The sequence below is a fragment of the Rattus norvegicus genome, chromosome 6 (assembly GCF_036323735.1).
Source record: "Rattus norvegicus strain BN/NHsdMcwi chromosome 6, GRCr8, whole genome shotgun sequence".
Taxonomy (NCBI): domain Eukaryota; kingdom Metazoa; phylum Chordata; class Mammalia; order Rodentia; family Muridae; genus Rattus; species Rattus norvegicus.
Genome location: NC_086024.1, coordinates 11,749,939 through 11,867,861, shown reverse-complemented (window position 1 = coordinate 11,867,861; position 117,923 = coordinate 11,749,939). Strand labels below are relative to the sequence as shown.

Here is a 117,923-nt window from a genome sequence, read left to right as displayed (position 1 = left end):
CAAGTCCAGGTTCTGAAGGACAGGTTAAACTAGACTGTCAAAGGATTACTGCTTAGTTTTTCATGATATATGTATGCATGATACATGTATGTATATTTCATGAAAAATTCATGTATACATTCATGATATATTCATGTGAACATTTCATAATCTATGTATGTATATGTTCATGATATATGTATGCATGATCTATGTAATGTATATATCATGGCATATGTATGTATATATTATATACCTCACAGGCTTACAAACATACCCATGTAACGCTGGAAGGGAGCCTTGACCGGTCAGGGTGTGAGTGTGTTGGCGCTAACCCATCCTAGCTCCTTCCTCACTACGGGTCTTACCTGCTGCTGGCACACACAGTCCCTCAGTGTCTGCCTTTTTCACTCAGCTCCTTTTTCTGCCCTGTTCTCAAGCTCACCTCCACTCGTCACACAAGTGTCAGCTACTCTGGATGTCAGTGGTTTATTCTCCGTTGCTTGTGTTACAGGCTTTCGGGGGCTACCTTATCACCTAATTATGTTGTAAATGGGTTTTGGTTTTGCCATCCAGTGGCTGTACTGATTATGATGTAGGGATTTAAAGAGGTTAAAAAAATACACCACTACCACCGCCAGCGATCACAGCATCTTCCAGGCCCTAGTAATAAACTTCAGATGTGTTCCAAATGCAATAGCCTAGAATGTAAAAGGCTGTGGGTGGTAGCTATGACACTGAATAAATAAATAAATAAGTGCATAAATAAATAAATAAATAAGTGCATGTGAAACCCACAACAGGACAGCCCTCACACTGTCCCAGAAAAGATGGGCTCCTGACACAGCCCATGGCAATCCAGATAGAACTTGGTAGCCAGACAGGAACAGCCCCTGCCTAAATTCAGACTAGCCAGCAGACATTCTCGGAAATTAAGCACAACTTCATCCTACTGGTGAAGAACTTTAAATTTTAATGTTTTCTTATAGTGGTAATACTATTAAATACTCAACTGTATGGATATCCACTCCAGAACATTACTTATTTAAATTAAAATAGATACACAAGGAGCTTAAAGTATAATCCCAGGCTAATTAGGTTTTATTTGGGGATGATCAAATGGTCAAATTGCTTTATTCGCTGTTGTGAAAATTGGAGATGTTAATTTTAAAGTAAGCACTTTCAAAAACAAATTTGAAAACCAGCTCAAAGCAACATCCAAGTCAGCCAGTCTGTGACTAGTGTTTTAAGAGAGCCAGAATATTTTACTGCAAATATGTACAAATTAAGTAGGAAATAATCTCTCCAGCAAAATATTGAACTAATGAATGATAAGACTTTTTTTTAAAAGATGGAGTGGGGGCAGTCCCTGTAATAACAAAAAGAAATGACCAAAAGACCGGTTGGAGATATCCTAACCACAGAGTGTGCCGTGAACATAGTCCCTCATTATCCTGCGGAGTCTGTAGCGAGAGGACAACCCGAGTGCTTCTGTACGCTTACCACAGGCAGGACGCACACTTTGTAAAACCCAGCTCCACGTTTTCTGGTTGAAAAGATGATTGTAGAACAGGCCTGCCAGGGATCGGAAACCATGCTGATTTACTGGCAATTAAACCTGCAGGATTCCTGCTCTCTCCTCAAAACAACGTCTCAGAGCTATTCAGCCAGGACGATCACATAGTGGGCTGTCTACTAAAAGCCAGAGTCTTTCGGTGAGTGTGCGATGGATACGATTGACTCGGCCGTGCTCAGAAAATTACTGCTATTTTCTGTGCAGATTCTTGTGTCCTCCTCAAACCACCTCAGCCCAAAGAATTACCTTGTTAGTCAATTTAACAAGGCAGAATCACACCGAGAGATAAGTAACTCAGTGTGGAAGTGTAAGAACGCCTGTGAAATAACAGGGTGGCCTCCCTTAAATAAAATGAATGCCTGGCCAAATTCGTATAATCTGTTTCTCCCCTTTGGCTTTCTCCAAATGATGACGAGTTTGGGCTGCTTCAGGATTCAGCACTCACTGAATTCAATAGTTTTTATCCACTCCATGCCTACAACCCAAATTACTTAGATTAGCTGCCTAGAATGTGGACATCCTGTATACACCGATGGGCCTGCGAGTTTCTGTATGTCCTACAGGCAGGTGACATGCAGGCTTATGTGGTCAAGGTTATGGAACCTTAGCAATAACGGGCAAGAAAAGAGGGTTGTAGCAGCCCTTGCCTTAATCCCAGTACCGGGGAGTCTGAGGCTAGAGAATTGCTCTGAATTTAAGGACAGCTTGGGCTACATAACAAGAGCCTGTCTCAAGAGAAGAGAAGAAATGTGAGCAGATAGGAAGAGAAAAGGAAATCCCCAAAGTAGGTCAGATGGGAAATGGAGAGCTGTGTCACCATCCCTGCCTGCCCAGGCCCACCTGCCAGAACGATATGATTATACCTGAATTAGTTTTCCTCAGAAACAGGACCATGGCCGCTGTGCACTGTGTGTCCTGCTGGACAGCACCATCTGTCTCAGACACAAGCTTGCTCCCAGCATCCCCTGCTTTCTCTGCCCTCCTGCTGGCTGTGTGGGTAAGGTCTCACTGTGCGGTCCATCCACTAATCCGTTCTCTAAATATTTATGGATACTTTAATACATGGTGATTACAGCGCTAAGCCCTTACTCTCTATAGCATGGCTCTGCCGCGCATAAACTATTTTATTAATTCATACATTTTAAAATTAAAGCAATACATTTACTTCTGGAAACTATCAAGAAATTTGAATGCACATGCAATCCCAACAAATACTATTAACATATGTTACTGTGTATCTTTTTTATTTTCATTTTTACTCCTGTTCTTTTAATTTGAAATATTTCAGCCACAAAATATTAGAGCTTAATAAAAAAAAAATTCCCCCGGCCCATTACCTAATATTACCTAACAATGTAAGACAAGCCAAATGATGTCCCTTTCATCGTTCTTTCTTCTCTGTTTCCTGCTTTTTCTATTACATTTATTTGTGAGTGTCTGTGTGTGTTTATGAATGTGTGTGTCTGTGTATGTGTGTGTGTGAGTGTGTGCGTTTGTATATATGTGTCTATGAATGTGTGTGTCTGTGTGTGTGTGAATATGTGGGTCAGTGTATCTGTGAGTGAGTGTTTATGTGTTTATGTGTGTAGTATGTACAAGTGTGTGAGAGTGCATGTGTGTGTGCATATGCACATTTTGCAGTCCTGATAATTGAATCTGGGGCCTCGTATTTCATGCTCTGTTGCTGAGCTTTACTCTGAGCCCTGTTTTGTTAGACTTTAAAACGTAAAATGACTATAGTCTTCTGCATTTCTTCTTACATTTATGTTTTGAGATATCACTGTGGCCCAGCCTGTAAACTTCCTATTAAGTGTCTCAATTATTGTAATCGTAGGTATGAGTCCCCATCATTCCTGATGACCTCTTTGGGGGGTGGTATTAAAATGTGAGCTAAGTGACAGAAAGTCCCAAGAGTGTGGGTTTCTCAAGGGACTGGCCCCCTGTCTGCTTCCGTCCCTCATCTTTCCTGGAGTTATTTCCTTTGTCATCTGTAGCTCTACTCCATTCGTTCTCACTGTTGTATTATAGAGCTTTGATGGAAGCAGTCGTAATAATTCCCTTATTAATTCCTCCATGCACTGCAGCTAGTGCGTTTCCAATATGTTGTTGTCAGAAATGTGTCGATTGCCGAGCCTGGTACCTTACACTTGGCCAACTGAGACAGGAGGATCCCAGCGGCCATCTTAGACTACATATCAAGTCCCAGACCAGCTTCGAAACTCTACTTAATCAATCAATTAACGTCTTCCCCTATCCACTTGCATACATCAAGGTAAATTTCTTCAGGGTACATACTTGAAAATAAAATTTATCTGGAAAATATATAAATTACTTGAATATTACCAAATGCCCTTTCAATGCAATGTGTTAATTTACACCCTCATTAGTGATGTTAGCATATTAGATTTTTTTATGTAGAGATATATAGGTCTGGGAATGTAGTTTAAGGATAGAGTGTCTGGTTCACTGGTGTCTGTGTTCAATCATCAGTACCACAAAGAAGGAAACAGCCGTGCCTGCGCTCACACTTGTCACTTGTTTGCTATGGGTGTTGTGTACGTGTCAGAGCTCTGACTCCCCAAACCTGGATGTATTTATTTGCATATCTTTCCATGACCCACTTCCACTCACTTCCTAACACCCAAGTCCTTCCCTGAAGCTGAAGTTACAAGTTAAGTTTTAATTAGTGTGTTTCCACGTTTGTAGACAGGGTTGGTTGCTCCAGCCACACAGGTTGTGCTGATGACCCAAGGCAGGAAGTAAGTAGGCAGGAAATACAGCAGGATGCTTGCCTGCCCCCACTGGATGAATCGGGAAGTGTGGAGCACGTGGGTTTCACTTTTATATAAAGTACAATAATTCGCCAATGGGATTAGCACACATGCCATCCAATCTTCACTCCTCTGACTGTTCTAGAAAGACTTCCCCAGGAGAGCCCTGCTTTTCTTTCACACTTTCCTCATGACAGTGGCAAATACCCTAGCTGATTTTCTTAAACCTACTGGGGAAGCCATAGTCAGATCACCCCTTGCTCTGAGATTACCACAGACGTAGCCACATGCAGCTCAGGCTCCTTTCTTTTCTTTTTGAGGTGGAGTCTTTGTAGTTCAACCTGACCTCCAACCCAGCAGCCAGGGATAACCATGAACTTCTGCTCCTCCTCTGCCTCTAACTACAACGAGCTTGGGTTAAAAGTGTGTACCACCACACCCAGGGCCAGGTATGCTTGGAATAGAACCCGGGGCTTCATTCATGCTAGGCAAGCGAGCTATCGACCAGGGCTACACCCCATCCTGAGGTTGCATAAAACGTTCAGCTAGGCATCTATGTGTTCTGAGGCAGTTTTGTGTACACCAAACTAGCTTTGAACTTATTAAGTGTCTGAGGCTCACTTTTAGCTCTTCATTCTCTTGCCTCCCTAAATCGCTGCCTTGCCTGGCTCCTTTATTCTTTTTTTTTTTTTCTAAAAAGCTTTTTAACAATAATATGATTACAAGGATGAGAGCCAGGGTTGATTTCACTGAGTCTTTCAAGCGGCAGAACTGGTCAGAAAGAGACTCCTTTAACTAAGAAAGTTCTTAGAACACTCGGGCCATGTGTTAAATGATTGACAATGAGCTATCTTAGCCCCCTGCAGAATTTAGGTACCTTGAGGAAATAATCATTCATTAGGAAGTGTAAGAAATGTCGAAGGTTGATTCTGTTTAAATGCCAATTAGCATGTGCGAGGGTCATGCAAATACCACCCCCAGAGAGGCTAACCCAGTGTGGAATTATTTCAGAGCAATTAATTCACTTCCAAGCTTCTAGTATTAACACCACCTCATTTCCCTTGTGTATTCAGACAAAGTGTTTTTAAAAATCAACCAAAAACCGCGATGCTCTGCCAACAAGATTATGGGGTGAAAGACAACCCCCAGTCAAATGTAAATTGTAGCCTCATTAGTATGCTAATGAGCTAAGTGATAAACTTTGGGTCAAATTTTCCCTTCCTCAGCTTAAATAGCCCTTGAAAAAAGACCTCTTTCTAAATGTTTGCGGAACCTAGGAGCAGCGGCAGTTAAGGCTTATTATGTGAAAATTATCTGTTCAGCAAAATGAAATATTAATAAAGTCAGACATGGCTCCTCCTAATAATTTACAAACTGTGGAACAGCATGATATGGAAGAGGGGAACTTACCGATGCTAAACGTGGGGCAAAGTCTTAGGGAGTTCTTAAGTAGCAGTTCAGAAAAAGAATAGATTCCTTTCTTTTGAAGATTTAAACAGGAGTCAGGAGGAAAACAGGTCTGAGAAGGTTGAAGTTGAAGCATTTGCAGCAGGAAGTGAACGGTGTTTAGAGACAATCAGCTCTCTCTTAAGCACAGGGGCAACCAGGTGAAGCGATCCCGTCACTTCCCACCTGAAGGAAGCTGTTCAGAGCTTCACAGTCAATTCGCTTTTCTAGCTTCTATCGCCCCATTTTCCTATTATACATGCCTTAAAACCCGGGGGAACCAGATGGTTCAACCGGTAAGGCGCTGGTCACTAAGCCTGACTGAGTTCGATCCCTAGGACCCATATGGTGCGGGTAGAGAACCACTTCCCCTTCTACAAGACGTCCTCTGACCTCCACTTTGCCTCCCCCACCCCCCCCAGGTATGTACACATACACATTTGCATTTAACTTAGGAAGAAGTCTGATTACTTTGCAGCGCTCAGCTCAGCTCCTCTCCTTGTCTTTAAGACAAGTGATGTAGCCAATGGAATATTACTCAGCTATCAAAAACAATGACTTTATGAAATTCGTAGGCAAATGGTTGGAACTGGAAAATATCATCCTGAGTGAGGTAACCCAATCACAGAAAAACACACATGGTATGCACTCATTGATAAGTGGCTATTAGCCCAAATGCTTGAATTACCCTAGATGCCTAGAACAAATGAAACTCAAGACGGATGATCAAAATGTGAATGCTTCACTCCTTCTTTAAAAGGGGAACAAGAATACCCTTGGCAGGGAATAGAGAGGCAAAGATTAAAACAGAGACTGAAGGAACACCCATTCAGAGCCTGCCCCACATGTGGCCCATACATATACAGCCATCCAATTAGACAAGATGGATGAAGCAAAGAAGTGCAGGCCGACAGGAGCCGGATGTAGATCGCTCCTTAGAGACACAGCCAGAATACAGCAAATACAGAGTCGAATGCCAGCAGCAAACCACTGAACTGAGAATAGAACCCCCGTTGAAGGAATCAGAGAAAGAACTGGAAGAGCTTGAAGGGGCTCGAGACCCCATATGAACAACAATGCCAAGCAAGCAGAGCTTCCAGGGACTAAGCCATTACCTAAGGACTATACATGGACTGACCCTGGACTCTGACCTCATAGGTAGCAATGAATATCCTAGTAAGATCACCAGTGGAAGGGGAAGCCCTGGGTCCTGCTAAGACTGAACCCCCAGTGAATGTGATTGTTGGGGGGAGGGCGGCAATGGGGGGAGGATGGGGAGGGGAACACCCATAAAGAAGGGGAGGGGGAGGGATTAGGGGGATGTTTGCCCGGAAACCGGGAAAGGGAATAAGACTCGAAATGTAAATAAGAAATACTCAAGTTAATAATAATAAAAAAAGAAAGAAAGAAAGAAAGAAAGAAAGAAAGAAAGAAAGAAAGAAAGAAAGAAAGAAAGAAAGAAAATGATGTAGCCAGGTGCGGTGGTGCCCATCTTTAATCTCAGCACTCAGGAGTCAGAGGCAGAAGGATTGCTATGAGTTTGAGGTCAGCCTGGTCTACATAATGAGTTTCGGGCTAGCTATAGCTACATAGTGAGACTTGTCTAGTGAGACTTTTCTCAATAAAATACATACATACATACATACATACATACATACATACATACATACATACATATGTGGGTACAGATGTAGCTGGAGGAGTCTTCGTGTGTGTGTGTGTGTGTGTGTGTGTGTGTGTGTGTGTGTGTGTGTGTTGGGGGGGGGACACGGCAGGGGGACACATCCTGCCCTCTTTGGACAAGCTTTGCAATAGTTTCTCCTAGGTGAATGTCAGGAGATGGTGGCTTATGGCCCAAGTCAGTGCCATCAGCCTTAGCTGCACAGCAGAGTCACCTGGGGGACTTCATGGCCGACTGTGAGTTAATTTACCAGTGTGGGCAGATGCCAGGGCATGAGGATTTTAAAGCTGTACTGATTAGTGTAACATTTAATAGATGCTGGAACTAGTGTCCTGACTAGTGTCACTTCCCACAGAGATTGCTACCACCTTCTTTTCCCTCCCTCCCTTCCCTCTCTCCCTCCCTTCCCTCCCCACCCTCCCTCCCTCCCTCCCTCCCCCCTCCCTCCCTTCCCTCCCTCCCTTTCCTCCCTCCCTCCCCCCTCCCTCCCTCCCTCCCTCCCCCCTTCCTCCCTCCCTCCCTCCCTCCCTCCCTCCCCCCTTCCTCCCTCCCTCCCTCCCTCCCTCCCCCCTTCCTCCCTCCCTCCCTCCCTCCTCCCTCCCTCCCTCCCTCCCTCCCCCCTTCCTCCCTCCCTCCCTCCCTCCCTCCCCCCTTCCTCCCTCCCTCCCTCCCTCCTTCCTCCCTCCCTCCCCCCTCCCCCCTTCCTCCCTCCCTCCCCCCTTCCTCCCTCCCCCCTTCCTCCCTCCCTCCCTCCCTCCTTCCTCCCTCCCTCCCCCCTCCCTCCCTTCCCTCCCTCCCTCCCCCTTTCCTCCCTCCCTCCCTCCCTCCCTCCCCCCTTCCTCCCTCCCTCCCCCTTTCCTCCCTCCCTCCCTCCCTCCCTCCCCCCTTCCTCCCTCCCTCCCTCCCTCCCTCCCTCCCTCCCTTCCCTCCCTCCCTCCCTCCCTCCCTCCCTTCCCTCCCTCCCTCCCTCCCTCCCTTCCCTCCCTCCCTCCCCCCTCCCTCCCTCCCTTCCCTCCCTCCCTCCCTCCCTCCCCACCCTCCCTCCCTCCCTCCCTCCCCCCTTCCTCCCTCCCTCCCTCCCTCCCTCCCTCCCACTCCCTCCCTCCCCACCCTCCCTCCCCCCTCCCTCCCCCCTTCCTCCCTCCCTCCCTTCCCTCTCTCCCTCCCTTCCCTCCCTCCCTCCCTCCCTTCCCTCCCTCCCTCCCCCCTCCCTCCCTCCCTTCCCTCCCTCCCTCCCTCCCTTCCCTCTCTCCCTCCCTTCCCTCCCTCCCTCCCTCCCTCCCTTCCCTCCCTCCCTCCCCCCTCCCTCCCTCCCTCCCTCCCTTCCCTCTCTCCCTCCCTTCCCTCCCTCCCTCCCTCCCTCCCTTCCCTCCCTCCCTCCCCCCTCCCTCCCTCCCTTCCCTCCCTCCCTCCCTCCCTCCCCACCCTCCCTCCCTCCCTCCCTCCCCCCTTCCTCCCTCCCTCCCTCCCTCCCTCCCACTCCCTCCCTCCCCACCCTCCCTCCCCCCTCCCTCCCCCCTTCCTCCCTCCCTCCCTTCCCTCTCTCCCTCCCTCCCTCCCTCCCTCCCCCCCCCTTCCTCCCTCCCTCCCCCCTCCCTCTTCCTATGTGTAAAGGGGAATCTGAACTTTTCAAGCATTGTATGTGACTGCTCTTTCGTGAGCGTTGCCCACAGTTGATCTTGCTTCCTGAGGTCACTAGAGTAGGAAGGTAAATGAACTGAGAAGGCAGCAAGCATCTGCTGATGGAGCAGCCAGTTACTAGGTATGACTACCTGGATGGCAGCTCGCCACACAAGGTGTTCTTGCGATTTTGACCTGAAGCCTGTTTTCAGATCAGTCTGCTGACAATAAACCACAAACCCACAGTACTGCACCGGGAGCTGCTCAGCACAACAGACCCGCAGACTGCAAACCCAGAAGCTGGACACCCCCCTCCTTTTTTTTCCTTTTTCTTGTTCCTTTTTTTTTTTTTTTTGATCTTTATGAGATTACAGGTATGTGCCAGTACACCTAGTTATTGAAGGTTAGATTTGCCTCTCAATCCTCCTGCCTCAACTTTGCAGGAGTGTACTACCATGCCTACTACTTTAGCTCAAAATACAGTTATTATGATTTTTTTTCTGTCCTTTTAGTAGAATATCAGACTGGATTATCTATCTATCTATCTACCACCAATCTATCAATGTATGTATCTATATATGTATCTATCATCTATGAATGTATGTATGTATGTATGTATCTACCATTTATCCATCCATCATCTATCCATCATCTATCTATCTACCTACCTACCTGACCCAGGATTGCTCTCAGGACCTCGTTTGTGTATGCTAGGGAAGCACTCCATTTCTTACAGCTGGAGAGGCTGGGTGTCTTGGCTCTGGCTGCAGGTGTCTGATCCGATGAGGGTTTTTTTGAAGATCTTCACGTGGTAGAATGTGGAAGGGCAATATAACCGACCGATGCCTTAACACTGTCAATCTCACTAATGAAGGGGAGGTCCTCGAAATTTAGCGCATCACTTCGGCAACGCCTGCATCTCGGAGAGTACACATCCAACCCTGAGGAACACTTACAGAGGGTCTTTTGACATGAATCAAGCAGAGGCCTAGTTTACAATAACACCGAAAGGTTCCTTCCTGCACGCCAGGCATGATTCCAAACCTCCCTTCATATGTATTTCTCACTTTAATTTAACCATAACAAAGACTGTGAGATGGGTATCCCACCACAGGGCAATCGTGAATGCGATTCTGGGGTACCGCTCACATGGTGATCTCATGCTTCATTTTGTTGTTCCAGGCAGTGTCTCATTCTGTAGACCAGTCTGGCTCCAAACTTTATTCTTCTTTGGAGGTGGTGGTGGTTTTCAAGACAAGGGACTATCCACCCTGGTTGTGCTGGGTCTCACTCTGTAGTCCAGGCTGGCCCTGAACTCAGAGTTTGCCTCTTGAGTGCTGGGATTGGGGTGTGCACCATCACTGCCTAGCTGGCCTCAGACTTTCAAGCCTATGCCTGAACTTTACAAATATGGAGTATGGGTGTGTACTGAAATGCCCACATCAATCATGGCCTTTGTGAATGGGCCATGCCACTCTACCTGTTGGCGTTGTCTGTCATACACCCCACTTTACATGGAAAGGCAGCCCCAGCACTGTGCATGCTGATGTTGGATCTTGTGCTGGAGAGCTTTGTGTCAACGTGACACAAACTATAGTCATCTGAAAGGAGGGAACCTCAATTGATAAAATACCTCCATGAGATAGGGCTTTAGGCAAGCCTTGTTGGGCATTTTCTTAGTGATTGATGAGGATGGCCAGCCCATTGTAGGTGGTGCCACCCTTGGGGTGGTGGTCTTGGGCTTTATAAAAAAGCAGTCTGAGTAAGCCATGGCGAGCGAGCCAGTAAGCAGCACTCCTCCATGGTCTCTGCATCAGCTCCTGCTTCCAGATTCCTGCCCTGTTTGAGTTCCTGTCCTGACTTCCTTCAGTGATGGACTATGATAGGGATGTGTAAGTCACATAAACTTTTAGACATGCTGTTTGATAACAGCAATAATAGCCCTACCTAGGACAAGTGTCCACATAAAAGCCATGTGCCGGTGTGTGCACGTGTAACCCTAGTGTCCTGTTAGGGAGTCAGGGAGAAGGAACAACTGGGGCTTGCTAGCCAACCAGCCTAGCCAAGAAAGGGTGAACCCCAGGTTCAGTAAGTGAGCCCGCCTCAAGGAGATAAGATAGAATGTGATATCTGCCATTCTTCTCTTGATCTACACACACACACACACACACACACACACACACACACACATATACACACATACACACACATACACACATACACACACATACACACATACACACACATACACACATACACACACATACACACACACATACACACATACACACATACACACACACACATACACACACACATACACACACACATACACACACATACACACACATACACACATACACACATACACACACACACATACACACACACATACACACACATACACACATACACACACATACACATACATACACACACACATACACACACATACACACACATACACACACATACACACACACATACACACACATACACACACATACACACACATACACACACACATACACACATACACACACATACACACACATACACACACACACACATACACACACACACACACACAATATACATACATACAAACAGAGCTACATACAACTCATGAATGCACATACATAAGAGAGAGAGAGAGAGAGAGAGAGAGAGAGAGAGAGAGAGAGAGAGAGGCAGCAACAAAGACAGAGACAGAGACAGAGACAGACATGGAGCACATCATCACTGAACATAGCGGTAAATGCTTACAATTTCAGCACTCTGAGGGAGTTATAAATTTGATGAGGCCAGCCTAGGCTACCTAGCAAGATCCCAGTCTCAAAAATAAAACAAAACAAAAAAACAAAAAACAAGGAGAGAAAAATATATTGGGTGCCTTGTCCACATTTAAATTTTTAAATCTTTTTAAAAATTAAAATATAAAATAATTTTTAAAATAAATATATAATTATATCATTTAATCCTTCCCTCTCTTCCCTCCAACTCCTTCTGTGGCCTCCCTTGACTCTCAGTCCATGGTCTCTCTCTCTCTCTCTCTCTCTCTCTCTCTCTCTCTCTCTCTCTCTCTCTCTGTGTGTGTGTGTGTGTGTGTGTGTGTGTGTGTGTGTATGTGTGTGTATTTAGGGCTGACTACATAGTACCAGATAACCAGTTAGTCTCCCAGGGAAGACTAATTCTCTCTTTCTCAGCGAGCATTAACTGCCTGAAGCTCTTCCTCTGAGGGTGGTTGAGATTTCCCTCATTGTGCCGGCTAGTTTTATGTTAACTTAACAGAACTGCAGACATTTTGGAAGAGGGAACCTAAGTTGAGAAAATACCCCCCCCCCACCAGACTGGCCTATTGGCAAAACTGTGGTGCATTTTCTTGATTGGTGATTGATATGGGAGGACCTGGACCAGTGTGGGCAGTACCACACTGGGCTAGTGGTTCTGGGTGCTGTCGAAATAAGTAGGGAGTAAGTCAGGAAGCAGCACTCCTCCATGGCCTCTGCACCAGCTCCTGCTTCCTGACCTGCTTGAGTTCCAGTCCTGACTTCCTTTGGTGATGAACAGCAATGTGGAAGTGTAAGCTGAATAAACCCTTTCCTCCCCAACTTGCTTCTTGGTCATGATGTTTGTGTAGTAATGGAAACCTGACTAAGACACTATCCATGTCAACTGGTATTGTCATTGTTCAGCTCTTGTCTACGCACCCATATTTTATGAAGATTTCATGGTCATAGCTCCCCTACCATATCTAAAGGAAGGACATGATTGCAGCAGACTTCCTGGTCCTCTGGCTTTTTAAAAAAATTTTTTTTGACATTTTCAAATGTTATCCCTTTCCCTGTTTCCCCTCCAGAAGCCCGCTATCTTGCCCTGCTTCTATGAGGGTGCTCCCCAACCCACCCACCCACTCCCTCCCACCTCTCCACCCTGACATTCCCCTACACTGGGTCATCCAGCCTTGATAGGACCAAGGGCTTCTCCTCCCACTGATGCCCAACAAGGCCATCCTCTGCTACATATGTGGATGGAGCCATAGGTCCATCCCTGTGTATTCTTGGGCTGGTGGTTTAGTCCCTGGGAGCTCTTGGTGGGGGGGGGGTCTGTTTGGTTGATTCTGTTGTTCTTATGGGGTTGCAAACCCCTTCAGATCCTTCAGTCCTTTCTCTAACTACTCCACTGGGGACCCCGTTCTCAGGTCAATGGTTAGCTGTGAGCATCTGCCTCTGTATTTATGAGGCTCTGGCAGAGCCTCTCAGGAGACAGTTGTATCAGGCTTCTGTCAGCATGCACTTCTTGGCATCTGCAATATTCTCTGGGTTTGGTGGCTGCATATGGGATGAATCCCCAGGTGGAGCAGTCTCTGGATGGCCTTTCCTTCAGTCTCTGCTCTACACTTTTCTCCATATTTTCTCCTGTGAGTATTTTGTTCTCCCTTCTAAGAAGTACTGAAGCATGCACACTTTGGTCTTCCTTCTTCTTGAGCTTCATGTGTTCTGTGAATTGTTTCTTGGCTATTCCGAGATTTGGGGTGAAGATCCACTTATCAGTGAGTGCATACCAAGTGTATTCTTTTGTGATTGGGTTACCTCACTCAGGATATCTTCTAGTTCCATCCATTTGCCTATGAATTTCATGAAGTCATTGTTTTTGATAACTGTGTAGATGTACCACATTTTCTGTATCCATTCCTCTGTTGAAGGACATCTGGATTATTTCCAGCTTCTGACTATTATAAATAAGGCTACTGTGAACATAGTGGAGCATGTGTCCTTGTTATATGTTGGAGCATCTTTTGGGTATATGCCCAAGAGTTGTACAGTTGGGTCCTCAGTAAGTACTATTTCCAATTTTCCGAGAAGCTGCCAGACTGATTTCCAGGGTGGTTGTACCAGCTTAGAATCCCACCAACAATGGAGGAGTGTTCCTCCTTCTCCACATCCTCATCAGCATGTGCTGTCCCCTGAGTTTTTGACATCTTAGCCATTTTGACTGGTGTGAGGTGGAATCTCAGGGTTGTTTTGATTTGCATTTCCTTGATGACTAAGGATGTTGAACATTTCTTTACGCACTTCTCAGCCATTCGATATTCCTCAGTTGAGAATTCTTTGTTTAGCTCTGTACCCCAGTTTTAATAGGATTATTTGATTCTCTGGAGTCTAACTTCTTGAGTTCTTTGTATAAATTAGATATTAGCCCTCTATCAGATGTAGGATTGGTAAAGAACTCTTTCCAATCTGTTGGTTGCTGCTTTGTCCTATTGATAGTGTCCTTTGCCTTATAAAAGCTTTGCAATTTTATAAGGTCCCATTTATCAACTCTTGATCTTAGAGCATAAGCCATTGGTGTTCTGTTCAGGAAATTTTCCTCAGTGCCCATGTGTTTGAGGCTCTTCCCCACTTTCTCTTCTATTAGTTTGAGTGTATCTGGTTTTATGCAGAGGTCCTTGATCCACATGGACTTGAGCTTTGTACAAGGTGATAAGAATGGATCAATTTGCATTCTTCTACATGTTGACCTCCAGTTGAACCAGCACCATTTGTTGAAAATGTCTTTTTTCCACTGGATGGTTTTCACTCCTTTGTCAAAGATCAAATGACCCTTGGTATGTGGCTTCATTTCTGAGTTTTCAATTCTATTCCATTGACCTACTTGCCTGTCTCTGTACCAATACCATACAGGTTTTATCACTATTGCTCTGAAATACATCTGAAGGTTAGAGATGATGATTCCCCCAGAAGTTCTTTTATTGTTGAGAATAGTTTTCGCTATCCTGGGTTTTTTGTTATTCTAAATGAATTTGCAAATTGTTCTTTCTAACTCTATGAAGAACTGAATTGGAATTTTGATATGAATTGCACTGAATCTATAGATTGCTTTTGGCTAGATAGCGAATTTTACTATTATTAATCCTGCCAGTCCATGAGCATGGGAGGTCTTTCCATCTTCTGAGATCTTCTTCAATTTCTTTCTTCAGAGACTTGAGGTTCTTCTCATACAGATCTTTCACTTGCTTGGTTAAAGTCACACCGAGGTATTTTGTATTATTTGTGACTATGTGAAGGATTTTTTTCCCTTAATTTCTTTCTCAGCCTGTTTATCCTTTGAGTAGAGGAAGGTTACTGATTTGTTTGACTTAATTTTATATCCTGCCACTTTGCTGAAGTTGTTTATCAGGTTAAGTAGTTCTCCGGTGGAACTTTTGGGGTCACTTAAATAAACTATCATATCATCTGCAAAGAGTGATATTTTGACTTCTTCCTTTCCAATTTGTATCCCTTTGACCTCCTTTTGTTGTCTGATTGCTCTGGCTAGAACTTCAAGAACTACATTGAATAAGTAGGGAGAGAGTGGGCAGCCTTGTCTAGTCCCTGATTTTAGTGGGATTGCTTCAAGTTTCTCTCCATTTAGTTTGATATTGGTTTACTGGTTTGCTTTTACTTTGTTAGGTATGAGCTTGAATTCCTGGTCTTTCCAAGACTTTTAACATGAAGGGATATTGGATTTTGTCACGTGCTTTCTCAGTATTTAATGAGATGTTTTTTTTCCTTTGAGTTTGCTTCTATAGTGATTATGTTGAACCATCCCTGCATCCCTGGGATGAAGCCTACGTGATCATGATGGATGATCCTTTTGATGTGCTCTTGGATTTGGTTTACAAAAATTTTACTGAGTATATTGGCAATGATATTCATAAAGGAAATTTGTCTCAAGTTCTCTTTGTTGGGTCTTTGTGTGGTTTAGGTATAAGTGTAACTGTGACTTCATAGAAGGAATTCAGTAGCGCTCCATCTGTTTCAATTTTGTGGAATAGTTTGGATAGTATTGGTATGAGGTCTTCTATGAAGGTGACAAAATTCTGCACTAAATCCATCTGGTCCTGAGCTTTTTTTTGACTGGGAGACTTCTAATGACTGCTTCTATTTCTTTGAGGATTATGGGACTGTTTAGATGGTTTATCTGATCCTGATTAAACTTTGGTACCTGGTATCTGTTTAGAAAATTGTTCATTCATCCAGATTTTCCAATTTTGCTGAATATAGGTTTTTGTAGTAGGATCCAATGATTTTTTTAAAAAATTTCCTCAGTTTCTGTTGTTATGTCTCCCTTTTCATTTCCAATTTTGTTAATTTGGATACTGTCTCTGTGTCCTCTGGTTAGTTTGGCTAAGGATTTATCTGTCTTGTGGATTATCTCAAAGAACCAGGTCCTGGTTTTGTTGATTCTTTGTATAGTTTTTTGTTTGTTTGTTTGTTTGTTTGTTTGTTTCTACTTGGTTGATTTCAGCCATGAGTTTCATTATTCCCTTCCATTTTCTCCTCTTGTGTTTATTTACTTCTTTTTGTTCTAGAACTTTCAGGTATGCTGACAAGCTGTTAGTGTATGCTCTCCAGTTTCTTTTTGGAGGCACTCAGAGCTGTGCGGTTTTTCTCTTATCACTGCTTTCATTATGTCCTATAAGTTTGGGTATGTTGTATCTTTATTGTCATTAAATTCAAAAAGTCTTTAATTTTTTTCTTTATTTCTTCCTTGACCAAGTTATTTTTGAGTAGAGCACTATTCAGCTTCTATCTGTATGTGGGCTTTCTGTTGTTTTTGTTGTTATTGAAGACCAGTCTTAGTCCGTGGTGATCTGATAGGCTGCATGAGATTGTTTCTATCTTTTTCTATCTGTTGAGGCCTGTTTTGTGATCGATTATATGATCAGTTTTGGAGAAGGTACCATGAGGTGCTGAGAAGAAGGTATATTCTTTTGTTTTAGGATGAAATGTTCTATAGATATCTGTTAAATCCATTTGGTTCATAACTTCTGTTAGTTTCACTGTGTCTCTGTTTAGTTTTTGTTTCCATGATCTATCCATTGATGAGTGTGAGGTGTTGAAGTCTCCCAATATTATTGTGTGAGGTGCAATGTGTGCTTTGACCTTTAGTAAAGTTTCTTTTATGAATGTGGATGCCCTTGCATTTGGAGCATAGATATTTAAAATTGAGAGTTCATCTTGGTGGATTTTTCCTTTGATAAGTATGAAGTGTCCTTCCTTATCTTGTTTGATAACTTTTGGTTGAAAGTTTATTTTATTTGATATTAGAATGACTACTCCAACTTATTTCTTGGGACCATTTGCTTAGAAAATTCTTTCTCAGACTCTGAGGACGTGCTGTCTTTGTCACTGAGGTGTGTTTCCTGTATGCAGCCAAGTACTGGGTCCTGTTTATGTATCCAGTCTGTTAGTCTATATCTTTTTCTTGGGGAATTGAGCCCATCAATGTTGAGAGATATTAGGGACTAATGATTATTTTTTCCTATTAGTTTTGTTGTTTGAGGTGGAATTATGTTTGTGCAGCTATCTTCTGGGTTTGTTGAAAGGACATTACATTTTTGCTTTTCCTTGTTTCCCTCCTTGTTTTGGAGTTTTCCATCTATTATCCTTTGTAGGGCTGGATTTGTAGAAAGATATTGTGTAAATTTGGTTTTGTCATGGAATATCTTGGTTTCTCCATCTATGTTAATTGAGAGTTTTGCTGGATACAGTAACCTGGGATGGCATTTGTGTTCTCTTAGGGTCTGTATGACATCTGTCCAGGATCTTCTGGCTTTCATAGTTTCTGGTGAGAAGTCTGGTGTAATTCTGATAGGTCTGCCTTTATATGTTACTTGACCTTTTTCCCTTACTGCTTTTAATATTCTTTCTTTGTTTTGTGTATTTGGTATTTTGACTATTATGTGACAGGAGGAATTTCTTTTCTGGTCCAATCTACTTGGAGTTCTCTAGGCTTCTTGTATGTTCACGAGCATCTATTTCTTTAGGTTAGGGAAGTTTTCTTCTATGATTTTGTTGAAGATATTTACTGGCCCTTTAAGTTGGGAGTCTTCTCTTCTATACCTGTTATCCTGAGATTTGATCTTCTCATTGTGTCCTGGATTTCCTGGATGTTTTGGGTTAGGAGCTTTTTGCGTTTTACATTATCTTTGATGGTTATGCTGATGTTTTCTGTCATATCTTCTGTCCCTGAGATTCTCTCTTCTATCTCTTGTATTCTGTTTGTGATGCTTGCCTCTATGACTCCTGATTTCTTTCCTAGGGTTTTTATCTCCAGGGTTGTCTCCCTTTGTGATTTCTTTATTGTTTTTATTTCCATTCTCAGATCCTGGATGGTTTTGTTCAATTCCTTCACCTGTTCGGTTGCTGTAATTCTTTAAGGGATTTTTGTGTTTCCTCTTTAAGGACTTCTACCTGTTTACCTGTGTTGTCCTGTATTTCTATAAGGGAGTTATTTATGTCCTTCTTAAAGTCCTCTAACATCATCATGAGATGTGATTTTAATTTGAATCTTGCTTTTCCAGTGTGCTGGGGTATCCAGTATTTGCTGTGGTGGGAGAACTGGGTACTGATGATGCCAGGTGGTCTTGGTCTTGCTTAGGTTCTTGCAGTTGCCTCTTGCCATCTGGTTATCTCTGGTGGTAGCTGGTCTTGCTGTCTCTGACAGTGTGTTGACCCCCCTGTTAGCTTATGTGTCAGCACTCATGGGGACCAGCTCTCTACCGATGGGATTTGGGTACAGAGAGCTGTAGCACAGGGTCAGTTCTGGGCACAGACAGAAACTGGAAGGATTCTATGTCAGACTGCTCCTCAGTTCCTATGTCTTGAGTGCTCCAGGCAGGTTCCTTGGAGCAGAAGTGGTGATCTCACCTGTGCTTTCAAGTGTGTCAGCACTCCTGGGAGACCAGCTCTCTCCCAGCAGTATCTGGGTACAGATAGTGGTGGTACAGGGTCAGCTCCAGGCACAGAGGGAAACCAGAAGTGGTCCTCTGGCTCTTAACCGTCTTCCTCTTCTTTAATGTTCACCAAGTCTTAGGATTAGGGTTGTGTTGTAAATGTATTTCTAGGGCTAGGAAGCCCATAATCAACTCTCTGCATTTTAAACAGTTATGACTTTCTGTAGTGACCTTTGCTGCAAAAAGAAGCTTCTTTGCTGAAGGATGAGAGCTACCCTTTTCTGTGGGTATAAGGATAAGTGTTTAGAATGTAGTTAGGAACTGTACTCGTTCTCCTCTGAGATCTGTTACCTCTCTAGCCATAGGCAGTTGGCTAGGCTTACAGTAACAGGCATGATTTCCCTTCTGTTGGGAAAGCTTTACACTCAATTAGAAGGCTGCTAGTTACCACCAAGAAAGGTGCCTGCTACTGTTGCATCTTTAGGGATGCCCTGCTCTTGGTGGCCATCATTAAGGGTCACAGGAATCACAGCTGCATGGCACTATTGATTGCTATCTCCCTGGTCAGCTTGCGTAGTACTTTCTGATCCAGTTCCCTGCCTCTTGAGTCTTAAGTCCCAATGACATGATGTCTTCAGCAATAGGGAACTCCTTTCCATGTTTCAGAGGTGACCAAGGGCAACAGCAATAATCTATATTACTTTTGGAATCTCTAGGACTTCCCTGGCTAACAACTCAAGAGGAGGTTTCTCATAGGTATTATCAGAGTTAGCTATAAGGCTCTTAGGGTAGCATTACCACTCAAAGTAGCATAACTTCATTTAACTTATAAGTAACTCTTTTAGGTAAATACAAAGTAATATGATTTCCTGTGTTGTTTTTTCAAGCATTTTTTGTTCTTATGGCCACACTACCTTGAATATCCACAATTTTATATAGCATGTTCTTAAGTTTAACATGGTATGGGGGTGATAGGAGACATTATAGTCACTCCTGGGCAACTGAGAGAAAGTCTGAGAGAGAGTGGTTTTATATTCTTAGCTCTGTAGTGGCTACCTTACAGTTATTTTAAACATTAGTTCAGGTGTGTGTTATGCTCTTGTTCTATATAACCCATTTTCTCAGAAGGCACCAGATTTTTTTCACTCAAGCTAATGTATCATGTTTCTATTTCTTTTCTCTTACATGTTCTGACATGCACAACTATGTAAAGTGGCCCAGTACTAATAGTCCTTCAATAGTGTGTGTGGTGTGTGTGCGTGCATGTGTGTGTGTGTGTGTGTGTGTGCGTGTGTGCGTGTGTGTGTGTGCATGTACATGTGTACACATGGGTACCCATGAGAGTTGAAAGCATGTTATGCAAACATCACTGAACTCTGGGATTAGAAGAAACCTTAGACATTTTTTTGGTTAGTTGAAGGTCTTCATTTTACAAAGAGAAAACTGAGAGGTAACTCATAATGTTGGGATCTTTCTACCAAGCTATTTCAGTTTCTTAACACAAGCAACAGTAATGATATCAACGAGAAATATGTACTTCAAAGATTCAATTATTTTAATGTTTATTTTAGTCTTAGAGGACTTGACTGCCTCTGTGCTGAAAATAAAAAATCTTATATAATGTAGCATCTATACACAAGCAGAATTTTGTATCATCACTCTGTAATATTAAGAATGTTCAGAAAAAAAAGGCCGTTGCAATGTAAAATGGAATTTTAGTGACAACTACTAAATTTTCTTCCCTGCTTATTAATTTAAAACCATACATAATAAAGTGAATTTAATGACACACCGGATCTTCTGGGTATGGGAAAGATGTTTCTCCTTTCTAGACCCATCAAATGTAATTGAAGATTAATAATAAATATTACATTGTAAAAATTGGTTTATTTCACTACTGAAAGGTCTCTTACTATTTATGACGATGCAGTTTTATTACCTAGCAGGGAAAAAAATGTAGCATGCCTACAGACAGAACCAGGTACACAATTTTCAGGGCCCAATAAAAAATGAAGATAAGGGTACCGTGCTATAAAACAGCCAAGAGCCAGGTGTGGTGGTATGCACCTTTAAGCCCACCACTGGTCCAGGCTGGTCCAAACTGGTCCAGGCTGGCCAGTTTCTATGGGCTCAAGGCCAGCCTGGTCTACAAGAGAGTTCCAGGCCAGTCTGTGCTACATAGTGAGACCCTGTATAGAGATAAAAGAAAAGGGGAAAAAATAAAAAGCAGCGGGGAGCCAAGGCTGGGGTATGTTATTTGTCATTCCGGGTAATGGGGAGGCTAACACAGGAGTCTCAGAAGTTTAAGGCCAGCCTGGACAATTTAGTAAGACTCTGTTTCAAAGTACTATTTAAGGGTGGATAGAGAGACACCTCAATTGGGAAAATGTTTGCCTTCACGTTTAAGGATCTGCATTTGGTCCCCAGAACACTCACTACACTATTATGAGAATAACCCTTACGTTGTAAGAGATGAACTTTTGCTGGACCTCATGGGCAGAGTTAAAAATACACTTTGAGATCACCTAAGCTTAAGGCAGATTCTCTGCTATGTAGGAAAGCAATAACAGCTAACTTTATTTGTCTTGGGATTCCCAGGAAATCAGCTTTTAGAACCTAATTGAGGCACAGCTTGGATCTTAAGTTGTGTACTCTTGCATATTCCTGACCCAAGACTAATGTATGTATGTATGTATGTATGTATGTATGTATGTATGTATGTATGTTGTTATGATAATAAAACTGCAATCCTATAAAACAAAAATCCACCATAAAAATTGAAAGCAATATAAGGATGTTGCTTGATAGCATTGGTTGGTTTGTTTGACAGTTGGGGTTAGTAAAGTCTCAAACCTCGCAAAATTGTTAGAGATATCTGTAGAGGATTACCACCCTTCATTGCACCCCAATGTGATGCTTTCTGTGTATTTCAGTAAATGCAGAACAAAAGTCTTTGTGTGGGACACAGATGCAAGGAGTAATAGATCCACATGACATCATTAGGCAGGCACAGTGACATAGATTTGGATTTATACAACAGATTACAGCTAGGCCAGAAACCATAAGCTACAGAGAGAAAGAAGACACAGGGAGAGAAGGAATGAGTTATAACTCAGGATCTTGGTCAAACCATTCCAGGGGGAAGGGCTTTGATTTGTTTTTTTAGTTCAGCATAGAAGCATGCTGTTTCAACCACTAATGTATTTAAGCTGACGCAATAAACGCCTGAGTCCAGTGCTAGGGAAGTGGAGACGGGCAGATGTTTGGTGCTCTCAATAGTCAGACAGTCTAGCCTACTACTTAATGAACTTCAAGTCAGTGAAAGACTGTCTCAAAAAAAAAGGCAGATGGTGCCTGAAGAATGACAACCCACGGCTGTGCTCTGGCCTCCACACACATGTATTTTCACATGCATGAACATATACTGTCTTAGTCAGGGTTTTGCTACTGTGAACAAACACCGTGACCAAGGCACCTCTTATAAGGACAACAGTTTTGGGGGTGGCTTACAGGTGGGGGGTTCAGTCCATTATCATCAAGGTGGGAACATGGCAGCATCTAGGCAGGCAGAGTACAGGAGAAGCTGAGAGTTCTACACCTTCATCTGAAGGCTGCTAGCAGAATATTGACTTCCAGGCAGCTAGGATTAGGGTCTTAAAGCCCACACACACAGTGACACACCTACAAGGCTACACATACTCTAACAGGGCCACACATTTTAAAAGCACTACTCCCTGAGCCAAGCATGTACAAACCATCACATATACCCACATGTAATAAACACACACACACACACACACACACACACACACACACACACACACACGTAAATAATAATTTAAAAGGCTAGGCTATAACTAGGAGGCAGAACGTTTGTCTAGCACGTTTGAGGCCCTGAAATAGGGTCCTGTGATGGCCAATTGTCATTGTTAATTTGACCAGCTATAGAATCACCTGGGAGACACACCAAAGAGGTCCAACTGAGAAAGGAGGGACCATCCATGGTCTGAATTACAGGATTGGATAAAAAGAGAAAGTCTGTTAAGTAACATGACTTAGTTGGGTGTATAGGGAGGTCCTGAGGTTAAAATCCTGTTCCCCAATCAGTTCTAGATTTGTCAATAAAGAAGGCCAATTGCTGGGCAGAAGGTACAGCTGGGACTTCCGGGTCCCAGGGGGGAAAGGCAGAAAGACACAAGGAAGGAGAGAGGTTTTCCACCATCCTTTGGAGGAAGAGGGATGCAGCAATCATGTAAGGCCTCGGGGAGAGCTAGAGTCTGCAGCCTCTGCTATGGGCAAGTGGCCAAAGATGTTTGGCACGGGTTACTTGGAACAAGCCACTAAGTTTAGGGTGGAAAATATAATAAACTGGTAAGGACACAGTTTTCCAAGGCAGGAGAAATCTATGCCCAGAAATTGTGCAAAGTAGACAAGTTAAAAAGCAGCAAGTTGTGTGTGAGTGTTTTTATCCAAGGATTCAAGGGTCTTGGGTGGGAGCTGGTAGCATGACCCCTCACAGAGCAAAAGTAGGAGACAGGTTACAGCTGGCAGCATGCACCCAGGAGCTAAGCGGGGTGGAACAAAAGGGAGCTGGGAGGGGCTGGTACTGCAGAAGCTCAAGGGAAAAGGCAGCAGCAACTGTTAAAACAACACACAACAGTTAGGGCTACTATTGCTGTGATAAAAGGTAAAATAAAACAACAAACAAACAAAAAACATAACCGAAAGCAGTTTGGGGAGGAAAGGGTTTATTTGGCTTACACTTCCACATCATAGTTCATTACTGAAGAAAGTCAGGGCAGAAACCCAATCAGGACAGGACCTATAAGCAGGAGCTGATGCAGAGGCCATGGAAGGGTGCTGCCTACTGGCTTGCTCCATATGGCTTGTACAGCCTGCTTCCTTATAGAACCAGGCTCACCAGACCAGGGATGGGGTGGTCCCTCCCAATCACTAATTAGGAAAATCACATGGAGGCATGCTTTCAATAGAGGACTTAGACTGTGTGGAGGTGATGTAACTAGCCAGCACATACCAGTATTCATCTGTCCTTGCTTCCCTGCTGCAGATGCAACATGATCAGCTGCCTCTCAATCCTGCTGCCCTTGCTACAGCCACTGTCACCACTGGGATGTACCCTGCCACCATGAGCCAACATTAACTTTCCTTTATTAATTTGACTTTGTCAGATTTCTCCCAATCAGGTGGACATTGCTATGGCTGAAGGAGCACACAGTACTGTGAGCATCAAGGCTCCAGCAGCATGTGTAGATAAATGAGGCAAGACTCGTCCTTCCACCCCGCTGTGTAGATCCTGCTTTTCAGATCCTGCTGTGTAGATCCTGCTGTACAGATCCTGCTGTGTAGATCCTGCTGTATGAGTCCTGCTGTGTAGATCCTGCTGTGTAGATCCTGCTGTATAGATCCTGCTGTGTAGATCCTGTTATACAGATCCTGCTGTGTAGATCCTGCTGTACAGATCCTGCTGTATGAGTCCTGCTGTGTAGATCCTGCTGTATGAGTCCTGCTGTGTAGATCCTGCTGTGTAGATCCTGCTGTGTAGATCCTGCTGTGTAGATCCTGCTGTGTAGATCCTGCTGTACAGATCCTGCTGTGTAGATCCTGCTGTGTAGATCCTGCTGTACAGATCCTGCTGTGTAGATCCTGCTGTGTAGATCCTGCTGTGTAGATCCTGCTGTACAGATCCTGCTGTGTAGATCCTGCTGTGTAGATCCTGCTGTGTAGATCCTGCTGTACAGATCCTGCTGTGTAGATCCTGCTGTATGAGTCCTGCTGTGTAGATCTTGTACTACCCAATGTGGCCTGCAGGCCACAGAGCAGCTTGCATAAGGATTGGTTTTGATCTGCAGGCTACAGAGTATACAGTTGTCACTAGACACCAGAAGCCAAGAGGAGGCCTTTGGTTTGTACTGGGTTGGCTTGTGGGTGGCTGGCACCAACTGTTGCATGAACACAGACAAGAGCCTCAATGGCACTGAGACAGAGGGCACATGGTGTTGAGGATGAACTGAGGCATGAGAGCAGAGGGAAAGGGATCCTAGGCATGGACTGGAAGCACAGAATAGAACAGTCACTGGAGTCTTGGAACTTGGTCTGTACAACCCTGAGGCTTCAGCTCTGTGTCTCCTATATGCCAACCTTTGTCAGGATTTTTTGTCACAGTAATGAATGAGAAAAGTAATCCAGATCTCCAGAGTAGAATATCAACCAATGAACCAACCAACCAATCAACAGCCAACAAAACCAACCAACAATCAACCAAGCAACAACCAACCAAAGCACAACCAACCAACCACCAAACCAATCAAACATACAACAAACCAACCAACCACCAACCAACCACCAACCAACCACCAACCAACCAAACCAATCAAACATACAACAACCAAGTAATAAACAACCAAACAACAAACAAAACAACAAGCAACAACCAAATAAACAACCAAACATCAAACAATTGACCAAACAAATAACAAGGAAACAACTAAAAAAAAAACCAAACAAACAAACAATAAACCGTCAGAGCAAGCCTGGAGAAGATGTAAAGTGTAGTTAAAGCTACTAACATAAAACATTCTTTTCTTCTGTAACTGTCCTTCTGTTGACCAATCATACTTAGTGCCATGCTTCCTCCCATGGCCATGCTTATCTACAGCACTGAACAGAGCTTTACAGGAGCCCTAGACCCTAATGGCTGGGCCCAGTGGTCTGAACACCCACCAGTTTACCAGGTTCATACTCTCACCAGCCATGGGACCAGGACATCTGGCCCTATAAAAGAAGCCACCAAAGGCCTGAGCAACCCCATAGCCACACCAAAGATTGCAGCTTTTCAGTGCCTAAAAGCACTTGGTATCTGGAATCACAGATACCCACTAAATTAATGCCTAGTGTCACTCAGAGCAGACATGGATGGCTGCCCTCCTTCCCTAACCCACCCGTGAACACCCCTTCTACCTAGACCCTTTCCACAACCTGCCTAGGTCAGTCTCCATTAGAATTTAGACAGAACATACTCTGTTCATCCTTAACCTTGGTAGCACCCTGTCATGGGGTTGGGCAAAGGGGAGCAGACAACAACTGGGGTGCTAGAGCTTAGGAGAGCCAGCACCCGAGACCCTATCCTGGGAAGCAGTTATATGGCAAGAGAATGTGAGCCAAGGGTCCAGCCCTCCACTGTAACTACACTGCTTCAACAAACTTTATGTACAAAACCCAAATGCAAAGATAACATTAAGACACTTGAGACTGCAAACACTAAGCTGGAAAAACAGAGTCCTTGCGCTGGCATGATGGCTGCATGGGCGAAGGGCTTGCCACCAGTTCTGACAATCTGTGTTTAGTCTAGGAGTCCACATGGTGAAAGAAGAGAACTGACTCTTATAACACGAACAATAAATAAAGCAGGGCTCTTCTCAACACGTAGCTTATGGGAGGAACCTGACCACAGCCACAAGCTGGGCCCGCATGAGGAACTGATGTCCTTTCAGAGTTGTCAAGATGAAGTCACGAACACCGGTGTGCATGCATAGGCACGTGTCTGTCTCTGGGTTGGAGTTATTTTTAGATAAATATCCAATGGCTTGGCAGGACTCATGCATGTTATGGTGCCGAGGAACAAAATAATAAAAGTAATTCTTCCAAAGAGACTATGAAGCTTTGATGAAGAAGCAGGTGGAGAAACACTGCGGTAGATTTTACAGTATTTTAAGTGACCTTATGAAATCCAATTACAGAATGCATGTGCATTTTGAAAGCTTTTAGACCTTCGAAGGTGGGGAAATCATCCATGAGTGGCTTGCAGAATGGCATCTCTTTACCATCCATTTGGAATACTCACTCCAATGTCCTCTCAAGTACTGCGTTTCCTAAGGCCTTCTCCAACTCTCCCAGGGCTGTATTTAAGCCACTGTTGTTTATCTTCCAAGAAGACTTGGGCTGTGTTTCCAAACCAGAACTTTAATGTCTTTGAAGCTGAGCAATTGTGGCCGATGCTTACAGTCGCAGGTGGGTGGATTGTTAAGAGTTTTAGATCAGTCTTGGCTACACTGTAAAATCTTGTTGAAAGAAGACAGAAGGAGGAGGAAAGGATGAGGCTAGAGACCCCTCCACCATTAAGCTGCTTTCAGAGGACCTGGCTCCTTTTTCTGCACCCACCTAATGGCTCACAAGGGCTGTAATCTCAGTTCCAGGGGATCTGTCTCTCTCTTCTGGCCTTCTGAGATAACAGGCATGCACAGAACGCACAAACATATGCACAGGCAAAACATTCATATGCACAAATAAAGCACACAAACCTTTACAAAATGGAAAGAGGCAATGAGAAGGAACCTCGATTGGCCTGGAGTGGTGACCTGTGCCTGCAACTCTAACATCTGGGAAACAGTCAGGAGTTCAAGGCCAGTGTCTCAGCTTATCTGCATGGTGAACCCTTCCAGGGCTGTAGGAAAACCTGTCTCAAAAGAAAAGAAAAATCGAATAGGACTCTGTGGTTGTGCACACTTAGAATTTCAGCACTTGGGAGGCAGAGGCAGGCTGATCACAGAGTTCTGGGTCATCCAGGGCTGTACAGTGAGACCCTGTCTCAAAACAAAGCAAACAATAACAGCTACAACAACAAAGATTAAGGTCTGGGGATGCAGGTCAGGAGTAGAGCTGATCTGATCTAGTGTGTGTGAAGTCCTGAGTTTAATGACCATAAAAACAAAACAAAACATTCCAAAATCGGTCGTCTCTCTCTCTCTCTCTCTCTCTCTCTCTCTCTCTCTCTCTCTCTCTCTCTCTCTATTTTTCTTTTAGTTTTAATTTTTTTCCTTTTATTGAAAGCATTTTTTCCCTCTCATATATTACTGATTAGTTTCCCCCTCTCTCTACTCCCTCAAGTTCCTCCCCACCCCATTTGGGTCCACTCCTTTTCTGTCTTTCATTAGAAAACAAATGGCTTCTAAGGGATAATAATAAAATTAGTAAGAGGAAACAAAAACTAACCCATCAGACTATGACAAAACAAACCGAAGGAAAGGAGACGTAGAAAAGGCGCATCAAACATACAGACACAGAGACCCATTGCTTTGCTCACCCAGGAAACCCATAAACGCCAAACTGGAGGTCAGCTTGGTGAGTGAGTTCCAAGACAGCCAAGACTACACAAAGAAACCTTGTCTCAAAAACCAAAACCAACCAAACAAACAAAACAAAAGACCCCGCACTGAACTAGAAGAAATAATATATACACAAAGGTAAGATAAAAAGAGAGAAACTATATAAATAAAATGAATTAATAATAAAAATGTGAAAGGTAAAGGAAAAGCCCCGACATGACGTCATGAGACAAGAGACCTCCAAAGATAGTGTTCAGTGTGTTTGATATTGGCCAGCTGCCGCTGGGCATGCAGTCTATCTGCACTTGTTGTTTGTTTCCCCAGTGAGCCTCCCTTGGAGAATTTACAAGTGGTATTAAATTGGAGATTGTCCTTCCTTCCTCCCTTCCTTCCTTCCTTCCTTCCTTCCTTCCTTCCTTCCTTCCTTCCTTCCTTCCCTCCTTCCCTCCTTCCCTCCTTCCCTCCTTCCTTCCTTTCTATAGTAGTATTTGGTTCTACTGCGAGCTATCTAGGCTGTACACTGCTGCTTTATTTGAGTGATGACGTCCTTTGCCACACAGATGCTTCTCAGTTTATGAGGTCGTGTTTATTGTTGATCTTCGTGCTTGTGCTAAAATGTTCTGTTTAGAAAGTCGCTTCCTGTGCCAATGCATTTGAGACCATCCCTCATGTCCTTATCTATCAGTTTCACTGTATATGGTTTTATGTTGAGGACATTGATCCAGTTCAAGTTGAGTTTTGTGCAGGTGATAGGTATGGATCTATTTGCAATCCTCTACATGTAGTGTGACCAGAACCATTTGTTGAAGACACTGTCTTCTTTTCAGTGTGTATTTCTAGCTTCTTTATCAAAAATCAGATGCCAATCAACACCATGCTGTTGTTACTATAGCTCCTTAGTACAACTTGAAATCAGGGATACTGAACCCCAACTTCAGAGGAGGATGATGATGACAACAATGATGACGATGATGATTCAGGTTTGTTCTAGCTGTCCTAGGTTTTCTGTGTTCCCATATGAAGCTAAAAATTGTTCTTTCAAAATATGTATTGGGGGGTTGGGGATTTAGCTCAGTGGTAGAGCGCTTGCCTAGTAAGTGCAAGGCCCTGGGTTCGGTCCCCAGCTCCGAAAAAAAAAGAAAAAAAAATATGTATTGGAATTTTGGTGGGTAATGCATTGAATCTGTAGAGTGCTTTCAGTAGGATGTCCACTTCTAATATGTTGATCCTGCTGATCCGTAAACAGGAGATCTTTCCATCTTCTCTTCTCTTACTCAGTTTCTTTCTTCAATGTCTTAAAGTTTTTATCATACAAGTCTTTCACTTGCTTGGTTAGAATTACCCCGAAGACATTTTATATCAGTTGAGGCTATTGTGTACTGTGCTGCTTCCTTGATTTCTTTCTCCGCCCATTTGTCATTTGAATATAGGAAGGCTATTGATTATTGTGAGTTGATTTTGTATCTAGCAACTTTGCTGAAAGTGTTTATCAGCTAGAGGAGTTCCCCAATGGGACTTTTAGGGACATTTATGTATACTATCATGTCATCTGTAGATAAAGATACTTTGACTTCTTCCTTTCCAATTTGTATCCCCTTGATCTCCTTCAGTTGTCTTATTGGCCTAGCCAAAACTTCAAGTTCTATATTGTGTATGTATGGAGACAGTGGACAACTGTGTCTTGTTCCTGATTTTAGTGGAATTAGTTTGACATTCTCTCCATTTAAGCTGATGTTGGCTGTGTGCTTGCTGTATCATGGTGAGTATGGCCCTTGAATCCCTAATGTCTCCAGAACTTTTATCATAAAGTAGTGTTGAATTTTGTTCAAGGTCTTTCCTGTATCTAGTGAGATGATCATGTGGTTTTTGTATTTCAATTTGTTGCATTTGTTAAACCATCCATGCCATGGGTGGTTTTTTGATACGTTCTTGCATTCAGCTTGTAAGTGTTTTATTGAGAATTTTGCATGTATTCTTATAAGGGAAACTAGCATGTAATTCTCTTTCTTTGTTGAGTCTTTATGTGGTTTGGGTATCAGGGTAACTGTAGCCTTGTAAAACAAATTGGGCAATGTTCTTTTTATTTTATGAAATAATTTGAGGAGTATTGGCACTAACTCTTCTTCAAACCATTTGGCCCTGGGAGTTTATTTATTTATATTCTGGGTCGGGAAGGTTTTAATGAGTGCTTATCTTTCACTAGGAACTATAGGTCTGTTTAAATTGCTCATCTGCCCTTGATTTAATGTTGGTAAATAGAATATATCAAGGAAATTAGCCATCTCTTTTAGATTTTCCAATTTTGTGGATCATATGTTTGTAAAATATGTGCTTCTGAATCTCTAACTTTCCTTGCTGTCTGTTGCTATGTCCCATTCTCAGCTCTAATGTTGTTAATTTGGATCTTCTCACTGTCTTTTAGTTAATTTGGATAAGGTTCGGGCAATCTTATTGATTTTCTTAAAGAATCAACTCTTCGTTCCATTGATTCTTTATATTGGTTTTTGTTATTGTTTCTATTTTATTGCTTTCAGCCCTGAGTTTGATTACTTCTTGCCCTCTATTCCTTTTGACCTGATTCCTTTTTGTTCTAGAGCAGAGGTTCTCAACCTTTGTAATGCAGAAACCCTTTGATACAGCTCCTCATGTTGTGGTGACTCCCAGCCATAAAATCATTTTCATTGCTACTTCATAACTATAATTTTGCTACTGTTATGAATCATGATGTAAATATTTGATATGTGGGATATCTGATATGTGACCCATGTAAAAGAGTCTTTCAGTCCCAAAAGGTCATGACCCATAGGTTGAGAACTGCTGTTCTAGAGCTTTTTATGTAGACACTGAGTGCTATGAACTTGTCTTTAAAATCACTTTCAATGGATCTCGTAAGTTTGGGTATGTTATGTGTTCATTTTTGTTCAATTTTAAACAGTCTTTAATTTCTTTCTTAATTTCTGACTTGATCCATTTTTTATTCAGTAGTGAGTTATTCAGTTTCCTAAGAACATGAGAATGTGAGCTTTTCATTGTTTCTGTTGTTGATACTCAGCTTTAATCTATGGTAATCAGATGCAATGCAGGATGTTATCTCAATTTTCTTGTATCTGTTGAGACTTGTTTTGTGTCTGAGAATAGGATCAATTTTGAAGAAAGTTCCGTGAGGTCTGAGAAGAAGGTATATTCTTTTGTGTTTGAGCAAAATGTTCTGTAGATGTCTGTTAGGTCCATTTGGTTTATAACATGTTACCTGAAGCATTTTTCTGTACAAGTTTTGTCAGGATGTGTGTGTTAGGTTGCTGGTCTCAGATTATTAGCCCTTGGTTTTCTTGGGTGTGGTTAATCTCTTTGGGTTGGAGTTTTCCTTCTAGTGCCTTCTATATGTCTGGTTTTATTATGAAGTGTCTTGTTTTTTCTATATAATGTGCATGTAAGTTTTACAGGGTATAGTAGTACTGACTGGCATTTGTGGCATCTTAGAGTCTGTAGAACATTCTGGATTTTAGAGCCTCCATTGAGAAGTCAGGTATAATTCTAATAGGTCTGTTTTGTTTGTTTGTTTGGTTGGTTGGTTGGTCTGTTTTTGGTTTTTGGATTTTTTTTTGTTCTTTGCTCTTTTCCCTCTGTAGTTTTTAATATTCTTACTCTGTGCTGTATGTTTATTGATTTGATTATTATGTGCCAAGGAGACTTTCTTGTCTGTTTCAACCTATTTGGTGTTCTGTCTGCTTCCTGAACCTTGCTAGGCATTTCCTTTTTTAGGTTAGGAAATTTTTCTTTGATTTTTTTTTTCTTTTCTTTTTTTCCGGGGCTGGGGATTGAACCCAGGACCTTGCGCTTCCTAGGCAAGCGCTCTACCACTGAGCCAAATCCCCAACCCCTGATTTTTTTTAAAAAAATATTTTCTATGCCTTTAACTTGGGTTTCTTCATCCTTCCTCTATTTTGTTCCTTAGATTTGGTCTTTTCACGGTGTCCCAGATTTCCTGGATCTTTTGAGCTAGGACTTTTTTAAAATGACCTAGGTATCCATGTCTTTTATCAAGTCTTCACTGTCTGAGATCCTCTCTCTTATCTCTCATGTTCTGTTGAGGGATCCTTGACTCTGAGGCTCCTGTTAGTTCCTAAATGTTTTATTCCAGATTTCCCTAAGCTTTGGTTTTCTTTACGGATTCTATTTTTAATTTCAGGTCTTGAACTCTCTTATTCATTTCCTTTCACTGTTTATTTGCATATTCTCTCTCTTAAATTTTGCTTTGTGAGTTTTTTTTTTAGTTTGGTTTTTGATTTCTTTCTTTTTTCCTTTCTTTCTTTCTTTCTTTCTTTCTTTCTTTCTTTCCTTCCTTCTTTCTTTCTGTCTTTCTCTTTTTTGAGACAGGGTTTCTTTGTGTAACAGAGCCCTGACTGTCTAGGACTCACTCTGCAGACCAGTTTGACCTTGACTGCAGATCCACCTGCCTCTGCCTCCTGAGTGCTTGGATTACAGGTGGGTGCCACCTATGCCCAGATCATAGATTTCTTCAAAGGATTTATTAATTTCCTCCTTTAGGACCTCTACCATATTCATAAAGGCCTTTGAAGTCTTTGGCCTGTGCATCAGCTATGTTGTAATTGTGGAGACATACATTCCTGACTGCCCAGTTGTTACACTGGCTTCTAGGCATCTGTGTTTGGGAAGTTTGTGATTGTAGGTACTGATATCTGGTCTTGTCTTTGTAGGGTGTGTACTTTGTTCCTTGGTTTTTGTTTGCCTCTTTGGTTCTTCGGAGGATGTGGTGGTTGTGTGCTCCTTGGTAGGGAATTCTGAGACCTTGATAGGTGTGCTCACTGGGAGTTCGGGGTAAAATGTGTGTCTAGATGTTGGCAGCTGACACTTAGGAATGGGGATAGTCTGCTACAGAGTTGGGGATGAGACTGGGGGATTAGACTTAGAAAAGAAGATAGAGAAGATTTGCAGTTAATTAGCTGTTCCTTGGCTTGAGTGACTAGTGGGTACTCAGGGAATGCCTCCTGGTGTTATTGATTGATTGATTGATTGATTGATTGATTCTTTGACAAGTCCATATATTTATAAACTGAGGTGGAGAATATAATGGATTTCACCGTGTCTCTCTCTTCCCTCCCCCTTGCTTGGTTGGGACCAGGACTCAAGCAGCACAGACTGGTCTCCTACTCACTGTGTAACTGAAGCTGGCTTCAAAGCCTGACCCCCTTGCCTCTGGCTCCCAAGCACTGGGATTCTAGGTGTGTACCTCTCTCTGTCCAACATCCTGGTTTGGGGCGTTTGTTTATTTGTTTTTGTCTTTATCTCTTCATTCAAAATGTATTTGTTTGCTTTGTGGTTTGTATCTAATCACATTTCACAAACGGGTCCCCAGGTTGCTTTTCCCTTTAAGGATTTGCTTATATGAAAGTAAAATCTTTACTGAATGAAGCTGTGATGGTTAACTTTTGTCAACATGACACAAATCTAGAAAGAAGACATCTCAGCTGAAGAATATTCTCCATCAGATTAGCCTGTGGGACATTTTCTGAATTTCTATGACGTGAGGGGCCGGCACGATGTGGGTGTGCCACCCCTGAGCCTGAGAGCAAGGGCTTTAAGAAAGGTGGCTAAGCCCCAGGAAGCCCTGGCAAGCAGCACTCTCCGGTGGCTTCTGCTTCTTGTGCTTTATGTATGCAAGAGATAGATGTCTCAGGGTTCAATCTCCAATCCAGAAAGAATGCGTGTTTCTGTCATTTTATGGCCCCCCCTTTAACAGCTCCCTTACTTACTGAATACTTCCTTTTTAGCTAGTCTGATACCCCAAACGTTCTTGCGTAAGATCTGCCTTGTGAAGCTTTCTTTCTTGCCCTACACTAACCATAAAAAACAAATCAAAACATACTCAAATCCCTTCAAAAGAAAATATGCCTTTCAAATATTTATAAGCAATGGCTGTTTTACTGGAGATTTTGTAAGGAAGCCAAGGAAGGGCTATAAACCACACCCCATCTCTCACAACACCCTGAAGCGTTCATCCTTTTTTTCTTTCCCTGGCTCTATCAGAGGGGTTGGGTGGGGAGACAGGCTCAAGGATTTCCCACAGAAGGAGTCAGTTTGGCTTAGTCTTTATCTAGACAAGATACTGCAACAAATATATTCGAAATTCTAACTATAGAACAGATTAGTTCAGTCAGCGGCAATGTTTGTTGAATGTGTATTGTGTGCCAACAGCATTCCAGGTGCTTAGAATATATCAATGAAAAACAAAGGCTGCTGCCCCTGGAGGATTAATTTTTAAAGGAAGAGCTAGACTGACACAGTGTAATGAGTAAGCCATCTAGTGATGCCGTGGGGGAGGGCTGCAGATGCTGGGATGGGGCAGGGGTGTGTGCTTTCAGATAAGGAGACCTAGATGAGGCTCACTAGGAAAGCAACCCTTGAGCAAAGACTTTAATGGAGATAAGACCAGTAGCTAAGAGGGCTTCTTGGGCAAGGACATTCCAAGCAGAGCAAGCATATGGGAACTGAGTGTGTGTGTGTGTGTGTGTGTGTGTGTGTGTGTGTGTGTGTATGTGTGTGTGTGTGTGTTTAAGAAAAATAAAAGTAGTAGGGGGGTTAGGGGAAGGAGTTAGACCATGTAAGACTTTGTTTATTAGCATAAATATTCTGGGTTTTTTTTTTTCCTAAGCAAAATGGCAAGCCACCGAGTTTGAGGTAAGGAGTGGCATGGAGTGACAGTACTTTGGCTGCTACATTGCTACAATACTGCTGGTGCACTCCTTTAATCCCAGCACTTGGGAAGCAGAGGCAGGGAGGTCTCCGACTTCAGGGCTAGTCTGGTCTACACAGTGAGTTCCAGTCAGGCCAGGATTGCACAGTCCCTATCTCAAAACAACTAGACAACACACACCAGCCAGGGAAAGGGCCTCCTAGAGCAATGTAAGGGCGGTGAAGAGGTTATTCAAGCTACTCTGTTCAGAGACCAGGCTGGTATACCAGGGTGGAAATCAGAGCTCAGATTCTGATGTATTTGTAGGTGAGAAAAAGAGGAACAGGGATGGAGGAGGGTGGTTAGAAGGGACAGCGCGACCACAACTTTAAAGTGCAGAGCTTGCTCATAATCAAGGAGACCAGTGAGTGAAGCGGTTGCCCCTGGTTACTGGGAAATTCTAACTCCAGAAGCCGAATCAACACCAATGTGGATCTCTGAGTGCCACGGACTTCTCTTGGCCCTTGGTGGGCTTAACTCTGGGAGCTAGAGCGCCAGGTGGGCACAGCTTCGAACATACCCCGAGCCAGAGGCTTCCGGGTCCTTGTTGGATGCCCAAGAATAATAATGAAAAGCAAAGACTGAGGACTGATGGAGATCATTAAAGGAAAGCAAGAAAGAAGGCTGGGCTCCTAGAGGAGAGGAGCAGGCCGCCCTGCTAAGCTGTGTTTCCTGGGTTTTCTAGTGGGAACAAGGCAGAGGTAACCTGTATTAACATTGTTCATGTTAGGGGAGAATCGCAGACCTAGCCAGTAAGGAGTCCATAAAGCTTGGCCACGTTCTCTCGGCGCTGTGAGGGAGTTACTCATCATCCATTCAAAGGAGAGGTCACATGTGCTACATGACTAGCTCAGGACCCACCCTGGGCCCCACCCTTACTACCTAAGGCGAGCTGCCTGCACACTAAGGAGGAGTAAAAGTTTACAAGCGATTACATAACTTAATAGATTATATAATGTAATAGAAAATCCCTTTAATACTCACTGCCGGATCTAAAAATGAGTGTCTGCTTTTGCGTTTGTTTGTTTTTGTTCTTCCTGTTCATTAATTATTTGAGACAGGGTTCATGTAGCCCAGTCTGACCATCCCCTTACTGTTTAGCCAAGGACGACTTTGAACTTCTAATTCTCTTGCCTCTACTTCCCAAGTGCTGGGATTCCAGGCGTAAGCCACCATGCCAGGTTTATGCAGGGCTGTGGATGGAACTGTGTACATATGCAAGGCAAAAACAAACAAACAAACAAACAAACAAAAACAAAAACAAAAACCCCAAACAAACAAACAAACAAACAAACAAACAAACAAACAAAACGTATTCTACCAACTACAGCTCAACCCAGGTTGGCCTCTCTTGTTATCAATTGACTATATCGTTTTGTTTCCCTTTTTCTTTTCTGGTGAAAGACCCCAGCTTAACAGCAGTAACGCCATTTTGTAAGGCTATATTTAAGATGACTGGTTCAGAGAAAGGTTAGAACACTGAGTACACAGCGGCTGCCAAACAAGATGTGTTTGGTTGAAGGCCTGGCAACAGGAGGACTGCCGTTGAGCACCTGACAATGAGAAAAGCCCCGGGAGAGGTCCCACACCCTGGTGGGGGGCCGAGTCAGCCGTTATGTTCCAAGAAGGTAGCTAAGAAACTTGCCCCCAGGCTGAACCCTTGGGGGGCCGAGTCAGTCCTTATGTTTCAGGAAGGTAGCTAGGAAACTTGCCCCCGGGCTAAACCCTTGCCATATTAGAATCCACCAATTATATCCCTGTAACCATACATCTGCTTCTGTATGCTTGCTTCTGCTCCCCAAAATCCTATAAAAGCCCATCCTTGGTTCCGTGGGGCGCGCCAGTCCCCCGAGTGACTGAAGCGCCCACAGGTGCCTGTGCCTGTGTATCCCGACAATAAACCAAATCCTCTTGCTGATTGCATCCTGTGGTGTCTCGGTCTGGTCTTTAGAGTTAGAGGGTCTCCATCCCGAGGGAAAGTTCTCCCTGAGAGCTTTTCACTGGGACCAAGCAGCAAATGTAGATAGGGATCAGAGGACAGTTTGCAAGAGTCAGGTTCCTCTGCCATTTGCATTTTGGGAATTGAGCTCAGGCTGTCAGTCAGGCACTTTTACCTGCTGCGTGTTGCTGTTTGCGTTTTCCGAGACAAGGTTCTGCATAGGCTAGGCTAGCCTTTATCTTGCTACTTAGAAGATACCCTTGAATCCAAGCCTCCTGATTTCCTGTCCTAAATGCTCAGGTTACCTTTTTAAAAACATACATTTTTTAAAAAAAGACATTTATCAAGGTATGGCAGCTCATGCCTGTAAACCCAGCCCCTGGGAGGGTGAGTGGGGGGTTTACCAGGAGTTTGAAGCTAGGGCTACATAGTGGACTTCAAGTCAGCTTGGGTTAGAGAGTCTTAAAAAAGACTTTAAAAGGGTGGAGGGGAAGGGTGAGGGGAAGGGCTGGTGAGCTTGATCAACGGATAGAAGTGGGAGGGGGAGGGGAGGGCTGGTGGATAAAAGTGGATAAAAGTGCCAGGGGGTGGGGTCTAAGAGTCGGTGAGGGGGTTGGTGAGTAGGTAAAAGTGTTTCATACCTTTTGGTGTAAGCCTAACGACTCAGGTTCTATCTCCAGGTGGAAGAAATGAGCCAGCTCCACAAGGTTGTCCTCTGACCTCTTCATGGACACACAGACATGCACAGACAGACACACAGACACACACAGACAAACAGACACACAGAGAGAGACAGGCAGGCACACACACACACACACACACACACACACACACACACACACACAGCAACAGTAAATTAATCAAAGTGAGGAGAAGGTGGGGAGGGAAGAGGAGAAATTCACACAGCAATTCTCAACGTGAAACCATCCCAGCTGCCCCAAGACAGGGCCTGTCCTGTCACCAGCAGAAGCTGACTCTCGGTAAAATGAAGCAGAAGGCCCAGGAGGGTGATGTTTTCTGTTTTCTTTTCTCCCTGTCAGTGCTGTTCACTGAAACCGAGGTAACCCCGGGGACCTGAACATTTATATTAGTTTTGCTCCTTGTGTGCGTTACAGTCTCCAAACTGTTCAGGGAGGAGCACTCGTGGAAACCCTGGCTTTCTTTCTCTACGACATGCTCCCGGTTCCAGCATGGCAAACCTACTTTATCAATTTAGAGTTGGGGGTCCATGCAAGATTTCATGTAAAAAGAAAAACAATTTTAGGAAAAAGGAAAAAAACCCTCATTCAAAGAACATGAATCAAAACTTCTGTTCAGAGCCCAAACCACCATCGTGTTGTGCCCCCGCCACCCCACCCTCCACCCCCGGCTGCTCGTGTCTTGGTATCTTTGATAATCACGAAGGCTCTCTCGCTGCTTGGGCAGTTGTAGACAGGCTTGTACACTTTCCTCCAGTCTCATTACTGTAAAATCAATCTTAACAAATGGCTCTACAAAGTCAGTTTAGCATGAACCCTGCTTGACTTTCCCATCTACCACTGTTCCCTAGGCTGATGGCTGTCTGATACCTTGCCTATCTTAAGCAAGAATGCTCTTGGGTCAGTATAGCCTGAATACTCCCTTCCCCCTAAGGTTTGCTCTCAGGAACTTTCCATCCTCTGACCTCTACCCTGCTAGGTATTCCTACTTGTCCAGTCTGTCTGTTTGGAGGTTACCCTGTCCTCTGTCCCTTCTGGGAAGTGCCACTGCAGAGATCCCTACTACCTACTGTGGCCCCAAAATAAAGTCTGCCTCGCTATGGCCCACATAAAGTCTGTCTCACTAAAGTATTGTGTGGGGCAGGCAAGACAGCTCAGCTGGTGCAGGTACTAGCCACTGAGACTGACCAACAGAGTTCAGTCCTCCCTGGAACCCACATGGCAGAAGCAAGGAATAGGCTTCTGCAAGTTGTTCTCTGACTTCCATATGTGCCTTTGGCATGCATACCCTTCTCCCCCAGAGATAAATATATTTTTATAGTATTGGTTCTTTTTTTCTGTTACAGAATTATCCATGAGATTTTTGTTCTGTTTTTGTTGTTTTGTTTCCAGACAGTGTAGCCCTGGCTGTCCTCTGTAGACCAGGCTGTCCTCAAACTCACAGAGATCTGCTTGCTTCTGCCTCCAGAGTGTTGGGATTTTACCTGCCTGGCTAAAAATTTTTTTTAAAATGGAGATGTTTATTCAGTGGTCTGGAGCAGGACCTAAGATTTTACATTTCCAGAACACTCCATGGTGGCAACGCAGCTGACTGTTCTCATCCAACTTTGAGTAGCAAGAACTGAAGGTCCTCCAAGGTTCTTTAGAACTAACTCATCGTTTCTATTCACTCCACAGACTTTTATAACCTGGGCCAGACCTGAACCCAAAGTTTGCCTCTGGAGTTCCTGAATGCGAAGCCCAGGAGCATGAGCCACATCCAGCCTTGCAGACTTTTAAATTGTGTGTATGCATATTGTATATATGTGTTCATATGTGTATGTGTGCATGACGCTAGAGGCATTGGATGTCCCTGGGACTGGAGTTGCAGTCAGTTGTGAGCTGCCTGGTATGAATTCTAGGAACAAAGTCTGGGCCGTCTGCAAGAGCAGCAAAAGCTCTTAACAATAGGCCATCTCTCCAGGCCCCTGAGCAGACATTTTAATGAAATATTTTCCCCACAATGATTTTATGTCAACTAAAAAGATGAATTCTAGACTTCATTATATTTTCCCAGCCTGAAGTCTCAGGCGACTTAGTGTCTGTTTATTTCATTCTCTTTGTCTATCTCTCAGTGATATTTAAACTTGTGGGCATTTGAGAAGGCTTCATGTATCACAAACCTTGTACCTTGGCCAGTTCATCTCGGCAAGAACCAACTACAGAGGACTTGCAAAATTTGCTATGAGTGAAATATTCAAAGGTGTCTAGGGTGGCAGGCTCCCCTAAATTTAGCCTCTTAATGGACTTTTCCACGTCACGCCCTTGCACCCTTTGCTTAAAGCTTTCAGCTCATCCTTGGGGTTGACCATGTTAGAACCTGAAAGCAGCTCCTCTCTCAGAATACTTTCTCAGCAGCCTTTCCCTGACACTACCCTTTTCCTGAAGACTGAGCGAGCGAGAGGCCGTCGGCCCTCAGAGCTGAGATAGCCCAAGCTGACTCCCCCGAGTCTTTCGATGTGCTCGTGTCTCTACATCTGACTGCCTTAACACCTTACTTAACGCAGGCTCAGCCAACTTGTACCGTAAAGGTCTAGGCGTCCCTTTTGGTCTGTATTTCTCTGTTGTGATTACTAGCTGTGTCACTGTAATTTGGAAGTACCCTTGAACAACAGGCACATGCATGTGTACAGTGCCGACCCACTGAAGTTTCAGGTGCAGGCCGGAGAGACGGCTGCACTTGCTGAGGGGCTCATGTCACAGGAGAGCTGACTCTTCTTGAGCTTACAAGTTGTTCCCCCACTTCTATACTTGTGCTGTGACACATGCTTCCCCTCCCCCAGCCCAAAGCAAATAAAAGGCTGTAATAACATTTTTAACTTAATTCACAGGAGACAGGCTGGATTTAGCTATTAAGACAATCGTTTGCTGAGCCCGTATGGCAGTACTTAGATGCTACAGCCATCTCAATACAACTCCTGCTGGTCCTTGAGACCCAGTCAGTTAACGACTGCTGGTGGTTCAGCAGTCTAGAGAGGCAAACCGGGCAGACATGGAATGTTGATGCTGCTATTTGGGGCAGCTTTATTAGGCCACATGGAATCGGATAAGTGAGCAAAGAGAACCCATCCACAAGAGTGAAGCAAGCTGACAAAGAAATGTCAAGGCTAACCTGATAAGAAGAGAGAAAATAGAGAGGCAAGTTCTTGCAACTCTAGCTGAGCTTCCCAGGGCTGGCTCTTGCATAATCCCTGTCTATTTTTGTATCAGTTATCTCTTATGTAGCCAATTGGCTTGCATTTCTGTTTCTTGCCACTAGAGAACTTGAGCAAGCTTTCTATCCAACTTGCCAAATGACTAGTAGTCCTCTGCTGTAAACAGCCATGAATCTGCAGCATTGGGTTCCACTAGGTTCCTTTCTCTCTTCTGTTTCATATCCCAACCCCCACTCCACTCCCACCTTGTTCGTTTCCGGTGATTCTTTCTTTCTCTCCTTTTTGTTTCTTTAAGAAGCATAGTTGGGGGGTTGGGGATTTAGCTCAGTGGTAGAGCGCTTAAGGCCCTGGGTTTGGTCCCCAGCTCCGAAGAAAAGAAAAGAAAAGAAAAGAAAAGAAAAGAAAAGAAAAGAAAAGAAAAAAAAAAGAAGCATAGTTGGAGGTGTGATTAAAAGATATTTTATATCTTTGTATATGCTTAAGCATAAATGTGAGGAGAAAAAAAAGATGGTTAGAAGAAAGCAAGGCAGGGCTGGAGGGACGGTTTGGTGGTTAACAGCACTTACTGCTCTCCCAGAAGACTGGTGTTTGATTCTCAGCACTTCACAGGTGGCTGTAAGGTGACTCACCGCTGTCTGTAACTCCTGTTTCAGGGTTCCAATGCCCATTTCTGTTCTCTGGGGACCCCAGGTCCTCACACAGACATACACAAAGAAAAAACATCATATGCATGAAACTAAAACATAAAATCAGTGAACAAGTTAACACATAAAGTGTTGGCATGGGCGCCCCAAGCGGGACTCAGCTTAGACACTCGTCTGTCTCTAAATACAAGTAATTTTACACTAACTCAGCTATACAGATTTGCTTTCTGCCCCTCCCTTTTCTTTTTCATTTGGATTTTTTTTAAAGATTTATTTATTTATTATAGATGAGTACACTGTAGCTATCTTCAGACACACCAGAAGAGGGCATCAGATTCTATTACAGATGGTTGTGAGCCACCATGTGGTTGCTGGGATTTGAACTCAGGACCTCTGGAAGAGCACTCAGTGCTCTTAACCTCTGAGCTATCTCTCCAGCCCCTGGATTTTTTTTTAAATATAAGACTTGCTGTATTGTAGACAAAGTTGGTCTCAAACTCTTGATCCTCTTGTTCCAGCTTCCTGGGTATAGGGTTTATAGAGGGTTCATAGGTCTGTCCCAGTTTATAGCTTTGTTTTCCCTTCTATTGCATGCTACTGTGTGTGTGTGTGTGTGTGTGTGTGTGTGTGTGTGTGTGCACGTGAGAGAGAGAGAGAGAGAGAGAGAGAGAGAGAAAGATGTGTGGTGTGTATGGTATATATGGTGTACATGTGTAATGTGTGTAAGTATGATGTGTGTGGGTATGTAGTGTGTAGTGTGTAATATGAGAGGGATATGTGGTGTGTGAGTGTTGGTGTGTGTGGTTATGTGGTGTGTGTGATGTGTATGTATACGGTGTGTTTGATATGTGTGTGTGTGTGTGTGTGTGTGTGTGTGTGTGTGTGGTGTATGTACACATAATGAAGAGACCAGAGAGAATCATATGTCTCTTCTGTATGTTGCCTTATTCCCTTGAGATAGGGTGTCTTAGTTAGTGTTCTTATTGCTGTGAAGAGACATCATGACCAAGGCAACTCTTATAAGGGACAACATCTAATTGGGGCTGGCTTACAGTTTCAGAGGTTCAGTTCATTATCATTAAGGAGGGAAGCATGGCAGCGTGCAGGCAGATGTGGTGCTGGAGAAGGAGCTGAGAGACTGTGTGCTTCCCCAGGATATAAGATAATATAATTCCTGGGGAGTAATTCCTAGAGTTTTTAGCTCTCTTCTGTCTTCAAGCTAATATTTTTGTTTCATTTTTTTTTTTTTAGTTCCTATTTCTCAACATGTGGGTTGCTCCAAATTACTGTTAATATTGGGGTTTAGAGAATTTTATTTGATAGAAGTTTCTGTTAGGTAGAATGAAACTAGTGGCAGTGGCACACACCTTTGATCCCAGCACTTGGGAGGCAGAGGCAGTGGCTCTCTGTTGCTCCAGGACAGCCTGGTCTATGAGAGAGTTTCAGGACAGCCTGGGATATGCAAAGAGACTCTGTCTTGAAAAAAAAAAAAAGAAGAGGAGGAGTGGGAAGAGAAGAAGAAGAGGAAGATGATGAAGATGACCGAGGCTGGGCATGGTGGTACACACCTGTAATCCTAGTACTTTGGAGGTGAAGGCAGGAGGGTCAAGGTCATCTAGTTCAAGGTCATCAAGTTCAAGGTCATCTAGGCTACAAAGAGTTCAGCTATTGAAGACCAACCACAACAAACAAATAAGAAGCAACAATAAGGGGTTGAGGATTTAGCTCAGTGGTAGAGCGCTTGCCTAGGAAGCGCAAGGCCCTGGGTTCGGTCCCCAGCTCTGAAGAAAAGAACAAAAAGCAACAATAATGCATATTGAAAAAGTTGCATTTGCCATTCTAACCTTTTAGCCCAAGTAGTATGCCAGTACCTTGGAATACTGTATTTTAGTCTTCGAGGATGGTTACTGCTTTTATAAGACACAGTCGTGATTCTTATTACAAAAAGTCATTAAGTGTATATTATTTAATCAAGACTTTCAGAATTGTTTCTCCTTGAAATAACATTTGTTGCTCCATTACCAATAAGTGATGATAAATGCACTTTAGACGTGAATGTCTACATTTTTATTTCTCCCACCTTTAGCCTAAATATGAGGGTCCACATATTATTTATTTGAAATACTTTATGTGTATGAATGTTTGTCTGCATGTATCATGCATTAATGTATACCTGGTGCCCTTGAAGGTCAGAAGAGGACATCAGCTCCCTTAGAACTGGAGTAGGTGCTGGGAACTGAACCTAGATCCTTGTAGGTTAATGTCTATATGCAGGTGAGGGCTGGCACAAGCTAGGTCAAGGCCATGATTAGACAGTAAAAAAATAAGGCGGGGACAAAGATGGGACAGAAGGGGAAAGAGAAGAGAATCAAGATGGAGACAGAGGATGACCCAGATCCGGGTGGTCTTGCATGGCCCTAGGCAGTTATGTGTATTTCCTAAGGGATGGATTTCTACAGGTAAATTTATCTTATCTAGGTGGTTATCAATTGGTTGTGAGTTTATTGTGTGGATGTATTGTGGATTGGGAATTTAACATATAAATCTGATTGTGGGGTTGCAGTTTGTTGAGTCTTGAGCGGGAACCAGATAGTTTGAGGCTAGCAGAAAGCTAATGGAAGAGATACTAATCAGAGATTAACTATGGTTAGTTCCTTATGGCCCCACAGGTGCTGGAGCTGACTCTAGGGACCAGCGTGACAAGGTGCCACATTGGAATGGCTCTCGGACCGCCTGGGTCTGAGAGTACTTGGGGGCAGTGTGGAGCCACTGAGATAAAGATCCCCGCAGTGCCATGCGGCCCTACAGGTGCTGGTGCTAGCACGGGAGAAAGATTACCAGTTTTTAAATATTTACTGCAACAGATCCTCTGTAAGATCACCAAGTGCTCCTAACCACTAACCATCTCTTCAGCCTGTATTTAATTTTTTCTTTCCTTTTCTTTCTCTCCCTCCCTCCCTCCCTCCCTCCCTCCCTCCCTCCCTCCCTCTCTCTCTCTCTCTCTCTCTCTCTCTCTCTCTCTCTTTTTGAGATAGGATTTCACTATTTAACCTTGTCTGTTCTGGACCTTAGTACGTAAACCAGGCTGGTCTCAAACTTAGAGATCTACTAGTCTTTGCCTCCCAAGTTCTGAGATTAAAGATGTGCACTGCCATGTTGGGTACCCCTATTTAATTTTGAGACATGGCTGAACTCTGTATAGGCTAGTGTGGAACATGCTACATAGACTGACTTAGAACTTGAAGTGATCCTCCCATCTGTTTCTGTCAGAGTGCTTGGATTGCAAGTCCTTGCATTTCTTAAACAATGTATTTTATAAAATGTTTTGTTTTCCAGTAAACTGAGTAAGCTTCTTTTTTATTTATTTATTTATTTATTTATTTATTTATTTATTTATTTATTTATTTATTTGGAGTTGGGGATCGAACCCAGGCCTTGTGCTTGCTGGGCAAGCGCCTGAGTAAGCTTCTTCTTTTTTTTTTTTTTAAGATTTGTTTATTTATATATATGAATACACTGTCACTGTCTTCAGACACACCAGAAGAGGCCATCGGATCCCATTACAGATGGTTGTGAGCCACCATGTGGTTGCTGGGATTTGAACTCAGGACCTCTGGAAGAGCAGTCAGTGCTCTTAACCGCTGAGCCATCTCTCCAGCCCGTAAGCTTTAAAACTATTTAATAGCTGTTTCCTCCAAAATAAAAGCATTCCATTTTGGAGGAAAGCTCATTAAGATGCAGGATATTTTAAAGGGAAGTTAACATTCCTTCCATTCCACTGGGAAGTTTATAAGACAGAGAAATAGACTAACAAAGGTTTCAGGAAGTCCCTGAAATTGACCAGATGAACTAGACTCTTCCCAGCCCAAGCATATGTGTAAGGAATGCTGGGATGTACCGGGGCCAAACAAGCTGTCCAGAATCTGCTCGAAGATAAGACCTTGAAGAAGCAGAGACCGACTGAACTGTCTAGAAAGACCTGTCCCCAACCTGCTGAGCTACCTGCAGGCTGTGCCTTGGGTTCCCTGGTTTCTAACTTTTATGAGGTGTCACCATGCTGGAGTGGGCTTTTGGCGATGTTGCTCTTTGAGTCACTTCTGTTCCTGCCACCCCTGTACTCCTGTAAGAAACTCCAATAAAACACATTGGTTCAATCAGTTACACTTTGATGGCTTGTATTTGTTCTCTATTTGGGGTGAGTAGGTATTCGTTCATGTTTCCCCCGGGGCATAGAATCACACAGCAGAAATATTTTGAAGAAAGAATAAAGCTCCACAAGAAATCTGAAGTCTGGGGCTGTTTTGTGTAAAGAGTTAAAGTTCTGCTCTTTTACACTGCTTATTCTTGTAAACGCAAGGGAAAAGCCGTTCTCTCTGGACCATCATTATCTTTAATCAGAGCTTTTCCTTGGTGGATGTTCAAAGTCCTCTAAATTAGCCTCTTGGTATACACGAATCCCCAGACTTTGAACTAAGTGTAACAGATTTGCTAAGACTCTTGAGCTTTACAAGTTGAGGTTGTATAAATGTGCCCAGTCTTTCTGGGCGTGACCGTTCACTGCAGAGAACCAGCAGAGAAGGCTTAATGGATGAAGGAAGATGCAGAAGATTCATTACTTCACCTTGGACAAGGTGTACACTTTTTCTGTATATTTGATGGTAGGCTGGCTCCTGGGGTGATTTATCTCTGATCTCCAGCTTTCAAACTCTTATGATTCTTCTGGAATTCAGGAAAAGCATTTAGCTACTTGAGTTTAAAATAGACAGCGATGAATGGGAAAGAGAGCTACATAGACTATAAAGTTCATTCTATATATCAAATACTGTATTAGTTATATTAGTTCATCTCTGTTGGGAGGTGAAAGGCTAGCAGATAACCTTGGCCGAGGCTTCTTTTTTTGTTGTTTGTTTTTTGAGACAGGGCTTCTCTGTGTAGCCCTGGCTATCCTGGAACACTCTCTGTTGATCAGGCTGGCTTTGAACTCACAGAGACCTGCCTGCCTCTGCCTCCCATGTGCTGGAATTAAAGGCATGCATCACCACTGGCTGAAGTTGGTTTCTTAAAAACTACCTTTTCTTGCCTTCCCTTTCTTTTTCTCGGTGCTTTTTCTCTTCTGTGTCTTCTTCAGTTTGTACACGTGAAGGGCAAATATGATGCTATGTAAGGCGATTTGCAGTAGCTGTTGCTCTTCTAGCTGAAGCACATCTCACATTTGCCTTGAGACATTTTTTATTTCCCTTTACAATTTAATAAATATTTCTCGATGGGCTGCACATGCAGTAAGGCTGCTTGGTAGTTCAGAAAGATCCAGTGATGGTGTTTTCCTGACAGTGTGTAGTCTTTGGTAGTGAGTGGAATGACTTGTATGATGTCATTGTCATACCAGCAAGACTGCACTTATGCACCAGTCGTTTTCAGGATTGTTGGTAACTTGAGCACACTTTCCCCAAATAACCTTGCCTCCTGTGTCACAAGACCCAACTCACTCACATTCTCTCAGTAACTGCACCTTTGGTGATCACACCCAGGGTTGTATATAATGGGGATGATGGATTCTTTTTTTTTTTTTTTTTTCCTTTTTTTCGGAGCTGGGGACTGAACCCAGGGCCTTGCGCTTGCTAGGCAAGCGCTCTACCACTGAGCTAAATCCCCAGCGATGGATTCTTTTTTACACCGAGTATAGGCAGGCAAAAGGTAGCTTTCAGCTCAGGATGTGTGACATGGGCTATTGAAATGTAGACCCATTGGCCTAATGAACCTTTCACATTTGTAAAACCATCACCAACAAAGCAGACCTTTGTAAGCATTCTCTTCCATGACTTTTTTCTTTTTCCTGTTCGAATAACTTTCAATAGTTTTGTTTCTCCTTGGGCACAAACTCTGGGTAGAGAGACCTCACATTTCCCTGCCCTTGCTTTTCCTTCTGCTTAATCATGTCAGAAAGTCCTTTTGCTCTCTGTCCTGCAGAGAGGCATGGAGTGCTCCCTGTGGAGTCTTCTGATCATCCTCTGCTTGGTGTTTCTCTTTTCATGCACCTTAATAGTCTTTTTCATTTGTATTTTCTTGGTGTGGCACTGTTTAAGGGAGACTTAGCCTTCAGGTCAATCTTTTTTTTTTCTTTTTTTCTTTGCCTTCTTTGAACATTCTTGGGTCTCCCCATCTTCTCTTTTCCTCGTGGTAGTCCAAACAATATCCATATCGTTTGTGGTGCAATTCAATCTATTATGTGGCATGATGATAGCCGCGGAGCACCCGTCCACGACTACTGCGTTCCAAAAACCTTAATTTCTGGGTGTCACTGGCCCATGAGCCAGGCTGGAATGGGAAAGGGTCTTGACACTTCTTACTCTGAATGAAGAAAGCTGGGCTCTCTGGGACATTAAAAGGACAAAAAAAGGGTAAGTGGAACTGATAGACGAGCTTCCATGGATCACATGAATAATGTTCTTGTCTGTGGAATGAGGGGATTACTTCCTGTTTTGTTCTTGTACATCAGGAAGCCTGCAGTTCTTCTGCATCTTTATCATCCTCGAGGACCATCTGCTTTACCTTGAGCTCACTTTATATGCGAAGACACTGAATATCTATCTAGTCAGCAGCCGTTCATCGGGAGCCCAATGACGTTCTGTTGAGCAAGCAGGCAGGCAATGTCTCGGTTTCAAATGCCTTTTCTCTTAATCCATTTAATATCTGTGTGAAACAGGTATCAGTGGCGAGGTTTTTAAAAAGCTGGGTAATTTAAACAAACTGAAAGATTTAATTTCCATGTTCATAATGACAACTGTAAACTCAAATTATAGTTTTCTTTCCAGATAGTCGACGGAATATCCCGCCCTCCCCCCACCCCCTACTTCCTATGTAGATGGCCTTAAACATTTGAGCATGTCCACCTTCCAAGTTCCGGGATTACAGGAATGAGGTGGCACAATATCTCGCTTTCCCTTTGAGACAGAAACTCCATAAGAAGCCCAGCATGACCTTTAAATCATGGCACTCCTCCAGCCTCACCCTACCCAGTACTGATACATAAAACTGCACCACCAAGCGCAGCTTGATAGGCTATTTCTAGGCTTCAGTTTCCTTATATGTAAAGTGGAATTCCTTAAAGTGGAGGGTTGGTAGATTCGCCAAAACCTGAAACCAGGAAGTATACCCCAAAGGGAATGTACTTAATATTAAAAATTATTCCACATTTGTCTGAAACTCAGAACTAACCAGACACTCCCGTTTTGCGTAGCAGCATTGTACCAGCAATACAGTGTAGGCAATACGTGCACAATACATATTAAGTCCTTATTACTGTAAAAAGTGAGGGTTCTGTACATTTTTTTTTTGTTCTGCCTTTTAATACTGATTTTTATTTGGGAGACAGGCCCACAGTAGATCTTAACTTTGGTAAAATTTGGATCCGATTACAAAGCCCATTCCCCGACTAAAAACCGCTCCGCATGAGTTTCCACTGCACTTTAGTCAGAGGAAGGGAGCGCTGTTCACAATAAAGCTTCCCGTATCCCCACACTTTCAAAGCCCAGGGCTGTTCTGACCGTCGCAGCAGCCCCAGCACACCGGTCGCGGGCGGACACTCGCGCGTCCCGCGCCAGCTTGTCCACTCAGCAGACGCGCCGCGCCTCTGTCGCCCTCCCATAGGTCCTTCCGGGGACAGGCGACGTCTTTTCATTTTCCCGCCTGCTCGCCGGGCTCAGTCCCTGGGCGTCCCCCTCCTTGCCTTCCGAGCCCGCCCCGCCCTTCCGGACGCCACCTTCCCCCACTCGCCTTTAGGGCAGCCCGGAGGGGCGGCCGCCGCCCTGGTAGGAGGCGGGAGGGAGGCCTGGGCCGGCCGCGGGAGGCGGGACGGAAAGAGGGGCGGGGCCAAGTGCCTTGGCGCCGCGTTGCCATGGCAGCGGGGCAGGGAGGAGGGGAGGAAGCCAGCGGGCGGGAGGGGGATGTGGTGCTGCGGCGGCCGCCACCGCAGCTGCCGCTGCCTGCTCGCGGCTGGGTGTCCCGGAGGCGGCTGCTGGGAGCCACGGGAGCAGCTGCGGTGCTCTGCCATATTGTGTCTGGCCCGGCCCGGCCCGGCCTTCGCCTCCCCTTCGCGGCGGCCGAGCTGACGGTGAGTCCCCGGGCCGTGCGGCGCGGAGGCAGCGCGTGCGGCCGGCGCTGGGCGTGGGGCGCGGAGGCGGCTGTCCCGTGACGCGCCGGGACATTTTTGTCCCGTGAAGAATTGGCGCCCGGCGCGGGGGTGTTCCCGGCGCGCGGCTCAGGCGGAGCGTGGGCTCCTGGGGGTGTGGAACCGAGGCGGGCACGGCCCCGTGAGGAGTTAGGAGTTTCTCCTGAGGTAATGACCGTCCGGAGGGGGCGTCGCGCAACCGGAGCCTCAGTGGGCAGAGGACAGCCGGGCGAGCACGGCGGAAACCTGCGACCCGGGAGTTGCTCTTAGAGCCCGGGGAGCCCGCGCCACGTCGCCGCTCGCGTTCCCATCGGAGCGGGACACGCGCGGCGTGGAGTCCCGGTCCAAGCGGGATGGTTGGGCCCCGAGAAGTAGTGCCCAGGAGGCGCCGCGCGCGACCCGCGTGAACTTCGGGCGCGGGGCCCGGATGTGGGGTGGCGACCCCGGCCCGCTCTCGAGGCTTCTCGGGCCGGCTTCCCCGAGCGTTGTTGCCCTGGGGAGTTGGGGGGTTGGGACTTGGACTGTTTCGGCGTTGCAATATGGGCACTTCCTGTTCACCATCTCTTTCGGGGCCCAGGTTACTAATGCACTCCGGCCAGCGCCGGGACCGGGAAGGGTGCACGGTACTCGGAGGCCTTGAGGTTGGGTGCCAGCCCGCGTGCACTAGCTGGCGGCCGAAGCCGGGACCGGGTGGTAGGGGGAGGGAGTCCACGTGCGAGGTGCTGGGTCTGCACTCCAAACTCCGCCCCCGGCTGCCCCCTTGCAAAATGCCAGGGTTCTCACCACACCTCACGCGAGTTGGGGTAGCTATTTCACTGGGAACCCGCACTCTCGAGATCTTGCACTTCGTTTCTGCTTTAAAGCCTTCCCTTTTCACCTTTTGGGTGGTGGTGGGAGGAGGAGTCATAAGTGCAGAGAAATGACAGACTTTTTTTTTTCCTACTTGCAACTCCGCCGCGAGCGGTTAATTATTTCCAGGTTAGTTGGTGCTCTTTCTCCTGTCTTCTGATTGTGACAGCCACGTGGCCGGCTGAGTGCAATAGAGTGCTCTAGCGGCCGGAGGGCTTGTGGCTTCTCCCGCAGCAGGGGCTTTGTAATGTTGTAGTCTTGGGTTCTGCGCTATGATAAGGGGAAGTGGAAAAAGCCGGATCGATCAGGTCTAGCTGTTTCACCTGAATCGTATAATGGCTTTCCTTTGCAATTCTGGTAAGGTGTATATTGCCATTCTTGCTATTCTCTGCAACTTTGATGATTCATCTTAAAATTTCAGCGGTGTTAGGTATCATCAGAGAGCCTACGACGTCTTTAAAAAATCTACGACTCTTTAAAAAATCGTTTGAATTTCAAAGCCATTTGCGAGCGATTCTAATGAATCTGAAATGATCACATTCTAGCGTTATTTAGGGTTTATGAAAAAACCCTCATTTTTTCTTTTTACATAGGTTAGCAATGAAGTTATCTTTTAAAGGATAAATGCTAGTATTTTATGCAGTCAAATTTGAGCAGAATTCATAAGTGAAAATTATAGTATATAAAGGTGAAAGAAAAATGATTAAAGTTTAAAAAGTGAACTTTGGAGAGTGAAGTTTTAAAATGCCTTTACACTCAGAGATTATCAATGCATCATGCGTCATATTTTGATTGGCAATTTTGTTTCGGTAACATGTTTCTGTTATTAGTTTTAGTTGATTGTTAAACCAGAAGAAGGAAACACTACATTTGTAGAGTTTTGGAGAAATCATTCCAACTGTGTTTACTGGGATTTTGATTGTTCTGCAATGATAGTGTGAAGCTAATGAAGGCATTGAAGAGGTGCCATAAAGGTAGAGAAGAAGATAGGCTGGAGAATGAGTGTGTACTGACCACTGAGAACAGTTCATAGTTGAGCAGGAAAAGGAAATGAACTGAAGAGAAGTGAAGGGACATTTACATAAAGCCGGAAGACTGAAAACAGTTTGACATGAGATTTAAAGCAAAGTGAAACTTAAAAATCCGACTCAAACCGTGTGTGTGTGTGTGTGTGTGTGTGTGTGTGTGTGTGTGTGTGTGTGTGTTTTGAGAAGGCTCTCACTATGTGGTCCAGGCTGGCTTCATGGCTTCAGAATTGGAGTGACCCTCCCCTCCTGCTTCTGCCATCTTCTGTTGTTTTGAGACAAGCTCTTGACTATGTAGCCCTGGCTGGCCAAGAACTTGCTATGTAGGTTAGGTTGGCCTACAATAACCAGAGAGCCACCTGCCTCTGCATCTCGAATTCTGGATTGTAGTGTGCATCACCATATATATGGCTTGCATGTAGTTTTGGTTTGATTGTTAAAGATAGGATCCTGACGAGATCAGTCTCTTGTGTAGACAAAGACAATTTTAAACTCCTGATCCACCTGCCTTTGTCTCCTCAGAACTGTTTTATAGGTGCACACCACCACAGCTTATATGTTTTGTTGCTGCTTGTTTCAACAACTCAAAAGAATGGTTATTTTTAAAATACTTTTATTCTTTAAGACTGTCATACAGTAGAACTCTCCAGATCCGCCCACATCTCTGTACCCCCCAAATATATGTCCTTTTTGTTTAAGGATATTTTTTTATTGTACCCTTTTTGTTGTTGTTGGTTTTAGATTGTGTAATTTAATAACTGGTTTTATATAAATGCAAACAGTCTTCCAGTAATAGTTTTGAGCACTCGGGGCTGTAGGTTGAAGAAGTAAAACATAACTGAGACAGTACAGGAGTTAAACTGTGATAAAAGTAGGAGCTGTAAGAGAGTAAGTGGAGAAGGAAGTTGTAGAAGGCTTGGGTGGGAAGGAAAGGTTTCTTGGAAAAAGAAGCCTTTTGCTTTCTACAGGAAAACTTATGTGCTAATAGATAATGTCACCAAAATGTCCATCCTCTGTTTATTATTAATTTATTTTGTTTGTTTTGCTTTTGTTTTTATGAGACAAAGTAGTCCTGTGTAGCCTTGGAATCCCCTGGCTGTCCTGGAACTCTCTGACCAGGCTGGCCTCAGAGATCCACCCGAGTGCTGGGATTATAGGTGTGTACTACTAAACACCCCCCCCCAACCTTTTAAATTAAGCACAGGTATGAAATTTATTTTGTTTTTTTTTTTTTGTTTTTTCGGAGCTGGGGATCAAACCCAGGGCCTTGTACTTGCTAGGCAAGCGCTCTACCACTGAGCCAAATCCCCAACCCCTGAAATTTATTTTGTTAATTTAACACTTAGTTTCCAATCTTCTTTCTTCCGTCTCAATCTCTACTGTTCTGCCGAAACTTAATTATCAGACCTCAGCTTGGTGTTACAATTTATATGTATGCTGACCTTACCTGTTTATATGTGTGCTGACCTTATCTCTTTTATCTGTTGGAAATGCACTTGGACACTCAAGGAATGTTCTGTGAGCCTTGGAATCACAGCCTTCTAGATCCTTCCTTACTTTCAACTATAAATTCCTTTCCTTTTGTAACAGCATATAATTCTTCCAGACTGTTGCATTCTCTGCTGCATCTTTGATTTAACAAGATAAAAAAAAAATTGAATACCTTGTGCTAAGTAAGTATCAAAAGTGCAGTGAACGGTGTTAAACAAGAGGAATTTCTTCATGTTTTTATTATCTTTTAGGTTTTATTACCCTAATTAGAATGTGTCTTTGACCAGCAAGATAGATAGAATATATGTGTTTGCCAGCAAGACGCCCTTAGAACCTTATTTTAGATATATACTGTCTTCCTAGTCTGAATAAAGAAAAAGTAGGATTTGTGATGTGAGGTGTGAAGTTGAATAGAAAGATGTTTTTAGGTGGGAAGAAAAGTACTGAATTTAAATATGGTCTCATTTCCTCCAGAATGAGTTGGAGAATGACATAATCCTCTTTTGAGGAAGACTCATTTGACTCAGTGTAGTCCAACCCTCAGAGGAATTGGGAGGAACTGGAAAGAGTACTACTGAAGGAAAAAGTAATGACAGGATGCAGTTAGGACTTGTTTAGTAGTCAGGACACTGAGTTTAGTCAGCTGAATGTAGATGAATGGGTGGTGGCAGGGTGAACATGACCTCTACCTATAGGAGTTGTCCACAGAGGGGGCAATGCAGAGGGGACAGTGGTATGAATTTTCTTAAGAGCTAGTAGTTAGTATTGAGAACTAAGAATGTTGCTTGGGAAACTAGAATGTTACAGGCATTAGCTATGGTAACATGGAGGTTTGTAATGAATACTGCAGACTTTATCATTCCTTTGATGTTACTTTACTGATACTTTAGTTCCACAACAGTAGAATGCTGTCACTGTCTTACCACCAAAAAAAAAAAAAAAAAAAAAACCACCAAGAGAACATTTATCAATTAGTTTTTATTCAAGCAAACTTTATTTTAGAATAATTTTGCATTTGCAGAAAACATGTAAAACCTTACCCAGTTTCTCAGATTAGCTTCTTACATACCGTGTTACAATAAGGAAACAAGGTTCCTGTATTATTGTTAATTAAGCAAGTCATTCAGATTTCCCTAAATTTTCTCTGGTGTCCCTTTTTATTCCACAACTAGTTTCTAGAGTTACCTTTGATGACATGAGAGCTTTAATCCTAATCAGAAATTTTATAGAATGTCCTTGAATTGAGACCTAACTGTTAAATTTCCCCTGGTGAGACTCAGCTTGTGGTTTTAGTACAGGTAAACAGGTAAGGTGCCTGTATAATAAGGGCACATGCTGACATGCTGTAAAATGGATAACTGTCGTTGACCATGATCTTTGCTTTCCTGATTTTACAAATGTACCCACTCCTCCACACCAGATCTACTTTGGAAGCGAAGTACTAAATGCAGCCCATGCTCACAGGTCTTGACCCTATTTTGATTGATTTTTTTTTTTTTTTAATTTCCCTCAACCTAATTTTCTGTTATAGAAAACAACAAACAAGCAAAGAACCTGGGCAAATGCGTTTGAGCACTTAGACTGTACTTAGGTGCTAGACACCTAAGTTGTGAGCAAGAGAGACAGTTTTATACCCAGGAGCTATGTCTGGAATAATCATAAAGTAGGCTTTATTGCCTTACTGTGTCCTTTGATTTCATTAGCATTTACACATACAAAGTTACAAAGCCCTTAAAGTCTTAAGTAAAGCTCTTCAAGTAGCCATTTGTAAGCTACTGTCGTACAGCTTTAGTGTGTGCGCTATGAAAATAGCTGTCCCTTTGCTGTCAACACAGATTTTCATTCTTCCCAAGTGGTTATATTCTGATAACTTAATTTGTTGTCAACTATCCTCATAGCTTTGGGGTGTGTGTGTGTGTGGTCTGTCTCAAAGCCTGTTGTGTAGCTGAGGCTGACCTTGAGCTCCTGAGTCCTGGGATTACAGGTGTGAGGCACTGTACTAGACTGGAGTGTTCAGATGGAAAGAAGACAAGAATTTTCTTGGCTTTTAAAAAAATTGAATTTTAATGTGTATGTGTGTGCAGTCTATGTATGCAGATGACAGGTGTGCATGTGCCTGCGGAAGCTGGAAGAGCGTGTCAGAGCACGCACTTGTGGATGAGAGTTAAACTCTGCTCCTCTGCACGATTAGCAAACACTCAGCCACGGGGTCATCTCCAGCCACTCTTCGCCTTTCTGAGTTCTTTTGGCACCAGAAGCCTGGTTTACTTGTTTGGGAAGTGCTTTGAATTGAAATTGATGTATGGAAATATATGTATAGAAAAGACCAGGGGCACGTGCCCAGCTAGAGGTCAGGACACTTGTGGGAGTTGGTTTTCAAGAGTCAAATAGAAGTTACAGGATGTGACAGGTCCTTTCACCTGGTGAGTCATCTTGCTGGCCCTCTCTTTTTATGTTCCAGACAAGATCTCGCTGTATATTAAGACTGGTGTCAAGCTATTGAGTCTCCTGCTTCAGCCTTCTGAATCTTAGCGTATGTAGCATCACATCCAACTTGACATTTTTTCTCATTTGTAGAAATACTCTTAACTTGTGCATTCACTGAGCAGGATTATTTTTAAAAACATATTTTTATTTTTGAAGTAGGTCTAACTGTACAGCTTTGACAGTCTTCAAACTCACTATGTACACCAGGCTGGCCTCGAACTCAGAAATCCATCTGCCTCTGCTTCCTAAGTTCTGGGATCAAAGTTATGAGCCACCACCTGCTCCTCTTTCTTATTTCACTTTTGTAGTGCTGTAGATTTGACCCAGGTCTTTGGAATGCTAGGCAAGTGTCCAGCACATGCTCTACCATTGAGCTATACCCTGGTCCCCTTTGCCTTTTGGAGCTGATGGTGTGGTCTTGTTATGTTGTCAAGGTTGGTCTCAAACTTCAATGCTCAAGTTGTCTTTCTATCTAGCTCAGTCTCTGGAATAGCAGGGGCTACAGGAATATGTCACCACTCCTGCTATTGCTTTCTAAATCACTTACTCAGTCACTCAATCAATCCAATCGATCAATCAATCTTTTGAGTTATTTACAATGTGTGCCACATGAAGGTTTTCTTTTATCACAAAATTTTTTCTTTCTTTTTTTTTTCCATGATGGTATTTTTTTTTCCCCAATGGAGGAGTTAGAGAAAAGACTGAAGGAGCTGAAGGGTTTTGCAAACCCATAGGAAGAACAGTATCGACCAACCAGAGCCCCCAGAGCTCCCAGGGACTAAACCACCAACCAAAGAGTACAGATGGAGGGACCCATGGCTCCAGCTGCATATGTAGCAGAGGATGGTCTTGTAGGACATCAATGGGAGGAGAGGCCTTTGGTTCTGGGAAGGCTTCATGCCCCAGTGTAGGGGAATGCCAGGGCACGGAAGTGGGAGTGGGTGATGGGTGGGGGAGCACCCTAATAGAAGTAGCGGGAGGGAGGATAGGATAGGAGGGGAAACCAGGAAAGGGGATAACATTTGAAATATAAATAAATAAAATATCCAGTTAAAACAAACAAACAAAACCCCACTGAGCAGAATTTAATATTAGATTCTGCAATGATCTGGTGCTAATGTCGGTTTTGTTGTTTTGTTTTTGAGACAGGGTTTTACTATGTAGTCCTAGCTGGCCTGGAACTCACAGATATCCATCTGCGCCTGTCTCCTATGTGCTAGGATTAAAGGTGTTATGACCATGGATTGTTAATATAGTTACTTTGAATTTGTATACATTACTTTTGAGATAAAGGATTTAGGAAGCTGATAAAAACGTGACCTTGTGGTTTATGTTAAAAGAAGAAATACAAAGAAAAATGGAAAAAGGTTTCTTTTAAATTAAGATTTTGCTGTACGTTAGCTTTGTGCAGCATCTTCATCCTTTAACGTTGAATTGATACCGTACCCCCTGCTCCCCTTCCCCCAATCAGAGTATGGATTCTACCTGACATGAGTACAGGGATTGAATTCATATTCTCTGGAAGAGTAATTTGAGCTGTTAACCACTGAACCATCCCTCCAGTCTGAAGTGCTCCTTTCTGTTGTACTGATAGGACATTTATTAATAATCTTATCAATAATTGCTGTCTCTTATTGTCTATTGTGTCCTGACATGACATTTTGCTTCTAGACACATGCGTGTATAGTTCTCAGCAATAGTCCTGCAGGGAATATTATATATTTTTATACATAAGAAACAAATAATGAGAAATTATGTAAATGTAGTGCTGGCTGAGTTTTGAATACAAATCTGTCATAGTAAAAATCTATGCTTTTGTATTATAATCTGAAGTTTTTTAAGAAAATGGGTTATCAGAATGAAATGCTTATATATCGATCTGTTGCAAGCAGGAGCAGTAAGAATGCTTGATAGAAGCTGTTATTGAGGTGCCTACACTGACAGGAAACCACTACTTTTTTCTTTTGATACTGTGAGTTAAACATGGTGCTCTTGCCTGGAACCCAGGCAGTTCCGTCATCTGTCAGACTGTGTGGGTGAGTTGGTAGCTGGTGGGTTTGCTTGCCTCTAAATCAAATCTTAACTGTGCAGTTACCTAGAGTGACATTCTGCTATAATTATTTTTTAAATGCTTGCTCCCTAAATGCTATGGGGTTTGCTGGAGCACAAAAAATGAATACAATGCACCCTGCCCACACTGACTTACTTAGATCCTAATGTCTGTCTAATTACCCATCCTTACCCTCTCCGACTCTTTAATGGGCAGAGTGCCATGTGGTCCAGCCTGGCCAGGATCTAGTTGTGCAGGGAAAGATGACCTTAAAAGTTCTGTTCATCAAGCAAGTGTTGTTATTACAGGTAGACATACCTGGTCTCGGTCTCTCTCTCTCTCTCTCTCTCTCTGTGTGTGTGTGTGTGTGTGTGTGTGTGTGTGTGTGTGTAGAAGTTAGGCCTGGTTCTGCCTCCCAGCCTCATGCTCATAGAAATAAGACTCAGACTCAAATTACATTTACAAATGTCTTAGCCATCTAGCTAGGCTCTACTCTGTGGCTAGATCAAAACTGAAGGTTACCCCAGTTGTTTTCATATGGCTGGTTACTTGTGCTCCGGTACCATCATCCAGCTCCTCACATCTTCCTGGGTGGATCTTCTTGAGACTCTCATTCTAGCTCAGAATACTTTCTCCTTCTGGATGTCTTACCTTTTATTCTCTGCCTAAGCCATAGGCTATAGGCTTTTTAATTGACAGGTGATGCACCTGTACAGTAAGTACATAAGATATTCTGTGTGTGTGTCCTGTAACATATATATGTGTGTATGATAACATGTCCCTCACCTCCAAGTCTTTAGTATTTCTTGAATAGATGCTAAAGTCAGTGAAGATAATGTTGTCCATCATTGCTGTGATAGTATTAGGTTCAGAAAGAAAGGAGCTGCCCTCATTTTAGACAGCCAGGCCGCATCATTCTGTATCTTATATACACACCAGTCATCTTTTCATGTATTGCCTACTTGGCTATAGAGTTACTCATTATTGTCTGCTTGGTCATTTTATTTACACTTTGTGAAGGGTTTAAAGAGGGCTTTGGGGGCGGGTGGGGTAGGGGTGGGTTGGAGGAGTCTGAGAAGAGCCTAATTAAATGCTAGTACAGCAGAGCAGGTGAGTTACCCTGTCCTTCTGAACCCACAGTGCTTTGTGCCTTTCTCATAACACTTAATAAATAATAAATAAAATAGCCCCCTTCAGCTAAACTGAACACCTCATGTCAATGCTGATTGAATTATTGGGTTTGGGGATTATTCTGTTTACACCTCAAAAATAAATGTTATTGGCAGTTCTAGAATATTTTTAACTAAAAAGGTACATTTACATATTTTAAGTGTGGTTGTACTTTGGTCTAAGAATAAAGGTCAGATAATTTTAAAGGGGGTTACATTTGAGTGACAGTAAGTAGGCACTACAGACTTAACTCATCACAGTGTGTGACAACATCATGATTAAATATTATGGGACACAGTCTTAGGTTTGCTTTCTCATTTTATTAAGCTGTTTTAAAGATTATTCAAAAATGTTTTATTTGTAGTATAAAATGAAATGTAGCTACAGAAAACCATATAAAACAAATATATAACTTAATAAGTAAGTTCAGTACTCATGTAATCAATCTCCTGTAGACTTTGGTTTTTCTAATTGTATTTTTAATATGGGTTCTTAAATACTTTAACCTCCCTTCTAGCCCACCACTCACTCACCAGAGGCAGTGGAAAGGAAAGGTTATTAGGATATGGGGGGAAATGGACCTATTTAGAAATTGTTCTTTGGAGCAAATCCAATTTGTGTTGTCAGGAATTCACCAGTTCCGTTCACAGAAATCAGCAGCTGCATCTGGATTCACTTGCAAACACTTCTTGGATATACAGTAGTCCAGTTTAAGGAGTGTCAGGATAGCAAATATGAATCAGAAACGGTTGCCCAACCCAGCAGAAACAGCCAGGCCTCCTCTGAATTGGAATGAGTCAGCAGGAGCAACCAGGACCAACGGGGATGCCTGGAGAGGTTCTTTGCTGTACCTTTCAACAAAGTGAAGATCAGCTGTCTTCCCATGCCCTCTTTGGTTTTGAGACAGGGTTCCACTCTTGCTCTAGCTGGCCCAGAACTTTGAGCCAGCTTTCTGCCACCACTGCCTTGTGTTAGGACTTAGGGGTACTGGATCAAGCCAGCCCCCTGAGTATCTTTTTCAGGTATGTTTTATTATCTAAAAGAATGTAAGTTTACTCTTTTTTAATTGTAATTTTTTTTAATAGAATTACCAGTATTTTAGCCATTTTTTAAATATGAAGCTTCTCTGAATTTCTAGGAGGTACCTTTAATAGTCTTAATTTCATGGAGTTCTGTTCTGTTTATACGTTATTAAGATATGTAAGTTGGCTTCTAAGATTTTTAGGTACAAATTTTTTTTTTTTTTTGGTTCTTTTTTTCGGAGCTGGGGACCGAACCCAGGGCCTTGCGCTTCCTAGGCAAGCGCTCTACCACTGAGCTAAAATCCCCAGCCCCCAAAATTTTTTTTTAGAGACAGTCTCACTATGTAACTCTGGCTGGCCTTATATCCCCAAGTAGACCAGGCTGGACTCAAACTCACAGAGATCTGTCATCCTCTGCTTCTCACATGCAGGCAAACTAGCTTTTTTTTTTTTTTTTTTTTTTTTTAAATACAGCAATCTGATTTTGAAGCCCAGGCTAGCCTTTAACTCACAATTTTTTCTGCCTCAGGCTTAATGCTGGGATTATAGGTGTGAGCCACCGTGTTGTTCTGTCATCCTGTCATTACTGTCTGGACTGTTCTTTGTTGACTTTCTTCTGCTCGGCTTTATTTCTGTTTCCATTACTTTATACTAAATGTGGGCTCTGTTCTGAAAGAGAGCTCCTAGAGTCAGTTTTAAGAGTCCAGCTGTCTGTCTATCTGGCTGGCTGGCTGGCTGGCTGGCTGGCTTGGGCAACCTGAAGAAAGAAATCCAAGCTCCTGCTTCCTTTTTGCCAGCCTGGGGGAGGCCTGCAGACACTGCAGCACCCTGATGGATTAGACTGTGATGGAGAGATAGAAAAGATGGAGCACGTGGTGGAGAAACGCAAGAGGACGTGAAGCCTAGGGGTTCATACACTAGAGAAAGGTGGGACTGGACTCAGGCCATGAGGGACAGGCACATACGAAGAGGCCATGGTGAGGTCCTGGCCTGGGCTGCTGCCAAAGGCCATATCTAGGTTTGTGGTCCTGCTGTAGCTGAGGTCTGTGTCAATGTCTGTGGCCCCAGTTACCACCAAAGGCCAAGTGGATATTCACAAATGGATATTCATGGTCTAACCTGCCTCTGTAGATGTAGATGTAGATGTCATTGTTTTGCTAAAAGAGGGGAGGTAGGTGGGGAGAAGATTTCCCAACACACACACACACACACACACACACACACACACACACACACACACACACACACACACAGGAGAGGGGGATGCTGACCTGAGTGGCCTGTGCTGCTTCCTGAGGCCGTGAGGGTCATGCTGCTGTCAGGGCCCATGTCTGAGTTTGTAGTCCTATGGCAGCCTGGATCTGTGTTGATGTTGTCCTGGACCAGTGTTACCACCAAAGGCCATGCAGATGTTCCAGGTCTGGACTGCTGCTTTGTTTGCCCTGCCCCTCACTGATTGCAGCATTTAGGAACGTGGGCCCTGAACCTTGCCTTGGCAGCGAAGTAGAGTTGGCCCTGGTAGCAAAGGTGTGGATGAGCTGTCCGCCTAGGGCATGAGAGAAGGAGGGCTGACCCTGTCCCTTGTCTGGCTGCAGCGTTGGGTGAGTTAGCCAGGGCAGTGCTGGAGAGTTCGCCTGGTGGTGTGGGCGCAGGAGAGCTAGTGCTACCACCCAGGCTCAGATTCAGGGCTTTTAGTTGTTCTATTGCAAAACCTACCTCATTCCTGCTGATCCAAATTCTACCTTATTTTCTTTTGGTGGAGAGGTGCCATACAAAGAGCTGGGAGATGAGTGGGATTATTGGGGTGCCAGTGTAGAACAACCCAGCTCTGTAGGCCGTGCTGTGGATGTCCACCACGTCCTACTGTGGAGCCTGTCTAGCTTCTGTTGATAATTGTTTGTTCCTCTGGGGCTGCCCAGGGAATGCCTGCTTGTTGGTCTGTTTCAGTTCATAGCCTCATCAATACCTTGGTTGTTTGTCTCTTGCCCTTCTCTGTATTAGACATGTATAGAAAACAAGGCTGCAGCCTTTGTTTCTTAGCTTTGGCTGTATTCTAAGAGTTAATGTGTTTGAGGATCTGCTCCTTAGTTGTCTTTTGTTGTTTGTTGCTGGGGGTTGAAACAAGGGCCCTGCACATGATGGATAAACATTCTGATAACACCGAACCACACTCCCAGCTTTAGTTGTCCTTATCTGCTGATTATAAGTGATCAAAAATGTGCCCTGTGACTGCTGTCATGGATAGTCCTCTCTAGGATCATTAACATCTGAGATGATCACATCATTTGTCCTAAAATCTTGGTGAATCCTACTTTTCCCCCTAAAATTATTACCACTTCATGTTTTTTACAGTCATTTATATAACAAAAAGCCCCAAATTTGGTTTTTTGTTTCTTAGTTGATCTTGATTGCCCTAATTCTTACAAGTATTTATCAGCCAGCCCTCATGGCATAGAGTAGGCACATTCTAAACTTGAAGAGAAATAGCTGTATTTAAATAGTTCAGTATTGCTGGGTGGTGTCTGGGGAACTCGTTGGATTTTATTTATTTAGAGATCACTTAACGCAGATGGGGCTCTGTAGCGGCACTTCCAGTGAGTCACCCAGCGATAGTAACTGTGCGGTAGGGTTGTTGTTACAAGTGCACGAGGTAGTTTTAGTAAAGGTTTTTAAGTGATATCTATTACCAATAACCATTCTTTTTTTTTTTTTAAGATTTTATTTATTATATATGAGTACACTGTAGCTGTCTTCAGACACACCAGAAGAGGGCATCAGATCTTATTACAAATGGTTGTGAGCCACCATGTGGTTGCTGGGATTTGAACTCAGGACCTCTGGAAGAACAGTCAGTGCTCTTAACCCCTGAGCCATCTCTCCAGCCCTCCAATAAGCATTCTTAATGCACATGTGTACATTTATCTACATGAAAGCCAAGAATACTTGAATTTGAGTGTGTTTAAAGACAACATCTTGCTCTGTTGTGTAGCCTACCCTGCTAGACTCCTAAGTACTAGGATGCACCACCTGAGTTTCAGTTTTGATTATTCGATTATTCTAGTAAAACTGAATCATACCATTTCTCAGATACCAAAGTAGCATCAGAGCAGAACTGTGATTCCTCATCCAACAAACATTGGAGCAGAAAGCAAAATACACACAGCTTTGCTCTCATGGGAACTGGAGCCTATTGGAATGATACGCATTGAGCCAGTTCAGGTGTTGCAGGTTTTTTATTGTTATTAATTAATTGCGGAACAGTAGAAGAGGGCCTCCTTATGTTAGACCACTCACAGTTTTTAAGGTGAAATATGAAGGATGAATAGCAGTGTCTAGAGTTTTAAGTATGCTATGTATGAACAATTTTAATGCACAGACATGCAAGGAAACTTAGTTTAGGGACATATTATCAGAGTTCTGTGTGTTGGAGCTTCCATGTCAACATACTGTGGTCTAGGTTAAAAAAAAAAAAAGGCGGGGCTGGGGATTTAGCTCAGTGGTAGAGCGCTTACCTAGGAAGCGCAAGGCCCTGGGTTCGGTCCCCAGCTCCGAAAAAAAGAACCAAAAAAAAAAAAAAAAAAAAGGCAAAAGCCAATTAGAATAAATTAGTCCCATGGTTTAGATAATAGTGAATGCTTTTAAATTGTCTTGTTTTCAACTTAAAATAGAAACGTTCACTTTGTTGGGTAGGAGGAACTTTTCGTTCAATTGAGCTTTTGTGGTTTTATTCTAAAATTTTATGGTTTTTTTTAAAAGTAAGTGTATATGAGGGAGACAGGGAAGGAAGAGGGTGGGACACAAGCCAGAAGGGGACCGGAAGGGGATGCAGAACCTCCTAACTGGAGTTCAAGCGGTTGCCCAGTGTGAGGGCTGGGAGTCAGACTCAGCACGCTGGGGCAGCAGTGTGAGCACTGAGCTGTGTTGGTTTTGAGACACAGTCTCACTATGCAGCCCCAGCTGGTCCGGAACTCACACAGAGCCCACCTTGCTTCTTGCACACTGGAGTTCAAAGGGACTAGAGATATATGCCACCACCTATGGCCCCTATGGTACTGTTTTTTTGAAATTATTATTTATGGTTAAGAGATTTCTTGTAACAAAATGTTGTGGGTTTCCCCTTTAATTAAATAGATCTTAGTATATTTTAAGAACATTTTTAAATTAAAAGTTTTACTTTATATACCCACAGGAGTCAGGGGAGGGCATTTGTCTGTCCTGCAATTGGAGTTACAGGTGCAGTCAGGTGGGACCTGTGGAAGAGCAGCAAATGCTCGTAACTGCAGAGCCGACACTTTAAGAATATGTATTACCATATTGATGCTAACAGTATTGGATTTTATTTATGGCCCTGAAACTAGTTTTGGAAGTCATTAAATATCTAAAAATTCACTGGTAAAATTTGCCCTTGGCTTTAAAGAATGAGTCAACCCATAGACAAGTAAATACACATATCCTTGCAGTAGTCCTGAATTTTAAACTATGAGCTTTAGTGTGAAAAGCCGAGTTCTTCAACAGAACTTACTAGTTAAAGAGATGTCCATGACATAAGAGAGAAACGCATGTGGTACTGTTGTGTGCACACATAATCTTGATGAATGTCATTGGAAAGAGTGACCAGCTGTGGAGGTACTGGTCAGAAGGAGAAACATTGCCGTATTCCTATTCAGCCATTGTACATTCCTGGGTGCTGAAGTAGCCAAGCTGCTGCCCCCAGTTTTAGCAAGGATCCTTCTGTTAATTTAAGGTCCTGCACGGTGCCTCCACACAAAGCCCAAAATGTTTCACACATCAAAGTCCAGCCAGCCAGGCAGGCTGGAGTGCCCCCCCCCCCATCTTTCAGTGTTTTTGTTTCTTATACAGAAAATAACAGGTTGGCTTACCATTTACCTCTTACAGGTGAATCAAATATTGCCTCGTTTTAACTTCCCCAAGAAACCAACAACCGTCAGGGATTTTTTTTTTTTTTTTTTTTTTTTTTTTTTTTTTTTTTTGGAGATAAGCTGAAACAATGGATAGAAATAGCATTCTGTGCAAATTATTTACACAGATGCAGAACATAAACTCAGGGTGTGTCTGGGTGAGTTATGGAGAGAGAGAAAAGTGGATTTAGAGAGAGGTTGCCATATTGCTTTTTTCTTTTTTAATTTTAGTGGTTTTCAGTGTTGTTGAAAGATGTTTTTTCCCTTCATCAGTTTTATTTCTCTTGTTACCAGAATTAGTTGAGAAGCAGTTTCTCCATGAGAACTCTGTCCCTGTCTCTTAACTAGAAAGTGCAGCTGCACACATTTTTGTTGTTACTCAGAGACAGTGGGTCTCATGCTGTGTCACCTTAATCTGACCAGGAGGCACCTTTATCCCTGAGAGACCATAATGCCTCAGTTGTCCTGATACATGACATCATGTAGCAGTGTGATCAGATAGACATCCTTTTGCAGTACATACGGGATAGAAATTTGTTTTATTCATTCTGTGTTTATATGTGTACCCCTCAGTGCGTTGCACCACATGCATTCAGGGCTCTGAGAAGATCAGAGAGGACATTGGGTCCTCTGGGGCTGGAGCTGTGGGCGGTTGTGAGGCGCCATGTAGGTGCTGTGAGGTCAGTCTTCTGCACGAGCAGTAAGTGCTTGTAATCACTGAGCTGTCTCTTCAGCCTTTGTATTTGGGATTTTGAATCTGTCTTCTAGTCTCAGAATTGGGTGTTATGGAGTGGCCACTATTTATAATGGAGAACCTTAAAAAATAAAATGTCAAAACCCTAGGAAATGCTGGGTTGTATTATGGTCCCTGTCACAGTAACTGTTTTATTGCTATGAAGAGACACTGTAATAGCGAAGGCAGCTCTTAGGAAAGAAGTCATTTACTTGGGGGCTTAGTTTTCAGTTTCAGAGGTCCTTTATCATCATGGCATCATGACAGGGAGCATGGTAGTGTGCAGGCAGGGTGCTGGAGAAGTAGGTGAGAGCTACACCATGATGAGGGAAGGGGGGGAGAGGGAGAGAGGGAAGGGAGGGTGGCAGAATGGTCAAGAGAGCTTGAACTCAGATCCTTCAGCCTCTGACTCCTGAGTGCTGGGAGTAAAGGTGGGTACCATCAAACCCAGCCAGAAGTATCTTGATAATAGCTAATAGATGGATTTTTTATTTAACTTGATAAAATTCTGAAAGAGGACAGTAGATTCTGAGGAGTCGAATATGAATGAATATAACTCTGTACATGTAAAAATAGCTGTTTTCATTGTACCAGTTATATTGTAATTTGTTGCTTTAGTTTTTGTTCCTGAGAATACTATTAATAAGTAAAAACAACTCATTTTTCTAAATTTCTTAGGTTATCTTTTTAAAGATTTTTTATTCATTGTGTGTGTGTATGTGTGTATGTGTGTGTGTGTGCGCGCGTGCGCTTGCGAGACTGAAACTACAGGTGGTTGTAAGCCACCATGGTGCTCTTTTTAAAGATTTCTTTTATGTCTGAGAATGTTGGCATTGGGTACAGCTGGCAATAAGGAATTTCTTTTACATTAATAAAATACTAAAAAATTTGAGATTTAAATTATTTTAAGTTGCTTAAATCTCAGAGATTGGAAGTATTGTATTAAGTGATACATTTGGTAGAGTCCAGTTATAAATGCAGTACATGAAACAGAATGAGGAAGTGAATGTCGACTCTACAGAAAATGGGGAAACAGTTATTGCAGAAGTCTGAGAAGCCCCGCATGGTCATGGCTGCCTTGCCCAGCGCCTGTCCTAGGTTTGGGGGACAGACACACTTGCTTAATTGTAGGATCCTTTCTGTAATTTCAAAACAAAAATGGACTAATTCATGTTATAGAAAAAGCTTTGTGATAGAATAGGCTATTATAATCATCTAAGAGGTGGTTTCTGTGTAGGCCTGGAGTTTTCTGGTAAGTCTATGAGGTGTGGGTGTGGGTGTCTGTTGTGTAACTACTACAAATAAAATAATCTAGCACATTTTTCTCAAGAACCTTGAGCTTAAGTTTAAGTTATAAAAATACATTAAAGAAAAGCTGGAAAGACTAATGACAAAGGCCATTACCATGTTAGTACTATAAACAGCTTTTAAATACACATCCCTCTAGTTTTCACAGGTTCTTTTGTTTATGTCAGTAATTGTTTTAGAAGCTCAATTTTAGTGGCTACCAAATAGTAGATTGAATAGGTAATTGCAGGACATGAACGTTAATAATTTTCCAACTTTAGTGATTCTTTGGATATTTGTAAGAGTGGAGGTGGGAGAGGGAAAGTTGTAGAGGGGTTATAGATGTACATGATCTAATTTATGTTTCTGGATGGGAATGTTTTTTAAATTACTAATATCTTTACTTGCTATATACCATGCACTGTGCCACATAATGATTAACATCAGATTTTGATTTTAGTTTTCTTGATTGCTAGTGACGTTGAGTATTCTCTCACAGTTTTGCTATGACACTTATATCTGCTTTGGCAGACAGTGCTTGGGTGAATCAGACAGTGATTGTTGGTACGCCAAAATGATAGTGTAAAACAATTCCTTGGTATCCTTGAAAATACTGCCAATCTTGCTAAGGCAATGCCAGCCTTCAGTGTCATCTTGAGTTTTCCACTTCGCTACCGCTTTCCTGTAACGCTGAGGCACATTTGCTCCATTCTAAAATAATGGTCTTTGGAAATTCATATCAATGTGGTAATATGCTGGAATTGTATCAGGTTTGAGGGACACAGAATTATAGTGTGAACACCAGTCATGTTTATGAACCCAAAAAGACCCTAATAAAGGAATTTTTATAAACCATATTTGCCCCATCTAAATTAGTGTCTGATAATATTTAGTCGAGAGATTTTGATTTTTGAGTCCTGCTACACTAATGCACTCATGTTGTGTGTAGCAGAGACAGCTCAGGCAGTTCTTCCTGCTGGAGGGCATCCTCTCATTGCTGCACCACAGGAAAGGCTTTAGGGAGAGAGAAAGTGACAAAGTAGGTTGTCATCAGACATGAGGTGTCACAGCTTGTACTCTCTAAGTTTGATAACGAGGTTATTAAATATTAAGAAGAGCGATACGGGCTGGGGAGGAGGCAATCCCAAAACATGATAGACTCCTCAAGAGAGTCCCTTTTTTTAGGTGTCTTTACAATGGCTGCTCATATGATCCTGTGGCTCAAAGGTTGTAATTTACGAGGTTTAAATATTAAGTAGAAATGTATAAGCTGATGCACTTATTTTTCTTTCAGAAACTTGTTTGAAGTTGATTTAATCTTGTTCATGGTTATAGCTTTCAGAATGAGAATGGAGCGTAACATCTGGGAGGCTCCTTCCCGGCACCTCACACGCCAGGTGGCACCAAAGCACAGGCCTGTAATTCCCGTACTCAGAAGGTTGAAGCTGCAGGACCTGAGGTTTAGGTCATACTTGTGTACATAGGGTTCGAGACCCTGTCTCCTTTGTATACACTCTGGCCTGAGTAAAGAGCTCACTTGGTGTTTTAGCACTCTTGTTATGAGACTCTTTTAAAGGAACACTTCACGTTATCTCTGCAGTTTGGGCTTTATCAGTTGTGTGGGAGTTCCTTGACGCTGAGTCCGCAGAAGAGACAAATATTCATAGGTGGCGTTCTATACTGTTCCCGTGGTGTATTGCAACTAGAGCTTTGGTTCCGAGCGTGCCCGCATGGGTGTAGATGTTTAGCCTGAGTCGTCCTCATCTATAGAGTCAGGTTCATAATTGTCTCAACTTTAATGATGGCTGACACCGCTTCTGGCCCTCACACCATTGGCTGATGTTATCACTATTTGAGAAATCAGTGGTAGCTCCCAGGATCCAATAGACAAGTTTCATAGTTCCTAAGTGGCTGGTGACTGTGGTCTAAGCAGAAGGAACCTCTACCGTTATGTCTCTCATTTTACTTAAGTAAGCATGAGTCAGTCCAATAGGTTATAGGCTTTTTGTTGGCTTTAAAAATAAGATACCTTTGTATACACTGAAAGGAACTAAGTAGCACTAGTTTTTTCTTCCCTCTGGTCATCGGTGCTCTGGGAGGGGTTATTTGTTACGGCAGTTCAAACATCTTATAATAATGGGACACATTGAGGCTGAGATGATTGGTAATGCAGAGTTAGGTAAAATATTGGATTTTTAACAAAAGCAAATTTAATCTGGATTTAACTTAGCCAATGAATTTTTGGAGTACAAAATTGGCAAGACAATATTAAATATGTTCTTACCACATAGAGAAGTAACTGTGAAATAATTTATTCCATTTATGTGGCCTTCTTTGGTATGTGTGTGTGCATGTGCATGCGTGTGTGTGTGTATGGGTGTGTGTTGCATCACAGTTTCATTACATAGTCCTGGCTAATGACAAACTTGCTGTGTAGACCAAGCTGGTCTTGAACCTGAGTTACCGCCCTGAACTGCCTTCTGGATAATGAGGTTATAGGAATACACTGTTATGCTCTGCTAATTAGTTTATTTTAATCATTCCATGATTAATACATGTGCAGCTTTATATATTATTCTCTTGGTTAAAATTAATGTGAAGTGTTTTTTTCCTTCGGTATGACATATAAAAACAAGACTCGTTTACTTTTTAAAGATTTTATTTTACGTGTATGGATGCTTTGCTTACATGTGTTTATGGGCACCATGTGCCTTTTACCATGGAAGTTAGAAAAGAGCATTGGATCCTTTAGAAGTGGAGTGACGGATGGTGGAGCTGCCGTGTGAGTGCTGAGAAGTTCTCCTAGGTCATCCTCCACAAGAGCAACACGTGCTCTTACGTGAGCCATCGCCACAGTCCTAGGAATGATAACTATTTAATGATATTTTAATGATAAATATTTAAGATTTGAAGATTTATTTGGAGTTATTGCCTCAGCACTTACAAATTTGAGTAGTTTAAAGATTGAACAATATGTATGACTATTACAGTAAAATATAGATACTTAGGATAAATTATAAAGTCATGATACAATCTGTTTATTACATTTATTTATGTGTGGAAACAGCTACATGATATATGTCACTGTGTACATGTAGAGATCAGATCAGAAGACAGCTTATAGGCATTTGCTCTGATTCTACCTGATGGGTTCTGGGAGTTGAACTCAGGTTGCCATGCTGTATCCATAGTGTGGCCATGACTAGCCCCAGTGTTTGCTAATAGCTACTACTGGTTATTGTACAGTAGGAACTTTACTATTTAAGATACATTGTTTAATTTTGTTACTATCAGCCATACATATGATTCCGTAAAGTTACATTTTATTTACTATTTATTCTTTCAAACAATATAAAACAACTAGTATTTTGTATACATTGTAACTGTCAAAACTATATTATATTTAAATATTATATGGGGGGCTAGCATGGTGGTACACACCTTTATTCCCAGCACTCAGGAGGCTCTGAGTTTGAGGACAGTCTGGACTACAAAGAGAGGCCCTGACGCAAAAAAAAAAATGAAACAAAACCCCAAATATGTATGTGTGTATGTTTATTTATTATATGGCATAATCAATTGCAAATTTTTCTCGATTTTCATATGTATATGTGAACATTTATTTTCTTTTCTAGAGTTTTAGATTTGTTATTATTATTAATTGGTAATTTGTCTTTTATTGCAGAAATATAGGAGTAAATGGGTCCAGTAATTGGAATGACTCCGGATAAGAGAGCTGAGACCCCGGGAGCTGAGAAGGTTGCAGGACTGAGTCAGATTTACAAAATGGGGAGTTTGCCTGAAGCTGGGGAAGCTTCCAGGCCAAAGGCCACTCTAGTGGGCAGTGACTCCACAGATGACGAACTAACAAACTTGAACTGGCTTCATGAGAGTAGTGACCTTCTAACCAACCTCAGGCTCGGCGGTGAAGGCCTTCCAATGGTTAGCCCATTGTATGACATAGAGGGAGATGATATGCCATCCTTTGGACCATTGTGCTGCCAGAACCCAGAAAAGAAGTCAGCAACTTCCAAGCCCCCCTACTCCTTTAGTCTTCTCATTTACATGGCCATCGAACACTCGCCAAATAAGTGCTTGCCTGTCAAAGAGATTTACAGCTGGATCCTGGATCGCTTCCCGTACTTTGCCACTGCACCTACAGGCTGGAAGAATTCTGTTCGGCATAATCTATCCCTGAATAAATGTTTTCAGAAAGTGGAAAGAAGTCACGGCAAGGTGAGTGTGCATAAACATCATTCTGTGTGGTGGGTGCCATGTCAGGTTTGCTTGAAGCTAATTATAGTCTTCATTCGCGTTAATATCTATGATGTTTTAAAATTGCTTAGTGTTGAAAGAAACTTACTAAAATCACATTCAGTTGCCTTTGGCACCTGGATGGTTCTTTGACATTCCTTCTTGAACTTGGGGCAGGGCCTTCAGCAGGCTGTGGTAGGAAAGCACTACCACTGTGCTGGCCTCAGACCACCTAAGGTGCTTCTTTGCATCTTTTTTTTAAGGTGTGTGCCTCTTTTTTAAAGATAATGTTTGTTTGTTTGATTGCTTGCTGGCTGGCTCGCTCAGTCGCCTGCCTAATTTATCTGTCTGTCTATCCGTCCATCTGTCCATCCATCTATCAATCACCTACCTATCTACCTACCTAATCTGTCAGTGTAGCCCTGGGACTCTCTGTAGACTAGCCAGACTGGCCTCAAACTCCAGAGATCCACCTGTCTCTGTCTCCCAAGTGCTGAGATTAAAGGTGTATGTCACCACTGCCCAGCAAATTTTATTTATCTTTAACTATATGTGTTTCTGGGTTTGTGCTTGATTACAATATCTTCAGAAGTCACAGTAGGATGTTGGATTCCCCAGAGCTAGAATTAAAGGCATTTGCGAACTGCCTAATATGGGTGCTAGGAAGTGAACTTGGGTTCTCTGGAAGAGGCAGCACACTCTTTTAACCCCTGATGTGTCTCTAGCCCTACTGAGTTGATAGCCCTGATTTCTTCAACTGTGTCAGGATATACATATCCTATTTGTCCAGCATAGCTCATTTACCTTAGAGGTTTTCTGTAGATGTGGGAGGTATACAAAGGCAGTATTTTATTCTGTACGAGTGAGAAGTGTAGGCAGGCAGAGTGGAAAAGCACAATGAATGTGAAGGCTGAATGTCGTAAGTTACTAGGAGGACTTCAGTGTTGAAGTCAGAACAAGGTTGTGATAAGATTTTCCTTTCTTTCATTTGTGAATGATAGTGCATTGTCATCCTAAACCTGTCTGGGTTCTCTGTAAAAAGAGAATTGCACATCATGCCACACATGGATATAGTTTTAATAAAGATATAGGGTTTGAAGGGTTAAGTTTTGCTAAGGGAACTCCAGGCTCATCAAATCACCCACAAAGAAGTGGTGGCAAGAAGTTACTCCCTCAAGCAGAGGGAGCAGGCTGGGATCGGAGAGGATGGTGAGGGTCCTGGAGCCCAGAGTGGACAGCTGTGTGTGTGTGTGGGGGGGGGCTGGTCACTTTCTCCTCTAGATTCCCTCCCAACTGTTGGGTATTGCCTGTGAGAACCACAAAGTCAATGTGGAAAAAGTGATTACTGTCTCAGAATGCCAAAAGCCAACTTCTCTTTTATAAAGCTTTTATTTTATTTACATTTCTTTTTTTTTTTTTTTCCTTTTTTCTTTTTTTTTTTCGGGAGCTGGGGACCAAACCCAGGGCCTTGCGCTTGCTAGGCAAGCGCTCTACCACTGAGCTAAATCCCCAACCCTTAAAGCTTTTATTTTAACATTAAAGTTTTGTTTGTTTTCTCTTCACATGCTAGGGCTTCTTGATTTAGCTTAGGCTGGAACTCATGATCCTTCTGCTCCGGCCTCCCAAATATGTTGTCATCACACTAGACTCAGCCAATGCTTTGGGGATACAGAGGCTATAAGCAGATATTCAGGGCAGCTTCTGGAAGGCAAGAACTCTGAGGGAAGCTGCCTAGGAAAGACAAAAGGAAGGGCCAAAGGAGCCCCCAAAGCGGGGTAAGTGTAGCTCAGAAAAATGCCTGCCTGTCTTGGTAGAACACAGAACCAGCCATGCTCTATATTCCAAGAAGATAGTCTCAACCAGATGCCCTCGGAGTCACGTGATTATCATGGAGCTCCTAGGAGCTCTGAGTGCTGGTCAGAGTCAGACAGCTAAAGCTCTGTGTTGAGGTGTGGTGACCGAATCCAGGGCCTTGCGTTTGCTAGGCAAGCGCTCTACCACTGAGCTAAATCCCCAACCCGGTGTTAATAAATCCTGTCGGCAGGTTTGCTTTGCCCTGAGGTTTATGTTCCTGGATGAAACACACACACACACACACACACACACACACACACACACACACACAGCCTTTATATTCTTTATATTTTGATATACCTTAAACAGCTCAATAGCTGTGCCCCTGCCTAACCTCTATGCGGTTGGTTAATCCTGAGTTTTACTTACTAAATCTATGTTCTATCTTGGCTGCTCTGGACTCAGGGCTGCTCAGTTGGGCTGAAGTCTCCCAGCTCCCTCACATAGCCCTAGCCATGCCTCTCTGTCCTCCACTCTTCTCAGGCATGGTGTCTCTTCTCCCTCCACACTTTCCTGGCATAGTGGATCTCTCCTTCATCCCTCTCTTCTCCTGGCCCCAAACCTAGGAATTCCCAAATCCTACCCCTGTGTCCCTCCCTAGCTATTGGCATCTTTATTACCAATCAGAACCAACTGGGGGCAGGGTCCCAGAAGTTAAGTGCAGATACTCATTCAAACAGGATTTGGGGGGGAACATAAACATTCATAATACAAGCAGCTGAAGGGGGTGATTCTGATGCTAAGGCCCTATTCCCCAATTAGATCTTGATCGATCAATAAGGGCCAATTGCTGGGTGAAGGAAAGAGACAGGACTTCCAGGTCCCCATAGGCAGGCTGAGAAACAGAAAGAGGAAGGGAAATTTCACCATCCTTTGGAAAGAGATTGGGGGAGATTAGAAACGCAATCAGCTGAGGGCAGTTTTGGGTTGTTGAACAAGGAGAAGGTAACCAGGGCACTAAGCTAAGGGCAGATTAAGTGTGCTGAGCTAAGAGTATTGGGAAGGGCATGCTAGTCACAGGAGATTAGAAGTGCCCAGCAATTGAGCCAAGAAGGTAGGTTGAACTTAAGTTGCCGTGTGTATTTATGTGTGTCTGTGTCTGTGTTTTTCATCCATAGATCCAATATTCTCTGGGAAGGGCTGGTAATGCAGTCCACCCGGAGCTGAAAGCAGGATTGAAGGAACTACATGCTACAAGCAGCTACAGTGTTGACTAGATGGGGGTTTAGTGGTCCCACCAGGAGGATTCCCTGAGAAGACGGGGAGGAAGGCTGGAAAGGGAGAGAGATGCGTAACTTCCCCTGTAGGGAACATTGAGAAAGTCGTGTTATAAGGCAGAAAAAAGAAAGCTTTATTTTCAGAGGTCAGGAATGGGAAGTCCACACAGTCTAGCATTGGAAAATAGGAGATGGAAGGAAGGAGGATTCCATAGGTGTGTACTATCCAGCCCCATCCTGGCATCTCCCACCCTTCAGGAGAGGTGTGGGGCAGCATGGGACCAGGCATGGCTGGTGTAGTGGTTTGAATGAGATCGTCTGTAATCTCCAACATTTGCATATTTGGTCCTCAGTGGTTGTTTGAAGAGGATTAGGAGGTACACCCTTGCTGGAGAAGGTATGTTATGGAGGTGAGCTTTCAGGTTTCAAAAAGACTCCTGCGGTTTTCAGTGAGTTCTCTCTTCGCTTCCTGTTTGTGGATCGAGGCGTGGAATTCTCTCTGCTGCTCCTGTCACTTTTGCCTGGTACCTCCACTCTTCCATCATGGACGCTAACCTTACAAGAAGAGGGTTACTCTTACTGTAAGCCCTGGATAAACTGTTCTGTTATGGAAAGAAAAAGGTACCATGACCAAGACAACTTGTTGGAGGAAGAGTTTATTGGGGGCTTAGTTTTAGAGGGTGAGTCCATAACCATCAAGGTGAGGAGTGAGAGCTTGAGATACAAGCATGAGGCCGAGAGAGAGGAGACAGTGCTAACTGAGAGTGCTGTGGGCTTTGAAACCTCAAAACCCACCCGCCAGTGACACACTTCCTCTAACAAGGCTGCTCTTCCTAATCTTTCCCAAATAATTCCACCACCGAGGATAGGTGCCCCTGGAGGCTATTCTCATTCAAACCACCACAGTGGCCTTGGACTCATTAAAGATTTCCTTTTATTTATTTATTTTAATATGAGAGTGTTTTAGAATGCTGACAAGGTTGACCTGGAACTCACAGAAATCTGCCTAACTCATGGGGTTAAAGGCATGTACCACCGTGTCCAACCTATTCCATTTTCTTTTACATGTATGTCAGTAAATGCATGTGTATGCACTATGTACATACAGGAGTCTGAAAAGGCCAGAAGGCATCAGATCACCTGGAACTGGCAGCAAGGTGGTTGTAAGCTGTTATGCAGATGCCAGGAAGTGAGCCCAGGTCCTCTGTAAGAACAGCCAGTGACCTTAACCTTTGAGCCATCTCTCTAGTCCCAGGCTTGAACTTCTGATCTTGATCTGGCTGCCTCTGTCGCCTTAAATGCTGGGATTTTAGGCCTTTTCGTCCACACCTAATCTGAGCAGTTGAAATGTTCAGAGAAGAGGATGGGAGGTAAGAGCTAGGAAGGATACTGTCTGGAGTTTAGGTAGAGTTTGAGAAAGAGAAAAAGGTCTGTTCATGAAAAGTAGGATTCAGACAGAAATTGTAACACTGAAGCAAAAATTGGCAAGCTATCACAGGTAAGGTTAAACAGGAAGCTTTAGGTATAGTTACCAAACTCCGACTTGGTGAACCAGTGCTTTTTATTTGAATTGCTTTAGTAAGAATGTAAGGGGATCACTGACAGGAGTAGAAGTGACTCAAAGACAGCTCCATCAGCAAAGCCTACCCCAGCGTGGACAGCTCAGAAGCTGGGGACCTGGAGCACAGTGCAGTCTGCAGCAGCTCTAGAGACTGGAACAAGTCCTTTCCAGGTCCTCAGGGCAGCTCAGCTGGTCTCTGCTTCTCTCAGAAGCTTTGCAGCTTATCTTGCCTGAAGAGAGTGACTCTCAGAAGCCTTTATTGTTTACTGTGGGAGGGATGGGCATAGTGAATCTGTAGATTTCATGGACTTCCTGGAGCTATTTTGAGTTGTTTATGTTCTATCTTAAGTTTCCTTGCCGGATGGAATGTTTCAACCACAGAGGAAAAAGCTTGATGTTGATGAAAATAGAAGACTTGTTTAATTGTTTGGGATTCAGGAGTATTATTACATTCAGGGGCAGAGGAGAAAGTGCATGTGGGGGAAAAAAGTTTTGAGGCGGCCTTAATGTAGTCTAGACTGGTCTCCAGTGACCTTGAACTCCTGCTTCCACCTCTCAAGTGCTAGAATTAGTTTCCACTACCATCCGTCAGTGTTTTTTGTTGAAACCTTTTTGAGTGTCTCAGAATCTATTTTTCTTTGCATCTGTGGAAGATAGGTCAGTTATTCTTCCATTAAATTGAAGTTGAATTTACTACCCTTCACAGCGATGTTATCTAGAGATGCAATTCTCCCCACAGAAGGCAAGGTCTGTTTTCTGACCCCTTTGTTATTACCATACCACTTCACAAAAGTCGGCTCCCAGGTCTAGAGAGTAAACTTACAGTCATTGCTTGTGCTTGTGCTTGACCACTGAGTCAGCCAACATCCAAAGCTTACGTTTTTCTGAATTTTTATTAAATGTAAGTGAACATTATGACTGGAATTTTTGTCCATACACACAGAATTAAGTTTTGCCTAGTTTAGTATAGACAACTCTTAAAATGTAGAGAAGGCAGGAAGATAATATTTCAGAAATAGTAATATATTTTCTGAATTTAAATAAAACTTTTATTAAGCTGAATCTTTGCAATTTACCCCTTTAATGGGGTAAATTCTACAAAACCTGTGAAGCCATTCTCAGGTTTAGCATTCATGATAGTAAAGGGGAGGAGGGTGCTTATTTTCTGTTTTCCACGAAGTTTCCAGGCACTTCATTTCTATAGACAATTTTATGTTAGGATAGTGATCATTTGGGTTTTATCATTTAAACAAATTTTAAGGGAGAATTAGTTTAGAAAATCTCTTTCAAACTCTAAAATATAGATGAGCAAATACATAGTTTTATTTCTTGTTACTAATGGCTCATGAACGGGCCCAGTGAAAGGAAGTGTTGCCATGGCAACAGAAGCCTGGCTGCTATTTGAAACTCTACTCATATACTTAAATGTCCTGAAACTGCAAGTTCTTAGCTTTTACAATTTGCCGTTTCAAGGAAATAGCTTTTCTACTGTGATTAAAAACCATTTTCAGTCTTCTCACTGTAGAATTTGAAAACAAAACTTGAACCAAACACTCTGTAGGAGGTATGCATGGAATGCCAAAGGGGAAGCTGGGCGCTGACCCAGTGTAGTGGTCAGTGCATGAGAACTACTTACATGAAACCTAACTGGAACAAAATACAAGTGTTGACATTTAGTTTTCTTCCCAATTGTCAAAATATGTCTGTCGTTTTGTCTAAGTGGCTTATTTCATCTACATTAGCTTTTAACACTTAATTTAAATCTACATCTGCAAATCTTAAGATCTCTTGGAAAAACTTGTCTGCTGCTTGGCTTTTTTGTTATTTTTGTGTGTTAGGTTTTTGAGACGGGGCACACACACACAGACAAATTATATAGTGCTGGTTGGGACAGATTTCCCCATGTAGAACAGGCTGGCCTTGAACTTAAGACAATTCTCCTGCCTGTGCCTCTGAAGTACTTGGGTTACGCCACACTTGGCCCTAATGTTACCGTTGTTTCTGTGTACCTGGCCACTGAATGCCAGAGATATCCCATCTGATAACCCAGCCCGTCTCTCCCTGTGCGACTGTGTTCACAGACACGTTCAGTTTCCTTTTCTGCATGTCTCAGTTGCCAGGGTGTTCAAGGTGTTCTGTTCTCAGTGGCTGAACTTTTCCACAGATAAGCAACTTTCTTCCCCAAATTAGATTCCTTACTGTTTATCACCTAATTTTAAAAAAAAAAATTAGTCCCATTCTTATTGTCAGTATTATTGAGTTCCCCTTCAATAAATACCCTATACCAATTTCAGAAAAACAAACAGGTTAATGTTCATCTATTTTTAACCATATCACTTAGCTATAAATTACTTTATTTGAATCTTATTACAATTCACTGAAATGACCTTGGATCTTTATTTTATGGGTGAAATGTCAGGTTTGACTTTCAGAATCAGCTATTTGTCCAATTTCACATGACTAGTTCAATGAGTAGTGATTAGTATCTTGGGTTTTTAAGATTTTTTTAAGTTCCATATTGTGTGTGTGTACCTGTGTGTGAGTGTCACTGGAGGTCAACGGGTATTAGTCCCTGTGACTGTGTGTAGTTGTGAGCCTTCTGATAATGGGAGTTGGGAAGCTTAGGCTTCTGCAAGTCCAGCACAATGGACTATTTATTAATTGCTGAAACCATCTCTCCAGCCCCAGATCTTAGTTTTTAAACTTGTGGGGTAATATTTTCCATTATGCCATTTTATAAAAATGGAACAGTATTCGAAGATAAAAGATCTCAGGAGTGCCTGATTCTGCTGTGATGGAGAACGTAGAGAATGGAAGCAGTGGTGATAACTGCATCAGACCTTACAACCATACATGGCTTGATGCAAGGAGGAGCTGTAGGGGGAAGGAATAAGTCAATTTAATTGTCTCCGAGAGAATTATTAATGGAGTTGGTTATGAAGTATGCCATACAAAAGCATAGGGTTGGGGAGATGGCTTAGAGGGTAGAAAAACACTGGCTGCCCAAGGTGAAGAACCTGACTGAGTTCTCAGATCCACACAGTGAAAGGAAAGAACTAACACACATATTTTTTCTCTGACCCTGATTCATGGCTTGTCTTTCCCCATAGATAAAAATAAGTACATTTTAAGCCTGGGTATAAATAATAAGCTTCAACTTCTCTCATCTTTGGTTAGAGCAAGTTTTACTAATTGCTGGTAACGGCCACCTATCATGTGTAGCAGGCTCACTTCTACTTTCTAGGGGGATTGTGGAAGCTGGTGTGGTGAGTGAGCATTGTGGCAGATGCTGCCTGCTCGGCAGGCACGCTCCCACTGGGCTGTGGCCCCAGCCTTCAGTCAGCCTTGTCTTGACTCAGAAGATGGGAGGGAGGTTTCCCTGTATGCTTCTCAGAGCATTTGATGATAGATAGCTCCAAGCTACTAAGCCTTGTGCAACTTTTTTCTAGGTTAATGGAAAAGGCTCCTTATGGTGCGTTGATCCAGAATATAAGCCCAATCTTGTGCAGGCCTTGAAGAAGCAACCGTTTTCCTCTCCACAAAGGTAAGGACCTTCTGTGTGATTTAGATTTATTATGCGAGCTGCAGAGAACAAAGTTGTAGGATCTTGTTTATTTGTGTGTTTATTTAATTGTACGGAGAAGTATTTACTGTTAACATTAACCTAAGATGTTTTCCTCTTGGTTAATTTTTTTCCTAGAAAATAAAATGCTGGGTAGTTGAATATAAATTCTCAGAAAATAAGTCAGTGCAATATAAATTGTATGACTTCACTTTCAAAAACATTAACTCATTTTAATTGTTTGCATTGCTAACAAATGACACGATAAATTAAATACATATTTAAAAGTTTTTAATGAGATGATTTATCAATTGTAACCAAAACATTTTGTAAGAGTCCATGATTTAGTGAAGAATGATACCCAGACTCAAATTAGTCTACAGAGGTCCAGCATACTGGGGTCTACCGTTTACCAAGATGGAGATGCTCAAGTGAGCTCAAAAGCCCAATTTTAAGCACATTAGGGAATTCCAAGGGGAGGTAGATGACGTTTATCTTAACTGGTTGGCTCTATATCTAGGGACATTCCAAATCCATTGCTGGGAGTTGTGGGGACTGGAAACTGTTGCTGACCCATGGCCCCTGCCTCAGGCCAGGTGGTAGTGGGGCAGCTTCTGATTGGCTGCCCAAGGTCTGGGGTTTTTCCAGTAGCTAACCTGCCAGTGCGAAGCCTGTCAATGGAGTCAGCCTGCCTCAGTCCTCTCACTATTGCCTAAATCATTCCCCCTTCAGTAGTGGGCCATCCTGGAGCTGTTTCTATGGGCTGGTATTGTTTCAGCATTGTCAGTTGAGCAGTGGAAATCTGTTCCTTATCAAAGCTAACTAAAGCATTGATTATGCAGGGATCATAAGTTAAGGCCAATATCAGCAGGATAAGAAGACTGACAGGTCGACAGAGAAGGGCGGTCAGCCAGGGAGACCAGTTGGAGAGGCACTGAGACTGTTAGGTGGTTTGGTTTGGTTTGGTTTGGTTTGGTTTGGTTTGGTTTGGTTTTTGTCTTGCACACTCTTTCTGACTAAGGCCGTAGAGTCTTTGACCATTCTTGAATGGTCAGCCTAAAAACAACATTCTTTAACTTAAGGCTGCACAGAGTCCTCCCTGCTGGAGGAACAGCTGGTCTAAAACCTCTTCTGTTCTGTAAGACCACTTCTGCCAGGGAGGCCAGGGAATCCTGCAGGGTCAGGATGGATTTGTCCATCTCCTGTGTATCTGCATCTATAGCCATCCAGAAGGCCTTGTAATTTCTCTCCTGAATTCCTAGGGCTGAGGCAGAACATAGCAACCCATGCCAGCCCTCTGCCAAGGAAAGGACCTAGTAACACAGTGGTAATGCCCACTCTTTTTACCTGATTGTTGAGCAGTTGGTTTGATGAAGTGGGATGTCACTGGGCAAAAGGGTGGTGGGTCCTGATGAGGTGGCCTGAGGCAGAGGTTAGGGATGGTTGGTTGGGCCTTGTTGGGGCCTAAGAGGACCATGGGTCTCAAGAGGCTACTCTTGGAGCAATTAGGCAGCTCTTAGGAGGTTGGGCAGCATGGGAGGGGTCCTCCCATATAGGATCTCAAAGGGGGGGGATAAAGTATAGGGAATATTCCTGTCCCTATATAAGGCATAAGGTAGACACCCAGTCTCTGCCAGTTTCAGGGGTTAATTTGGTCAAGGCCTCCTTTGGGGTCTGATTTATCCTCTCTACTTGGCCCTGAACTCTAGGGTTTGTATGCACAATGTAATTTCCACTTGGTCCCCAGAACCTGTGCTAGAGATTGAGTAACTTGAGAAATGAATGCTGGTCCATTGTCAGACCCAAGTAAGGTTGGCAAACTATACCTGGGTATGATGCCTTCCAGGAGATGTCAGTCTCCTTTGTAGGGTAGGCTTCTATCCATCCTGAAAAGGTATCTATAAAAACTAGCAAATACTTATATCCATATGTTCCTGGTTTTATTTCTGTATATTTCCCAATTAGCCCCTGGCTGTTGACCCCTGATTCTGCTTTCTGGAGCGCCTCCTTGATTGGGGCATGAGTGGTTCTCAGCCTGGCAGTGTGATCAGCTAAGTCCTGAGTCAGATGTTTTGTACCTTGCCCCTTGCAGCCTTGCAGCCTTGCTCCTTGCAGCCTTCCCCTTGCAGCCTTTCAGCCTTGCCCCTTGCAGCCTTGCAGCCTTGCCCCTTGCAGCCTTGTCCCTTGCAGCCTTGCAGCCTCACCCCCTGCAGCCTTGCAGCAATTCCTTCAGTTTTCTGTGACCCAGGTGTGAGTGGTCTTGATGAATCTGATGGACGAGTTGCTTAGCAGACCCCTTAGGTAGGATGATGGCGTGGCCTTCAGAGTCAGCAGTCAGTGACCATCCAGCTCTCCAGCAAACAGCTTGGCATTTCTCCTGATGGCCTTCATCTTCAGCAGAATACTCAGGGATGGCCGGCTGGGATTGTGATAGTGGAAGCTTGGTGGCTTTCCTTTCAGCTGTCAGCTAGCCTGTACCCTTGGGCTATTTCTGCTGTCCCTTCCTGATAACTGGGGCAATGGATTGTGGCCACATTGAGAGGAAGCCATAATGCCTCCAATAAAGCAGGTATTTCTTCCTTCCTTTGATGGCTTCCCCTATGGTATGTGGACCCACGTACATAAGCCGTCTTGAAGGCAATGTCTGCATGTCTGCTGTCAGTGGAGGTGTTGGCTGTGGCCCCTTTTGCCAGGTTTTTTTTTTTTTTTAAAGATTTTATTTCCTTTTATTTATTTTATGTAAGTACACTGTCACTGTCTTTAGACACACCAGAAGAGAGCATCGGATCCCATCACAGATGGTTGTGAGCCACAACTCAGGACCTCCCGAAGAGAAGCCAGTGCTCTCAACCACTAGCCATCTCTCCAGCCCTGCTTTTGCCGGTTTTAAAACCTAGATTAGAGCCTTTCCTTCAGCTTTCTGGGCTGAAGTTCCTGGTGGCAAAGCAGTTGCCCAAATAACAAAGCCCAAGTCCACTACTGCTGCCCCTGCATATCTGATTGCATTCTGAATGAAGCTGTTCCATCCATGACTGTGAAATAGATACTTCTGGGTCTGGCCAGGGTATGTCAGTCAAGTCCAGCCCCAGAAGTATGCTGCACATCCGATGGATCAGGTAGCAGGGTGGCTGGGTTTAGGGCAGGTGCTGGGTTGTATCCAGTATGAGGGGGATTCAACAGCAAGGCCTGAAAGTGCACTGGTCTAGCATTGGACAGCCATCGCCTGGGTGGATTCTTGAGGGTCTCCTCAGTAGCTTGGGGGTGGTGATAACAAATTCTTGCCCATGATTATTTTGTTACCGTCCTTGACTAGCAGGGCAGTGGCAGCTATGATCTGGAGGCAGGCTGGCCGTCCTCATGCCACCAGGTTCAGTTTCTTAGATGAATAGGCCACAGGTCTTTTCCATCATCCCACCCAAGGTTTGGGTGAGCACCCCCTTTGCTGTGTCCTTTCACTCATCCACATGCAGGTGGGAAGGTTTGTGAATGTCTGGGAGGGCCAGGGCTGGTGCCTCCAGAAGGCTCCAATAGGTAGATCTGATTTCAAGGCTAGCCTGGTCTAAGAGTGAATTCCAAGACAGCCAAGGCTAGATAGAGAAACCCTGTCTTGAAAAAAAATTTAAGTTCAAGTTTAAAAATTAAAATGTTAAGTAAAATAATGCTCTAAAGGTTTTTATATTGTTTTCTGAAAAAAAAATTAACAATGTATTTTCTTACAACCTCCTCTGGCTTTAGGGTTTTTTTTTTTTTTTTTTCTTTTCCATTTTCTCAGACTTAACATCTGGACATTATGATTTCCCTAAATCTGATTTTTTTTTCTTTTTCCTAAGGAAACCTTAAGAATCTTAAAATTCTGTTATGTTTATATATTTGTGTTAGAATATGCCTTATTAAGATAAACTTAAGGGTTGTCTTTGCTTAGTTTGTTTTTTCAAAAACGTAGGGAGAAAACTAAAATGAAATCTCACTGCAACAAATTGAGAAATTTCCACTGTAGTTTATTCAAATTCTCGAAAATCATGAATGAACGGCTCTAGTTGAATGTAGTGAACAGCCAGGAAAGTAAGGTTGAAATGCCAGGAACATCACTTCTTGGACATGACGTCATCATCATGGAAGGAGCAGGAGGTGGGGTAGTTTAACACAGTGGGTGGGGCCAGGAGTAGTGTGCTGTAATCCCAGAACTCAGGAGGCCAAGGCAGGCAGAGCTCTGTGAGTTTAAGGCCAGCCTACAGCCTAGTCTGTGTGATGAAACTCTGTCTCAAAAAATAAGAAAGAGATCATAGCTTTGGGAATTGATTTCTTCTTAGTTAATATTGGTGCTTGTGTGCTATTCCAATTAGCAATTGGAGCTAAAGGAAATATCTTTAATGCTAGGATTTATTTAACTTAATTAAAGTTAAAGTGGGAGTCTGCCAACATCTTTATCTATCACCTTGGTATCCTTAGCCTTATCATTATAGTGTATTATTAAATGCTTTAATACAAGTTAATTCAAAATAATAACCTTTCAGACTTTTGAAAAAAACAAATCTGGGGCTGGGAATTTAGCTCAGTGGTAGAGCGCTTGCCTAGGAAGCGCAAGGCCCTGGGTTCGGTTCCCAGCTCCGAAAAAAAGAACCAAAAAAAAAAAAGAAAGAAAAAAACAAATCTTAGGTATTAAGTGATTTTTGCCTTTTTTTTTTTTTTTTTTGGTTCTTTTTTTTTTCGGAGCTGGGGACCGAACCCAGGGCCTTGCGCTTCCTAGGCAAGCGCTCTACCACTGAGCTAAATCCCCAGCCCCTATTTTTGCCTTTTTTTAAAGAAGGGGATTCCATAACATCATGAAAGTTATTACTTAGTGACCTTAAACATTAATAAAATGAAAGCATTTTATTCCATTTTGTTGTTTCCTTTTGACATGTTTTTGTGTAACCCTCCATAATTTATAAGTATGGAATAAAGAATGAGGTTTATGTAAAAACTGTGAATAGGAATTACTTTCATTTTAAAAGTTACGCTCTACAATCGCAAAAACGAATCTCCTCCCCCCAAAAAGTTTTAATTTTTATACTAAAAATCTCTTGGAATTTAACTCCTATTAGTGTTATACAAAATTTAAATATGTAATATAAAACCAAATTTTTATTATTTATTGTTCAAGGCATTTAAAATACATTATGCATGAGAAACGTGTTTGTCTAAACAGTGACCGAGTAATTATTGTGAGTCCACTCCTGTATGCCCTTGTGCTTGGACAGACTTCCTAATGTGAGTGCTGGTGGCAGAGGGAACCAGGTGACATTGCGTGTGGCTTTCATGGTGTGTGTGTGGGGGGTATTCGTGGCTAGTTCTGTAGGAAATGAATAATGTTTAATACGCACATCTGTCTTCTCTCCTGTTTTTAGTGCTTCTTTATCGCCTCACTACTTAAGCTCTGTTCTCAAGCAAAGTCAAGTGCAAACTCTTAAAGGTAGGTATGAACCGTCCTGTTGGGTCATGACGCATATGTTAAGATCTAGGAGTTTTAACTTTTCTAACTGTAGGAGATACATTTCTGGAGAGAAAGTAAAAGTCATCTTTTATGGACATTTGGAATGGTGTTTACTTGTTTTTTCTCCAGTGATGCACACTGTACAGGCATTTTATGTTCCTCTTCACTGGTTTTATGTCTGTTTTTCCTTGAACGTGGTATTTAATTTCTTAGTAATATTATCATTGGAGTTATTTTTTCCTGTTATGTGGCCCATGATAATGTTATTTATGAAAAGGTTGAATTAAAAAATAAAACTAACCATAATATTTTGAGGCATAGTGTCTGCTATAGCTGCAGGATTAGCTGCAGCAAAGGCCTACAAATGATTCCTTTGATTTTTGCCAACTGGTATAATCATAAAATACTTGTGATCCTGTGCTAAAGGATTTTACCATCCCTTAGACTTGGATATATAGTTCAGAATATTACTTTAATTTAGACTAGTAAATTGATTTCTTTTAAAGGAATTTTGGGGCTCTTGCCTCACCTAACTCTTCCATCTCCAGTGCTCTTCTTCTTTTCTTTTTTGTTTTTGTTGGTTGATTTGTGTTTGGTTTTGAGACAGTCTATGTGACCCTGGCTGGCCTGGAACTCTTAGGCTATCCCCAAACCCACAGATCCACCAGGTTCTGCCTCTAAGTGATAGGATACAGGCTGGGTCACCACATCCTGCTTATGCACCTTTGTGTTGATGTCACGTGTGTCTCTTACCCTCTCTATCACTCTCCCTGCTCGTGGGGCCCTTAGCAGTGTCCCTGCATCAACACAGTCTTCATTCTCACCTAGATACTCTGTATGTGACACTCAGAGGCTGAGCCCCACATACGGGAGAGAGCGCGTTCTGTCGTCTTTGTGGGCCAGGGCTGCCTCACTTAGAATAATAGTTTCCACTTCCATGTGTTTGCCTCACTCACGGTGCATCATTTCCTGTTCCTTTACTGCTGAGTACAGTTAGGATGTGTATAAGTACATTGTCATTTTCCATGCATTGCCTGTGGACGTAGAGCTACTGTTACTGCTTGCTCTCGTGAGCACTAGAGTATCAAGCATAGATGTACAAGTACCTCCGTAGTCAGATGTGGAGTCCCAGGAGTGTATACCTAGCAGTGTTAACAGCAGGGTCCGACAAATTCCTGCCTTTTGTCTTTTGGGAAATTTCCACACTGATTTTCATAGTAGCTGCAGGGGTGAATAATGGTGACCCTTTTTCCATGGTCACCGCTTGTCATTTGTTTTCTTGATGGCAGCCACTCTGACATTGTTGAAATGAAATCTCAGAGGCTGTTTTAAACACACAAAGCTAACAGTCTCATCAAGCCCAGCTGGCCTCTTAGCTTGCTGTGACCTTGAACTTCTACCTGCACCTCCAGAACACTGGCATAGCGGGCGGGCACCACCATGCCAGTTTTTTGTTGTACTGAGAATGAATCCAGGGCTTCCTTCCTGCTAGGCAAATACTGTACCAGCCTGGCTTGGTGAGTTTTTTGATTTGGTTGTTTGCTACTTAATTCTTTGTTAAGTCCTTTGGATATACCAGGAAGGAAGGAATTCTCTGTGGTGTATAGCTGAGTTTCTGCCAGTTGTTAACTGCTGTGCAGAAAGCAGTTTGATTTGGGGAGTTCCATTCGCCTATTGTTGATGGTCTTACTTCTGTTGTGACTGTCCTTATCAGAAAGTCCTTATCTATGCCTGCATCTCCAGGAGTTTGTCCCACCTTTTCTTCTAGCAGTCAGAATTGAGGGGATTCTTCTGCCTTGTAAAAACAAACCCAGAATGTACTGTTTCTTTTCTGGAGAAGTGCTGAGGGTCAAAGCCGTGTGTACCTTAGCCAGCTCCACACCGCAGGACATCCTGTCAGTCCTCAGAACTCTTGTGAGTACTGGATTTAGTCCCTGCTCATAATTAATAGGTAGACTATATTAGTGGCACTACATTTTTGTAGTGTTATTTCAATTCTTAAACATTTCCATGACCTTCAAAAATGAAAAACCTTACGGAGAAGCCTTTCTGTTGCCAGATATTTTGGTGCTTTGAAACTTAGAAGCTGAGCTTTGGTGGTATTGTGCGCCTGTGAGAGGTGGAAGGAGAGGTTTGGGGAAATGCTGTAAAGAACTGTAGTGGATGGGAATGAGTTCCTGAAGATCGTCTGCCTCCAGTGGAGCAGGTGTTTTCCTGTCACCTGCATGGGTTTGTGGGTTATTTTTACCTTTAGGCGCTGCTGAGACACCTAGGTCTTCATATCCCGAGTACCTTCTGAATCGCACCACAAGCTCACTCTCTTCATTCAGATTTTGAGACATACTTTTTAAATAAAAAATACTAAAATCCTGGCCCCAGGCTTTTTCCCTGCCCTTGACCATTTATGTTCCTAGAAGAAAGGTGCACACAGCCTTGAATTTTAAATTGCCTTAGGGCAGCACGGTAGCTGGGCCGCTGCCCACCGTCCATGCTGTTAGAGTCTGCCTTCCTATTGATAAAGCCCATTGTTTCTTACTGTGTTTCATCTTGGCTGCTCTTGGCTCCAATTAGGCAGCTCTCTTTCTCCCTCCTACATGTTTTTCTTCAGTCATGGCTGTTTCTTCTCTCTCCTCCCTCATAGTCCTCTCTCCCACAAGCACATGAGACCACAACCCCACCTATGTCTCTGTTACCCAGCTATTGGCTGTTGACATCTTTATTCACCAATCAGAATTAACTTGGGGGCAGGGTCTTAGGGGCTACATGCAGACTTCAGGTCTTAAGGACCACACTTAGCATTACGATAGACAGTAAAAGACAAAACCTCAACATACTTTTTGTGAATTCTGGGAAGCTCTTAGAATCCATACTTGCTCTGTTTCATTCCACTTGTAGTTCCACTGGTAGTTTCAGCCTTTTTTTCCGACTGAAGCATGGGTCTGTTCTCCATGCGACACTTGCAAGTGTCACCCCTCCAGTAAGTGATTTGCATCCTCCTCTCATCCCTTGCTTGGGAGAATTAGGCTTACTCTCCTCTCCACGGTGAGTTAGGTGAGGAGTGTGGTTGATAGTCTACACTAAGACCACGTTTTTGAGACAGGATTTCTCATTGTAGTCCAGGCTAGTCTGGAATTCATGATTCTTGTGCCCCTGTTGGAATACCCAGTGTGAGGTCATTCTGTAAACCCTGTTAAATAGCATACACACACCTAATTCCAAACTCCACAAGCAGAGGCTCGGGATTCTTCGGCAAGTCTGGGTGACATAATGAGGCCTGTCTCTAATCAAAGAAACAAACAAGCAAACAGTACATAGGCCCAGGCCTGGAAAGAGAAGAGAGCACAGTGAGTAAGATGCTTCCTTACACGGCCCGCCCATGTGGTCTGCGTGAGAAAGCTGGTGTTTATAACCCCAGTGCTGGGGGAGGAGGCGGAGGCGGAGGTGGCAGCACCCTGGGCTGGTTGCCAACCGGCTTGCAAGTTCTAGACCAGGAAGGTGCTCTGTCTCAAAAATACCCCACAAAACTAGGGGTCCGATGGCCTTGTCTGGGCTTCTGCAGAGATGCAGACGTTACACATGGGAAAACACCCATCTACATAAGATAGAATATTCTCTGTTTAGAAATATCAGTAAGAACTGCTTTTGTGTTGTGGCTATATTTATGGGTTTGGAGGCTCTTTTTTGAGTTAAAAACTTACTGAGGCCCTAACAGTTTTATTCAAGGACTCTGATAGTGAAAATTTTAGTTCAGATGCTGTAATGAACCTTTATGAAGTAAGGTGCATTGTGTCTGAAATGTTTTGTATTAATGTGTAAATGTGACTTTTACAGTGCAGAAACAAATCTTGTCATTGACAGTTTAGAAATTGGCAGGCACATGGTAGTTTTATGTCTTTTAACAAAATTAACAAGTTAATTTGCTGTGTCAGTAAGTAATAACTATGTGAGTTTTATGTTGAATTCTTACTGTCAAAACTGTGATTCTAAAATTAATATCATGGTATATACAAAGTATCTTACATAAAAATATGCCAAGATGATTGCATTTGTATTTTGATAAGCCTCCTAAATTTAGATAGATGTTCTATAACAAAGCTACACAATGAGTACCAACAACAGAAAAGGTGACCTAGCTTCTACACACATGTGCATGCAGACCAGCATAGACATGAGCATGTATGTGTGTGCACACCCATAAGACCCTGTAGTGCTTATAGACATTTATATAAGTATGGCTGAACATGGTCAATATTTTTATCCTACAATAACTTCATTTAGCATTTAAAAGTTCAGGTCACAGAGTAACCAGTTACATATATTTAAATCTTGCAAGTGTTGTGTAATAAATGTATTTTACAATAAGGTTATCCAAGGTAAATGCTGAAAAGCAGTATTCTGCATTCTAGGAGTTTGGTTTAGAAGTAGCTCTTGAGAGGTAGTGGGGTTCACATGCATTATGAATGAAGAACGGTCCTCTTACTACTCGAATCTCTCCGTTACCTGTGACATAATGCCCTTGATAAACTGTTGATAATCTTAAAGGAAAACACAAGTTGCTAAATAGTGTGTATAAGGGGCTTGGGATGGGCCTCAGCCGGCATTAGTGCTTCCAGCTGTGGGTTCTGTCTCCATGTAAGCTGGGAACAGTCGTGCACACCCGGAGGCCAGTGCTGACGCACGAGCTTATGCTGGAGGATCCAGAGTTCAGTGTCATCTTCAGCTGCGTGAGACTAAACTGTGTGGGGGAGTGGTGGGTGTGTGCTGTTTTTATTGTTTTGATACGGGGTCTCACTAAGTAGCCGTGACTGGCATGGAACCTGGTATAGAGCAGGCTGTTTATCCTGTGGTTATGAGCCTGTCCTTTCCTTGCTGGATGAGCCTCTGCCCAGCTGCAGGTTGATTTGACAGAGCCGCGCCTTTGCTTCCTGCGCGCTGGGGTTGAAGGTCACAACACTGGGCCATCAGAGACCCAGTGCTGATCTTCTGAAACGTGCAGTGCTTACAGTGTCTCTCGGGAAGAACATTCATTAACACTGTCTCTCTCTTCCATTTTCAGAATCTGATATTGATGCTGCCACTGCAATGATACTTTTAAATACTTCAATAGAACAAGAGATGTTAGAGTGTAAGCAATCACCCTTTCTTTTCAAGATAAATTTTTAAGTGCCTTTTCAAATTAATGATTTAAAATATAAAATGACTAAATGTCATAGCAGAATTCTTTCTTTCCCACTAAATTGTGTTTTAATCTGAATGACTCCATTTCTTTTTTTCTTTTTAATTTTATTTTACTTATTTACTTTACATCCTGCTCACTGACCCCCCCCCCCTTCCTGGTCACCCCCACCCACAATGACTCAGTTTCTATTTCTGTGAACATTTGAGAAAGTGAAGCCAAGGCTGTGAGAAATCATTGTGTTGATCAAGAAATGTAGGGAGGAAAATGCTGTTCAGATAAACCTGAAGAGCTAAAAGGAAAGACAAAAGCTCAGGCAATCCTGTGGACATGTGTGGTAGGAGGGAAGAACTAACTCTCAGGGGTGTGTCCTCTGACTTGAGTAGAGTGCGCGCACACACGCACGCGCACACACGCGCACACACACACACACACACACACTAATTTTTTAAAGGTTATTTTGGAACAGGAGCATTAAAGTACAAATTGCGAAGTCTGTTGAGAAAAGATGAACAAATGTAATTCAAGACGACAAAGAGGAAAAACAAAACTGCACAGTCCAGGTGTCGTGCTGAACCCTGTGAGCTCAGCACCCGGGACTGGGGTAGGAAACCCCGGAGTTCAGGCTAGACAACAAGTTTGGGGCCACCCTGGGTCCCTGAGACCTTGTCTCAGAGCAAATAGAGGAGTGTGGGAGGCCACAGAGCTCAGCATGGGTTTAGGAGACCTGCATAAGACATCCGAGGCCCTGGACTAGTTTGACCCCAGCACCACAAAAAATAAAGTGAGAAGTAACTGGAGAAGTCTTCTTAACTATGGATAACACACAAAAGCTTAATACCGTAATGCCTGTGTGTTGAAGGGTGCACCAAGTAAGAAATCAGCAAACAGGACCCACAACTGCCCTACTGGTCTGTGGGAAGAGAAGGCAGAAGGACGGAGCCAGAGGTAGAGGAAACGTGGTGTCTTTCAGACACAACAGTACTGAAAAGGCTGTACCGCTTCACTGCCGACAGGTCCCTGCACTAAGAAGGGGTGTGGGCGCCGAGGCCCATCCTAACCAAGAAACTGTTTCCTGCTGGAAAGGGGAAACTGTGTTCTCTCCAATTGTAGGCCTCATGTCCAGGGGTAGTGCTTTGCTTTTTTTTAATTCTATTTTCCTTTTGCTGTATTTGTTTGGTTTAGTTAATCTATTGTGATTTTCAGTTTTTGTATTATGATTTTATTCTTTGGGGGAGGGGGAATAAGGTTCGGTGGGGAGGTGGGTGGGGAGGAATTAAGAAAGGGAAAGAATGTGATAAACCCATATCACACTAAAAATACTTGAATAAAAACATTTTAAAATAAAAAAAATTAAGAACAGGACAGAAGAAAAGCTAGCAAAATATATGAAAGTGAGGGTTTTTTTTTTTTTTTTTTTCTGGAGCTGGGGACCAAACCCAGGGTCTTGCGCTTGCTAGGCAAGCGCTCTACCACTGAGCTAAATCCCCAACCCCATGAAAGTGAGTTTTAAAGAAGAAATATGGGGCTGGAGGGATGGCTCAGTGGTTAAGAGCACTGACTGCTCTTCCAGAGGTCCTGAGTTCAAATCCCAGCAACCACATGGTGGCTCACAACCATCTATAATGGGATCTAATGCCCTCTTCTGGTGTGTGTGAAGACAGCTACAGTGTACTCACACATAAAATAAATAAATAAATCTTTTAAAAAATATGGAGAGATGCAAAATAATTTTTAAGATAGTATCTATCAAATATCAATGATTGCTATTGTAATATGAAAATAGATTTGTTTTCATACACTGTGGAGTTGTTACAGCCATCCCAGGGTTAATTTGACCCTACTTGAATTTAAGATACGTTTAACTTCTTACTCAGAACTTGTATTTGTTATCCCTCCTAGAAATGTGTGTGTGTGTAAAGGGTGTCCAACAAGCTTGATTGCTGCAGGGTTATTTGTCCCTGTGTAACCTAAAACCTGTGTAAACACCTACAAGGACATTGTTAGGCAGTGGTGTGCTCATACTGAGACATCCGGTACAAACACTGGAAAGTAACTTTCATGTTCCATGGACAAGCCAGGCTGTCTTTCAAATGGTTTTGAAACGTTTCAGCCTAATGACTGTGGGTAGAGTACTATGTTGGGGAAATCCTACAAAACGACTAATTCCAAGCTCTTCCTACTCCAAAGAGAGTTTTCAGGGGTCTGGTCTTACAATCAAATACCTCTGACTTACTGATACAAGTTCTGTTTCCCGCAGGTGAGAAGCCTCTGCCTCTTAAAACATCACTGCAGAAAAAGAGGAGTTACGGCAGCGCGTTCAGTGCCCCCAGTGCTGTGCAACTGCAGGAGAGCCATTCTCCAGCCTCCAGCATCGACCCAAAAGCAGACCATAACTACAGTGCCAGCGGCGTGGCAGCCCAGCGTTGTGCATCGAGGGCTAGCATGTCTTCCCTGTCTTCTGTGGATGAGGTGTATGAATTCATCCCCAAGAGTAGCCATGGCGGGAGTGACGGCAGCGAAGGCTTCCACAGTGACGAGGAGACAGATGCTGAGGATGAGGATCCTCTTGCAGACAGTGGCTATGCACCGCAAGCTCTTGAAGACAGCACTCGGAAAGGACAGCCAGGCCAAAAGATTCCAAAACAGTCATGTCAAGAGATCGATGAGGAGCTCAAAGAAGCAGCCGGGTCGCTGCTCCACCTTGCTGGAATCCGCACCTGCCTTGGCTCCCTTATAAGTACTGCAAAGGCACAAAGTCAAAAACACCGGAAAAAGTAGAAATGCTTATAGTGTGGAGTTGTTTTAAAGTGTGGCAATACTCTTCTACTTAACTTTTTACCAGGGATACAGAGCCATATCAGATGGACCGCTTTAGCTAAGGGTGGGGGAGGCGTGCCACTTGTTTCTTTCTAAATATTTTTTGGTTGCTTTTCTTTTTTGTTTAAACAGTTGCTCTTAGGATCATGCATAATTGTAAATCTGACATAAAGGACCCCACAACATAATTTCTGTGAATAAGTGTCTCCCAGATTTGGAAAATTTCGTATAGAAAAATTCTCAGCCTCTGTCTTAAACTTGTAGGGAAAAAATCTCTTTGTTAATCGGTTAAAAAATTGGTAACTTGGATTTTCATTTTTCTTCCCATTCTGCTGTGAACTAGTTACTGGTATCTCCCTGACGTGCTTCTCTCCTGACGTAGTGCAGGAGGGTGAGATGGGATCGCTTGTCTGACCTTGTTTCGGTTGTTCTTTGTTGCAGCATGAGCTTGGCCTCTTCTGCAGCGGGAAGAGCCTAGGTGCCTAGAAGGTTCTCTGGTCTGTGGAGAATGGAGCAGTTGTAAGGCATGGGAAGGCCATCTGGGGATGAGGCTCATCTCATGACTAGCTCCTGCAGTAGCATCTCTGCAATGCCCCACCTCACAGTTAACGCACAGCCTCGAGGACCTCCGCCCTTCCCCAGAGCACTCTGCAAGCGCTTAAGCTTTAGCTGCTCATTGTCTTGCTTAAGTAAAAATGTCTGAGGATGCAGCCGGAGAGTGTCATGGAGTAGCAGTCGTCTTGACACACGTGCAGAGAGGCTTGCATTTGTTTTCTCACCGTAGTGTAGTGAAGGGAGAGTGTGACATCAGAAGTAAAGTAGGTCACTGAGGGCGGAACTGCCCAAGCTTCGTAAAGTTAAAATTAAATGTATAGTGAGTTAGATTTAAAACAGTATTAAATGTCCTACTGAGGAAGATGTAGAGATCAATATCTTCAGGGATTTCAAAATACATAGAAAAACTGGGTCTTACACAAAACTTTGAGAAGGCAATGTAATAACCTGTATGTGCCATTAATCCACGCTAGAAGATTTTATATTACCATTTCAAAAGTGCATTGGCTAAGATTTTAAATATTTGAACAAAACTGCTTATATGAGACAGTTTTGACTATAGTGTTAAGAACAGGGATACTAAGGCTATATAACTCATATATATTTTTTTACAGTGGTGGGAGAAATTTTCAGAAACCTTAGTCTTATTTCATGATACGTCCTGTATTCTAGACAGTGACCTTGAGTTTTTCTCACTTACGTGCACACACCCTTGCTGTGCACACACAGGCTCAGGTTAGCTTCCTGCGTTCAAATGTTTTTATGGCTCTACAGCATCTTCTTGGACTTTTTAAAGTGACAAATGTTTTTATTTTTACTTCTAAATGTTTTTCTGGGCAATATTGTCAAATAAGAAAAACAAAAGAATGTTTCTTATGTGACCACACTTAAGCTATAACAGTATTGATACACTCCTGAATCCATGTTAGTTATAATTGAATTTGGAGAGCCAAATTAATGGAATTGGTGCTACTAAAATATAGACATTTTTCTTTTATTGATAATGCAGGATGAGGAATTTGGAATTTTTCTAATTCATAAATGTTATCTCTCAGAAAACAGTTAAAGTTTTTACTGCAGACTGAATGAAACACCAAACAGAAGTGTGGTTTTAGTGTGGTACAAGTCTTGAAGAGGTGGTGGAGTTCGGATGATAGCATGGACTTGTGCAGCTCCTCACCGTGCCCTTCTGAGAGGTCCTTCACAGTTGTGCTCACCGCATTCTGTTCCGACTGATGTCCCTGGCCAGGGGGCGGGCTGTTCTGCAAACAGGAAAATGATCTGAAGTAGGAGGAAAGAGTTGTTCTCAGCTCCAAGAGAAGGATCTTTTCAGATTTGATGTTTAGGCAGTAACTTAAATTCCTTTCCCTCCTTCAGTGGCCTCTTATTTAAAGCAGCAGCCATTAGCAAGGATGGCGTCATGTGCCTGTGCACTTAGAACTAACATGCAGAGTCCCTAACAACTTGCACTTCTTGTAGGATTCAGTGTCTCACTTTCCGTTTGCTGCTGTGCCCAGGCACCCACTTCAAGGGGAGAACCTTCATGATTGGGTCCCTTATGCTGTTCTTGGAGATTATGTGCCTATTTGGTGTGCTTAGCCTGAAGCATGGCTTGGAACTATCCAGTTGAGGAAGTCATCCTGAATTTTACGGGCTAGAAATTCCCAGAAAATCGCAAGCTTTGTGTAATAAAGACAGCTTAGAAATCCAAGGACAACATACATGTTTCAATCATTTAAACTGGTTTTAGCTAAGGTATACTTTGTCTTATATCAAAATAAGAATTTTGTTGGAACCAATTCCATTTTTAATGGATTCCTAATAAAAGTTGTGTCTTAGCACTATTAACTTTATTTTCTACATTGCCAAGAGAATCAGTGTTTCTTGAATATGTCTTTGAAATTTGTGCAATATATTAAAAATAGTTGATTTCTTTGCTTTCAAATTTAGGATGAAATATTGCCTCAATCAGTAGAAAAGCAGGGGTGCATCACCCCTTTCCTTGGAGCCTTTTCTGTTCTCATAGCCAGCACGACTTCTCTTAACTCAGATCCTTTGTACATTGTAAAGTTTAGCACATGTTGTCACCGCTTTCTGAGGCATTCTGTAAAGGGTTCATACTAGATGGTCAGTTAAATACACGTTAGCATAGTTGAAAGCTAGAGCAAGAGTTGAGGGAATACTTGTGTCTTGTAGACTGGAGGCCTTCTCAGCAGCAAAGGCTGTTGTCTCAGATGGACAGCAGCTTAACGAACGCCCTTTGAAAACTATAAGGCAACTTTTGAGGCTTTCTGGTTTACATATATGTCATGGAGATTTTTTATTATTATTTTGAAATGTCTAAGTTTTGATTAAAGTTTACTCCAATGTGTTGATGATGTAATCATATTTATTGAAAGGCAAAATAGAATGTTTTCATGTTAAACCTGCCATTTCCCAAGACTATTCTTTGCATTTAACTGCCAGTGCCATTGTCAAAGTTGTACTTTTTTTATTAAACACAGTGCTTAATTTTAAAGTATTATGTTGCCATCATAGTGTATAAAATGTATAATTGCCATTCATTGTAACTATTATTTATTTTTAAACTAAAGTATAAGAAAACCTTTTGATTAAAGAAATTTGTTATTAAATTGTTTTCTCTTTTCTGATGTAGCATAAAAACTTCTGAGTTTAACTGCCAACAGATGACCAACCACAAGTGAACCACTTCTCAGTTGCAGCCTTGCTTATAGCAGAAACAACTTATAAACATTTAGTTTTTTTATCTAATCTCTGACTATTAAAATGTTTATAAAGTTTATTTTTACCAAAGATATGCAATTCATTATGATAAAGTTGCAGAATAAACATCATTTTATAACACTTTTGTGCTTTCTGTTATTTGTTTGTATTCAATATTTTAACTTTTATTACTATTTATATTTAATATGTTATGTTACATATTTTGATCTTTCAGTAGTTTGTGTGTGTGTGGATGCGTGTGCATTGCAGACACACTGGTACAGTCATACCAAAGTGCGTGTGTGGAACTTAGGACAACTTTGGGGAGTTGGTTTTCTCATTTCACTGTGGCTTTATGGGCTTAAACTCAGGTGCCAAGATTTTGTGGTAAATACTTTTACCAGATGAGGAATGGTGAATCCTTAAGCTATGAGTTTGTCAGGGCCCCACTATGTAGCTCTAGCAACCATTGAACTCAAAATCATCTTGCAGCAGCCATGTTAAAGCTTGTCTTACAGGGGCTGGGGATTTAGCTCAGTGGTAGAGCGCTTGCCTAGGAAGCGCAAGGCCCTGGGTTCGGTCCCCAGCTCCGAAAAAAAGAACCAAAAAAAAAAAAAAACTTGTCTTACAGGATATCACCATTACTCTAGGCGGAAATTTTGTTACATATGTTACACTTTGTGTGTGTGTGTGTGTGTGTGTGTGTGTGTGTGTGTGTGTGTGTGTGTGAGAGAGAGAGAGAGAGAGAGAGAGAGAGAGGTCTTGAGTAATTCCAAATGGTATAGCGACTTTGAAAAGCAATATGAACATTGCTCAAGAAGTTAAAAATAAGGTTATGATGTGATTAAGTTTGTGCCCTGCAGCACATACTCAATATGTTTGGAGGAATGAAAAGCACTCATCACTAGCTTGGTCAACTCCATTTGGCCACTGTCTGATTATTATGCCTGCCCCCTTGTTGCTCTTAGGTTTCATGGCAAACCTACAAGGAGTGATGGGAGCAAAGTGGGAGGAACGGCAGCATGGTGATGCTGCCCCTTGGGGCAAGGCTGACTTTCTCATGGGAACCAGCTTGCTCCCCTCAATGATGACTGTAATATCAACTTTGACAGATCTCTTGTAGAAGCAGACGATGAGTTTGAGCACTGTGCTGGGCAGAATCTCGCCCCAGCAGCAGTGCCTGCCCCCACCCCCTTCACTTCCCATTCTATACAGGAAGAAGAAAGCTTTCTAGGATTCTGCTTTTTCCCCTATTTTCAGTTTTCTAAGATTTATTTTTTTATGTTGTGTGTATGGGTGTTTTGCATGTGTGTATGTCTATGCACCACATGCATGCATTACCCAAGGAAGCCAGAAGAAGGCTTCAAACCACTGAAGTTACAGATGGTTGTGAGTTGCCATGTGGCCATGAGGAACAGAACTCAGACCGTGGAAGTGCAGAACACGCACTCCACTGCTGAGTCATCTCTCCAGACCTCCCCTCTTTTTTAAGATTGATTTTATTTTATATGTATGAATACTTTGTATGAATGTACACTGTGGGTCTCCCAACCCTTGTGGATGGTCTGCCAGTTTGGTCCACAAAGGTAAAGGGAGCAGAGACTGTGAGGTGTAGGGATAGGTTTGGAAGTCCTGAGAGTACTCTTGACGAATGACCGTACCAGGACCACTTGTCAGAGGCAGATCAACTTTACTTAGGGTGATTGAAGGCTTATAAGGTTTGGGGAGACTGAGGGTAGGGACCTTCAGGATGGGCAAAGTTCATTGGCTGGGGACTTAGGGTACCTGGAATGCCTCATTTGCATGGGGAAGCAATTAGGGAATCTCAGGTCTGAACGAGCAGGTTTTGTTAGGAGGAAGGAAATTGATCTTATAAACTAATTGAGGCTATGTGACTGTCCTCAGGTAGAGGCAGATGAGAGGGCTTAGAATTCCCTGGACAAGCTCAAAGGCTATCCGGTCATGGTGGACTTCAACCTACATAATCAGAGTTTTCCCTCGGTACACCTCAAGCATGCCTGGTGCACGAGGATCCAGAGAGGGTCAGATGCCTTGGAATGGGAGGTAAGGATGCTTGTGAGCCACTTCTCTGGTCCTGGGAACTGAACCCTCGTCTTCTGGAAGAAAGCAGGTGTTCTTAACTTCTGCGCCATCTTCCTAGTCCCTATCTTTACTTTTCTGAAGACTTGTTATTTATTTACATACGTATATGCTTCTATATGCAAATGTGTATGTGGGTGCTCGCTGCAGGTCAGAAGAGGGCTTTGGACCCCCTTGAAATGAGTTACCAGGCAGTTTGCTAGCTAGGAACGATGTAAGTGCTGGGAACTGCATCCGGGCCCTCAGACAGCGCAGTAGGCGGTGTTAACCACAGAGACTCCATCTCCTAATCTGAATTACTTGGTGGGGGGAGGGTGTTATTTGATTGTTTGGTTGGTTTTTTTTTTTTTTTTTTTTTTGGTGTTTGTTCTTTTGTTTTTGTTTTTTGTTTTTGTTTTTTTTTTTTAAGATTTATTTAGTTTTATTTATGTGAATACACTGTTGCTATCTTCAGACACATCAGAAGTGGGCATCAGATCCAATTACAGATGGTTGTGAGCCACCATGTGGTTGCTGGGAATTGAACTGTGGACCTCTGGAAGAGCAGTCAGTGCTCTTAACCGCTGAGCCATCTCTCCAGCCCCCTTGTTTGGTTTTGTTTTAGTTTGTATTTTCAAGACATAATTTTTCTGTGTAGCCCTAGCTGTCTTAGAACTGACTCTGTAGACCAGGCTGGCCTCTAACTCACAGGGATCCTCCTGCTTCTGTCTCCAGAGCACTGAGATAAAAAGAGTGCAGCACACCCTCCTCCAATCTGAATTTTTAAAGGAAATTATATTTCTTTTCTGAAAATGCTTGATAATTCAAAGTATAAGTGTATTCCTGTGACCCTGGCTTCTGTGTAAATGCTCTCCCTCCTTTTTAGATGAATATCCTCAGGAAATGCATAACCAGCTTCAATTCACATTAGGAACAAGCTGGTACTCAAGCAAGAAATAACAGTGTTCAGCGTTGGGCAGAGCAGCTCGAGTCCTCTCGGGTTTCAGCCAACACGTGACCTTTATTTGTGGATGTTATAATCTCTCTCTCTCTCTCTCTCTCTCTCTCTCTCTCTCTCTCTCTCTCTCTCTTTGTCTCTCTGTGTTTCTCTGTCTCTGTCTCTCTCTGTCTCTGTGTCTCTGTCTCTGTGTGTCTCTCTCTGTGTCTCTCTCTGTCTCTGTCTCTCTGTCTCTGTGTCTCTGTCTCTGTCGTTCTCTCTGTATCTCTGTCTCTGTCTCTCTGTCTCTGTGTCTCTGTCTCTGTCGTTCTCTCTGTATCTCTGTCTCTGTGTGTCTCTCTCTCTCTGTGTCTCTCTCTGTCTCTGTCTCTCTGTCTCTCTGGGGTTTGCCTTTGTTATAGCTCACCTAAGCTTCCTATGACATTGTAGCTTTTGGAATAGAGCATTAATTGGAAGCAGTCATCCCATTACACCAGCGGTGATGATGCTGGATCCTAAATATTTACCAAGAAAAGAGCATTTAACCGAGGATGTAATTCAGCAGCCAAGCACAATGAGGCTGCAAGAAGCCCTACAATTGCACAGACGGTGTCTTCAGTGGCTGAAATACTTGCGTATTTGGTACACGTGGTGTAAGGACTGTGAGGCTCGGTTCTCAGAACAGCACCAACATGTGCGATGTCAGATGCAGAAGTAACCAAAGGACTGTGTTTATTGTCTGAACGGTGTGAGATGTGTCCAACTGCTTGGTTTTAAACGTAGATAGGCTTTTAACTTTAATCACTGTTTTTCCTTGGGGTTCCTCCTGGGATGCTTCCTGTGTGCCCTGAGCTGCAAGCTGAGCCCATCCTTGAGATGGGTGCTTCCGAAGCACTTCAGACACCTCACATAAGCGCCGAGGAGAACCGTCTCTCAGAATTCAGCGCTGCAGCCCAGAGCTCTGATAATGAGCTACAGGCAGTCATTTGCTGCCTGTGATCCGCAGCCCCCACAGTGCTGGCCAAGTCCTTGGCACGGAAGGTTTTGGCTGGGCTACCGGCATTGATTAAATGGGTGTAAAGAGAATCCGCATGGTGTCAAGGAATATTTTTATGGGCAAAAATCCATCAGCAACACCTGCAATACTAGCACTTCAAGAAATGGAGGAGGATGTCCACTGAATCTGTTAGCTCAGTGTGAAAGACACTAAAACAAAGGAATCTGAACACGCTGCCACCAACCTCTGGGTCATCTTATTGGTGCTGTCTTGACAAAGCAATGCAGTTCCTTCCCCTGCTATGATGTCACCTCTGTCCAATCATAACCTTCTTTATGAGGGTAGAGGATAACTCTGGAGACAAGCTGAGTGACAGCAAGGAGCCATGCAGCAGCAGTCACTAGGCAACAAGAGGCAGCCCTTAGTGAAAGAGAAAGCTAAGGCGCTTAACCCTTGTGCAGGCTGGGGCTGAACTGGCGGCAACCTCAGCACAACCTCAGCACCGCAGCAGCGGCCTGATAGGAAATGCTACTGTTTGCTACTGTTTGGTCCCGCTTCCCAGAAACATGGGGAAATCCCCTCCTCCATCCAAGTGGTTGGTGGCAGCAGAACACTCTCTCTCTCTCTCTCTCTCTCTCTCTCTCTCTCTCTCTCTCTCTCTCACACACACACACACACACACACACACACCTTTTAAACAAGAGTGACAGCATCAGGACCCCCTTGGTGTTTTCTCAAGGCTCTTCAGTTCTACATAGGCAGGCTATACCAAGGCATGTAACAACGGGGAATGTCTCTGACATCAGCCCATACTCCCTCAGTGAGCTATGCTAAGGTTAGGGCAGTGTGGAGACAGACAGGTGTCTGTCTGATGCATTGCTTCATGAGGCACCCTGATCAGTCTGTCAGTCAGGGTAGGTTCCTTTTCCCTCACTCGCCCTGCATGGACGTGTGGGTTGAAGCCCACAAGAAAGCTCCCCCACAACTAAACAAAAGTTCTACAAAATTGCCCCTCCTCCCTCCTCTGCTGCTGAATTTAGTACAGGGCTGGACAGGCCCAGAGTGAACTACTGATCTTGTTTTCTAACTGGAGTTCCAGAATCACCTTATTCTGATGGCTTTGGTTAGGGTTTGAACTTTCAGGGGATGGAGGTTCTCTTGAAACTGGGTTCTTATATTGTTAATTTGAGGGCCCTCGCCGTTTAACTTTATTTTCTTCCCATTGGCAGTTACATAGTATGGTGATGATTTCTTAAAGAGAACTCCTCTGTGGTTCTGCTCAGATCATAAACTGACCAGTGAGTGTTGCTGTGAGATAGAGTCCTAGAGAACAGGGCCCATTCTGTTTTCTATAACAGTACCTGGCACATGCACAGAGTGTGTGCATGAGTGAGTCAATCGGTTGATCAATTTAATTCATGGTGTTCTGTCCAGAGAGATCTAATAGGAGACACATAAGTAACCCCTTAAAGTTGTCAGAAACCTAGCAAAATGTGGTGCCTCCTACCTACAATTCTAGCCCTTGGAAAGAGGAGGCAGGAACACTGTCATGAGTTTGAGGTCAACCTGAACTGTATAGTGTAAGGGACCATCTCAAAACAAAACAAAACAAAACAAAACAAAACAAAACAAAACAAAACAAAAAACCCACAAAGAACCTTGTCAGAGACCTCACAGGTAATCTAGTACACCGCCTGTTTTGCAGTCAAGAGACAGACCTGAATAAGTCCCCGGTTCATTAAAAGGTGTAGGCAGGTTTCTCTGAAATCAGCTGGTGCAGAGTTTGATAGAGATGATGGTCATGTGGAATCCAGAGGTTGTTTCCTTTAACTTTGGCCCCGTCTCATCTAGGGCCATTACATTTGTTCTAATGTAATTGAACATTGAAACTCATAAACAGATCAGAAACACACAGACTCTATGATTGGCTCAGACAAGCCACGTAGATTCTGGAAAATAAAAATCTCAGGAAGATTCATGTAGGTTGGTAGGTAAAGAACTAAACGAATGACTACCTAGATAGGTAACCACAGCAACATGAGTTTCCTTGCGTTATTCATGCCCACTGCTATCATAGAGCTAGTGGTACTAGCTTTTCTCCTCCCTTTCTGGGCTCTTTCCTAGGGACAGGGGAAGGAAGAGGAAAGAGCTCATTTGATGTTCCGTTTCTGAGCTGTGGATGGCCCTCAGAGTTCTCTATGAATTTCCATCTTCCCCAGAGCCTTTTGTTGACTCTAAGTAAAATACATTCTATTTCTTATAATGAAACCTTGTAAAAATCCAGGGGGTGATTAATATCCACAACGAAAATAATGGTTCACAAACTTGGCTTATTTGTGACTATTTTAAAGATGGTGTTATCTCAGTCAATAACCAAAAGAACATTGATTATTCTGCTTTATTTGGAATTTTCTAAACTAAAAGTTGTGTTTGGAGATTGGAAAGGCCTGTTTGCCTGCTTGCTCGGGTTACCAGTAATGAAATACCAATCGGTGGTCTGCGCACTGAACAGATGAAAGTCCATGCTCAAATGTGTATCCGCGTCTTTTCTATTGAAGGACTTTCTTGGTTGGTCTTTCTTTGAGACTGTCAAAAGGCTGGGCTGGTGACTCAGAGACATATTGGATGTGTCAGGGGATGGCTGTGTCAAACAAGGTGTCTGTATTCTTAGTTCCTGGAACGTGTAAATATATTATTATTAATGGCAAAGGAAGTGAAGGTGCTGTGCGGAAGTAAGTTTTCTTGTTGGCTTACAATAGAGAGATTGTAGATCATCCGGGTGGGCAGGATGTAATCACCGTGTTCATAAGTGTGGGCAAGGGTCAGGAACGAGAACATTGGAATAACAATATAAAAGACACAATCTACCAATTCAGGTTTAAAGATGCAAGAATCATGAGCTAAGGAATATGGCAGCTACCAGAAGCTATGAAGGACAGGAAATGGATGCTCTCCTATAGTCTCCAGAAGAAACACACAGCCCAGTCAGCACCTTAGTTCAAATCCAGCTAGGCCTTTTCTAGACTTCTGACTATAATTTAAGTATTATGTCTCCCTTACAAACTATGTAGAGAGAAGACTGTGAGATTTACAAACAGCCTGGGCCACACCTTCCTCAGAAGGACAGGTTGGGGGAACACACCTCCATCCCAGTTAGGTCATTCAGGGGGAATTTCCAAGATGACCCTCAGAGAATTTAGGGAGTGAATTTTGCTTTTCACAAAAGATACCTACAAGTGAAGACTAGATGGGACTTTATGCCACAGGGACAAAGAAGAAGAAGAAAGAGGAGGAGGGCGAGGAGGAGGAGGTAGATAAAGATATGTGTTTTCCTAGGGCCAGGTAAACTCAGGGAGGCAGCCAGCCTGGGTTGTTGTAGGCAGACTACACAAGAAGACTTCTGAGTGGGCAGGGAGTAGAGGGGAGGGGAAGAAAAAGGAAGGGAGAAGAAAGAAGGAGAGAGAAAAGGGAGAAGGGGGAAAGGACTGCTAGAAACCCTTGGCTTGTGGCTAACTGAGAGCTTCCAAGCAAAGAGATAGCATCTGTGGTGGTTAGTCTTGGTGATGAAAGAGTCAGAGTTAGGTCCAGTAGGAAAATTCCCACCACAAACCTCTGAGCATAAGGACCCCTCCCTTCCAGGAAGAAAAGAAAGCTGGTTTAGTTCCTGGAACAGCTGCAAGCCACCTGACTCCCAACTGAAAGTCCTGAACTGTACACTGAGTTGATCTGAAAGTTGTTTTGCTCCACCAAATGCACATAGTACACAGCACCCTGCCTAGTTACCATTGTGCAAATTCTGCCTCAATTGTTTGAATTCTGTCCCAATCGCTTGCAAGGTATATAACTCACTGTTAGAGTCTGTTCAGGGTCATCTCCCCTTGAAGTGGGTGGTCCCAACATGTCGAAATGATTAAACTCCTCTTGCTTTTGCATCAATCACCGCCTCCGTGGGTCTCATTCAAGATGTCCTGGAAGAGGTTCAATTCAAACTTCACAGTGAGCTTTGTTTGTTTGTTTGTTTGCATTTCAAATGTTATCCCCTTTCCCAATTTCCTGTCCATAAACTCCCTATCCTATCCCAAATGTGAGGAAAGTGTGAGGATCGGAGGATGCAAAAATGTGTAGCCCAGACTGGCCACGAGCTCATGATCCTTCTGCCTCTGCCTCCTTCAGCAAATCCTACCAGTGTGGCCACCACGACTGGCCTTGGTGAGATTTAGAATCACCAAGAAACAAATCTCTGGTGTGCTAGTGAGGCTAGAAAGTCTTAACTGGAGGGGGGAGGGGGAGAGGGAGAGATGGAGAGAAGGAGAGAGGGAGAGAGAGGGAGAGAGGAAGAGAAGGGAAGGGGGAGGAGGGGAGGAGGAGAGGAGGAAGGGGAGGGGGAGGAGGAGGGGAGAAAAGGGGAGACCCAGACTTAATTTGGGTGGCACCATTTCATGTGCTAGTGTCCCAGACTGAATACACTGGAGAAAGTGAACTGAGCACCTGCACTCTTAACTCTCTGCTTCCTGACTGGATACTGTGCTGGGTGACCAGCTGTCAGGTGAACAGATGTCGTGCAACCAGCTGCCTCTCCTTCTTTCCCCCATGCCTTTCCCTGCAGGATGAACCCGACCCTCGAACTCTCAATCCAAACTAACCCTTCCTTAAGTTCTTCTATCAGGTCTTTTGTCACAGCGATAAGCAACAACTAAAGTAACTGCTACACATCCGTAGAGAAAGGTTCTAAGAAGCAACTCATCAAACCCCCACCAGAGAGAGTCCCTCAGGGCCCCCTGGTTTCCATGGGAGCCAGTTGTGTCTCAGGACTGTGCCTACAGGATAGATGTCCGTCTCCAGCCCCCGTTCTCCGGCACCCAGTTTTGAGAAGTCAGAGACCGGTGTAAGAACAGGTGGCGCTGAGCAAGGAGAGGCCCTGAGTCTTCAAGTGTACACACTGACAGCAGGCTGGCCAGAGGGGTGAGCATTCCTTTCAGCTGAGGGAAGTTAAGCTTGTTCCACTGTGGAACTGCCTGGCTCCCAGCAGGCAGCCGGTAGACAGACCGCAGGGTTAAGGGGAAGTACATTCTATAGAATGTACCGCAGTTCCTCATTGTTTAGAACACACTGGAAAAACAACCACATCTAGGTTTAAACACAGGGGTCCTTTTCTCACCTAAGTGAAGCCATTTAGTGTGGGTAAAGCTCCCAGCATGATGTAACAAACACTTTGAATGTCCTTGGCTGCTATTGTTCCTGTAGACTTGTAATCCAGCTCGCTTCATTTCACTCAGTGAATTGTCTTTACCCTATTTTTTCTTTTGTGTTTTTTGATTGTTCTGTTCCTTTCGCTGTAGTGGTTTGGGTCTGAGTCTCACAGGAAGCCCGGGCTAGCCTCTTGCCTCTGCCTCCTCAGGAGGATCACCGATGTGTCCTGGTTGTACCTGGTTTATTTTCATGTCAATAAATAACACCATGGCATACGTGTGGATGTGAGGTCTCGTGGTTTTATCTGCTAATATATCCTTTTGTTTACTGTCTGGCTTCCAGCAGGCAGCTGGTAGACCACAAAGGTACTGTGCAGTGCTTTCTACGAAAGGTACAACAGTTATTCATTGTTTAGTACACACTGGAAGCAATCACATCAGGTGACTCCCAATCCTTCCATTATCAGAAACCAGTTCTAACAAACATTTTTACTTTTACATTTGCTTTTTGTTTTTGGGTTTTTTTGTTTTGTTTTGTTTTGAGACAGAGTTTTCTCTGTGTAGCTCTAGCTGGAACTCACCCTGTAGCCCAGGCTGGCCTCCCAAAGCCAAGATCTGCCTACCTCCCAAGCTCTGGGATTAAAGGTGTGTGCACCACCCCCAGCTATTTCCACATTCTTGTTTACTGTATGCCTTTATCTTCTCAGTATAAATTATAAAAGAGAAATGGCTACTTCCAATGTCCTCAGTGTTTTATGAAAACTCCAGTAGCTCACATAAGTAATGCTAACTCAGGATGCTGAAGCAGGAGGATAGCAGCAAGTGCCAGGCTAGGCTGAGTTACACAGCAAGACCTTGTCTCAAAAAAAAAAAAAAAAAAAAACCCAAAAAACAAAAAAACAAAACAAGGTCGACACCTCTGTCTCCTGCGCAGGATACGTGTCGACCCGGAGATCCCCGTAATAGATCTCCGTAATAAACCTCGCCTTTGCTTATTACATCTAAAAAAAAAAAAAAACAAAAAAACAAAAAAACAAAACAAAACAAAACAAAACAACAACAACAAAAACCCACCCTACCCCTGCAACAAAACAAAACAAAACTGAAAAACAAACGAACAAAAAAAAAAAAAAAAACAAGAAAGCAAACATTGTTGAAAATTATTGTCAAACTGTGCTCTGGAGGGATTTAAATTTTTTTTCCCAAACATAGAGAGTATGTTTATTATCTTTTCATATTTCCAAATATTTCTAAGCTCTAAGAATTTGCTATAGTTTCCATCCACATAGGATTTCTGAAAGGTTAAAAGTAAACACGCATGCCATATTTCAGTAACTTTTTCTAGGGCAAAAGTGACTGGATGAAACAAAATATGGAGCCCCAGGCCGTACAAGACACAGAGTGACTAACTCCTCACATAAGAGAGTGGGTTCTGAAGGGAGCAGGCTCTTCCTGCCGCCCAAGGAAGAGTCCCAGGGCAGAAGGCAACTGTGTGTGGAGCATATGCTGCATGCAGTGCTGCACACTGTCGGGGACACGTCCTCTACACGCCAGGACACGCGTTAGCACACGTCCAGGACACTCGTTAGCACAGGTCCCTCTACACGCCAGGACACGCGTTAGCACAGTGACCGCCTCTCCGCACAGTCCTGGACTCAGCTCTCTCGGGAAGGGAGGGCATGGGTTTCACCTCAAGTAGCTGCACACAGGGTGAGAAACACAGCAGGGAAGACGCATCTGTGATGCTCCCTGGCGTCGACACCATCTCTATTTGGTTCTTTGACTAGCTTCAGTGTGCCGCTCTAAACCACTGCCATCTTGCTTCTTCTCATTTGAAATGGGCATGTTTCTTTTCATGGGGCTCGAAGGGTTGGGGTCCTGGGTTGAGTCATTTGTTTTCAGTGTGGTTTGTCCTCTCCAGATTTGCTTAGAATCAGGATCTCGACAGAATAGATCATTGTGATGAGTAGCCAAAAAAAAAAAAAAAAAAAAAAAAAAAAGGGAAGCTCACACACACCGCTGGAACTAAGTCATCCAAAACATTGCTTAACTCTGTCTTAAAAGCTCACGCTATTTTATGTGTGTGAATGAATGTTTTACCTTTCCGTATAAATGTGTAGTATGTGTGTGCCTGGTACCTCCAGAAGCCTTCGATCTCTGGAACTGGAGTTACAGGTAGTTGTGAGCTGGTGTGCAGCTGTGCGAGTAGTGGGAGTCACACTGTACAGGGGCAGCCCGAGCTTCTAACTGCTGGGCCACCTCTCCAGTCCCTCTTAGCATTTTCAGTTGTTGCTGTTCCCAGGCACCGTCAGTAGGTAAAGCACTGCCACAGAGGGGACCAGCCGCCCACCCAGTGTCCCCTCCCTCTTACTTGCTGCATAACCCAATATATTACAGAGAGCAGTGCCCCGAGTGGAGTACCATGTTTCCAGGTTGACTTTGAGCATGGGGACAGCCCGTGGGATATAGAGAGTTCTTAGGTGAGAATTCCATGCCTCCTCTTTCCTTCCTTCCCACGCCCTCCTCTTCCCCTCTTTCTCCTTTTCCTTCCTATATTACAAACACAGGAGCTGGGGCCTTAGCAACTGTTCTGTAGCTATGAACTTGAAGATGAAATTTGAGTCTAGGAATGGAAAGAGAAGCAGTGAAAAGCTTAGATAAAACCAGCCCAAGACTCTCCATTCATAAGTTTATGTTTCTTGTGAGAAAAGCAAAACCTTACCTTGTCTAAGCAGTTGTTCCCTGAAGAACATTAGACGGGTGTTGGACATTTTGAGAGGGAGGAAGGTTATATATTTTTTGTCACAACGAAAGTAATATCTTACATTCAGTAAATATAGGATATTCTGTTTTACTTTCATGTAGGTTTAAACACAACAGTGATAGCAAAATGTTTATAATTAATTGTGCTTTGAATCTAACACACACATATGTGATATATATTTATAAATATACCATATAGTCATTTTATATATGCATAAGCACAATAATTTTTTGCGTGGTAATGAGTGTGTAATTTTCTGGGAATTTGACTTTTATACAAAACAAAGAAATCTTGGATCTTGTTTCTTTGAATCTGAATTAGGGTTTATTCCCCACCCGCAAAGTGACATCTACATTGGCAGTGGTTCCTATATAACACACTTATGTTAGTCTCTCTTTGGAGTTGGCCATTCAGGGCGAGCGAGTGGTCAAATCCTTCATCCTACCTTATAGGATTGCGTACACAAGAGGCGTTTTGCTGGATTAGAAATGGTCATGTCCTTTATTTGTCTTCTGATCTCTCCAGAGAAGCACAGTACAATTCAGAGAGGGAGCACACGGATAGTTACACTGTCTGTGCTTTTGGGTTCACCGTCATAGCTGCTGTAGGGGTTCAGGTAGAGAGAGCATAGGCCTCTGTGGTGCCTGTAGTCCTGAGTGCTATAGGGAAGGCAGTCCCAGCCTCTCCTCACTTGCCCTGTGGCACTTGGAAGCAGAAAGGGCTGACAACTGAGAGCTGAGTCTAGAGTCTGCACCACAGAGCCAGACAGGCCTGATTTCTACACTCCTCTGTGGCAAGCATGGGCTGCAGCTTTGACACGGAAGATGCCTCAGAGGCAAGGTCCTGTATGAGCTAATTCACTCGTGGTATCCTTTAGTATCCCCTGCATCTGAGTGGACCCATGGCCACAGACTGAGAAGGAAGGACAGAACTTGATCAATATGAGAAGGGAGGGAGACCAGGGACTCTGAACGGGAAGGGATGAGAGAGTAGCCTCTTAGGTTGTCTGGGGCAGGCAAGGAATACCAGGGAAAGCAACATGCCCAGGGTCACTGGAAGACCTGCAGGCCAGAATCATCAGCCTTGCCTTTCGCCTTGGTCAGCCCACTGGAACGGCTGAGTTAACAGCTCGATGTCCTTAATTGGAGCAGATAATTGCTGAGTTGGCTCTGTGCACAGGAAATGTGTTCAGATGGATTTGGCGACGTTGAGCAGGAAGAAGGAGGACCACCTGATTTCATCTTGTGCCAAGGAGGGCAGCACAAAGAAGCAGTGTCTCCCATGCAGCCTGGCCCCAGCCCAGCATGGGGCTAGAAAGAACTGTAAGCCCAGGGTCTTGTTCCCTTCAGGGACCTCGGCACACAGAACCCGGGTGATGGCTAGGCAGCAGATAGCCAGAAGCCACAGGGGCAGACTCTGGGCTGAAGCTGCTTCCTTCCCTTGAGCACACCAGTTAACCTCTTAGTGTCTGCTTCTTCATCGAAATCCCCAAACCTGTTAAAATCTTGCCGTATTCTTCCATCCAACCCACAGTGTTGCTTGCAAGTCTACACAGTGACACACATGCCAGGGGCTGTGTGCATCAACTGTTTCTGAGCTTAGAAGAGAGACAAACAAACAAACAAGAATCCATGCTTGCTGACTCCACAAGCCTTTGTTTTCCTCAGTAAGTCGCCACTACTTTCTGTTCAGGTTGGGACACACGGCCAGAGTGCCCCTGCCTACCCTTTGTCCTGACAGTGACTATATGGAGATGACAGTTGCTGAAAACAGAAATGCAACAGCAGCAGAGATCTCCTTTTGTGAGGATGAGGATGTACACTTGATGACCAACCCTGTGACTGACAGACGCACAGTTCCAGCTTCTCTTTGAAACTTTCATTCCTGGAAAACCCTTCATTGTGAACTGTGTTCAAGTGCAGAAAGGAGGAGGTGAAGGGTGGACAGCTGTGGCCACTCCCCAGCAGGGGCCACCACAAACACAAGCACAAGGCAAGTGTGCATGAGGCAGGTGTGTGCATGAGGCAGGTGTGTGCAGGAGGCAGGTGTGTGCAGGAGGCAGGTGTGCAGGAGGCAGGTGTGTGCAGGAGGCAGGTGTGTGCAGGAGGCAGGTGTGTGCAGGAGGTAGGTGTGTGCAGGAGGCAGGTGTGTGCAGGAGGCAGGTGTGTGCAGGAGGCAGGTGTGTGCAGGAGGCATGTGTGCATGAGGCAGGTGTGTGCAGGAGGCAGGTGTGTGCAGGAGGCAGGTGTGTGCAGGAGGTAGGTGTGTGTATGAGGCAGGTGTGTGCAGGAGGCAGGTGTGAACCAGGCAGGTGTGTGCAGGTGGCAGGTGCGTGCAGCAGGCAGGTGTGAACCAGGCAGGTGTGTGTTCCTGCTCTAGAGCCATGGCTTGTTGTTTCCTCTTTCTTATTTTGTTCAGGTGTTGGGAACAAACCCAGGGCCTTCTGCTTACTAGACAAACACTCCATCACCCCTTACTTGGCAGCTCCTTTGTGAATCTTCAGCTTCAGTCATTTCTAGCTTAAACTTGTTTCTTGTTTTGTTTTGACATTTTTTGTTTTTGTTGTACTTTTGGTTTGGTTTGGTGCTTTGAGTCAAGGTTTCTCTATGTAGCTCTGGCTCTCCTGGAAATCGCTCTGTAGACCAGGCCAGCCTTGAACTCAGAGATCCACTTGCCTTTATCTCCCAAACGCTGAGGTTGCTGGTGTGTGAAACCACCATCTGGCTTAATTTTTTCAAGTTTTAAATTAGAATGTACTTACCCTTTCCCATTCCCGTGTACGTGTCATGCACTCTACAGCATGTGTGTGGTGGTCAAATGACAGAGGGGTCTGCAGGGGTCAGGAAGAGAAGCAAAGTGAGAAGAGAATGGAAGTCAGATCAGCTTTGTTAACCTGGATCAAGACTTCTGAAGAATCTCAGACTGGATGGTTTGTTCCCAACATACGTGAGCCCAGTAAATTTGGGAGAAAAGAGTTTCCCGGTATAGTACAATCCCAATAATTCACCCAAGTAGACATATTTACATTGAAACTCAACTCAGGATACATGCCATTTCTTCCAAGAACGTGGGTTCTAGAGATTCAGGCTGGCATGGACTCAGCCATACAGACAGCACGAAGGTCATTTGGGCTGTTAGCCACCTCCGTCTGGTCCTGAGAACTTGGGGGAGCCTTTGGCTATAAGGGTCATTTAGACTATAGATATTGCAGAGCCGGTTGTGGGACTTTGGGGAGCCTGGGCTGTAAGGGTCTCTCAGATTGCTGGCCACCTCGGGTCCCGGTTGTGGGAGCCTGATATGGCCTGGCCCAGCAGATAATGAGGGTCACGGGGCTATTGATCACTTCCAGTTCTCAGCTTTTCCCGTTCTTCCGATCAAAGAACAGGTTTTCATCTTTCCCATTGGAAAGGCTTCCGAGTGCTTAGCATTTCTGCTTTCTCTGGAGATCTGTGCATACAGAGACTTTTGTGTTGGGCTCACTCCAGAGGCCAGCACTAGGAGTTGATTCTGTTCTTTTGCCCGCCCCATGGGCCAGGGTGGCCAGGCAGCAAGCGCCACCCCTCCCCCAGCCACCTCATAGCCCCATTTCTATTTTTTTTTCTTTTTTTCTTTTTTTTCGGAGCTGGGGACCGAACCCAGGGCCTTGCGTTTGCTAGGCAAGCGCTCTACCACTGAACTAAATCCCCAACCCCTCTATTTTTTGAGACAAGATCTTTCCTGAATATCGCTGGCTGGTCTGCAATCCTGATCATCTTGCCTTCGTGTCTCAAGTGCCAGGATGACAGAAGTGTACCATCCATGCCCAGGTGGAACTGCTTATGGAGGATTTCCTCTGAGCTGCCAAGAGCCCTGGCCTTGGGTCTGGGACGTGCAGAAACCCCGGACCGCTGTGCTCCCTGTAAGGCTTTCCCAGTGTGGTAAATGGACAAAGGCAAGAGACAGGGCTGTATGACGTGGGCAAGCCTGTGCTTCCTTGTCTACAGACGTAGCAATGGAGGCATTTTGTAAATGATTTTCTTAAAGACATTTTTTAGGACAAATTGCGGGAGCACGCAGAAAGCACATTTATAACTTACATCGCTATTATTGTTACTGTGCTGCTTTCCGCCCTGCTCTTGTTATAACGCTCCAGCAGTTACTCAAATGATCATTTTCTGTTAGCCAAGCCATTTGGCTTGGATCTGTCTGTCCAGGAATGCTGTCATCCGTCCCAAATATTTAACTGCAAGAATGGCATTTCTATTCCCTTTTTAAAGCTCATTTACTGCACGTAGCTCATTCTAAATAACAGAGACTGTAATCTCATAAAAGCTAAACGGAAGGGAATTTGTAAAATTTATTTTGCAAGTAAATAAGGTGCAAAAATAGCATCAAAATTTTCCACAGGGAGGGATAATTTACTGGGATGTTGTGGAATTTCTATTAAAACAGCAACTAGTTGGCATGTAATAAATGAAGTCACCACGAAGTTTATACTTCCAGAAACAGGCTTCAACACCGTCAACACCTCTCCCCCACCTCCTCTCTGTCACCTATCCTAGAGTTCTACATTAGTGGTTCCCTGTGACCCAGGCCCAAGTCCTGACCTCTCTCTGCATCACTGTCCTAGATACCCGGGTCTAGGTCTGCCTGCCGCTTTGTCCAATGCTGCCTTGGCAGCCACATCTCTTGGTTTCTTGTTCCACAGTAGGTAAGCTCACAAGCATGGCTTTCCGCACATGATCTCTTCTTCCCAGAATGCCTTTCTTCTTACTCTCCCCAAAACTTTCCTTTAACCTTGGAGCCTCCCTGAATAGCTCTCCTCTTGTGCTCTACGGTCAGTCCTCCAAGAAATCCTGGTGGATTCAGTCATGATTAGAACCTGCCAGCTATTCCGTCTCCACTACCACTCACGCTCACCTCTGAGACTGTCTGATCCATTGGCACCACTGCCAGACCCCCCTGAAGCCAGGCTTCTACCCCACTGTCTCCTTTGGTCCCACCACGCTCCCAGACTCTGCCCTGTAGCAGGAGTCAGATGCTGTCAGCGTTATGCCCAGAGCCTTCGTGAGCCGCAGAAGCAGGAACTGATGCTCATGTCCCTCCCTGACTCCACTCAGAGCTGTTACACGGGTGCCTGGTGGAATCAGCAAGGCTGCAAGTTGCAGCTTTGGCTTCTTTTTAGAGCCACGTTTCCCAGTAGCTGGCCATTCCCACAGTTACCTTGTTCTCTCAGAATCAGCAGACAAGTCTTCGGAACAGCAGAGAAGGCCTGGGGCTCCCTGCCCATGTCTTCTGCTTTTCTCTTCCTTGCCCCAGCCTCACTAGTCCCTCCCCCTTGCTGCTCCCCAAACACCCTCTGCTCCTAATGCCCAGGACCCCCGCCCGGTCACCTGCACCTCATCTGTGAGTCACAGTTAAGTGTCACTTCTCCCTTTGCAACTCCCCTAGCCCTTCCCCTTTTCCACTGCCAACACAATTCTGACCTAGTGCACCATGCTCCACTGGAATGTGGCCTCCAGGAGAGCAAGTATTTGACTGTCCTGGTGAGCATGCGCTCACGGACTGGGTGACCAGACCAGACCCCATCCCCTTTGTAAACTTGTCAAGCTAACTTCTCTCCACCACCACCAGGCTCCCACTGTGGCTGTATATGAATTCTTCAGCACCCACCTCAGTGCCCAGCGCACACATGGGACAGCCAGAATTTAATTATCACATTGATCCCTGTGTTCGTGGTCTGAGGTGGGCAGGGACCAGGAGCTTTGGAGAGGGATCAGCCTATTGGGTGTGGGACAAAAGATGGCAGTCTTCTGTATTCTCAGCTTTGAACATGTTGAGCTCTCTCCTCCAGGGCTCAACTGGAACTCCCCAAGTAAACAAGGCTGGCCTGGAACTCACGGAGATCCCCCTGTCTCTGCCTCTCCAGCGCTGGGATTAAAGGCACCAGTACAGGAGGAACGAAAAAAGTATCCTTTGTCATGCTCCTCCCACTCTTTCCCCTAGGCCAGCATTCCTGTCTTCCTAAAGCCCAACTCTCCCTTGCTCCCCAGGCCTGTTTTGAAGACTGAGGCAGTGTGGTGAGGGCTTCCTGGAAGGTGTCTTGTTCTCAAATTCTTTCTTCCTCCCAGTGCTGCACTCCTCAGGGTCTGTCTGCACATTCTCAGTGGAGATAACCATGGGTGTGGGGGGTATTTACAATGTTCAAATGGCTTTATGGGGCCTTGGTGCCTGCCTGTCATAATGATCAGCTCTTGTGATCCCAGCACTCGGGAGGTGGAGGCCGGAGTTCAAGGTCACCCTTAGACGTTCTCAGAGATCCAGGCTAGCTGGGCTACACGAGTCTGTATCAAAAAAGCAAACAAGACTTTCTGTTCCTTAGAGTCTAGCGAGAGAGTCAGAAGTGTGGGAACCTATGGCTTTTAAGCATAGAAAGAATTACTAGGAGTCCACAAGGCACTCTTGACAGAACGCACAGGGTTTGAGAGCAGAGGGTTGGATACAGCTGCTTCATAGTGAGAACCTGGCGGCCATGGGTGGGGTGGGGTGCGGGCTGAGAATCCACACTGACTGAATTGTAGGAATCTGAGGGACAGTGGTCAGACTGAGAAAGGCTTTCGGTGTCCCAGCAGCACCCCTTATTTCCAAGGGCTTCCTTGAGCGGGTGGGAAATAGCCCGGGGCAAATCGCATTGAGAAGGACGCTTCAATTCTCCCCCGTCCCCCAGCCCCTTGTCCTCTAAAGGCCTTGCTTGTGGTTCTGAAGGTGGTCAGGAGCTCAGCGAGTGCTCAGCACCCTGCCAGAAAGATAAGGCTGAGAGAACAGCAGCGCCAGGCCTGTGACCCCTTACTGCTTTGGGTCTGTCCATCCCAGCCACAGGTGCTCCCCGCCCCCAACGCTGTCCAGACAGCCCAGGACAAAGAAGAGGTTGTGTCCCGTCGAGGATGGTGATTGGCCTCCTTTCCCAGCCATCACATGAGGACAAAGGGTCCACACCCTAACTCAGCCGAAAGAGTGCAAGGTGTCCCAACACGCCCTGCAGAAGGACTTACTGATTTTCCAGTTACGAATTTGCCTAACCTGTTCTGTTCAAACAGGCTAATTGTTTCCTGAAAAAGACTCATGGTTAGTGGAATGAAGTCACCAGAGACGTGCCTAAACAATTGCTACCAGTGGTCATGGGCGTGCCCCAGGATTGGTAACCAGTTACAGGACTGTCACCCCGAGTGGCTGCAAATTTGGTGATGGCGCGCCGCCTGGTGGCAAAATGAGGTTATACCAGGCAGAAAGCAGTTTGAGAAAGTCAGTGGAATGGAGCCTTGACAATAATACTGTGGGAGGGGAGCTGTAAGAAGTTTCTCGTCGAGACGTTTGTGGTTATTTCTTAATAAATATCTCATGATTGGGCGAGGGCATAGAGTGGTTAGTGGTTGGACCAGTGGTTCATGCCTGCCGTCCCAGTTTTTGGACGATGGAGTGAGGAAGATTCAAGGCTAGTTTTGGATTCTACAGCAAATTCCAGACCAGCCTGGGCTACAAAAGACCCTAACACAAAACTAACCAACAAAAAAGAAATATAACCCACCAAGGGGGTGGGTTTTAGTAGTAAAATGTGAATAATCTGCTAAAGCAGAAGTGTAGCAAGGGTCTTTGGTCTGACTGACACTACTGAGCTCTCTCCTGGATTCTGAAGACATATTTTACTATGATAATTTTAGAATATACACTAGAGCAGAGTGAAAAGAACCATTAAGCCTGTGTGTCAGAACATGGAGTTTAGCACACCCTGATTCTGACACTTCCTTTACCCTGTGTCGTTCTTATTTTATCCCCTGCACAAGTACTGTGACTCACATAGGTTTTGTGTTGCTTTACCTTACAGCTACGAGAGCCATTCTTGGAATAGAGAGCCTTTCTAGAGCCTGCCACTGTCACGTCTACTGTACACAGTTCTTAGAGTGGGCCACTGGCGATGCACCATGCTCACCTCAGGGTTTTCTTCAAAATGTTTTTCGATTGTTTGTAGATCCCAGAAGTCCATAGAACACTGTGTTGCTCTGTCTCTTAGCTCTCTATGTCTCTGTCTCTCTCTGTCTCTGTCTCTCTCTGTCTCCGTCTCTCTCTCTCTCTCTGATCTGCCTCTTTCTCCCCCCTTTTCTTTCACCCATCCTTCCTTCTCTCAAATCACGTCCCCTACATCCACTGAGATGCCCCGCTAGGGTTTGGACGGCTCAGTAGGTAAAGTCACTCACTGCCAAGCCTGACAACCTGAGTTCCATCCCTGGAGGGCCACGTGGTGGGAGGAGAGAACCGACTCAGGCAAGACGTCCTGTGACCTCCACGTGCGCACACATGCTCATTCCCATACACAGACACATGGATGAATAAGTGTTACAAATGTTAATAACCAAATGCATAGGCATTAGCGCTCAGTTGGATGAATTCTGACAAGCGCATTGCAACTGATCTGCATTCTTCTCAGGCTAGAGAACATGTCCATGACCTCCGACAGTGGCTGCCATGCCTCTGAGCAAACACTGCTCTCGGTTCTTTTGCTGTGGGTGTCTTGCCTGGTCTAAGTTCCATGGTAAGCAGGTAATTACAGAACGCCGTGTACTGCTCTTCACACTCTGCATGGTGCTTTGAGTTTTCCCCACACAGTGGCTCATTCTCTTCTATCGCTACATTGTATCCTATCCACAGATACCCACTGTTTGACACTTAGACTGCGTCCAGGTGGGGCTGTTACACTATACATCAAACTGCTGTCTTTGCATGTGTCTGTCTTCGTGTACATGTTTGTGTGTGAGTGTGCACATGTGCTTGTGTGTGTCCGTGCGCATGTGCATGCAAATCGGTGTATACCTTGTTTTACTATAACGAAGTGTCTGAGTGTTTTGTATCTTTTTTGTGGACATAAGTTCTCATCTCTCTTGGCCTCCCTGCTCCTCTTACTTAACACTATTAGAAAACCTACGCCCTTTCTCATCCGAGACACTTCTTGTTCTTCCTCCCTAGCGACTGTGCAGTAATTTATTGCTCTACAGATCAGACTCTTTATGGTGTCCCTCTAACCCCTGAGTTTCTTGCGAACTGTAGATCCGAAGCCCAGGGGAAACACTTTGGTGACAGGATCAGAGGTGTGCTGCCTAGTTCTTTCCCAGACCCTTCGGCACCGTCTTAGTCAGTCAGTGTTCTACTGCTGTGGGGAGACCATAGCGGTCCTTATAAAGGAAAACATTTAAGCGGGGCTGGCTTTTAGTTCAGAGGTTCAGTTCATTATCATGGTGGGAAGCACGGCAATGTGCAGGCAGACATGGTACTGGAGAGTTCTACATCCTGACTGGTATCTAGAAGAGAGTGAGAGAGACACTGGGCTTGAGCATCTGAGACTTCAAAGCCCACCCCCAGTGACGCACTTCCTCTAACAAGGCCACACCCACTCCAACAAGGCCACACCTCCCAAAAGTGCCACTCCCTGTGAGCCTATGGGGGCTACTTTCATACAGACCACCGAAAATGGCCTAGTTGCTGTTCCTCAGTTCAAACACAGATTCACAAGCCAGGATGGTGTCCCATCACTCAGCTCCCTGTTCCCTAGTGGACCTGTCAGTGGTTTCACATGGCCTTAGCCTTCAGTCAATTATTCTGCTAAAAATTAAAAAAACAGTGGTTTTAAAAAACCCACTACCTTTCCTGGTTCTGCATAAAGAAACTTTCTTTCTCAACTTCCTGGCATGCAGTGAAGGCAGGAAGGTCCTTCACTAGTGGAAATGTCCTTTGTTGTTGTTTTGAATGATGTATTTATTTTCATGTTAATGCTTTGCCTGCACGTATATCATGTACCTTATGAGTGCCTGATGCCCACAGAGGCCAGATGATGGTGACAGACTAGAATTATGGATAGGTCTGAGCTACCATGTGAGTGCTGAGAATAGATCCTGAGTTCTCTGCAAGAACAGCAAGGCTCTTAAACCAAGCCTCCTTCCAGCTCTGTTTTATTTGGGTTACTTATAGGAGCACGGGTGAGATCCTACTTACAGCAACGGAGATGATCAAAGACAGTTGCAGCACCAGGGCCCACATAGGGGAAAACAGAACCCAGGAGTTCAATGTACAACTGGCAGGCAGCCTCACACTGAGGGGTATACTTTCTGATTTTTATTTTATTTCTATGGACATTGGTGATTTGACTGCATGTATGTCTGTGTGAGGATGTCAGATGTGGTTGCTGGGAATTAAACCCAAGTCCCCTGGAAGAGCAGCCAGTGGTCTTCACCTGAGTCATCTCTCAAGTAGTGGTTGCTGGGAGTTGAACTCAGGACCTCTGGAAGAGCAGTCAGAGCTCTTAACCGCTGAGCCATCTCTCCGAAGCACTCTCTCAAGTACCCGAGGAATATCTTTTCAAGTGGCTCTATGGCCTGGAAGTATCTCTCA

The 117,923-nt window shown here is 43.7% G+C and overlaps 1 protein-coding gene and 2 long non-coding RNA genes across 13 annotated transcripts; 2 read left to right on the top strand and 1 right to left on the bottom strand.

The window, feature by feature from the left end:
- Positions 1 to 35,062: 35,062 nt before the first annotated feature.
- Positions 35,063 to 39,369, top strand: LOC134479302 (uncharacterized). 2 transcript variants are annotated; one of them, XR_010052437.1, is made up of 2 exons: positions 35,063 to 35,168; positions 38,985 to 39,369. It is a non-coding gene; the product is annotated as an uncharacterized LOC134479302 (long non-coding RNA). The 2 variants fall into 2 exon arrangements; XR_010052436.1 differs by having other exon boundaries at positions 35,096 to 35,371.
- A 9,741-nt stretch (positions 39,370 to 49,110) lies between these two features.
- Foxn2 (forkhead box N2) lies at positions 49,111 to 95,682 on the top strand. 6 transcript variants are annotated; one of them, NM_001399771.1, is made up of 6 exons: positions 49,111 to 49,255; positions 70,031 to 70,581; positions 78,681 to 78,775; positions 84,181 to 84,245; positions 89,323 to 89,391; positions 91,703 to 95,682. In NM_001399771.1, the coding sequence occupies exons 2-6, from the start codon at positions 70,045 to 70,047 to the stop codon at positions 92,221 to 92,223; spliced, it is 1,287 nt and encodes a 428-aa protein (NP_001386700.1). In that variant the 5' UTR covers positions 49,111 to 49,255; positions 70,031 to 70,044; the 3' UTR covers positions 92,224 to 95,682. The 6 variants fall into 6 exon arrangements, with proteins under 6 accessions (NP_001386700.1, XP_006239800.1, XP_237502.5 ...); XM_006239738.4 differs by lacking the exon at positions 49,111 to 49,255 and adding an exon at positions 49,342 to 49,480; XM_237502.10 differs by lacking the exon at positions 49,111 to 49,255 and adding an exon at positions 50,060 to 50,290.
- A 6,256-nt stretch (positions 95,683 to 101,938) lies between these two features.
- LOC102546644 (uncharacterized) lies at positions 101,939 to 110,295 on the bottom strand. 5 transcript variants are annotated; one of them, XR_005505629.2, is made up of 3 exons: positions 110,269 to 110,295; positions 103,404 to 103,522; positions 101,939 to 102,228 (listed from the first exon to the last, which is right to left on the bottom strand). It is a non-coding gene; the product is annotated as an uncharacterized LOC102546644 (long non-coding RNA). The 5 variants fall into 5 exon arrangements; XR_001838273.3 differs by lacking the exon at positions 110,269 to 110,295 and adding an exon at positions 104,376 to 104,622; XR_005505628.2 differs by lacking the exon at positions 110,269 to 110,295 and adding an exon at positions 104,198 to 104,621.
- Between the last annotated feature and the right edge of the window lie 7,628 nt (positions 110,296 to 117,923).

What these genes read in the sequence shown, in the direction of transcription:
- Foxn2 (NM_001399771.1), top strand. Translation starts at nt 70,045, where the DNA reads ATGGGTCCAGTAATTGGAATGACTCCGGATAAGAGAGCTGAGACCCCG. An exon ending in TGGAAAGAAGTCACGGCAAG is followed by an intron (nt 70,582 to 78,680) that starts GTGAGTGTGCAT and finishes ACTTTTTTCTAG; the next exon opens with GTTAATGGAAAAGGCTCCTT. An exon ending in AGAACAAGAGATGTTAGAGT is followed by an intron (nt 89,392 to 91,702) that starts GTAAGCAATCAC and finishes TGTTTCCCGCAG; the next exon opens with GTGAGAAGCCTCTGCCTCTT.